The sequence below is a fragment of the Schistocerca americana genome, chromosome 4 (genome assembly GCF_021461395.2).
Source record: "Schistocerca americana isolate TAMUIC-IGC-003095 chromosome 4, iqSchAmer2.1, whole genome shotgun sequence".
NCBI lineage: Eukaryota > Metazoa > Arthropoda > Insecta > Orthoptera > Acrididae > Schistocerca > Schistocerca americana.
The window spans coordinates 845,288,250-845,432,428 of NC_060122.1; the positions used below are offsets into that span (position 1 = coordinate 845,288,250).

Below are 144,179 nucleotides of genomic sequence, written 5' to 3' on the forward strand. Positions count from 1 at the left end.
GAAACTCCTACACCTGCCTAATATTGTGAAGGGCCCCACGCAGAAGTGCAGCAACACCACGTCGCATGGAGTCGACTAACGCCTGACGTGGTGCTGTATGGAATTGACACCATGAATCCTGCAGGGCTGTCCATAAATCCGTAAGGGTACGAGAGGGTGGAGATCTCCTCTGAAAAGCATGTTGCAAGACATCTCGGATATGCTGAATAGTTTTCATGTCTGGGAAGTCTGGTGGCCAACGGAACTGTTTCAACTCAGAAGAGTGTTTCGGGTTCCACTCTGTAGCAATACTGCACGTACGGCTTGTCGTTTTATCCTGCTGGAACTGCCCAAGTCCGTCGGAGTGCATAGTGGACATGAATGGATGCAAGTGATAAGACAGGATGCTTACGTACGTGTCACCTGTCAGAGTGGTATATAGACGTATCAGGGGTCCCATATCACTCCAACTGCACACGCCCCACACCATTACGGACCTACCACCAACTTGAACTGTGCCCTGCTGACATGGATTGATGGGGTTGTCTCCATAACCGTACACATTCATCCGCTCGTTGCAGTTTGGAACGAGACTCGTCCGACCAGGCAAAATATTTCCAGTCATCAACAGTCTAATGTCGGTGTTGACGGGCCCAGGTGAGGGTAAAACCTTATGTCGTACAGTCATCAAGAATATACCAGTGGGCCTTCGGCTTCGAAAGCCCATATCGATGATGTTTCGTTCAGTGGTTTGCACGCTGACACTTACTGATGGCCCAGCATTGAAATATGCAGCAATTTGTGGCACGTTGTACGATTCTCCAAAGTCGTCGTTGGTCCCATTTTTGCAGTATATTGAACCGGCCGCAGAGATGTCGCAGATTTGACATTTCAGCGGATGCCTGATATTCACGGTACACTCATGAAATGGTCGTACTTCATCGCTACCTCGGAGATGCTGTGTCTCATCGCTCGCGCGCCGACTACAACATCACGTCAAACTCACTTAAATCTCGATAAGCTGCCATTGTAGCAAGAATAACCGATCGAACAACTGCGCCAGACACTTGTTGTCTTACATGGGCGCTGCCGACCATGGCGCCGTATTCTGCCCGTTTATATATCTCTGTATTTAAATACGTATGGCAATACCAGTTTCTTTGACGCCTCAGTGTAATTACACCATGAAAACAGAAAAATCTGCTGACAGCTATCAACACAGTAATGAGTACGAACTGTAGAATATACAGAATGATAATTTCTCGAAGGAAACGAACGTATACAAATGAATGGACAAAGAGTGGAAGGACGTCATATCAACCGTATTGACATACGGAAACAGGAACGTAGTCTTAGAAGTGTAAATCTTCTGGTAAAGGAGATAACTGTGGATGATGAATGACAGATATACTGCAAAAGGGTTTTACATGGACAGCAATAGAAGCATGTGATAAGAAAACTTACGAGAATGAGGACTAACAAAATATGTACACAACTCTTCACTGAAGCGATTTTTAAATAAAAGAAGAAATATTAACCGAAAAGTTAGATTGATGAATAACGATAAAGTCATTACAGACGGGGCACAATCACAGATCAGGTAGGGATTGAAAAGAAGTCGTACGTGTCCTTGTTTAGGAAGTCATCGCTGCATTTGCGATTAGTGGTTTTTTTAGAGCGACCTCGGGAAACCTAAATCTGAATTACTGGAAGCAATTTGAACCAGCGTCCTTAAGAGGGCCACTCCATTCTGTTGCCACTTCACCATCGCATTCTGTTAGACAGAGGAGTAAAGTACGTCAGAAACCAATAAAAAACACTCCCAAAACAAACTGCGTGAACTTCATTTTTTAATGTACAAGCCTTCTTCTTCAACTTATATTATATACCTTTCGGCTGTTAAATAAGTTCTGATTTTCTAGATGTCCGTTTTCCTACTTTACGAGGCTCTTCAATTTTATATCTACTTTTACTTTCAAGCATAAGGGACTATGATCACTTGCAATTCTTCAATGATCTGGGACACTTCTATCGTCTTTCTTTACACGTTTTACATAACAATCAAGTCAAATTATAGTTTCACTTGACCTATGACAATCTTCTGTTCGTTTCCTTTTTACTGAATATTAAGAGCGAGTACGTTGTTCCGCATGTGTCCGAATCGGTAATTCCACAATGACGGTTTATTATCGTTTTTGGCCGGTAGCAGATACGCATTTATCACGCAAAATTATTTTAAAGAAAGAGGGTTGCCCAGTGGACAATAGGGGGACACCTGATGGGTACTGCTAGACTATACGGGAAAACGAAAGGATGGAACAGTGGACTTGGATAATGATCGTGTGAAAAGTAAAACCACAGGCACGAGTTGATTGAGTATGAGTACTGTTGACATTAACTTAAAAGCTTTCTGGTGCACATCAATCAATTCACTCGGTGGAGACATATACATAGAGTGGTTCGTAATAATGAACAGCGCATTTTACGTCTGAGTGATAACGATATTGAATAGCTATTGTACTCAATTACGTTTGGAATCTGCCTAAGTCGCATCATGATTACAATATCTCGTTGACCACGATGGCACCGAAACAGAGGACGACCGAAGAAAGGCAGAAATACTGAATTCAGTGTTCCGAAACTGTTTCACTGCGGAAAATCGTAACACGGTCCCTGACTTCAGCCGTCGCACGGACGCCAAAATGGAAAATATTGAAATAAACGATATCGGAATTGAAAAACAACTGCTATCACTTAGTAGCGGAAAAGCATCCGGACCAGACGAGATACCCTTAAGATTCTACAGTTATTATGCTAAAGAACTTGCCCCCTTTCTATCAGCAATTTATCGTAGATCGCTGGAAGAACGTAAAGTACCTAGCGACTGGAAGAAAGCGCAGGTCGTTCCCATTTTCAAGAAGGGTCATAAATCAGATGCGAATAATTATAGGCCTATTTCGCTTACGTCAATCTGTTGTAGAATAATGGAACATGTTTTGTGTTCTCGTATTATGACGTTCTTAGATAATACAAATCTCCTTCATCATAACCAACATGGATTCCGCAAACAGAGATCATGTGAAACTCAGCTCGCCCTATTTGCCCAAGAAATTCACAGTGCCGTAGACACTGGCGAGCAGATTGATGCCGTATTCCTGGACTTCAGGAAGGCATTTGATACGGTTCCGCACTTACGTTTAGTGAAAAAAATACGAGCTTACGGAATATCGGACCAGGTTTGTGATTGGATTCAGGATTTCCTAGAAGAAAGAACACAACATGTCATTCTTAACGGTTCAAAATCTGCAGATGTAGAGGTAATTTCGGGAGTACCGCAGGGAAGCGTGATAGGACCTTTATTGTTTACAATATACATAAATGACTTAGTTGACAACATCGGTAGCTCCGTGAGGCTATTTGCAGATGACACGGTTGTCTACAAGAAAGTAGCAACATCAGAAGACTCGTACGTACTCCAGGAGGACCTGCAGAGGATTAATGCATGGTGCGACAGCTGGCAGCTTTCCCTAAACGTAGATAAATGTAATATAATGCGCATACATAGGGGCAGAAATCCATTCCAGTACGATTATGCCATAGGTGGTAAATCATTGGAAGCGGTAACGACCGTAAAATACTTAGGAGTTACTATCCGGAGCGATCTGAAGTGGAATGATCACATAAAACAAATAGTGGGAAAAGCAGGCGCCAGGTTGAGATTCATAGGAAGAGTTCTAAGAAAATGTGACTCATCGACGAAAGAAGTAGCTTACAAAACGCTTGTTCGTCCGATTCTTGAGTATTGCTCATCAGTATGGGACCCTTACCAGGTTGGATTAATAGAAGAGATAGACATGATCCAGCGAAAAGCAGCGCGATTCGTCATGGGGACATTTAGTCAGCGCGAGAGCGTTACGGAGATGCTGAACAAGCTCCAGTGGCGGACACTTCAAGAAAGGCGTTACGCAATGCGGAGAGGTTTATTATCGAAATTACGAGAGAGCACATTCCGGGAAGAGATGGGCAACATATTACTACCGCCCACATATATCTCGCGTAATGATCACAACGAAAAGATCCGAGAAATTAGAGCAAATACGGAGACTTACAAGCAGTCGTTCTTCCCACGCACAATTCGTGAATGGAACAGGGAAGGGGGGATCAGATAGTGGTACAATAAGTACCCTCCGCCACACACCGTAAGGTCGCTCGCGGAGTATAGATGTAGATGTAGATATCACACCTCAGTGAGAAATCTAGTCCCGTACTTAGTTATATAACAATAATACTTACCTTCAGCGTATGAGATAAAATTTCTGATTTATAAAGATAATAACTCGTTACTAAATCTTCGCTGTGTGTGTGCCTCTTCTAAAACATTCTACATCTACATCTACATTGATACTCCGCAAGCCACCTAACGGTGTGTGGCGGAGGGCACTTTACGTGCCACTGTTATTACCTCCCTTTCCTGTTCCAGTCGCGTATGGTTCGCGGGAAGAACGACTGTCTGAAAGCCTCCGTGCGCGCTCTAATCTCTCTAATTTTACATTCGTGATCTCCTGGGGAGGTGCTTATAAATATTTAAGGAAAGGCATTTTTGTGCAACACTTAGAGCTGTTGTTGAAGTACATATTATTTGTTTCCAGTTTGCATCGAAAAGTTCATTACCCAGGATAAAATTCTTGTAGCAGACTACATTCATACTCGGGGTGCACTTCACATACCAACAGACAAGAGAGAAATGGACAGTGTTCTAAGATTATTCACGAGCACAAACACATTTTATCCATGATGATAATTGTGCATAATGACATAATGTTTTATTTGTACTACTGACAGCCCAGTAACGCTAATACTATACAGGTTGTGTAGATAGTTTACGTTGTCTGCTGATGATCGTTTCGTTCGAAACAAGGGCCAAATATGATCTGTTTCATTAGAAGCTCTTGGGGCCACATAAAACTTACATCCTGCAAAAATGTACCTCTTACGTTTTTGTCGGGTTAAAATATATTTCCATACGTTATTTTACACGTCACTTTTACTATGTACTTACATATACCTAATAGAAGGGTTGGGCAAAAATACAGAGAAACCGGGGAATAATGGATGCTTCAACATAAATTCGTATTCTAGCCAAGCCTGCAGGTTGCGCTGTTGTATTTGACTAGGAACGGCACCTGTGCCATGTCCTCATTGCGTTTCAGGTGTCAGAACAGTGTTCTGTAAAGTTGTGAGTGGGTTATCGCAGGATTATGTGGCCATTTTGGCCGAACAGCTCCACACCCTCGTACTGCGTTTACTCCCAAATGACGATGGTGTGTTCCAGGCTCACATACCTCGCAACGTCCTGGACTGGTTTTGTGAACACGAGGGTGAATTTTCGTCTCTACGCTGGCCAGCACAGTCGCCACATTTCGATTTTATTGATCCTTTGTGGTCTGATTTGTGGAGGAGAGTGTTTGATCGCTGTCCACTTCCATCATCGTTCCCTTAACTGGCAGATGTTTTGCAGGAAGATTGGTGTAAGATTCCCTTGAACACAATATAAGTCCTGTACTAGTCATTTCCAAAACGGCTGGAAGCTGGTTTGAACGTCAACTGGTTTCCTCCACCGCACTCAGTATCGTGCTGTGTTGTGTTTTTGGTGTTTCTATGTTCTTGTCCACCCACTATATATGTTACATGTAATTTTAATAATCTGCTACATTTGTCTGTTTCCATAAATATTACACTGAGCTGGGAGTACTGAGTACTGAATTACTGTATTGCTTTATGTTATAACTTCTTAAGTTTCTGAACTATTTTATTTTGGTTCCTGAATTACACAGAAGGAATCTCAGTGACAGTCTGTTTATAAATCAAATCTTGGATTGTGTTTTTCAAGAACTAAAATTAAGAGCTATAACAGTCCACAAAGATTCATAAAGGGTTTTATATTTTTAATTTAAGCTCTTGGTAGACCTGATGCTTTCTTCTTTAAAAATAAATAACCGAAAGTCAATAACAGCTAACAATATTGTCATGTAATTCGAACCAAGAAAAAATCCTCATGAAACTCACGTCAAAAGGACTTTAAAGTATGTCACAAAAAATTTAAAACATATAAATATCAGCGAAGCATATAATCATATCAGTGCCTTGGTTTCATGGTTTTGTTGTATTTCTGCTCGCTACACAAATTCTCATCAGGATTGTTATTTAGCTCAGTCTCACAAGATTCACAGGAAAACCAAGAAAATTAATATGTCAGTAAACACAATAATCAAAAACTAATTCGTAGGATAGTCCATAGCATGCAATCATTAATTACTCGCTTAATAAATTCCTGAAGTTTTGTTTAGTAATACAGACGTGAGAGAAACACAAATCATCTGCCTACAATTTCTGTATGGAAAGACATCAGACTTTCGGTTTAATATTAAAATCTCTATAACGTAAGTGTTACATGGGGATCTGGAAACTACCAGGGATGGTAGTGTTAAGCATTTCAGCGAGGAACTCTGGGCTGCTTAGTTCTTTTTTTAAGACGTGTGGGGTGTACTTGAATCAGTTAACTGAATTATAGATATACGCCTTGTCGTATCAACTATTGTAACACAGAAACTCTCTCGTCCAAACACTAGTGGAATCTAATGTGCACTTTAAAATTAAACTATAAAACACAAAAAGAGAAATAAAAAGTTCTAATACAAGATGTGGTAGGGATCTGCAAATGTGAAAGGGAAAGACGATCATTACATTTTTTCTGGCAAACATAGAACCGTTTAATGGTATAAAGGTTTAGGATTAGTTATGAATGCAACGTTAGGGAAATGAGTGAGTTAAATTCAACAGTTCAGTATAAGTTTCTCTACGTCAGAACGAAAACTACACCAACATCAACTGTTATTTTTCAGGTATACATATCGATGAAGATGAAACATGGTTTAATAAAACTGAGGAAGGAATGCAGAAAATACATGTGTGAAAATACTAGTACATCAATACAAATATGAAAGAAAATGACACCTTCACTTCTACAGCAAATTTCAACTGGTAACAGCAAAAACACTATTCACAGGTCGCAAAAGGATGAGCATAACTAGGAAAACGGCAGGAGAGACATGGAATACACGTGGTGATAAAGAGATTCTGAGATAAGGTGATGAATTCCAAACAGTGGCCAGAAGCAGATATTGATTCGGATCATAATTCAGTAATGAAGAAGAGTAGGTGGAAATTTAAGACAATCATTAGGAAGGATCAATCTTCAATGTAGTAGTCTCATCGTGCACTGTGGAATGATAATGAGTATTCGATCATAGCTAGTATATTAGTCCATGCAGAATGGATATCTGCAAGTAGGATATACACACTACCTCGACAGACAAATATAGAAACACGGAAGGTATCTGCAAGGATATTGTGTAGAAAAGAAAAACTGCTGCATCTGATAGACGGAAGATGGTTAATACACAAATATTCAGGAACAGAAAAAAAATGAATCTGAAAGACAAGCGAAAAACGCGAAGATATCGAAAATAATTGGTCAACGGACTAACAAATTCAGCGTACAGGAAAGTCAAAATCATTTTCAGAAGGTTTAAAAGCAAAGATAACAGCTTCAAAAATGCAAACTACTTCCAATGTAAATGGCAAAGGGAAGAGGAGGTATGTGGAAACAGTGTGCTTAAGACCTTTACGACGGAGAGGAAGTGTCCACTTATAAGAAGAAGAAACGAATGTGGAATGCGGGGCGTAGAGCGTACAGGCGTGACATAGCTATGGAAGACCTACGATAAACAGTACAGCACTGAAGTATCCATAATAATTGTGGAAGATAGTAACCAGTTGAATAGGCAAACTAGTGTCCAGAATGAATGAGTCTAGAAGTGTACCTCATGACTGTTGAATAATGCCATCCACACAGTCACGTAGATATCGGGGCAGATAACTAACAGAATCATCCCACAGTCATCATGACAGCTAATGGTTGCAAGTTGCTGCCTAAAATAATGTACATAAGGATCGATAAGAAAGCTGAAGATCGTTAGATAATGGTCAATTTGGACTGAAAAGGAAAGCCAGTTACGTTATGTTTGATGGTGGAAGAAGGACGTATCAAAAATCAAGGCATTTTTGCAAGATTTTTAAAACTAGGAAACGCGCCCGACAATTTAAAATTGTGCGCGATGACGCAAACCCTCAGAATAATATATGTGCTTTAAAGAGAAAGGCGAATTTTATGAATTGTGCATTAGAATCAAGAGGAGACGATGATGGAAGACTAATAGAAATATGCTCGTTTTAAAATAGGTATGCAGTAAGGATGCTGTCTATTTTCTAGAGGAAACTGAAGAAATAATGAAGGAAATAAAATAATCGATCATAACTAAAATAAGTAATCGAGACAAAAGATATTAGTGATGTAGTGCCCATGATGACCTTGCTACCCCTGTGGAAGCGAAAGAGAATGACAGGGGCTCTTATGAATGGACTGTATGCATTTGGTGTAATGTAAGAAACACTAAAATATGGAAATGCAGAAGTAATATTAGCAACTAACTCAGAAAAAAATTTGGAATCATTCAGCGGCTCTTGAGATGAGAGACTGTGCTCTGTTATTGGAACTGTTTTATGTGAACGGCAGTAATTACACTACTGTACTGAGAGAGTATCGCCTACTGAAATGAATCATACTTGACAAACAGAATGCAAAAGGCCGTGCTGAATAATTCAGGCAATGTCGGAAAGATAGAACATTTTGCTGACTGGGGTGAAATCACAAAGGGAGTCCCACAGGGTCCAATTTTGGGTCCACTGATATTGGTTGTTTAGTGAATGACCTTCCACTTAGCACTGAATAAGTAAAACATGTGCCTTTTGCAGGCGACGCTAGTGTTATAATAAATTCCATTAGGCAATGCATCAGAAGAGTTAGTAAACGACATTTTCTAAAGAATTATCAATCGGTTCTGTGGAATTTGACTCTGCCTGAATATTTAAAAACAGACTACATTCAGTTCTGCACAACAAATAGAGTCATACCAGCGATCGATGTAGCACATGAGCAAGAGTCGTAAGTGGGGCAGAATGCTCCTGCTTTTTGGGTGTAAATATTGATGAAAACTTGAACTGGACACAGAGTATTACAGAGCTTCTCAAACAATTAAGTTCGGCTACTTCTGCTCTTCGTACAACCGCTGATCTTGGAAACATACGTCTCAAACTCCTGACATATTCTGCATAATTGCAGCCGAGAATATCGTACGGAATAATTTTGTGCCATTACTCAACACGTGGAAAGAAAGAAATGACTGCATAAAATCAAGCAGTAAGAATAGTATGTGGTGTGCACCCATCGACGTCATGTAATTACCTCTTCAAGGAGCTAGACATTTTAACTGCTACGTCACAATACGCATCTTAACTAGCGAAATTCGTGACAAATAATCAAGCACAATTCGAGAAAGTCAGTGATATACATATCTACAACACTGAAGGGAGAAACGGCTTTTATTCCCCATTGTTAAAGCTGTCAGTGACTCAAGGAGGAGTTCAATATGCGGAAATAAAAATTTTTTATTATTTGTCCAATGACAAACCGTCCGACAGATGGTGAAGCAAGTTATTAAATCGAATTTAAAGTCATTTCTCCTGGAGAAAACCTATTTCAGTCACGAATTTCTACTTCGAAACTGTTAGCCAATAAAAAAAACATTTTGTAATGTTTTGTTTCATGATATCAATGACATGATAAAGTGTTTGGTAATCATACATACATATTCCGTAAAGACATTCGTCTCTCATCATGTCGATAAAAACTCCCTCCGAACAGACTTCGTGAAGTCCTGTGATACAGAGCAACCGCCATCTCATAGCTATATGACTCCCCATGGGGTTTTCGTAAATATGAAAAAATTATAGAGATAATGAAGAAATTCAATCATTTAAGCGGTATCATGACATTCTGAGAAACCGTGATAACCTCAAAGTATTGCAAGGTGACTGGTGTGCCTATAATCTCAAACAGCAGTCTCGCAGACTGTGTGATTGGATATGGGTATGGAGGGGCATGTGGTCGGAACACCGCTCTCTCGGTTGTTGTTAATTTTCGAGACAGATCCAGTACTTCTCAATGAAGTAGCTCCTCAATTGGCCTCACAAGGGCTGATTGCACCCATCTTGCCAAAAGCGCTCGGTACACCCAGGTGGTGACCCATCCAAGACACAGCCAACCCCAAAAGCGCTTAACTTCGACGATACGACGCGAGCTGGTGCTACCACTGCGGCAAGACCGTTGGCATTTCGATAAAAGGATCGCTCAAATGATATATGGGACATGTGACTAATTAGGCAGGGAGTGACGAGGGTCATATTAAACTTCAGGGTGCAGCGAACACACAGAACTGCCGAATTTTGGGTAATGTTAGACGCTGTTTGCGCACGAGGAGCCATTGTACTCGCCGTATGTGGACTGTGTGGTGTGGATTCGCAAGCACCTCTATTCATGGTCCGTTCTTCTCTGAAGAGACTACACCCAGAGGGCCTGTCAGGTGTAGCGTGACGTCTGCATGTCACCGAGATCTCCTTGTACAACATGTGATTGCTGCACTGGAAGATTGTAAGTGTTTGGAACCAACTGTTTTCATGCAAGAAGGGGCAAGACTTCAAGTCGCTCGCCCAGTGAAATATCTGATAAATGCAGGCTTCGACGGACATGTTATCTCCAGACGTGTTTCAGATCCATACCTTTCAACATCTCCTGATCTGATTCCATGTGACTTTTGGCTCTTGGGATATCTGAAAGAATGGATTTACGAGGGACATGTTCTGCCTCTACCTGATAATACAGGAATACGTTTCACACATTCCATTGGATCTGCTGCGGGCAAGTGTTGTGATACGCCCCCTAAACCCGCTGGGCAGAACAGGTAATAAGATTGTGGAAAGGGCCAAATAAGGGTGGGGTCAGTTTCACCTCCTAATTGTAATTTATTGTAATTTAATAACACTTTTACAACGAAAGCAGGACGTAGCAGGATACCGAATGCAACTCCTTCATGGCTGAAGGCCTCCAAACGAGAAATCTTAAAAATCAACAAAATAAAAAACCAATTAAAATAGTAACAAAGTAAATAAAAAATCTATCACAGCTAAGCGGAAAGCCTTAAGGCAAAGCAGATAGAACAAACACATGGAGGGTGCAATACCTATTGCTGAAGGCCACAACTGAGTTTCAAAATTTTAAAACATATCCATAATCTTTTAAAGGCAGAAGAAGGCTGCAATGTTTAAGCTCGAAAGATAAATTTAGGAATTAATTTTGCAAAATTTTAAGAAAAAAGAATAATAACCACAAGCCTTAAATTTCAAGTAGCTGAAAACAGACAATTAAACACCGGTGGCACTCAGAAGCCTCTAGGGAAGTCGGTCTGTCCTCGTTCACTTAGGCGAGACAGGTGGTGAGCCCAACTACACCTGATCCGTCGGAACCCAACCAAGGGACAGCCACGGACTGACCGACAAAACGACTTGCTTGCCACCATCCCATTCATGCGAACTTGACGTCCTGGGTCGGTGAGTCACGAAGCTCGTAGCGATCGGACAGCTCCACACACGGTACGACACTGCGCAGGGACCGGCAGCGGACCCAGCAGACTGCACCGCACGGAGATCCTCCCCATTCCGCACCAACCGACAGACTACTTGCTGGTCCGTCCGCGACTGCTGCTCCGTCGCGACTGCCCTGCTGGTGCGTCTCCCACTCACTTCCAGACACACGACGGTGGAAATACTGGCTCGGACCCAATCATGCAGAGGAAACACACCCACCGGCTAAACGACATCTCTGCACCAGGAAAGGACCGGCCCAAGTTCCACAGGATGGTAACTGAAGGGGCCCAGAAGCGCAGTCACAAGTTGCCTGATGAGACGACCGACCTCTCAGAGGCAGTACACCGACAATATTTAAAATAACTTGTGAATTAAAATCACACAAACTGCACACACAACCTGACAAACACTTGCACGAAGACTGAACGATACCAAACAGTAACTAAACACACGCGAAGACAAATCGGGAGCCGATGCACACACACACATGTGGGTGACTGTAGTGGCGTGGGAATAGGGGAAGTAAATGAGACTCATCAGTGGTTTTGTAGGATTTGTAGTAGAGATAGGAAGATACTAGAACAGGAGGGGAAAATTGCCGCCCTTCAGGCTGAGTTAGACAAGGCCAGAGGAGTTCTTGACAGGTTAAGGAGGGAGAAGGGTAAAGAGAGGTGGGAAATGGCAACAGGCAGCAGGAGGAACAGGCCAAGAACTTTGTCTGACAGCTTCGTGGTGAATGTAGAAAATAGATTTGACCTGTTGCTTCAGTTAAAAGCTGGTGATCCTCAAGCAGTTGCAGGTGTAGACAGGGCACAACAAATTTTCAGCAGCAAATTGAAAAGTAAGAATGTAGGGAAATCAATAAAGAGAAAGAAAGTGTTGTTGTTAGGTAGTTCCCATGGGAGAGGTGTCGGCCAACTTCTGCAGGATGAACTAGGATCCGAATACCAGGTCACCAATATTTTTTTAAACCTAGTGCTGGTCTGGAGCAGGTGACAGAGGATTTAGGATTTCTTTGCAAAGATTTCACTAAGGAAGACACCGTGATTATAGTGCGTGGGGCAGGTAACAGTATTGACAGGGATCCTGGGTACAGTGTGACCTGGCGATGATTGCATCAGCATCGAAGCATACTAGTGTTGAGTTTGTATCTGTTCTTGGGCGCCATGACCGACCTCATTTGAACTCTTCTGCCAGGAGAGCTAATTTGGAGCTGGAACGTCTGCTCATGTCGGGTGCAGGGTCACACATTGGTGTGGTTCCTGTAGATTCTCTCAGTAGGTGGGAATATACTAGGCATGGCCGTCACCTCAACAGGAAGGGGCAGGGTTAATTGGCTGGGGAAATAGCAGGAAAGTTAAAGGGGGGAGGCACTGCCATGAGTGCTAAAATATCTGTGGTTATAGGATTCAGAAAAGACCCTTTTTTAGGGTAGGGAGGACAGAAAGAAAGCAAATTTTAAGAGAGGTTGGAATGGAGACAAACCTACAGTTTGAGAAAGAAATCAAAAAACATAATTCCAGCTTATTACATCAGCATAAACAGCCATTGGCTAAGAATTTTCAACAGTCAGCATATATTTTAACTCTACCCAATTTTAACTCAGTCAATGTGAAATGTCAGCTATCTTTATTGCATCAAAATATTCGAGGACTGAGAAATAAAATTAATGAATTAACTATCTGCATAGATGAATCAGAGTCTTCAAACCCAGTTAACATAATCTGCCTCTCTGAACATCATGTGACCACTGGTATAGAACTTTTAAGTGTTACAGGGTTTAGGTTAGCATCTCACTTTTGTAGATCAGAAATGGAGAAAGGAGGAGTTGCCACATTCATCAGGAACTGTCATAAATTTAAGAACATAGACATTCATAAATTTTGCCTAGAACAGCATATGGAAGCATGTGCAACAGAATTAGAATTTCACAAAAAAGCCTTCATAATATTAATTGTATATTGAGCAGCTGCAGGTAACTTTAATCTGTTTGTAAACCACCTTGAAGCTGTACTGGCCCATTTAACAACCAAAAACAAAGAAATAGTGGTTGCTGGTGATTTCAATGTAGATTTCCTTAAGGACTCTCCCAATAAGAACTTATTTGAGTTAGTAACACTATCATTCAACTTAATTCCCACTGTAAAGATCCCCACTAGGACAGCCACTTGCTCACAAACAGCCATTGATAATATCTTTATAGAAAACTCCAATGAACAAAATTATATTACAAAACCAATAGTCAATGGCCTCTCAGACCATGACATGCAGTTCCTTCTGTTAAATGTTAATACTGAACAGGATATAAAATCTGTTAAATCTGAGCTCAAGAGGGTAATCAGTAAGCCAAAAATTGATTATTTTAGGACACTCCTCAGAGACATTCACTGGACTGATATTTACAGTGCTCATGGCATGAATGAAAAATATAACACTTTTGCTAATAAAGTGCTTACCTTATTCGAACACTGCTTTCCCCCAAAACTTACCAAGGTTAGAGCAAAAAGAAGCCATAGATTACTCGAGGAATAGGAGTGTCTTGTAAAACAAAAAGAAAACTGTATCTGTCAATCCGAAACATTTCCAATGTTGATGTTATAGCACATTATAAGAAATATTGCAAAATATTAAAGACTGTAATACGGATGTCAAAGCAAATATATTACAAGGAAAGGATAGTCATATCATACATCAAAACAAAGACAATATGGGATATAGTGAAGGAGGAGACCGGTAGAACCAGACATGAAAAGGAACAAATAGCATTAAGAGTAAATGATACATTGGTGACAGATGTGTATAGTGTTGCAGAACTTTTTAACAAACATTTTATAACTGTTACTGAAAAGATGGGGTTGTCAGGTTCGGTAGATGCTGCTATGGAATACCTCAGACCAGACATTTCAACTAACTTCCATAATATGAATTTGACCCACACTACCCCAACAGAAATAATGTCCATCATAAAATCTTTAAAATCAAAAACAACTAGTGGGTATGATGAAATAACAACAAAGTTAATTAAAGAATGTGATTCTGAGCTAAGTAACATATTAAGCTATCTGTGTAACCAGTCGTTTATCAGTGGAATATTTCCTGAATGGCTGAAATATGCTGAAGTTAAGCCACTGTTTAAGAAGGGAGATAAAGAAATAGCATCAAATTTCTGTCCAATTTCACTGTTGCCAGCATTCTCAAAAATTTTCGAAAAAGTAATGTACAGTCGGCTTTATAGCCATCTTATCTCAAATAACATACTGTCAAAGCCACAGTTTGGATTTCTAAAAGGTTCTGATATTGAGAAGGCTATCTACACTTACAGTGAAAATGTGCTTAATTCATTAGACAAAAAACTGGAGGGAACTGGTATGTTTTGTGATCTGTCAAAGGCATTTGACTGTGTAAATCACAATATACTTTTAAGTAAATTAGAATAGTATAGTGTAACAGGAAATGCTGCAAAATGGTTCAAATCTTATATCTCTGGCCGGAAACAAAGGGTGTTATTAGGAAAGAGACATGTATCAAGCTATCAGGCATCATCCAACTGGGAACTAATTACATGTGGGGCCCCACAAGGTTCCATTTTGGGGCCCTTACTTTTTCTTCTGTATATCAATGACGATTCATCAGTAACATTACCACATGCCAAGTTCGTTTTGTTTGCCGATGATACAAACATTGCAGTAAATAGCAAATCAATTGTAGTCTTAGAAAGATCAGCCAATAAAATATTTGTGGATATTAATCACTGGTTCCTAGCAAAATCTTTGTCACTAAACTTTGAAAAAACACACTACATGCAGTTCAGAACTTGTAAGGGGTGTCCCACGAGTATATATCTAACATATGATGACAAGAAGACAGAAGAAGTGGACAGTGTTAAATTATTGGGATTACAGCATGATAATAAATTCAACTGGGAGGAGCACACCACAGAACTGCTGAAGCGTCTTAACAAATCTCTTTTGCAATGCGAACTGTGTCAGACATAGTAGATGATATAAAAATGAAAAAGCTGGCATATTATGCTTACTTTCATTCCATAATGCCATATGGGATTATTTTTTGGGGTAATTCAGCAAGCCAAGCTGAAGTTTTCTGGGTACAAAAACGTGCAGTAAGAGTTATATGTGGTGTGAACTCAGGAACATCCTGCAGAAGCCTGTTTAGGGAACTAGGGATACTAACTACTGCTTCCCAATATATTCATTCCTTAACGAAATTTGGCATTAAAAATATATCACTTTTCCAAACCAACAGCTCAATTCATGGAATCAATTCTAGAAGTAAGAATAATCTTCACAAGGATTTAAAGTCACTTAGTATTGTACAAAAAGGTGTGCATTATTCAGGAACACACATTATCAACAACTTGCCAGCAGCCATAAAAAGCTTAACAACCAATGAAATTCATTTTAAGAGAAGCCTAAAGGATTTATTGATGGCTAACTCCTTCTACTCCATTGATGAATTTCTCTGTAAAACCAACTTATATATATATATATATATATATATATATATATATATATATATATATATATATAACTTCTCCACCAATGTTTATTAGCTTATAAATAAATAAAAAACTTTTATTTTAAATTCAGTGCATTAGTATATAATGTTTAATTAGTATATAAAAATGCAGTAAATGAAGCAGCAAAAAGGAATACAAACGTCTCAAAAATGAGATCGACAGGAAGTGCAAAATGGCTAAGCAGGGATGGCTAGAGGACAAATGTAAGGATGTAGAGGTTTATCTCACTAGGGGTAAGATAGATACTGCCTACAGGAAAATTAAAGAGACCTTGGAGAGAAGAGAACCACTTGTATGAATATCAAGAGCTCAGATGGAAACCCAGTTCTAAGCAAAGAAGGGAAGGCAGAAAGGTGGAAGGAGTATATAGAGGGTTTATACAAGGGTGATGTACTTGAGGACAATATTATGGAAATGGAAGAGGATGTAGACGAAGACGAAATGGGAGATAAGATACTGCGTGAAGAGTTAAACAGAGCACTGGAAGACCTGAGTCGAAACAAGGCCCCGGGAGTGGACAACATTCCCTTAGAACTACTGATGGCCTTGGGAGAGCCAGTCATGACAAAACTCTACCATCTGGTGAGCAAGATGTATGAGACAGGCGAAATACCCTCAGACTTCAAGAAGAATATAATAATTCCAATCCCAAAGAAAGTAGGTGTTGACAGATGTGAAAATTACCGAACTATCAGTTTAATAAGTCACAGCTGCAAAATACTAACGCGAATTCTTTACAGACGAATGGAAAAACTGGTAGAAGCGGACCTCGGGGAAGATCAGTTTGGATTCCGTAGAAATGTTGGAACACGTGAGGCAATACTAACTTTACGACTTATCTTAGAAGAAAGATTAAGGAAAAGCAAACCTACATTTCTAGCATTTGTAGACTTAGAGAAAGCTTTTGACAATGTTAACTGGAATACTCTCTTTCAAATTCTGAAGGTGGCAGGGGTAAAATACAGGGAGCGAAAGGCTATTTACAATTTGTATAGAAACCAGATGGCAGTTATAAGAGTCGAGGGGTATGAAAGGGAAGCAGTGGTTGGGAAAGGAGTGAGACAGGGTTTTAGCCTCTCCCCGATGTTATTCAATCTGTATATTGAGCAAGCAGTATAGGAAACAAAAGAAAAATTCGAAGTAGGTATTAAAATTCATGGAGAAGAAGTAAAAACTTTGAGGTTCGCCGATGACATTGTAATTCTGTCAGAGACAGCAATGGACTTGGAAGATCAGTTGAACGGAATGGACTGTGTCGTGAAAGGAGGATATAAGATGAACATAAACAAAAGCAAAACGAGGGTAATGGAATGTAGTCAAATTAAATCGGGTGAGGCTGAGGGAATTAGATTAGGAAATGAGACACTTAAAGTAGTAAAGGAGTTTTGCTATTTAGGGAGTAAAATAACTGATGATGGTCGAAGTAGAGAGGATATAAAATGTAGACTGGCAATGGCAAGGAAATCGTTTCTGAAGAAGAGAAATTTGTTAACATCGAGTATAGATTTAAGTGTCAGGAAGTCGTGTCTGAAAGTATTTGGGTGGAGTGTAGCCACGTATGGAAGTGAAACATGGACGATAAATAGTTTGGACAAGAAGAGAATAGAAGCTTTCGAAATGTGGTGCTACAGAAGAATGCTGAAGATAAGGTAGGTAGATCACATAACTAATGAAGAGGTATTGAACAGGATTGGGGAGAAGCAAAGTTTGTGGCACAACTTGACTAGAAGAAGGGATCGGTTGGTAGGACATGTTTTGAGACATCAAGGGATCACAAATTTAGCATTGGAGGTCAGCGTGGAGGGTAAAAATCGTAGAGGGAGACCAAGAGATGAATACATTACGCAGATTCAGAAGGATGTAGGTTGCAGTAGGTACTGGGAGATGAAAAAGCTTGCACAAGATAGAGTAGCATGGAGAGCTGCATCAAACCAGTCTCAGGACTGAAGACCACAACAACAACAGTAATTGTAAAATGACTCTTTCATATAGTATTCACTAAAAAATTACGAACATTCCACTTGGGGCGTGTGGAATGGTACATTAGCTTATTTGTTTTAGTTGTAAATATTTGTCACGTATTGTTGTTTTTCTGACATGTTCCACATCCTGGAGGACCTCCTCACTACGGATCAATTGGAATGAAGGTAATTCTAATCTAATCTAAACACACAGCCGATTCATGAATGATCGGCGAGTCAAGACTAGTCGTCCGGTAGGACGACCGACCTACGATCCCCCAATACCGTGGACCAGCTCAAGTGATGCGTGGCGGCAATGGTCGGGCGAACCACGTCGACGCAGACCTCACTGCTGCTCCAGCCGACTGCGCTAGTGCCGCAGTGCAACTCCTCGACTGGCAGATCCGGACTGCGCTCCAGACGCGTTCCAACTGACTGGCAGACCCGAACTCGCGACGCGAACTCGCAATCCGCACTTGCGGCGCCGAACTGGTTTCCGACAGACAACGACCCGGAAGTAATAGCAGTCGAGCGAAGATACTACGAGAGGGGATATACTGATACGCGCTGCTAGCGTCGCTCACGGTCAGTCAAAGCAGCAACTCAGTGACAGTAGTAATTTAACGTAGTGAGGTGGAAGTACGTTAAAAACAGGGCGTAAAATACTTGATGGCGTGAACGCGAGCCACGCACGGCTCATGTTGATCACATAGTTTTACGGATGTAGCTTCATGTTGTTGTGTCCTCTGCTCATGCTGAACAAATTGTCTATGAGACGGTTTACAATATAAACAACATAACGCCTTTCTCACTTGTTCGACCATATCTGATCACGTCCTGTCTCTAATCCGTTACATATGGAAAGTTTTGCTTGCATTCTCAGCGTCAGATTTGCACCTGGTGGCCAAAATTGGAACTAATTTTCTTCTAGCGTAAATCGGTCCGCATTAATGCATTATATTATCAATAAAGTTTCGCTGCCATGTTATAATTAGACCCACATTGAACCTCGCGGTTACCTGCACTTAATTACAACCTCCTGGTAAATAATGTAAGTCACAAAAACATTAGATCTGGACTCGCATTCGGAAGGACGACGGTTCAATCCCGCGTCCGGCCATCCTGATTTAGGTTTTCCGTGATTTCGCTAAATCACTCCAGGCAAATGCCGGGATGGTTCCTCCGAAAGGGCGCGGCCGACTTCCTTCCCCATCCTTTCCTATTCCGATGAGACCGATGACCACGCTGTCTGGTCTCCTTCCCCAAACCAACCAACCAACCATTAGATCTGAACTAATCATTGCACTTATAGTTAGACTGCTTCAGGGGGATTTGATTGTTTTGTGTATGTCTCAGACTATGGTAGCCACAAGGAACGTAAAAGAATCGGACACTGTAATTTCAAATACGTTCAAATGTGTGTGAAATCTTATGGGACTTAACTGCTAAGGTCATCAGTCCCTAAGCTTACACACTACTTAACCTAAATTGTCCTAAGGAGAAACACACACACCCACGCCCGAGGGAGGACTCGAACCTCCGCCGGCACTGCCATTTCAGTTTTCTTCAAAGTACAGAGTGAAACTGCGTATCACATTAATAACTGATACATAATATGGCTATGGTTTCCGAAATGAGTTACGACTTAAAAACTCTGAATGTCAAGTCTACAAATAATATCCTGCACGTGTTTAAAGTCATAATGATATCTGTACCAGGACGTCAGAACATCATCGCGACCTTGCCCTACTGAGAATTCCTCACTGATGAAGATGCTTTATTAAGAACACCCAGCATGCGAACAGGATGATCAGCATTTCCTGTACCTTAATGAACGCCTCATCAAGAAGGGCTCTTCAAGAGAAAACGCGCAATTAAATTCGCGGTTGTTACACTAATTAGAAGCGTCACTAATTATTCTGGTGCAGCTTCACTGTGGAGAGCGAAGGTGCACGAAAGCTAACGAGACGCTCCGGGAATCTGCCAGTATTTACAAAGCACTGAGTTAGTTCATAACATCTGAGGCGGCAAACATCTCTTTAATTAACCGAGCTTCCAAGAGATTCGAAAGAACTGAGGAAGTTGCTGTTCTCGGAACAACGTAAATAATGTGCGAATGCTAGTCAGCTTCTTCCGTTTTCTCGGTGCAAGGAAGGCAGTTTCCAGTTTGGTAATTTACAACTCACCAGGTGTCATTGAACCATTTTTGTTTTGTTTAATTTTTCCATGCGGATCCTAAAATATGTTCGAATCATTAGTAACACTGCAAATTATACCTAACCCAAGAATTGAAACATTTCAGTTTACATAGTATTACAAAGACGCCTACCACCTCTCCGAGTCCCTCATCGATCACTTCCTAACTGCCACCAGAAGCGCACAGTACCGTACGTAATACGTCATACTAACTGAAGTGTCCGATGCCACCAGCAGTGTTCCGCCGTTACTGTACACCCCGTTGACACATTAGCGAGTGTTAGCAATTGTCCCATTAAAGAATGCCTTCTTCAAGTATGACACACTGTTTACTTCTCTGTCTAACGGCTGCTCCTTCAATGATGTCTCAGTTCATTTAAAAATTACTCCATTAGTTTCAGTTGATGTTATTTAATTTAAATCCGTAATTATCACGTGACACACTAACGGATGTACATTTCAACGCTATTTATCGTCATTTCTAATGAACTGTATAATATGAGTATAGCCCCTTGTTGCAAATGGCGCTCTTTACCTGAAGTCCGCTTTTTACACCTTCCTTGACATAAAATTAATGTGAAATACTTTATGTGCGGTGTTGTAAGCATTTCTGGAGCAGTGTGCTCAAATCCGCTGAGTAAACTTCCTTCTGATTGTGTATTTTCTTACTGCACATCACTAATCGCATTTCTGATGCGAGGTTTTTTCCATTTCGTTGAGTCTTTGTTTTCTTTCTCTTCTAAGTTATACTCTCATCACATTCCCTGACATTTCATGCACTGTCAAGCTACCTTTTCACACTGATACTCTTCTTAGTGTTCCTCCTCCATCCTTCTTCCGCTCATTTGGAGGAATGTAAGTTGAGATTTCTGCTAATGTTAAAAAATATATCGGCTCAACCACTTGTTTATAGTGTAAAACACTAAGATTGACGCGTTTCGGAAGTCAAGCTTCCATCATCAGGATAATAAAATGTAAAAGAACCTGTTAACAAGGCATGGTTCATGTTCCATTTTAGCGAGTTTTAACAGGTTCTTTTACATTTTATTATTCTGATGATGGAAGCTTGACTTCCGAAATGCGTCAATCTTAGTGTTTTACTCTATAAACAAGTGGTTGAGCCGATATATTTTTTAACATTGACATTCACAACCACGACCTCTCATCCAGTACGGATAAAATCAAAGAGATTTCTGGTGTTTACCAATTATAGTGTTTCATAAAGCAAGCTAACAGCCATACCAACGTCCTAAATTTTGTTGTACCATTATTCGGTATGTTAATGAGCTATCATCGTTGATGACCGTATTTATTGTGCCACAGTTCTTACAATTAACCACTTCTCAGAGACGCGACGGAATACATAGGGAATTAGGGGCATAAGTGCACATATCCTGGTCATAGGCACCTTAGCATGTACGCATTTCTGTGTGTTTTTTTTTTTTTCAGCGTCTAAAAGGCTTCCTAACACATCACAACATGGCACTAGCTGATGCTTTCTGCATGGTCGCAACTGCATCACTAAGAGGACTACACCTTTCCGTATAGACTAACCTTTTTGCGTCCACGGGTCCACATTTCAACACCTGACCTGCGGCCCAGGACAAAAGAAGTATTAATGGATTGCTCGGGTCACATGTACTTGGAGGTACTAACCAACCTAAAAACATAATACTACTGAGAGCTACATTGAAGCGCCAAAGAAACTGGTTTAGACATGTGTATTCAAACACAAAAATATGCAAACAGGCAGAATACGCCTATATAAGACAACTATCTGGCGCATTTTTAGATCGGTTATTGCTGCTACAATGACGAGTTATCACGATTTAAGTGAATTGGAACGTGGTGTTTCAGTCAACGCGAGAGCGATACCAGACAGCATCTCCGAGGTAGCGATGAAGTGAGGTTTCTCCCGTATGACAGTTTCACGAATGCCAGGATGTTTTAACATCAGATCTCCTATATCGTTGCAGCCGGATAAAGAGCCTGAAAGAATGAGACCAACGACGACTGAAGGGAATCGTTCAACATGACAGAAGTGCAACCGTTACACAAACTGCTGCAGATTTCAATGCTGGGCGATCAGCAAGCGTTAGCGTGCGAACCATACAACGAAACAACATCGATACGGGCTTTCGGAGTCGAAGACCCACTTGTGTACCCTTGAGATAGCACGACACAAAGCTGTACGTCAACACCGACATTGGACTGTTGATGACTGGAAACATGTTGCCTGGTTGGACGAGTCTCATTTCAAATTGTATTGAGTGGATGGACGTGTACGGGTATGGAGACAACTTCATGAATCCGAGGGCCCCTCATGTCAGTAGGGAACTGCTCAAGCTGGTGGAGGCTCTGTAATGTTGTGGAGCGTGTGCAGTTACAGTAATATGAGACCCCTGATACGTCTAGATACGACTCTGACAGGTGACACGTACGTAAGCATCCTGTCTGAACACCAGTATCCATTCATGTCCATTGTGCTTCCCAACGGACTTCGGCAATTCCAGCAGGACAATGGGACAACCCACACGATCAGGATTGCTATCGAGGAGCTCCAGGAAATCTCCTCTGAGTTTAAACATTTCCGCTGGCCATCGAACTCCCCAGACATGAACGTTATTGAGCCTGTCTGTGATGCCCTCCAATGTACTGTTCGCAAGAGCCCTCCACCTACTCGTACCCTTACGGATTTATGGTTAGTTCTGCAGGATTCATGGTGTCAGTTTCCTCCAGCACTACTTCAGACATTAGTCGAGTCCATGCCAACCCGTGATGCGGCAGATGTACTAGTTTCTTTGGGTATCCAGATTATAACTGAGGACTGTTTTCTTAAAACTCGCTTTTTGCAAAAATGGTCAAAATGAGTTATTTATGGCTAATAATATTTGAGATAGCCGCCTTTCTTATTCAGAAAACAGTTTAAAAAATGAAACATATACTTCTGCAGTTATAGAGTACCAAATGTTCTATGTCATTCCAAAACTCTCTTTCTGCCACGAAACTGATATAGGAAAACTCGGATTCTACTGCTAATTTTTGTAGGGTGATTAGTCTTTTCATTTTTATAATGGCATTTTCAATGCTCGTGTTGGCAATAGTTGCAGAAGTAATAATACTGCCATGTGGCATTTGCTTTCTGTTCATTTGCGGTATTGTCAGTTGCAAAACTGCCTGTCAGAGACGACAATGGTGTTTTATGTACTCTTAGCCAGTGTTTTTTTATATAAAATGACTGAAGAATACTCTGAACCTGTAATAGATGTTGAAAGGGAAGGAAGAATAGTACTTTAATGGGAGCTTTATCAATATTCCCGGGAAATTCAGAATTTTTCACGATTAATGACAATGAACTTCCAGTATAGGGGCATAGCCATATGACTCCCCATTGGGTTCTCGGAAATATAAAAAAAGTATGGAGATAATGATGAAATTACATCACTTAAGCCGTATCACGACATTCTGAGAAACCATGATAACCTCAAACAAAGTATTGCAAGGGGACTGGTGTGCCTATAATCTCGAACAGCAGTCTAGCAGATTTTTAAATTGCAAATTGCGTTTCAGCTTTGCGTAAACCCGATTTGAGTTCACGATGTTCATTACGTATGTTCCTGTACAGGGGAGACGTTTTAAATGAAACTCGCTTGCCCGGTGTCGGCGAATAAATACAATGTTGCGGTACCTGTGTTGTTCAGAATTACGGTGCAATGTTCTTCCAGACACACACGCATGTCCGAAGGAGCAATGTATCGTGCTTCTGAACTAAACAGGCTCTGCAGTATCGTAACACTAAACAGTTCACAGTAGATAACACACTTCCCTACTTCCCTATTCGTAATGAATCCTACTTCCGTTACACCATTTCCTACCACTGTTACTTTTACCCAGACACACATGTCTTCTTTTTATTTCACTTCACTGACCACCACTGTATCTAGACTGAGGCTCTGCAATTCCCTCTTAAGTTTTCTAGCTCCCCTGCCACTTTCTGATATTCGACGTCCCGACTCGTAGAACGTTATCCTTTCGTCTATTACTAATGGTCACATCCCCCATCGCAGTCGTCTCCTAAGGTGCGAATGGGGGACTAATTCGGAATCGTTTGCCAATGGGGAGACCATCATGACACTTTTTCAGTTATAGGCCATATTTCCTATGGATACACATTATGTGTCTTAAATGCAGTGGTTTCCGTTGCATTGTGCATCCTCATGTCGTTGATTACTAGTGTTTCTTCCACCTTTCCTCCGACAATTTCCCCCTCCGAGACTAAGAGATTGCTCGTGTCCGCTCCTCCGCCCCCTTTTAGCAAGGCCGTTGGCTTATCAAGGGTGAAATCTTATGACGGGAGTTTTCGGCCGCCATTGCTCATTATTTTATACACAACTTAAGCTGTGGCTGGGATAGAAGCCGGGACCCACAACGTTTCTATTACCAGTCAGAGACGCTAACTTCATATCACGTACATGGATCTGAAAACTTGGTAATGATTTCTACCAACAATTAACAATAGAAGAGAACTACGTCATTCCAAAAACTATCACGCAGGACAGAGAAGTCATGAATGATCATGCAGCCCTCTACAATAGAACACTATTCTAGTCTAAGCTAATTACCAGACAAAACACAGCAATCTCTCACACTCTCACACACACACACACACACACACACACACACACACACACAGAGAGAGAGAGAGAGAGAGAGAGAGAGAGAGAGAGAGAGAGAACAGAGAGAGACAGAAAGAAGAGAGCTCGCGTACGTACGCACGCACGCAACTGATATGAAAACACATCTCGAAAAGTTAAAATTTCACGAGCAATCAACCGAAAACAAAACACTGAAATAATAAACGGTTATAGGTGGCGTATCTGGAACATAAATGTACGTGTGTTTCACAGCATCATAGGAACATCCAGAAAACGCTAATGAGCTCGACAAAACGTAGGTAACGACTGCTATTTCTGCACCACGACCTATAAGTAGGAAAGCACCCCAAGTACATTTGCAAACCAAAACTTCACGAAATTTTAGCGATCGCCACGGGCTGCATTGAGCACAAAAGCAGTATCAACAACAGGCAACTAAAAACCAAACGCATCTCAGGGCCGGTCGACATCATTGCCCTAACATCGTTTTATTGCAGATATATTGTCATATTGCTGAAATAACGTAGATTAGTTGGTGACTTCGGATGGCAGAGACAGGGCACATTTAATGCAGAAATCGATACATTGCATGTGTAATTTAAACAGAAACAAAACCTAATGTCAAAATATTCCTAACTTACATCACGATTACATGTAAAAGAATAAAACCTTCTGAAGACACCACAGCTGTGGTAAAAGTTTCGTAAGGATAAAACAAATTCATTATTACTACTGAAAACGGTATATATATATTGTTCGAAGTTACAAAATGTTACTCTCTCGTATCCACACTATTTTTTCGCGCAGTTTATATACAGTGTGAGTCACTAACTATTGACACCAAGAATAACTCCGAAAGTGTGATAGCAACTGAAAAGCTTGGGGGGCAAACGTTGCATGGGACAACAGGCGCTATAATTTGACATTGACTTTCTGTTGCTAGATTGGGTCGCTTCAGAGATATGAAGGTCAGCTTTATTGATGTGTGACAATAGTGTCTTTGAAGGTCAACGAAGGTCAGAAACGTGGTATGAATGTTCATTTACAGAAGATGTTCGAAGTTATGACCATTGGTATCAATCCAGTGCTTCTTATCATGGGTTGAGTGGTATTCCTCATCACACCGGCACTTATCGAAGCACATTCCCTGGCAATTATCTCTCGCATACCTTCAGGTGTAGTTGGAACGTCTTTATAAACAAAGCGTTTTACGAATCCGTACAAGAAAAAATCCAGAGGTCACAACACTTCTCCTTCGCGTCCAGTCCAGCGATTTGGGCATTGTCTTTGCAACTCATTTCTAGCTATCAGCGAAAAATGTGCCGGACACCCATCGTGTTACATCACATTCAGTTCCTTGTTGCTAAAGGTATTTCTTCCAATAAGAGACCTTATGTTTCTTGCAGGAATGTGGTGTACTGCCTACCATTAAGATTTCCTTCGATGCAATGGAGGCCTACAATTCTGTCCTCCAGAATCCCACATCATACATTCACCGACCACGGTTTTTGGTGTGCAACTTACCGCAGCCAATATCGATTGACCAATAATGCATGTTATGCAAATTAACATTTCTATCGTTCGTGAATGTAGCCTCGTCAGTAAATAAAATCAAATTAATAAATGTGTCATCCCTCTGAATCTGAATTTGAGCCCATCGCCAGAATTCAATGCGATGCATGAAATCCGTATCAGTTGATTCTTCGTGGAGACTGATATGGTAAGAATGGTATTCACGGCGATACGGAACACGAACGACACTACTCTGGCTCGTGCCAGATTCCCTTGCGATTTGACGCGAACTAACACAAGAATCTTGAACCACAGTGGCAAGAGAACCAATTTCAGTTTCCTCGTTAGTAGCTTTCCTTTGCCGGATATATTTCCAACGCGTTAAAGATCCAATCGTTTTCAGTTTATCATACACATATTTAATTTACATTGTATAGGGTGAGTACGTTAAGGATATCTTTCAGCGTATAAGTGTCTAGCTCTCAGTGATTTTCGTTGGCATTCTCCGTAAATGAGAAGCGTATCGACTTGTCCTTCGAGGGAATACATCGTTCACATTCGGTTGATTCGACGATACTAGTCGTACCGTTCTTATTAGTATTGTATTGCGAAACCGTCGAGTGCTGTTTATATGTCAATGGCACGATAGATGGATACGCCGTATTTAGCGAATATTTGCTATTTCCGCTTTATACGAGAGAGAATTGTCAGAGAATGTGCTTCGATGAGTGCCGAAGTGATAAGGAATACCACTCAATCCATGATAAGAAGCTTGCAGCTCTGCAGTGATACCAATAGTCATCACTTCGAACACCTGTAAATTTACGTTCATGCCACCTTTTTGACCTTCGTTGACCTTCAAAGACCTTAGGGTTACACATCATCGGATTCGCCTCCATAGCCACTATCAGAAAATAACTACCATCCCATTAAAATAAACTTGACCTTTATATCTCAGACGCGACTCCACCGAACAACAAAAAACCAACGTCGTATTACGTATCCCGTCGCCCCACTCAAAATTTGTCCTACAAACTTTTCAGCTACTATCAAACTTTCGGAGTTATTCTATGTGGCAAAAGTTAGTGACTCCCCCTGTCTTTAAAGAGTGAATCACCTGAATCTTACACCGCAAATATTGTAGAAATAGAAAGTGCTAATAACATATAGTTACCTCAGAATGGATTCGTACTCAGGGGCTCGTATTTTTAGCCAATCAACAAATTGTAATAATTCTTAGTACGTGTTTTTGTGAGTCCATATACGAACTAACAATAAAGTCAGAATGTCAGTGTTATTTGTTGCAGGATTCTAGTGCGAATCGATAAAGTATTTTGAAAACTTCCTGCATCGACACTTGTGTGATACCTATGCAAGACCACACTAGAGAACAACAAAAGCACATTCAGTAGGTATACGGATTCTGAACAGTAACGAGACAATTTACCATTACAGGTCCTGTTCAAAATGAGCACTAGCATCTTCAAGTCTGCAACGGAACGACTGCTGCACACATGCTATCATTTCAGTGGAGATGTCCGAGCAGGCTGCAGTAACGCGTTGGCCCGCATCTCGTGGTCGTGCGGTAGCGTTCTCGCTTCCCACGCCCGGGTTCCCGGGTTCGATTCCCGGCGGGGTCAGGGATTTTCTCTGCCTCGTGATGGCTGGGTGTTGTGTGATGTCCTTAGGTTAGTTAGGTGTAAGTAGTTATAAGTTCTAGGGGACTGATGACCATAGATGTTAAGTCCCATAGTGCTCAGAGCCATTTTTTTTAGTAACGCGTTGTCGCATACCACTGGGTGTGGTTGATATGTCCGTGTAGACAGCGTCTTTCAGCTTTTCCTGCGGAAAAATGTCTACAGGCGAAAAATCCGAGGAGCCGTCCGGCCAAGGTAACAATTCGTGAAGATATGCCGTAGTACTATGATCTGGACTGTCATCATGTTGGTACCAAAGGTTCCTCTCAGTCTGCAGAGGAACATCTTCTAGCATCCTTTGTAGATGGTCCGCTAGGAGACTGCGACACTTGAGCCCATTCAGTGTTGCATCTATAAAAAACTGACCTATGAGCAAATGGTCCCCTATTCTACATCACATGTTTACACTCTATGGCCGCAGACGTTCCGCCGGACGGAGTCAAAGTGAATTATCAGCAGATCAATAATGCATGTTTAGGCGGTTTACCTGGCCATGATTGGTAAATGTGGCTTTATCACTAAACAAAATACATGATAAACCTGTAGTATCCGTCTTAATAGCCATGTATATAAGTTAACACGATTCTCATAATCGTCTCTATGCAGCTCTTGATGGAGGGAGATGTAATAGAGACATATCCTTTATCGATGGAGAATGGGCAGTTCACTTGTGTGACTCATGTCACTTTCTTCAGCGACTACGCGGCAGCTAACATTAGGATCAACTGCAACAGCAGCAAGAACATTAATTGCCTCTCTACTGACACTTAATGGCAGATTAAAACTGTGAGCCCGACCGAGACTCGAACTCGGGACCTTTGCCTTTCGCGGGCAAGTGCTCTACCATCTGAGCTACCGAAGCACGTCTCACGCCCGGTCCTCACAGCTTTACTTCTGCCAGTATCTCGTCTCCTACCTTCCAAACTTTACAGAAGCTCTCCTGCGAAACTTGCAGAACTAGCACCCGTGAAAGAAAGGATACTGCGGAGACATGGCTTAGCCACAGCCTGGGGGATGTTTCCAGAATGAGATTTTCACTCTACAGCGGAGTGTGCGCTGATATGAAACTTTCTGGCAGGACCGGACGCGAGTCGTGTTTCGGTAGCTCAGATGGCAGAGCACTTGCCCGCGAAAGGCAAAGGTCCCGAGTTCGAGTCTCGGTCGAGCACACAGTTTTAATCTGCCAGGAAGTTTCATATCAGCGCACACTCCGCTGCAGAGTGAAAATCTCATTCTGGAAACATCCCCCAGGCTGTGGCTAAGCCATGTCTCCGCAATATCCTTTGTTTCAGGAGTGCTAGTTCTGCAAGGTTCCCAGGAGAGCGTCTGTAAAGTTTGGAAGGTAGGAGACGAGATACTGGCAGAAGTAAAGCTGTGAGGACCGGGCGTGACTCGTGCTTCGGTAGCTCAGATGGTAGAGCATTTGCCCGCGAAAAGCAAAGGTCCCGAGTTCGATTCTCGGTCGGGGACACAGTTTTAATCTGCCAGGAAGTTTCATATCAGCGCACACTCCGCTGCAGAGTGAAAATCTCATTCTGGAAAAATGCCTCTCTACTGTTACAACTTGCTTTCTTCTCTCACGTTGTGTAAGTGTTATACTACCACTTTCACGTAACTGTTCGAAGAGATTGATAAATAGCTCCCGAGATGGATATCTTTCCGCATAGACTGTGCAAGAGCGAACTGAGTTCTTCCTACACTCTCTATACACCACGGGCATGTCGGCTTTATTTACATGGGATTTACCATCACATCGTCCACTCACGACCTGCTGCTGGGACTGTAACACACTAACTGACTAGCAAGTCACAATGCACTCAAGCAGCGTATAAACACAATCTTAGCAAACATTAGAGCATCGAACCTAGCAACCACGCAGGCTGAATGGCAGGCCGGCCAGAGTGGCCGAGCAGTTCCAGGAACCACAGTCTGGAACCACGCTGGTGCTACGGTCGCAGGTTCGAATCCTGCCACGGGCATGGATGTATGTGATGTCCTTAGGTTAGTTAGGTTTAAGTAGTTCTACGTTCTAGGGAACTGATGACCTCAGACGTTAAGTCCCATAGTGCTCAGAGACATTTGAACCATTTTTTGAAGCTGAACGGCACAAAAAGTGCGCGTGTGGAAACTCTTCAAAATACAATATCTGGTTAACAATTCACCCTTATAAATCTGCAATACACAGCACATCATTCTAATTTACCTCAGTTTTGGTTTGTTAGTGTCAAAAGGGATTGTCTCATTTAAAAAACTGAATGTGCGCGAACAAAACACGCTTTCTAAGTATTATTACAAACTGTTTATTGGCTAACAATACGAACCCGTGAGTACCAATCCTTTCTGTGAAAACTGGACATTAAAAGCATTTCCACTTCTGCATTATCTGCGGTGCAAGTTGTAAATGATCCACCCTGTTTTATATATAGAATAAGGCGTCTCAAGATGCAGAGGCAGGAGTGGCAGATGGACGTGCCTATAGTCGATGGACGTCAATTATTGTGTGTCAGCATGCAGACTGCCGGGCGAAGGAATGTCGGCGACATTAAGTTGGATGTGTTCCCCGCCCTTGAGAATTGTGAGCGGTACAAAATACGAGTATTTAAGAAAGTTCTGGCACAGAAAGTTGTTTGGCCAGAAGAAGAGTATGAGCTGGCCAGTCGGGTGTGTAGCCACACCGAGGGAGAAAGCAAATGGACAGGCACACTTGTCGCCGAGACGGCAGACTCGACACTGCCCAGCTGGCGCCTGAGGGCGACTACCGCCAATCTTGGACACCCAGCGTCGGCAGCTGCCGAAGACCCGCACTGCCCGCGGAAGAATTGTCCAACTCTGCTGCTGCCTCCACGCCTCCAAGAGATGCAGATGGCAGATTCTAGCGCGTCGTCAGCTTCACCGCCAGCAACCGGACCATCGCCCGCTGAGTGCAAAATACATCTCTCTCTTCCAAGTCTGCTTGTCAGGTCACTTTGCCTAAAACACTGGTAGCGACCCTGACGATCTGCTTATCGATAATGGGCAAATTATTTCATTTCAATTAAAGCTGTAATTTGTACGAGGGCGTGCGGAAAAGTAATGCCTCCGTATTTTGATGTGGTAACCCTCACATCTTTTTAAAGGAATCAACCGTAATTAACATTCGACATCTTTATTCTTAAAGCCTTCTTATTCATTTCTCAACATAGCTACCCACGCGGCGAACACATTTCTCCCAACGAGAAACTAGTTTGTTGATGTAGAACGTTCGATTTCCTTGTGCTCTCTCCTCTGTACGCACTGCTTCATCACTATCAAAGTGAAGTCCTCGAAGGTGTTCTTTAAGTTTTGGAAACAGGTCAAAACCGGATGAAGCCAAATCGGGATTGTATTGAGGATGATTGATGATAGATAGTAAACTAAAGGTGTCCGACTGTTGCGGTGCTCTTGCGTTGTCTGGCAATGGACAGGGTGCTCCATCTCTTGAAGGACTCTTCGTAATTCTAGTTTTCTAAGGATCTCGCAGTACCTTTCAGAATTGAAGGTGGTGTCTTGAGGCATGAACTCCACACCATGCACATCCCAGAACATTGAAGCATAACTTTGCCTCCTGAGGTAATGGTTTGAATTTTTCTGGCGTCGATAATCCCTTGTAGCGGAACTCAACTGATCCTCTCTTGTTCTTGGAGTAAGAACGTTAACCCAGCGTTCATCACATCTCTGAATGTTGTTAAGGAACCAATCATCCTCAACCCCAAAACGCAAAAGAAGTTGTGCTCAGACGTTGAATCTCGTGTGTTTCCTGTCACGTGTGAGCTTCTGAGGCACCTACTGTCCACGCAATTTTCTGTACCACAGTTTTGCGGTGATGACCTATACACGCTCTCGTATTACGCTACACTTACCTGAGAGCTGAGTCTGTGTTATCCGACGATTTTGTCTGATGAGTTCACGAACACGATTCCGGTGATCCTTGTCGGTTGCCGTACGCGATCGTCCACTCCAAGCTGTGTCACACACGCTGAGGTTAACGCCATTCTTTGCTTCACTACGAGCACGATGAGCCCAGTGCCGCACTTTACTGATGTCGATACCTTCATCGCCGTACCATTATTCTATGAATTTCAATCCGACGCCCATTTTCTGCGGATGATAAACTCAGTTACAGCACGCTGTTCTGACACAATGAGATAGTGACGTTTGTAATATTTCTGGCTTATTCAACCATCATATTATGCTCCAGGAAACTATTCCCAGGGCAGTGGAGATGCAAGAAGTATAGAGATGACGCAATGTGGGATGAGGTACCGGTGACAGATGTTAGATTCGGTACCATTCCCGTGAGAAAGACCGCCTGCATGATGCTGCTGCTCTGTGATTGGCTGCTGTGTTCGGCGGTAGGGAGCCAAAACGTTAAATTTTAGTTGCTATTATTAATTAAACCTGTCATCCAAATTACTTCATTTTTTAAAATACACATCTCTCAACAGGCAGCTATCAATCAGTCATTTCAAAATTATTAAAGTCAAAGTATTACTAAAACAAATGACTGACGATATTACTGCCGATGCACTTCGGTGCGTTCGGGTCACGCCTTGCTGGCTTGGCGCGCGAAGTGTCTCGGGCAGTCCGGCTCTCCAGTTCTGACCGTTCCAGTAGACGGACATGTTGTCTGTTATAGCAGTATTTGTTTCATTCAATTTTATTTACTACAGTTCCGACCGTCGTTAGGTATAGACATGTTGTCTGTAATAGTAGTATTTGATTCATGTAATTTTATTCTCCAGTTCTGACGGTTCCAGCAGACAGACATGTTGTCTGTGGCAGGATGGCTAATGGTTCAAATGGCTCTGAGCACTACGGGACTTAACATCCATGGTCATCAGTCCCCTAGAACTTAGAACTACTTAAACCTAACTAACCTAAGGACATCACACAACACCCAGCCATCACGAGGCAGAGAAAATCCCTGACCCCGCAGGGAATCGAACCCGGGATGTGGCAGGATGTATTTCATGTTATTTTAGTCAGATATAATGACTGTGGAAAGATATGTTCAAAACGTTGTGATCAAGAATAGTTTCTCGTGTCTATATCAATAAAAACGCGAGTGGCATCCCAAATGAATTATAGTTTATTCGTAGCAGCAGTTTCTTGCGAAGTTAATTTCAGCCTCAATAAAAAGAATCCACGACCTGCGTGCTGTTTTCTGCGCTGGGGACATCATCATCATGAAGACTGCAGGTTAGTGAAGTGTACAAGAACTTATGTATTCCAAACAGGGCAGTGGAGACAACTAGGCACCTCACGTGTACTGCGTGCACAGTACAAATGTGCTCAGTGACACGCCATCTTCAGTAATGCAGAGGAGGTAAAGAAGGTTGAAAGTAATAATACTATCTCACTTTTATTCCTTTTTTTCTTGCCGTACGTTACACACCGCCAAGTAACACGTTACAATTCCCTCTAGCATAAGACGGCGACTTGCTTAGCGAAGCAGGAAACTCTAGCAACTAACATATATGACAAGTAATACCTAACAGATACTGAGAAGATAATATATAGGCGATATGTAGGCACTGTTTTTCAACATGCTTTCGTAAAATACAACGGTTGAGGCGTCGTACAATACTCTTTTGTTTTTAAAAAATAAACGTTTATGACTAGACGCCTTATGGTCTTGCGGCGGGTGCTCCCAGTACTTTAATATGCAAGTACAGCACTCAATAATAATAATAATAATAATAACAATAATAATAATAATAATGAGAAAAAATTGAAAAATACATCCAACTGGCTGAGGAAGTCAAGGACATGTGGCATCAGGATAAAGTTGACATTATACCAATTATACTATCAACTACAGGAGTCATACCACACAATATCCACCAGTACATCAATGCAATACAGCTGCATCCAAACTTATATATACAACTACAGAAATCCGTAATTATTGATACATGTTCAATGACCCGAAAGTTCCTAAATGCAATGTAACATATATCGTACAGTTAAAAGGAAGTCACGCTTGATGAAGGTCCGCGTCACTTTCCATTTTTAACCAGACCTATGGTCTGAGAAAGGAAAGAACATAATAATAATAGGATACACCAAGATGTCACAATTATAAAAGAAACGCTAGATAACGTCTGGGACACTGAAACAATTCCACTTAATTCTGCCACTTCATAAAAAAGGGGACAAAACTGATATCTTCTCGGCATATCAGAACCTCGATTAGATTTAAAAACCGGAGAGCACCAAGCTAGATTTAGGAGTAAGAGATTCAGTCCACAGCAAACACTAAGCCTTAAACAAATAATTACTAAATGAAAATACTAATTAAAAAGATCTAATGTTTGTTGATTTTAAAAAGGCATATGTTTCGATACTCCCTTCTCAAAACCTTGAAGTACCTAACATAGCGAAAATCTGGAAATTACTGAACATACGCTTAGAAACACAGTATTTACATTTAAATTTCTTAGAAGAACTTCTAGTCTCTCCCAAATTCGACGAGGAGTCAGACTGTTATTGAGCTGTGTGGCCTGAAAAAGCTGTAATGTAATGTAAAATCAGGGAAAACGGAAAGTTAATAACTATATAAATATGGGTAGATTGAAAACCTTTGCACACGATTACGTAACAAAAGACGGAGTCTTACAAAACGCAAAGAAAAGACTGTAACTTCTGAGGGAAACGGCTACAAAGGCAGGTTTACAAATATCTTTTGAACAGACAGAATACGTGACCAACGTAACTCAGCAAGTAGCTCAGCAAGCATTTATAAGCCAAGTATGGCGTATCAAGAAACAGGCAACTTGAAATATCTGGATGGAAATATATGCATAAGAAGTGAGAAACAGCAGTTAAATTCAGAACTGGAAAAATGTAGGTTCATATCGTATATGAAAGTGAGAAGTGTATACAATAAGTAATGTATTCCTAAAGATGTTACAGTGAGACATTATAATACAACTGTAAAACTAGAAGTCATCTACGGGTCAGAAATGCTGCTTCTATCTGGATGAAGAGTGGCATTAGAAGCTAAGACAGACAGAAGAATATTGCGAAAAATATTATCTGCATGCAGGAAAAAACATGGCAATTTGGTTTTGAGACCAAATAAGAAACGTACTCATTCTGTCCTAAAATAACAGATGAGATCCAGAAAAAGCATGTTACATTCCAACGAAATAAAAGGAGAAAGAAGAACGACGGATAAAGAAAGAAGATCCAGACATTCTTCCAAAACATTCAAAGAAAATGTGTGGGAAGACAAGACAGTAAAGGAGTTAGAAGAAATGTAGATTGAACAAGAGACGTTACTCAACAGAGACATACTCAAACTAAAAGTAAGGATATTCAAAAGTTTTCAGGAAGATAAAACAAACATAGAAACAGCTAGACTGAAATGATCAGATGAAAGGAAAAGAGTTCATTTATGGGAAATTAAGGAGTTCGGAGAAAGACGAAAGAAAAAGAAATAAACTGTTATCTTGACCTGCTCCTTAGTTGGCTTAAAAAAACAAATTAATTACCAGAAGGCATAAAGAGTTGTCTATAATGAACATGCCAACTTGCTGTGGGAGTTCTGATTTCAGACAGATCGAATGCTGGAACAGAATACAGGAGACATCACAGCTGTGGAGAAAAAGACAATGGGGATCACTGAGATATCCATCCAACGTGACTGCAGAATCAACGAGAAACCACTTGGAAAACTTGTCTGACACAAGTATTCTCGACACGTGCCAACAATATAAAGCCACTTCACTGGGCTCTGTACGTATTGTCCGCTGATAACACAACACAGTCCTAAACAGCTGAAAAGTGTGCAACTAGAGATAAAATGTGAAACCCAGTAGATGGAGTACACCTTTTGTTCTTACAGTTACAGAAGTATTATTAATGGCGATAGATCAAGTAATGAATATCGAATTTAGTAATTTTTAACATCAACGTCTAAGTGACAAAATGTTTTATCCGGCACAGTGATTAAATAAAAGTCAGTATGTGCTCTGAGAGAGTAGTAATCAATAAAACTGTTCATACATTATAAAGTGTTAAACATTCGTTCAATGAATCAGGAACATAAAATCTATGCTGAAAATATTTGAAAAGTCTGGAAGAAATTAGCAATGTCGACTTCAGTTAGTTAACATAGGGGGAATGCATTTCCCAATGGAATGGGATTAGCAACCAAGTTTAGACTATGCAGATAAATCTACATCTGCAACCACTTGAGTACCAGAGTCAGTTCTACGACTTTCATAAATGGTTCTTCAGGCACTGGCAGGCTGTCTACTCTACCTGCCCCACCCATGTTCGATGTTCCACCCACTAGGCGTTGAGTCACCCAGACTACCTCAGTTGCTGTGGTAGTGTTCGAAATAGTAAGAATAGCAGTTCCACCGTTCAATACAGTCTCCTTCAAATTGTGAATATTCTGGTTCTCTTTTGTAACATTTTTGTAGCAGTTCACGATCAGCCAGAACATCATCTGTCATAGAACCACACATCTCCATGAACTCATTTTAGTAGATCCAAAAGAAATACGCAGGAATGGCAGTACGATCCTTCTAACCATAGAAACGAACATAAATGAGCAAATAGTACGCCTATTACGTTCAACTGTGTGCATAAACTGCTTTCCTCATGTTTTATACGAGCTTCATCAGTAATCATCCTACGGGTGCACTGACAGCGGAATTAATTTATACACTCCTGGAAATGGAAAAAAGAACACATTGACACCGGTGTGTCGGACCCACCATACTTGCTACGGACTCTGCGAGAGGGCTGTACAAGCAATGATCACACGCACGGCACAGCGGACACACCAGGAACCGCGGTGTTTGCCGTCGAATGGCGCTAGCTGCGCAGCATTTGTGCACCGCCGCCGTCAGTGTCAGCCAGTTTGCCGTGGCATACGGAGCTCCATCGCAGTCTTTAACACTGGTAGCATGCCGCGACAGCGTGGACGTGAACCGTATGTGCAGTTGACGGACTTTGAGCGAGGGCGTATAGTGGGCATGCGGGAGGCCGGGTGGACGTACCGCCGAATTGCTCAATACGTGGGGCGTGAGGTCTCCACAGTACATCGATGTTGTCGCCAGTGGTCGGCGGAAGGTGCACGTGCCCGTCGACCTGGGACCGGACCGCAGCGACGCACGGATGCACGCCAAGACCGTAGAATCCTACGCAGTGCCGTAGGAGACCGCACCGCCACTTCCCAGCAAATTAGGGACACTGTTGCTCCTGGGGTATCGGCGAGGACCATTCGCAACCGTCTCCATGAAGCTGGGCTACGGTCCTGCACACCGTTAGGCCGTCTTCCGCTCACGCCCCATCATCGTGGAGCCCGCCTAGAGTGGTGTCGCGACAGGCGTGAATGGAGGGACGAATGGAGACGTGTCGTCTTCAGCGATGAGAGTCGCTTCTGCCTTGGTGCCAATGATTGTCGTATGCGTGTTTGGCGCCGTGCAGGTGAACACCACAATCAGGACTGCATACGACCGAGGCACACAGGGCCAACACCCGGCATCATGGTGTGGGGAGCGATCTCCTACACCGGCCGTACACCACTGGTGATCTTCGAGGGGCACTGAATAGTGCACGGTACATCCAAACCGTCATCGAACCCATCGTTCTACCATTCCTAGACCGGCAAGGGAACTTGCTGTTCCAACAGGACAATGCACGTCCGCATGTATCCCGTGCCACCCAGCGTGCTCTAGAAGGTGTAAGTCAACTACCCTGGCCAGCAAGATCTCCGGATCTGTCCCCCATTGAGCATGTTTGGGACTGGATGAAGCGTCGTCTCACGCGGTCTGCACGTCCAGCACGAACGCTGGTCCAACTGAGGCGCCAGGTGGAAATGGCATGGCAAGCCGTTCCACAGGACTACATCCAGCATCTCCACGATCGTCTCCATGGGAGAATAGCAGCCTGCATTGCTGCGAAAGGTGGATATACACTGTACTAGTGCCGACATTGTGCATGCTCTGTTGCCTGTGTCTATGTGCCTGTGGTTCTGTCAGTGTGATCATGTGATGTATCTGACCCCAGGAATGTGTCAATAAAGTTTCCCCTTCCTGGGACAATGAATTCACGGTGTTCTTATTTCAATTTCCAGGAGTGTAGTATCTCAGCGGCTAACTGTTTCGCGTTAATTTCTGAAACAATACTATATCCAATGATCGTTCGTCATTAGAAGAAGCATTTAACAGCATATAATAAGTACAATTGGATGTAAGTAGGAGTTAGATTCATGACAATCCTTTTCCTTATATGTACGGCGCGGAAGGAAACTAGCTGTAAATGTGCTTGCAAATGACTCCCGTACTGATTTTATAGTTTATAACGTGAACTGAACTTACTGTCATTTATATCAGAAGAGTAAATCCACAGGTGACAAATTTTAGCTGACCGAAGGTCAGTAATGAAGACGAGTGTTTCGGAGCCAATTGGCATTACCAGTGCTCATTTCTTCGCTGTCTTCTCAAGCCTAGCGACTTGGAGACATAAAAACGTTATTCGAACTTATCAGAGAAACTATTGTGAGCATAATGATACCAACAGAGTAGAATGTTTGTTGTAAATAAAGTAACAAACAGCATTTAAGAACAGCATTTAAGACACGGCATCTACCTGTGAACCCGTGTCTATGGCCCTCTGAGTCTCGTGGACGAATAGCGCGAGCTGGGTTTCACACGACCGTCTTTTTCGAAACCCATTCTGACTCCTACTGAGTAAATTTCTAGTCTCCAGAAAAGTCATTATACTCGAACATAATACGTGTTCCAAAATTCTACAACTGATCGACGTTAGAGATATAGGTCTATAGTTCTGCACATCTGTTCGACGTCCCTTCTTGAAAACGGGGATGACCTGTGTCCTTTTCCAATCCTTTGGAACGCTACGCTCTTCTAGAGACCTACGGTACACCGCTGCAAGAAGGGGGGCAAGTTCCTTCGCGTACTCTGTGTAAAATCGAACTGGTATCCCATTAGGTCCAGCGGCCTTTCCTCTTTTGAGCGATTTTAATTATTTCTCTATCCCTCTGTCGTCTATTTCTATATCTACCATTTTGTCATCTGTGCGACAATCTAGAGAAGGAACTACAGTGCAGTCTTCCTCTGTGAAACAGCTTTGGAAAAAGACATTTAGTGTTTCGGCCTTTAGTCTGTCATCCTCTGTTTCACTACCATTTTGGTCACAGAATGTCTCGACACTTTGTTTTGATCCACCTACCGCTTTGACATAAGACCAATATTTCTTAGGATTTTCTGCCAAGTCAGTACATAGAATTTTACTTTCGAAGTTTTCAGATAAAGCACTTAAAAAAATTTCACTGGATTCTTTTTCCCTGCCACCCATTATGAACGTGTGAGTCTCCCAGTCTATATCCGGCAAATTAAAATCTCCACCCAGAACTTTAACGTGGGGGGAAATCTACTCGAAATATTTTCCAAATTATCCTTCAGGTGCTCATCCACAACAGCTGCTCGAGCCAGGGGGCCTATAGAAACATCCAATTACCATGTCTGAGCCTGCTTTAACCGTGACCTTCACCCAAATTATTTCACATTTCGAATCTCCGTCAATTTCCTTCGAAACTATAGCACTTTTTATCGTTATAAACACGCCTCCCCTTTCACTGTCCAGTCTGTCTCTGCGGTATACATTCCAATCTGAGTTTATGATTTAATTACTGTTTACGTCTGGTTTCAGCCAACTTTCTGTCCCTAGTACTATATGGGCGTTGTGACCGTTTATTAATGAGAGCATTTCTGGGACCTTTCTGTAGACGCTCCTGCAGTTTACTATTAGCACATTAAAATTGTTATTCCCTGTTGCATTTGGCTACTCCTACCTTGCCGCGTCTCAGGAGGCGTCTTGTCGGGCCGAGGGAGGGAATTCTCTAACATAAAAAACCCACATGTGCACTCCACACGTACTCCGCTACCCTTGTAGCCACTTCCGGCGTGTAGTGCGTGCCTGACCTATTCAGGGGGACCCTACATTTCTCCACCCGATAGCGGAGGTCGAGAAATTGGCACGCCAGATCTCCGCAGAATCGTCTGAGCCTCTGGTTTAAGCCTTCTACTCGGCTCCAAACCAGAGGACCGCGATCGGTTCTGGGAACGATACTACAAATAGTTAGCTCAGATTCCACCCCGCGAGCGAGGCTTTCCGTATTCACCAATTCCGCCAACTGCCTGTACGAACTGAGGAAGACCTCTGAACCCAGACGACAGGATTCATTGGTGCCGACATGAGCAACAATTTGCAGTCGGGTGCACCCATTGCTCTCTATCGCCGCCGGTAGGGCCGCCTCCACATCTCGGATGAGACCGCCAGTAAGCAGACAGAGTGAACACTGGCCTTTTTCCCCCACCTTTCCGCTATTTCCTAAAGGGGCTCCATCACCCGCCTAACGTTGGAGCTCCCAGTAACTAATAAACCCCTCCCCCCGTGTGCCTGCTCGGCCCTTGCTGAAGGAGCAGCCACATGTCCACTCACAGGCAGAGCGGGCGATGCCACACGGCCAGTCTCCACATTGACCCTCCGCCTCGTGCGCCGCGAACGCCGCTGAACCCGCCACTCCCCTTGGGGAGAGGGTGGCCCAACCGCGCCCGTTACCCGCCAAGATGTCTCGACAACAGGGACAGCAGGGACATGGTAATTGGATGTCTCTATAGGCCCCCTGACTCAGCAGCTGTTGTGGCTGAGCACCTGAAGGATAATTTGGAAAATATTTCGAGTAGATTTCCTCACCATGTTACAGTTCTGGGTGGAGATTTTAATTTGCCGGATATAGACTGGGAGACTCACACGTTCATAACGGGTGGCAGGGACAAAGAATCCAGTGAATTTTTTTTTAAGTGCTTTATCTGAAAACTACCTTGAACAGTTAAACGGAGAACCGACTGGTGGCGATAACATATTAGACCTTCTGGTGACAAACAGATCCGAACTATTTGAAACAGTTAACGCAGAACAGGGAATCAGCGATCATAAAGCGGTTACTGCATCGATGATTTCAGCCGTAAATAAAAATATTAAAAAAAAGTAGGAAGATTTTTCTGTTTAGCAAAAGTGACAAGAAGCAGATTACAGAGTACCTGACGGCTCAGCACAAAAGTTTTGTCTCAAGTACAGATAGTGTTTAGGATCAGTGGACAAAGTTCAAAACCATCGTACAATATGCGTTAGATGAGTATGTGCCAAGCAAGATCGTAAGATATGGAAAAGAGCCACCATGGTACAACAACCGAGTTAGAAAACTGCTGCGGAAGGAAAGGGAACTTCACAGCAAACATAAACATAGCCAAAGTCTTGCAAAAATTACGCGAAGTGAAATGTAGTGTGAGGAGGGCTACGCGAGAGGCGTTCAATGAATTCGAAAGTAAAGTTCTATGTACTGACTTGGCAGAAAATCCTATGAAATTTTGATCTTATGTTAAAGCGGTAGGTGGATCAAAACAAAGTGTCGAGACACTCTGTGACCAAAATGGTAGTGAAACAGCGGATGACAGACTAAAGGCCGAAACACTAAATGTCTTTTTCCAAAGCTGTTTCACAGAGGAAGACTGCACTGTAGTTCCTTCTCTAGATTGTCGCACAGATGACAAAATGGTAGATATCGAAATAGACGACAAAGGGATAGAGAAACAATTAAAATCGCTCAAAAGAGGAAAGGCCGCTAGACCTAATGGGATACCAGTTCGATTTTACACAGAGTACGCGAAGGAACTTGCCCCCCTTCTTGCAGCGGTGTACCGTAGGTCTCTAGAAGAGCGTAGCGTTCCAAAGGATTGGAAAAGGACACAGGTCATCCCCGTTTTCAAGAAGGGACGTCGAACAGATGTGCAGAACTATAGACCTATATCTCTAACGTCGATCAGTTGTAGAATTTTGGAACACGTATTATGTTCGAGAATAATGACTTTTCAGGGGACTAGAAATCTACTCTGTAGGAATCAGCATGGGTTTTGAAAAAGACGGTCGTGTGAAACCCAGCTCGCACTATTCGTCCACGAGACACAGGTTCCCAGGTAGATGCCGTGTTCTTGACTTCCGCAAGGCTAAAAATGATTCAAATTGCTCTAAGCACTATAGGACTTAACATCTGTGGTCATCAGTCCCACTAAAACTTAGAACTACTTAAACCTAACTAACCTAAGGACATCACGAACATCCATGCCCGAGGCAGGATTCGAACCTGCGACCGTAGCAGTCGCGCGGTTCCGGACTGCGCGCCTAGTTCCGCAAGGCGTTCGATACAGTTTCCCACAGTCGTTTAATGAACAAAGTAAGTGCATATGGACAATCAGACCAGTCGTGTGATTGGATTGAAGGGTTCGTAGATAACAGAACGCAGTATGTCAGTCTCAATGGAGAGAAGTCTTCCGAAGTAAGAGTGATTTCAGGTGTGCCGCAGGGGGGTGTCAAAGGACCGTTGCTACTCACAATATACGTAAATGACCTTGTGGATGACATCGGAAGTTTACTGAGGCTTTTTGCAGATGATACTGTCGTGTATCGAGAAGTTGTAACAATGGAAAATTGTACTGAAATGCAGGAGGATTTGCAGCGAATTGACGCATGGTGCAGGGAATGGCAATTGAATCTCAAAGTAGACAAGTGTAATATGCTGCGAATACAATGAAAGATAGATACCTTATCATTTAGCTACAAAATAGCAGGTCAGCAACTGGAAGCAGTTAATTCCATAAGTTATTTGGGAGTACGCATTAGGAGTGATTTAAAATGGAATGATCATATAAAGTTGATCGTTGGTAAAGCAGGTGCCAGACTGAGATTCATTGGAAGAATCCTAAGGAAATGCAATCCGAAAACAAAGGAAGTAGGTTACAGTACGCTTGTTCGCCCACTGCTTGAATTCTGCTCGGCAGTATGGGATCCGTGCCAGATAGGGTTGATAGAAGAGATAGAGAAGATCCAACGGAGAGCTGCGCGCTTCGTACAGGATCATTTAGTAATCGCGAAAGCGTTGCGGAAATGAAAGATAAACTCCAGTGGAAGACTCTGCAGGACAGACGCTCAGTAGCTCGGTACGGGCTTTTGTTAAAGTTTCGAGAACATACCTTCACCGAAGAGTCAAGCAGTTTATTGCTCCCTCCTACGTATATATCGCGAAGAGAGCATGAGGATAAAATAAGAGAGATAAGATCCCACACAGAAGCATACCGACAATCCTTCTTTCCACGAACAATACGAGACTGGAATAGATGGGAGAACCGATAGAGGTACTAAAGGTACCCTCCGCCACACACCGTCAGGTGGCTTGCGGAGTATGGATGTAGGTGTGGATCCATGCACAACAAACTTGGTAGCCTTTCTGAAAAGGGTAGTATGTATCATGCCCGCCGAAATCTTTTGAACACTCTGTGCTTATTGTTGCTCCACAAATAGAGAAAATAATGTTTGCCGTAAGACTCAAATTATGAGAGTACTTCATGACAAATCATTATAAAGATACAGAGGGTGTTTCAAAAAGGACTTTACAACTTTAAAAACTCATATAGTTTATTGAACGAAGATATAAAGCTGGGTTTAGTGTTATTTTGTAGGGAAACACATCAAGTTTTTCTTTTACCTTAAACTACAGATGTGGTATGTGACCCGCTGGTTAACCTGCATAAATCCAATCGGGAGTCAATTTCTTCCCAACCTCGCTGTAGCATTGCGGGTGTAACTCGCTCAGTGGCGGCGTAAATTCTAGCTCTAAGTTCAAGTAGAGAAGCCGGCACGGGAGATACAAACACGATTCCATTGAAGAATCCTTATTAACAAAAACTGTGTGGTATCAGGTATGGGGAAAGTGGGGGCCATGCAACTGGCACATCAAGGCCAATCCACTGACCTGGAAAGTAGTTCCTACAAAACATTTATGATACTCATGCATTGTGGGCCTACTAGGGGGGCCTTTAGTGTACTTGGTACGGAAATTACGCTGAACTGTTGTCGCCGACTTCTGTTCTTCAGACCAAAAAACACAGCTAGCACGCTCGGGTCCAGTGCAGGCAGCCATCTATAACGCAGCTGTCGCTAGCGCTCCTTACGGTGCGATTCGGCACTAACAAACTATGCGAGACAATATTTGATGTATTTCCGTACAAAACGACATTTCAGTCACCTTGAAGGTACTATGAATTAACTTATGTGAATTTTCAAATTTGTAAAGTCCTTTTTGAAACACCTAACCACCCTGTGATCAAGGGATCACAAATTTAGTATTGGAAGGCAGCGTGGAGGGTAAGAAACGTAGAGGGAGACCAAGAGATGAATACACTAAGCAGATTCAGAAGGATGTAGGTTGCATTAAGTACTGGGAGATGAAGAAGCTTGCACAGGATAGAGTAGCATGGAGAGTTGCATCATACCAGTCTCAGGACTGAAGACCACAACAACAACAACCACCCTGTATTACGTTGTGTACATATGAGAATGACACACATTCCTGCTAGCGAAACACACCAGCAATAACGCTTCAGGATAATGTAGCAGTGATATAAATATCACTGGCAGTCACCTTTATACCAGAATCATATTACGTATGCACTCATATTTACAGCTACATTGTCACTACCGACGCGAATGTTTAGGACAGAAAATATGCTGCAAACAATGTTATAATTTATGTAAAGGATAGGTTTTTATACACATCCAGCACACACATGGCTGTCTTTGTATATTCTGACTCTTAAAACTATGCAGAACGCTCACATTAAAAGTACATCATAAATACCACATACAGTCAGATCGGTAATCGAGCCCAGGGCGTCCGTCTCGATGTGGGATTGTTCTGTGACATGCGAGGCTAACAGGATGCACGCTAGATAGATTCACCAGCTGTTCTATCTTTGCCTAAACTCCACCATAACGTAGTTTTCGTTAACAAGAGAATCCACGTATGCTTCGAACTGTCTAACAGATTTAGGTTACCATTTGGAAAACTGGTTGTAACATATGTTGTTCGTACAAATAAGAAGAAGTGCCACAACATATGTTGCACGCACGGTCTTTTCCTCTGTGTTATGAGGCCATCGATGGTTAACGATTTCGTCTCGTTGTCTGAATCAGTAAAATCCCTTGGTTCCCGCTGCGTTGGCTGTGGCAGACCGGAACGGCCTCAGCTGCCGAGCCCCATGAAAGGTCCACCCCGCCAGCATTAATCATAAGACACAGAGGTATCGGGGCCAGGTGGCCAGGTGCGCTAAATATTCCACCAGGGGCCGGCATAATGTAATGCGGACTGCGCGGGGAATAACACGAGTGATGCCCAGGGCACTAGTTGGACGGCGAGTGCGTGTCAAGTTGAAAACTTGATGAGTCGGGAAACTTGTAGGCCAGTCCACTGGACGCGTATGCCAATGATCGAAATAACGCTGAGCTCCTGCTTCGCTTACCTCGTCCGTGGGTTTAGCTCTTATGTGAAAGTTTTCTAGTCTATCCATTTCATATCGCAGAGCTCTCCAATTAATTAGCCATCAGGAGGGGTGGGGTGGTTGTTGAGTTATTGGGATCGTTTCCGCTAGGAGGTGAACCCACTTACCAGTGCGGTCATCAGGTTTTCTGTTTCCGATGGTTTCCCTTAATTCATTAAGGCGAAATCCGAGTCCGTAGCTCTGAAAATGATACGGCTGATTTCTTCCCCATTCTTCCCAAATCCAAGCTTTAACTATAACAACTTCATTGTTAACGAGACGTTAAAAGCCGAAATTTCCAATTCCCTTTCCCTCCAACCAGTCTACACGTCTTCTGACTCAAGACACCGACAACAACACACTCGATGCAATCGGTACTCGTCTGTCGCACTGCCACAGTAGTGATCAGTTACCACGTTTTCTGTCCAACAGAGCACGATTAGTGGCGCTGCATCAGCTATGAATCCTCATATCTGCTATTTGATATTCTTCTACACTGGTTCCTAGCTAACAAATAGATTACGCTCCCTTTCGTTTCACTAATAGTGTATAATCCTTGATTTTTAATGCTATGAGCTGTTTAGAGAATTATTACGTATAGTTTTGGAATTAGCGTTCTGGCTTGAGCAAACACAATGTTATGCATTTTTATGTCTTCTCTTTTTCCGTAGTTGCTTCTGCATCATTATCATTATCTTGTTGGAGATGCGGCCCGTCTATGCAGCTAACTAAAAGATATAAAAACAAACAGCCTCTCATTTGGTGGCACAGGTGGACATCTCTAAGAACATAATAAAACAACAACGGTTTTCTTATTTAAAAGCGAGGTATTTCCCGGAGAAATTTCACCAGACGCAGTGGTTTCATCTGAGAGAAATCCGTCAGCCCCCTCTGATATCTTTCCGTATTCCTTAACTGGTCATTTGTTTTTGGCACTTACTGTTTGTTTGTGCTCTTGGAAGGAAGTGTGTTATTGATTGGCGACTCCATGGAGTGTTCTGTGCACCACGACCAAATAGTGGATAGAACTCGAAGGAAAATCAGCATTGGCAGTATTTTTTTGTTTTATTATCCGCAAAATCGATTTTCGGTCCTTTAGTGACCATCCTCAGTGCTGTAATATACAATTAAACTTGGTAGGCACTGGTATCAACAAGCTTAGAGCGAATCTAGCACAGAATCTAGTGCACTTTTCCACAATGGACAGGCTGCCGTATATACGTTTTTCATTCTCCAATGAATGTCTGTCGGTGTTAGACATTCGACAGCCAAGAAAAGAATAGCAGCACGTTGGTCCTGGTTGGACACCTTGAAAGGTGGCTACACTGAGCCACAGCGCCAGAGATTGAGCCAAAGAGTATTATTCAGCCGCCTCCACTGGCAGTGCTTGGGGAGAACTCGTTGTAGTCAGTGCTGGTCGAGAACTCGTAGTAGGCAGTGCTTGCTGAGATGTGATACTGAAAAGTTCTTCTTGAGATGTGATAGTAACGAGTCGGTATGGTGATATATTGTAATGATTAGAGTGCTTTTCATACATATAAATGAAGGTAAAAAAATTTTTTTTTCTTTTCTCTCTCATTATTTCAGTGTCCTGAATAATGCGTCATTACAGGTTCAGTCAACAAAGCATCTGGCGTGTGTCCTTGTATTAGAGTGTAATTCTGGGTTTCTTGCGCAATTATAGTATTTCTAATTTTTTTCTATCACGTCAGTATAAATGGTATTTGAAATTTCTTGTCTTGTTGAAGAAGAACCGTGCCAGACGTGTACGTTGAGTCACACTCCCACACACAGAACAATTACACTTGTGCTTTGGTTTCGTTGGTTTTATAGTTGCTGGGGACTTAATTAATTAATTGTGTTAACAGGAAATTTTCATTTCATTCTTTGTTGTTGTTCTATGCAGTCAGATTGCGTAATAATACTAGTCAGGGCCAACCGTTTACGAGACACAGCGTAATCGGACATACAGCCACCAAAAATAACAAATTTTTGCATTTTAATAACAATTAAGCCCCCATGCACGTGGCGACCGCTGCTTCGGATCGTCCCTTGGAATTCTTCTGATTGTAAAGATAGTAGACAGTAGTATTGTTCTAGTAATTTGTAGTTTAGTAATTGTAGTCTATTTTGCATGTGTAGATTTGGTAATTGGCATTCTTCTAATGGTATTTTTCAAAATTTAATTTTTATTGTCTTGTCTATGGGTTTGACAATTTAGGGCAATTATTTCAATTGTTCGATTAATCGTGTTTGAGGGAAACATTTCATGTAAATGATATTGTTGGAGATAAAGAGTCATTGTGTGTAATTTTCGTACAGTGACGAGTTTTGTATGTTTTGTAAATGATTACGCGATCGATGAAAAAGGCGAAAATGATGAATAGTGAGAATGACGAAATTGTTAACATGGCGAACTCGCCAACACAGGAGAACAGTATGATGAATAATGGAGTTGAAAACAATTTAATAAGTCGGGAAGACAGTCCGGAACCATTTCAAAATTTTTCTCAATCAGAAAATTCACAGAATACGAGATTAACGATAGAAGATTCTGGAATAGTATCGAACACAGATAGCTTTACAGCTATGACGAAGGAAACTGGTTTTGCGGGAAATGTTAGGGGCGAAAAGAATTTCGAACAAGTTAATATGGAGCAGTTGATGGGTGCAATATTAAATTTGGTATCACAAATAGGAACAATTAAAACTGGTATGGGAACAATGGAAACACGGTTAGACTCACTGGGAACACAAATAGGAACAATTAAAACAGAGATAGGAACAATTAAAACCGAGATGGGAACTTTGGGATCTGAATTAAAAACTGATATGTGAACAATGGAAACACGGTTTGGATCTGAATTAAAAACAGAGATGGGAACTTTGGAAACACGGTTAGATTCACGAATAGGGACATGTTTCAAAAATATGAAAGATGAATTAAAGAAAGAAATCAGAGAAGAAGTACAACCGATTTTGAATGCTCACAATAATAGATTAGTTGCAGTAGAGATTAGACAAAGGGAACAGGATAGAGAACAGGAAGAAAGAGATCGCGTGATAGTACAGAAATTTTCAGAGTTAAATTTACAACGTGCAAAAGATAAGGAAGAAATATTTGAGAGAATCGAGGAATCCGTACCGAATGACAGATTAAATAACCTAACACAACAGTATGAACAGTTAACTACTAAATGTTTTAATACTGAAACGCGAGTCGCGACACTTACGGAAGACGTAAGTAAACAGAAAGAACAAGTAGGTGATTTATCGGAAAGAGTTGAGGAGATTTCAGATAAACTGACAAGTCTTAGTTTAAATGGGGACAGAGATTCAGATGATACAGCACCATTGCCATTTGCAGAAACCGAAGAGTATCAGAACATAAATAAGCATGTTGAAAATCAAGGAAAATTTAATGAACGCGTGAAAAGGGAATTTGAGGCATTAAAAAAGCAAGTCAAACAAATTGAAGGCGAAATCGTAGGAAAAGACGGCAAAAGAAATTTAGAATCACGGATACCAGAGGGGTTTGAAGAAAATAATTAGTTTCATTTACGGGATGCAACAAGAGAGCGCCAGGCGTGTGAATTTAACAATAATCGACATTGGGACTGGGACAGACGCGGTAGGTCTTTGTCGCCACGAGGCGAAAACTTTGACTATAAACACTTTTTGACTGTTCGGAAATTTAAGATCTTCCGCAATTCTAAGAATGACATACATCCATGTTCATGGTTAGATCAGTTTATGTACGCACTCCCACCAAATTGGCCACTAAGTCACAAACTGGAATTTATGTGTGGATATTTAGAAAACGAACCGGCGACGCGGATGCGCGCACTCATTAGAGATTGTAATAATCTAAATGATTTTGTCATGCATTTCTATCGGCATATTGGTCCGAAAACACGCAAGACAGAGTCAAACATAGTCTGATTATGCAGCGTAATTTTAAACAGTCTGAGTTCCGCACGCCAGCAGAATATTTTGAAGACATGATTCGAAAGAATCAGTTCCTTTCCAACCCTTATAGCCCGACTGAATTAATTCGCATTTGTTTAACTAAGCTGCCACAATCCATAAGACAAATTGCTTTAGCTGGAAGATGTAAAGACGACATCGAGACTTTTATGACTTTGTTGCAAGAACTTGAGTATGACAACGACGACGGGACTTCTTGTAATTTTTTCAGTAACAGTAATTACAATAGATTTTCAGAGAAAAGGGATAGTGATCGGAACGGGCGTTATATGGGTAATTTTGAGAATGACAGACGTAACAGACAGGACAATAGATAGCAGCCTTATGACAATAACAGACGTTCTAACAGAAATTACACAGACAATTATAATAACGGTAATTCGTACCGTAATGATCAATCATACGGAAACAGTAATCGGTGTCATCAAGACAGCAATTATTCATACAGTAATAGAAATTCTTTCTACAGAAATAACCCGGGTAGTAGATACAACAATAATTTCACAAGTGACAGTAGAAATTATACAAGGAGTAGTCATGCAGACAGACAGGAAAATAGAAATTTTAATAACAGACACAACCAAGAATTTGCATCTAACAGACAGGAGGGACCTAATTGGCATCCTCCACGTGACAGAACTTCAGAGAGACAAGTGCAAATAGTAGAAATTGATCCGCGAAATGACGGGAATAATCAAAGACGTGACGCAAACAATCGACAATTACTTGCAGCTTCGGCTTCTGGCAGCAATATAGACGGTTCAGAAAGTAATGACACTACGACTTTACACTACGTACGCCTGGAAGACATGAGAGACATTTTGCTAGACGAAAAGGAAAATAATGTAGACGCATTTTTACATCCTGTTATTGATGTATGTGTGGGTAAGAATAAGTTCACTGCAGTCTTAGATTCTGGGAGCCCATTGAATGTCATTAGTGAATCAGTTTTTCGTATATGTGAAAGAACTGTTGCCTGTCCTGTGTTACCTGTTTCTAAAACAACAATTCGAGGAGCGATTTCTGGAAAAAGTGTGGAATTCAAACAACAGACCAACCTACATTTCAGTTGTCAAGGATACGAATTTTCTGCTAATTTTATTATTGTTCCATTACTCAGTACACAAATTATATTAGGTATGGAGTTTCTTAACACACATAAGGCAATTTTGAACCTTAAAGAAGGAAGTGTGAATCTGACCGTTGCCGGAATTGCGAAATGTTTGAAATTTTTCGAGTGTTTAACAAGATCTGAGTCAGATACAAAATGTTTAAGGTTTCTTACTTCTGATGTTTTCGTTAAACATTATGACGACGGTGTGTTTATTCATGACAATGACAATAGATACAGAGACGCGATGGATGATATAATTAATAGCGAAGATTAATTAATGAAAAGGTTAAGAAAGCTGAAGTGCCAGATGACGTTGCACCAAATTTTGACTTCACATGCTACAGTATTTAGTCATCACATAGGAACTATACAAGGCTTACAATATTTATTTAAAGTAAAAGAACACACACCATTTCGGGGGAAAACGTACGCTATTCCTTTGGCTTACAGAGACAAGGTTAAGAATCAACCAACTTCAATACATGTTAGATCAGGGCATTATTGAGCCTGCAGTCAGTCCTTATACTAGCCCATTACACGTTGTTCTTACAAAGGATGGGTCAATTCGTTTGGTTCTGGATTCCAGACAGATAAATAATATCATCATTCCTGAAACTGACCGTCCACAAAATTTAGATGAGCTTCTTCAACATTTCCCTGGAATTAAAGTTTTATCCACGATTGATATGCGCGCAAGCTTTTGGCAAACAGAACTCCACCCTGATTGTAGAAAATATACTGCCTTTTTAGCCTTTGGTAACTGTTACCAGTTTCGGAAATTACCGTTTGGGCTTACTGTATCTTCAGCAGCATTCATTCATAGTTTAAATGAAATTTTACCTGTTTATCTTCGTGACAATATTACTTCATATGTTGACGATATTCTTATTTCTAAACGTTCTTGGAGTGAGCACAACAAAATTTTGGATTCATTATTACGTATCTTTGCAAGAGTTGGCATTACAGTGAACTTGGAAAAATCTGAATTTGGTCGTTCTCAGGTGAAATTTCTCAGTCACATTATTTCTACAGAAGGTATTCTTCCTGATCCAGAGAAACTAGACGCTATTCGTAATTATGCTGTTCCTACCACAAAACGTGATGTTCGTAGTTTCCTTGGTGTCTGTAATTTTCTTAGACGCTTTGTTAGATTGGACAATTTGGCCACACCTCGTTTATGTGAACTATCTGGAAAGAAATCTAATTGGTGTTGGGATGAGGAAGCTCAGTCAGAATTTGAACAGCTTCGTGATGCTTTAGTTGCTGCTTCACTTCTTTCACATCCGGATTTATCTAAAGATTTTTGTTTGGCGACGGACTCATCATACAAGGGCCTAGGGGCACACTTATTTCAAGAGATAGAAGAAGACGGCGTTGTAGTCCAGAAAACTATTGCATTTGGAAGTCGTGTTCTCTCTAAATCAGAAAAGAATTATTCGATAACGGAACTTGAAGCTTTGGCGGTTGTTTGGGGTTTCACAAAATTTCGCACATTTTTGTTTGGCAGACATACTAAGGTTTACACCGATCATCGAGCTCTGGAATTTCTTATGTCGACAAACTTAACTCACGGCAGATTGTCACGATGGGCGTTGTACCTACAGGAATTTGACTTTTGTATTGTTTACATACAGGGTTCTTCTAATATTGTTGCCGATGCTTTATCACGTGCACCTATGGGTTTGAAACAAAGTGCTGAGGAGGACTACAAGGAAAACAATTATTGTTTGATGTATATTCAAGTATTCAAGGTGTTGTGTTTGAAAATTTTATTTCGTCTTCGCTCCAGGACATCGCTAAGGAGCAAAACAAGGATCCATTCTGGAAGGACATTAAGGAGAAGTGGAGGAGAAAGGAAAGCGTAGCGATTAGACAGTATTATTTAGTTCACAATGATATTCTTTTTAAACGATAATCGGTCGACAATTCTGTTTGGTTAGTTTGTATTCCTGATGAGTGGGTTAATAAGCTGATTTGGTATTCGCATTTCAGTTATGCACACTTTGGTCCCAGAAAATGCTTTCATAAATTACGGGAAAATTGCTACTTCAGTAACATGGAAAAACGTATTCGATCTGTTCTGGCCAAATGCAAATTATGTCAAAGGGCTAAGCCGCCAACTATTTCTCACAGAGCACCGTTGTTTCCTATCATTACAGCGAAATTAAAGGACATGGCTGCAGTCGATTTGTTCGGTTCTACTAATGGTTTTGCGTACATTTTCGAAGCAGTGGAGTTGACATCAAAATATGTGTGTTTTACACCTTTACGCAAAGCCACAGCTCGTTCAGTATCTAATGCTTTCATCAAACATTTTCTTAAAGAAGTGGGTCATGTTGATAAGGTTATATCAGATAACGGATCACAGTTTCGCTCTAAAATTTGGCTTCGTACTCTACGGCGTTGTAAAATTAAACCAATTTTCATTTCACTTTTTCACCCTCAGTCTAACGCTTCAGAGAGATGGAAGAAGGAAATCAATAAATTGTGTCGTCTTTATTGTCATCAGAATCACAGAACGTGGGATCAGTACCTTCATATTTTTCAAAACATCCTGAATGAACTTCCTAATGACTCAACTTCTTTACCGCCTATACTGATATTAAAAAACAAAGCACCGACAAATCGCATATCTGAAAGCGTTCCTTTTCCGCCTTCACGGAAACTGCGGCATTCTGAAGTTGTCAACCTGGCTCTACAAAATATTGCATCTGCGGCTGCTAGAAGAGAGAAATCACCTAAGCGTCCTGGTCATTTAAAAATTTTGTCAGTTGGTCAAAAGGTATTAATTAAGTCTCATCGTTCGTCTCACAAAGGAAAAGGCTTGTGTCGTAAATTTTTTCTGCTTTATAACGGTCCATATAGAGTTCGCAAAATTATTCATGATAACACTGTCGAAGTAGAAACTCTTAAATCACGACGCTCTAAGGGAATACATCATATATCTAACGTTAAAATTTTTGTGGAATGACATACTTTTGAGAAACTAACAGCTAGATGTAAACATGCAGAGAATACAAGGATAACGCCCTGTGTTTTGGCGGCGGCATATACTCAAAGCAACAGTCAAGTCTGCGCGCCGCACAAGGCAGTCGTTGACCGCAAACAATTACTTCCTACGTCACGCGCCTACAGCTGATCGAGCGCTCAGTGCGAATGCACTGACAGCCGTAAATAAATACACAGTTTAATTTCTCCGATTAAATTCAGTATAAAGCTATAGTGACTTGATGAATTATGTTATTAACATTCAGTATTCTTCAGGATACGGTTCTATAAAATATTGAAGAACTTCAGGTAAATTCTGTGTGTCTCCGACGTTAAGAGGACTTGCTATCGAGAAATTTTCAGGAAGAATGTAATTTCGAAGAAGAAACTAATAAACTAAAAAAGGTAACTATTAACTGAGTTTATTTTTCAGGTAACATATTTCCACTTAGGTACGTACTTTAGACGTAATTTGCTGCTCGCGATTACGTGATTCATACTTTGTGCTAAATTTCATGTTCTATGAAATTACTTGTGAAGCGACGTGCTTGCGTACGTTAACTGATTTTGACAATGATTATTAATGAACAGGGTCGTAACTTGTGTATATTATGCATCGCTGGGCTGCACTGCTTTTTCACTGATGTCATATTTTTTTTAATTATGTGCCTGCTGTGCTTATTTATTTAAATTATAATTGTCACCTGATTAATTGTGCTGATTGTGGTTATGTATGTAGGTTACACTTTGTGATTTATCTGCTTGCGCCTTCATGTTTACTTATTAAGATGACATATGAACATTTATTTGCTTATGCTGATACGATGCTAATGACCTGTTTAGTACGTAAGATACACATTTGCTGCTTTGCGTATGGATTGCATATTATACATTTCTGTTTGTTATCATAACTACTCTTCAATTTAGAATATAGCAATGCTGATGTACAGTGTACGAACATAGAGTTTTGGTCACACTATTGTATTAATTATAGATTGTTCGCTTGGCAGAGCCTCGTTGTAAGAATTGTGCTGCATCCACTTGTTGACATTCTGTTCTCTACTGGTATATTTACTCGCTATTGCATGTTTTGCTTACGCTCAGTGCCTTATATTTTTAAGATAAGAAAATGAACTGCTATAATTCGACGAACGACATTAATACAAGAAACTTCATAGAAGTCACATGAGCTAAGGTTTTATGGAAGCTGTATAAATTTATGCTAATAGGAAGGAAGCTAACGACATGACATACCAAAACCAGGTTTAGACCATTGACAGTTATTACACTGCATTTTTCGTGAGCAATTGAAATAGGAAGTGACACCTGACACAAGAAATACTCCACATGTTTGCTTCTGTCTGCCATAATTCTTGAAGTGGTGTACACACTGTGAAATATTATGATCATTCACACTCCGTAATCGTACTTAATTACTGAGAGTTATTCAACTAAGTCTGTTAGAGGTCATGTATGCATTTCCTTTGTTTATAATTCATAATGAGTAGAAGATTTGGGTCAGATGAATTACACAGAGATTGTGTGTTGACAGTGTGTCTTCGGATTGTATAGGATGATGAGGTTTGCATTAGGATTTTATCTGTACTTGTTCGAGGAGACTGACTAGAGGAAAGAGTTGTTATGGAAGTGAAATGATATTGGTAATAAGGTTTATATGTATCGACGTATTGAAGAGGTATTATTGAGGTATTATTGAGATTATGTGACGTTGATGATTATTGGAGTTTTTGTGGACAAGAGGTAAGGTAAATGATATTGATGATAAGATTTATATGTATTGACGTAAGAGGTATTATTGAAGTATTGAGATTATGTGATGCTGATGATTATTGGAGTTTTGGTGGATAAGAGGTAAAGTAAGTGAGGAGCATAATTTTTTTTGTTGGTCTATATGGAACAAGGAAGATGAAAATAGCAGACTAGAACACTAAAGTGGAAGGAAGATTGTCTACACACACTTTGTTAAATCACTAAGCAGTATATACTTTTTTTGTTTTGGAGAGAGGAAGTAATTGCATATCTTGGCACACTGACAGTTGTTCAGCAACAGTACATTTGATTTGGCTTGGCAAACATTGGTCTTGACATGATGACTATGACGTTGACTAACTATTATTGACTGTTATACATTGCTGCCACTACTACTTGATACACAAGATGAACGTCAAATTATGACAGAATTGCATCTACACAGTTAACACTATTCAATTACACAGTAGTACTTAATGTGGATGAAAGATGAGTGAGTGTGTTTTGTGTGTTTTCCTTTCCTAATCCCAAATAATTAGTAGCAACCTATCTCCTAAATATTATTTTACTTGTTTGTTGTGGCTTGCACTGACACCCATAAATATTATAGGTTTACTGATATTTGAGTATTTGTAATAGTTAATATGACAATTATCTGATATCATTTGTGTGTTTATTAGAATTTATATGTTTAGCGTGTAAAAGCATTTGTATGTGTATTCATACTATTGTTCATGCCTGAACTGTCTGATCAGTGATAGTGAATATTATGGACTGTTACTTGTACTTTTTCTACATGATTGGTGCCACTAGGACATGTTTAATTTCTGCTAATAAACTCTGATGAACAGTGTGATCAGTGGTAGTGAATATTATGGACTACTCTCTGGACCTGCTCATCATTGCGGGGTGCCACAGATGGAACTACTTCTACTGAAATAATGTCACTTGTTGGTGTTTGCACCTGCTCAACATTGCTGGGTGCCACAGATGGAACTGCTTCTACTGAAATGATGTTGATTCTTGCTGTTTGCACCTACTCAACATTGCTGGGTGCGACTGATGGACTGCTTCTACTGAAATAATGTCACTTGTTGGTTTCTGCACCTGTTCAACATTGCTGGGTGCCACTGATGAACTGCTTCAACTGAGATAATGTCACTTGTTGGTGTCTGCACCTGATCAACAATGCTGGGTGCCACTGATGGACTGCTTCTACTGAAAAGATGTCACCTGTTGGTGTCTGTACTTGCTCAACATTGCTGAGTGCCACTAATGGATTGCTTCTACTGAAATAATGTCACTTGTTGGTGTCTGCACCTGTTCAACAATGCTGGGTGCCACTGATGGACCGCTTCTACTGAAAAGATGTCACCTGTTGGTGTCTGTACTTGCTCAACATTGCTGGGTGCCACTGATGGACTGCTTCTACTGAAATAATGTCACTTGTTGCTGTCTGCACCTGCTCAACATTGCTGGGTGCCACTAATGGACTGATTCTACTGGAATAACGTCACTTGTTGGTGTCGGCACCTGTTGACCATTGCTGGGTGCTACTGCTGGAACTAATCATTGAAAGCATTTTATGTGAACATTTGTATAAACTGATTTTTTGTGTATTATGTAAACTATTATGTAAAGTCACATGTATGAAAGAATTTATATTGCTTACTGTATTTTATATATTAGGTTATTGAAAGGTCAGTGCAAAGCCAAAATTTTATCTAATTATGTGATAGTTACGTATTAATATTATCTTTTATTTTTGTCTGTATTTTTGTGGACGAATTTGATGGTATTTTCACCACCAATGCTGGCAAAAATACCAACAAATTCTGGCCCGTGGAGGAGGGGCATATGAAAGGTGGCTACACTGAGCCACAGCGCCAGAGATTGCGCCAAAGAGTATTATTCAGCCGCCTCCACTGGCAGTGCTTGGGGAGAACTCGTTGTAGTCAGTGCTGGTCGAGAACTCGTAGTAGGCAGTGCTTGCTGAGATGTGATACTGAAAAGTTCTTCTTGAGATGTGATAGTAACGAGTCGGTATGGCGATATATTGTAATGATTAGAGTGCTTTTCATCAATATAAATGAAGGTAAAAAAAAATTTTTTTCTTTTCTCTCTCATTATTTCGGTGTCCTGAATAATGCGTCATTACAGGTTCAGTCAACAAAGCATCTGGCGTGTGTTCTTGTATTAGAGTGTAATTCTGGGTTTCTTGCGCAATTATAGTATTTCTAATTTTTTTCTATCACGTCAGTATAAATGGTATTTGAAATTTCTTGTCTTGTTGAAGAAGAACCGTGCCAGATGTGTACGTTGAGTCACACTCCCACACACAGAACAATGACACTTGTGCTTTGGTTTCGTTGGTTTTATAGTTGCTGGGGACTTAATTAATTAATTGTGTTAACAGGAAATTTTCATTTCATTCTTTGTTGTTGTTCTATGCAGTCAGATTGCGTAATAATACTAGCCAGGGCCAACCGTTTACGAGACACAGCGTAATCGGACATACAGCCACCAAAAATTTAAAAAAAAAGCATTTTAATAATAATTAAGCCCCCAAGCAACCTTTCGTAATAACGCCGTCATAGTTCATGTTTCTGCATCAACCTCACGTATGTTTGAAAGACACTTATGCACCACTAGTAAATTACCTACCTGTCGGTGTTTATACGCCCGCAACGGAATATCGCTGGGATGCAAGTATGTTGCAGCAACGCTCTCAAATGGAAACATTTTGATCGCCACTGATACTATATTTATCAGTACCTTGTGGGTCAATGTGGGTAACATGTCCTGAGACACTTTAATGTTTCATGTGAAATTTCGTTAACACTGAACGAAGACTTTCTTTATGTTCAATTATTGCAGATGTATTTGAAATGCATCTCCACACAAGGGTAGAATTAAATTCCTTTTACTATCACTTCGGTATTTAGTAGCAGCTGTCACTATTTGATTATGGGTTATCCAGAACGTGTTTTATAAAAAGGACGTGTTTCTTTGACAGATCCCTCTTAAATTAACTGTTTCTAGGCTCTTACTCTCTCCCATATACAGGGTGGTCCATTGACAGTGACCGGGCCGAATATCTCACGAAATAACCATCAAACGAAAAAACTTCAAAGAACGAAACTCGTCTAGCTTGAAGACGGATACCAGATAGTGCTATGGTTGGCCCGCTAGATGGCGCTGCCATGGGTCAAATGGATATAAAGTCCGTTTTTTAAAAATTGGAACGCCCATTTTTTATTACATATTCGTGAAGTACGTAAATAAATGTTAATGTTTTAGTTGGACCACTTTTTTCCCTTTGTGGTAGTTGGCGCTGTAATAGTCACAAACGTGTAAGTACGTGGTATCACGTTAACATTCCGCCAGTGCAGACAGTATTTGCTTCGTGATACATTGCCCGTGTTAAAATGGACGGTTTACCAATTTCGGAAAAGGTCTATATCCTGTTTATGTATGGTTATTGTGATCAAAATACCCAACGGGCGAGTGCTATGTATGCTGCTCTGTATCCTGCACGACATTATCCAAGTGTCCGGACCGTTCGCCGGATAGTTACGTTATTTAAGGAAACAAAAAGTGTTCAGCCACGTGTGAAACGTCAACCACGACCTGCAACAAACGACGATGCCCAAGGAGGTGTTTTAGCTTCTGTCGCGGCTAATCCGCACATCAGTGCAGACAAATTGCGTGAGAATCGGGAATTTCAGTAACGTCGGTGTTGAGAATGCTACATCAATATCGATTCCACCCGTCCCATATTTCTATGCACCAGGAATTGCATGGCGACGACTTGGAACGTCGTGTACAGTTCTGCCACTGGGCACAAGAGAAATTACGGGACAAAAAAAAAAAATGGCTCTGAGCACTATGGGACTCAACTGCTGAGGTCACTAGTCCCCTAGAACTTAGAACTAGTTAAACCTAACTAACCTAAGGACATCACAAACATCCATGCCGGAGGCAGGCTTCGAACCTGCGACCGTAGCGGTCTTGCGGTTCCAGACTGCAGTGCCTTTAACCGCACGGCCACTTCGGCCGGCTGAAATTACGGGACAAGGACAGATTTTTTTCACGTGTTCTAATTAGCGACGAAGCGTCATTCACCAGCAGCGGTAACGTAAACCGGCATAATATTCACTATTGGGCAACGGAAAATCTAGGACGGCTGCGACAAATGGAACAACAGCGACCTTGGTGGGTTAATATATGCTGCGGCATTATGGGAGGCAGGATAATTGGCCCCCATTCTATCGATGGCAATCTAAATGGTGCAATGTATGCTGATTTCCTACGTAATGTTCTACCGATGTTACTACAAGATGTTTTACTGCATGACTGAATGGCGATGTACTTCCAACATGTTGGACGTCCGACACATAGCTAGCGTGCGGTCGAAGCGGTATTGAATAGCATATTCCATGACAGGTAGATTGGTCGTCGAAGCACCATACCATGGCCCGCACGTTCACCGGATCTGACGTCCACGGATTTATTTCTGTGGGGAAAGTTCAAGGATATTTGCTATCGTGATCCACCGACAACGCCTGACAACATGCGCCAGCGCATTGTCAATGCATGTGCGAAAATTATGGAAGGCGAACTACTCGCTGGTGAGAGGAATGTCGTTACACGTATTGCCAAATGCATTGAGCTTGACAGACATCATTTTGAGCATTTATTGCATTAATGTGGTATTTTCAGGTAATCACGCTGTAACAGCATGGGTTCTCAGAAATGACAAGTTCAAAAAGGTACATGTATCACATTGGAACAACCGAAATAAAATGTTCAAACGTACCTACGTTCTGTATTTTTATTTTAAAAACCTACCTGTTAGCAACTGTTCCTCTAAAATTGTGAGACATATGTTTGTGTCTATTACAGCGCCATCTATCACAAAACTAAAAAGTGGTCCAATTAAAACTTTGAGATTTCTTTACGTACTACACGAATATGTAATAAAAATGAGGGTTTCTATTTTAAATAAACGCAGTTGATATCCGTTTGACCTATGGCAGCGCCATCTAGCGAGCTAACCATAGCGACATCTGGTTTCCCCCTTCAACCTAGGCAAGTTTCGTTCTTTGTTGTTTTTTCGTTTGACACTTATTTCTTGAGATATTCGGCCCGGTCGCGATCAATTGACCACCCTGTATATATGCCAGTTTCGGCTCTTCGGAACAACCTACACTGGCACACCTGCCAATACTGAGTAAGGCCCAGCGAGCACGCAGAAGTGCCGCAGCACGACGTGACATGGACTCGAATAATGACTGGAGTGTTGTTGGAGGGAAATGACACCATGAATTCTCCAGAGCTGTCCAAAAATCCCTAAGAGTACGAGGGGTGGAGATCTGTTCTTCTGAAGAGCACGTTGCAAGGCATCCCAACTATGCTCAATAATGTTCATGTCTGAACAGCTTGATGGCCACTTGAAGTGTTTAAACACAGAGGAGTGTTCCTGGAACCACTCTGTAGCAATTCTGGACGCGTGGAGCGTCGCATTGTCCTTCTGGAATTGCCCAAGACCGTCGGAATGCACAATAAGCATGAATGGATGTAGGTGATCAGACAGGATGCTTACGTACGTGTCACCATCAGTATCTAGACGTATCAGGGTCCAACTGCACACCTCCCACACCAGATGACATGCTGCGTCCGTGGATTCGTGAGGTTGTCTCCATACCAGTACACGTCTTTTCGCTTGATACAATTTGAAATTAGACTCGTCTTACCACGCAGCAAATTTCCACTCATCACCAGTCCAACGTTGGTGTTGAGGGGCCCAGGCGAGGCGTAAAGTTTTGTGTCGTGCAGTCATCAATGGTACACGAGTGGGCCTTCGGCTCCGAAAACCCTTATCGATGATGTTTCTTGGAATGCTTCGCACGCTGACACTTGTTGATGGTCCAGCATCGAAACCTGCATCGATATGAGGAAGGGTTGTACTTCTGTCACGTCGAACGATTCTCTTCAGTCGTCGTTGGTGCTTTTCATGAAGGCTCTTTTTCCGGCATCGGCCATGTTGGAGATTTGATGTTTTTCAGGATTCCTGATAATCACGGTACACTCGTGAAATGGTCGTACAGGAATACCCACGCTTCGTCGCTGCCTCGGATATGCTGTGTTCCATCGGTCGTGTACCGCCTATAACACTACCTTCAAACTAGCTTAAATCTTGATAACCTGCCATTGTAGCAGCAGCAACCGATAGAACAACTGCACCAGACACTTGTTGTGTTAAATACGCGTTGCTTACAGCAGCGCCGTATTCAGCCTGTTTACATATTGGAAGGTGGCAACACTGAGTCACAGCGCCAGAGATTGCGCCAAAGACTATTATTCCGCCGCCACCAGTGGGCAGTAGTAGTTCAGAGGATGTCGAGGGAAGTAGTTGTTCAGCGGATGTCGAGGGCAGTTGTTATTCTGTTGGGCGAGAGAGTAGATGCTGTTCCGTTGGTGTAATGTAACATGGAAGAAGTTGCAATTGTCAGAGTGTATTTGAGAAAGGAGATGGGCTTATGATTTATGATGCTGATGTAATGGAAAATTCTTGTCAATATGTAATGAGGTAAATAGGTATTACAGTTTTCTTTAATGACAATCCCTCTTGCTCACAGGTGCAGTCAACAAACCATTTGGCTCGTGTTCATTTATTAGACTTGTAATTCTGATTTCTATGTGCAATTATAGTATTTCTGGTTTTTCAATTAGTTCATTGTAAATGGTGTTTAAAATATTTTGTCGTATTGAGAAAGAACCAAGCCAGAGACATGTATGTTGAGTCACACTACCACACACAGAACAATTACACTTGTGCTTTGTTGTTTTGTAGCTATTATAGTTCCAGGGACTTAATTAATCAATTGTGTTAATGGAAATTCCTTGTCATTCTTTATTTTTATTTTATGCAGTCAGATTGCGTGTAGTCAGGGCCAACCAGTTACGAGACTTCGTAAAAGGTCACATAGCTACAAAAATTATTGCATTTATTCATTACTATTAGTCCTTTTCCCTTTTAATTAAGCCCCCATGTACGTGGCGACCCTGCCAGGATCGTCCCTTGGAATTCTTTTGATAGTAAAAATAGTAGACAGTAGTAATTTAAAGTTTAGTAATTGTAGTTTATATTGCATGTGTAGATTTTGTAAGTGAACATTCGTAGTTGTCTTGTCATTCTTCTGGTGGTATTTTTGTAGAATTTAGTTTTTGATGTGTCATATACGGGTTTGAGAATTTGGTGCAATTGTGAAGGTTTCAATTGTCCGTTAATCGTGTTTGTCGGGAAGCATTTCGTATGAATGGTATTGTTGGTGATAAGGTCTTATATTGTGTGTAACTTTTGTGTAGTGACGACTTTTGTATGTTTTGTAAATGATTACGCGATCGATGAAAAAGGCAAGAATGATGGATAGTCAGAATAACGAAATTGTTAACATGGCCAACTCGCCAACACAGGAGAACAGTATGGTGAATAATGAAGTAGAAAACAATTTAATAAGCCGGGAATATAGTCCAGAACCAGTTCAAACTTTTTCACAATAAATAATTTTCCGAATACGAGATTAACGATAGAAAATTCTGGAATAGTATCGAACACAGATAGCTTTACGGCTATGACGAAGGAAGTTAATTTTACGGGAAATGTTAGGGGCGAAAAGAATTACGAACCAGTTAGTATGGAGCAGTTGATGAGTGCAATATTAAATTTGGGATCAGAAATGGGAACAATGGGAACACGGTTAGACTTATGAATAGGGACATGTTTTGAAAGATGAATTAAAGAAAGAAATTAAAGAAGAAGTACAAGCGATTTTGAATGCTCGCAATAATAGATAAACTTCAATAGAAATTAGACAAAAGGAACAGGATAGAGAACAGGAAGAAAGAGATCGCGTCATAGTACAAAAATTTTCAGAGTTAAATTTACAATGTGTACCCGATAAGGAAGAAATATTTGAAAGAATCGAGGAATCCGTACCAAATGACAGAATAAATAACCTAACACAACAATATGAACAGTTAACGACTAAACGTGTCAATACTGAAACCTGAGTCGCGACACTTACGTAGGACAGACATAAACAGAAAGAACAAATAGGTGACTTATTGGAAAGAGTTGAGGAGATTTCAGATAAACTGACAAGTCTTAGTTTCAATGGGGCAGAGACTCACAGCTCCATTGCCATTTGCAGAAACAGAAGAGTACCAGAATTTAAATAAACATGTTGAAAATCAGGGAAAATTGAATGTCATTAGTGAATCAGTTTTTCGTATATGTGAAAGAACTGTTGCCTGTCCTGTGTTACCTGTTTCTAAAACAACAATTCGAGGAGCGATTTCTGGAAAAAGTGTGGAATTCAAACAACAGACCAACCTAAATTTCAGTTGTCAAGGATACGAATTTTCTGCTAATTTTATTATTGTTCCATTACTCAGTACACAAATTATATTAGGTATGAAGTTCCTTAACACATATAAAGCAATTTTAAACTTTAAGGAAGGAAGTGTGAACTTCACGGTTGCCGGAACGCCGAGATGTTTGAAATTTTTCGAGTGTGTAACGAAATCTGAATCAGACACAAATTGTTTAAGGTTTCTTACTTCTGATGTTTTCGCTGAGTATTATGACGACAATGTGTTCATTCATGACAACGACAATGGATACAGAGACGCGATGGATGATATGATTAATAGTGAAGACTTAATTAATGAAAAGGTTAACAAAGCTGAAGTCACAGATGACGTTGCAAGAGAAGAATTGCACCAAATTTTGACTTCACGTGCTACAGTATTTAGTCATCACACAGGAACTATACAAGGCTTACAATATTTATTTAAAGTAAAAGACCACACACCATTTCGGGGAAAAACGTACGCTATTCCTTTGACTTACAGAGACAAGGTTAAGAGTGAATTTCAATACATGTTACATCAAGGCATTATTGAGCCAGCAGTCAGTCCTTATACCAGCCCGTTACATGTCGTTCTTAAAAAGGATGGGTCAATTCGTTTGGTTCTGGATTCCAGACAGATAAATAATATCATCGTTTCTGAAACTGACCGTCCATAGAATTTAGATGAACTTCTTCAACATTTCCATGGAATTAAAGTTTTATCCTCAATTGGTATGCGCGCAACTTTTTGGCAAATTGAACTCCACCCTCATTGTAGAAAATACACTGCTTTTTTAGCATTTGGTAACTGTTATCAATTTCGGAAATTACCATGTTGACTTACTGTATCTTCAGCAGCATTCATTCGTGGTTTAAATGAAATTTTACCTGTTTATCTTCGTGACAATATTACTTCATATGTTGACGATATTCTTATTGCTAAACGTTCTTCAAGTGAGCATAACAGAATTTTGGATTCATTATTACGTGTTTTTGCCAAAGATGATATTACAGTGAACTTGGAAAAATCTGAATTTGGTAGTTCTCAGGTAAATTTGTTGGTCATATTATTTCTACAGAAGGTATTCTTCCTGATCCAGAGAAACTAGACGCTGTTCGTAATTATGCTGTTCCTACTACAAAACGTGATGTTCGTAGTTTCCTTGGTGTCTGTAATTTTCTTAGACGCTTCGTTAGATTGGACAACTTGGCCACACCTCGTTTATGTGAACTTTCTGGGAAGAATTCTAATTGGTGTTGGGATGAGGAAGCTAAATTAGAATTTGAACAACTTTGTGATGGTTTAGTTTCTGCTCCACTTCTTTCACACCCGGATTTATCTAAAGATTTTTGTTTGGCGACTAGAACACTCCAGTGGAAGGAAGATTGTCTACACACACACATTGTTAAATCAATAAGCAGTATACACATTTTTTGGGAAGGGAGTATTTGCGTATGGTGCAAACACAGCTGTTCAGTAACCGCATATTTTGATGTGGCTTGGCAAACATTGGTCTTGACATGATGACTATGATGTTGACTAACTACTATTGACTATTATACACTGCTGCCACTATTAATCGATACACATGTTGAACATCAAATTTTGACAGAATTGCATTTACACAGTTAACACTATTCCATTACACAACAGTACTTAGTATGTGGATGAAAGATGAGTGAGTGTGTTTTGTGTGTTTTCCTTTCCTAATCCTTCTCTAATACCAACCTACCTCCTAAATATTATTTTACTTATTTGTTGCGGCTTGCACTGACACCCATAAATATTATAGGTTTACTGATATTTATGTATTTGTAATAGTTAATATGATAATTATCTCATATTTGTGTGTTTATTATAATTTGTATGTCTAGTGTAAGAGCATTGATAATAATTTTGTAAAAGCAATTGTGTGTGCATTCAAACTGTTGTTCGTGCTTACACCTATTATCACTGGAGGGTGCCACTGTTAGAACCGCTGCTACTGAGATGATGTAACTGTTGCTGTGTGCACTTGTTCAACATTGCTGGGTGCCACTGTTGGAACTGCTACTATTGATATGATGTCACTCATTCCTGCCTGTACCTGCTCGCCATTGCTGGGTGCTGCTGTTGGAACTACAACTATTGATGTAATGTCACTCATTCCTGCCTGCACCTGCTCGCCATTGCTGGGTGCCATTGTTGGAACTGCTCAACCAATGATGAGATGTCACTTGTTGCTGCCTGCACCTGCTCGCCATTGCTGGGAGCCACTGTTGGAGCTGTTCACATACTGCTGATGAAATGTTATGGGACTGCTATTTGCACCTGTTGACCATTGCTGGGTGCTACTGTTGGAACTGTCAACTACTCTGAGGAGTGCTACATATTTATTGAACTATTGAAATGATTTTATGTGAATATTTATGTTAACTGATTTATTGTGTATTTACTGTTTATTAAAGGTTATGAGACTCTTATCTGCACCTATTCGTCATCGCTGGTGCCATTGATTGAACTGTTTAACTACTCTGAGAAGTGGTACTTGCGGAAACTATTATGTAAAATCGTATGTATATAAGCATTTGTATTCCTTACCGTAATTTTATGTATTCGGTTATTGAACGGCCAGTGCAAAGTAAAAATTTATTTAGTTATGTTATATTTACTTATTAATATCATCTTTTTTGGACGAATTTGGTGGTATTTTCACCACCAATCCTGGCAAAAACACCACCAAATTCTAGTCCGTGGAGGAGGGGCATATGAAAGGTGGCTACACTGAGTCACAGCGCCAGAGATTGCGCCAAAGGCTATAATTCGGCCGCCTCCACTGGTGCAGTAGTAGTTCAGAGGATGTCGAGGGCAGTTGTTGTTCTGTTGGACGAGAGACTAGACGCTGTTCGGTTGGTGTAATGTATACATGAAAGAAGATGCAATTGTCAGAGTGTATTGAGAAAGGAGATGGGCTTTTGATTTATGATGCTGGTGTAATAGAAAATTCTCGTCAATATATAATGATGCAAGAAGGTATTACAGTTTTCTTTAATGACAATCCCTCTTGCTCACAGGTGCAGTCAACAAAGCATCTGGCTCGTGTTCATTTATTAGACTTATAATTCTGGTTTCTAGGAGCAATTATAGTATTTCTGGTCTTCATTGTAAATGGTGTTTAAAATATTTTGTCGTATTGAGAAAGAACCAAGCCAGATACACGTACGTCGAGTCACACTACCACACTCAGAACAATTACACTTGTACTTTGTTGTTTCGTAGCTATTATAGTTGCAGGGGGCTTAATTAATCAATAGTGTTAATAGAAATTCCTTGTCGTTCTGTATTTTTATTTTATGCAGTCAGATTGCGTGCTAATACTAGTCAGGGCCAACCGGTTACGAGACTTCGTAGCCGGTCACACAGCTACTAAAATTATTGCATTTATTCGTTAATATTAGTCCTTTTCCCTTTTAATTAAGCCCCCACGTAATATCTCTGTATTTGATTACGCAAACCTACACCAGTTTCTTTGGCGCTTCAGTGTATACTCCCAGGAACAGGACGCTATCATTTACCTTGGATTCCTTTTCGACCATTACTAGATTTCATTTTTTGTCGAATAACAGGTTAAAATACATACAGAACTGGTGATTTTATCATTTATGGCAAGGCCACACAGAGAAGAATTTTGCTGAAACCGGCTTCTGTTGTGGGTGGTGGTTCGAATTCCGGGTCAAATAACGGCCCGCGTGCGTGGGTCTGCACCGGGATTCGAACCACCACCCACAACAGAAGCGGGGTGTTATCCAGACGTTAGCGGACAGAACTAGAAATATTTTTGAACCTGAGTTGCTCGACGCTGAGATGGAACATCTCCACAATGCACTAATGAAGAACGGATATTCGTCCGCCGAAATGAAACGTGCGTTGAGGCAGCTACACAGAAATCATACTGACGTACAGGCTACTGCAAAATCTAAGATTTTCCTGCCGTTTTTTGAAAATGTAACGGAAAGAATAGGGAGGATCTTGGCGAAGCGGAATATTAACGTAATTTACAAGCCCTCGTGGGAGATACAGGAATACCTTAAGCCTGCCAAGGACGCTCGCAAACCATTGGAAAAAGCTGGAGTGTATAGGATTCCATGCACCTGTTGGTGATGTTTATATGGGTACCACTAAAAGAACTGTTTCTAAACGTTTGGAAGAGCACAAAGGAAATTGTAGAAGAGGAGAAACGGAACGATCAGCTGTTGCGGAGCATGCTTTCCAGCCAGGGAACCACCATATTCGTTTCGAGGAGACGCAAGTACTAGCGGCCACGAGCGGATATTACGAAAGGCTCTACAGGGAGGCAATCGAAATCGCTAAACCCCCAAATAATTTCAACCGAAAGGAGGAGGGCGTGAAATTAAGCGGTATATGGATGCCGGTGTTAAAGAAGATTTGTACCACCCGTCCACTACTGGGTGATGGCAACGGCGATCGACAGCGACGGACAGCGGCCAATTGCACTGACGTTTTCAAAACACGTGACGTCACGCCGCGGCGCGGGAGCGCGCGGACACGGAATTTAGCGGCAGTCAGCAGCGAGCCAGTGGGTGTGTTGGACCTTCCATCGAGCTACGGACTCCCTTGAAGATGTCTCCCGCAGTTGGAGACGAAACGTTGGGAATCGACACAGAATTCATCAACCGACCACGCCGTAACAGCCCGGATAATTATAATGGTGGCTTGAAGGATGTTACAAAACTGGATACCCTGGCGAGAACCACTATAAAGTCGAAAATATAATATTTAAAGATCGACGACGAAACGTGTGTGAAATATAAATTATTTGAAGAGAGGGTTTGGTCCATTTTACAACAGAAACTAACAAACAAGTATGATTTGTAAAAGAAGGGTACAGAATACGTCGACAGCAAAGAAAAGAAATTGAAAAATCAACTTTCTTGGCAATGTTTCGTTCGCTTTACCAAGAATCAAAGTGATTTTGCACGCCGATTGGTGCTGTGGATTAGATGAAATCTAGATATTCCCGTGCACACCCTAGGCAAATCATTAACCAAAGTAGTGAATGACCGTCGGCAATCCACCAGACAGGGAAAAGCTGTTTTCAAATTTATCGGCAGTGTTTCCCAAGATGTAAAGAGAAGTTTTCTCGTTTAAATATCTGAGAAATCGTAAGACAATAATAGGTGAAAACTAGTTTCCTGCCTCAGTGAATGAAACAACTGTTATTTATTTATCATGAATGATGAAATACATATTAAACGCAAATTGTTGCATTGCACAATACGGAAATGAATAATGGAAAACTGTATAGATGACACGATTCCTCTCGTGACTTCTAAGAATATGTTCCACTGCTAAAAGCTTCAGTTACCGGAACAAAATGGAGAAATAACAGATAAAGGCTTGAAAAAAGTTCTGCAACATTCTATAACTTTCCTTCATAATGATTCAGAAAGTTTTCATCGCTGTGGACACCAAAAGACAAGATTATGTCATGAAAGCTCATAACACAACGACTGGAGTGTCTTGAAATTTTCTTAGCTCTTCTGTCGTTAATAGTGGAACAAAGAAACTATTAAAAGTAGCTTAAGGTTGTAAACTAGATATTGTGTATGCTTTAATGTGTTACAATTGTGAAATCGAAACACAGGCAGCACTTTATTCCACTTCATTGTTTTACGCTTCATCACTGCAAAGTGCAACAGGTTTGGTCAGAGTGTTGTCGCTCTTAACTGCAGATACTCTTTAGTAAGCAAGTATTCTTTAGCGTGCAAAGAAACCCCACGAGTCGCAAATATTACCGAATTGTTATCTGAGATGTGCGTTCTCTGAGCTGTAGGAGAAATATGTGTAGGTGTGTGGGAAGAGCAGACTGATTGTGTCCAACGATGAATCACATGGCAGCGATTTAAAACCTCAGTGAACGAACAGCACGAGATCACTATGTCCTCTCAACAGAGTGACGTAAACAAACGCAATAATGTTGTGTAGTATACCACTACCAGTAAGAATGAGTTGTAGTACGCGTCAAAATTACATGACAGCCGTACATGTAATTGTCCGCAGGCCTTTCAAAATTGAGACGCGATTAGAAACTGTTACTTGCCTACTGAACTTTGCTTCACACATACAAATGATTGTCAGATAGATATCGACTTTTATCGCGTTTTTATCCTGCCTATTAGTACCGTAAAATTTTAATATGAGCTATTGTTGAGTATCTGAACACATTACTTTAAATAATTACGCCACTTTCTCTAATAAATGACAATGTTTGATACCAATTAGCATTTAATTTTAAATAATTAAACAGAAGTGATTGGGAAATGAGTCGCTAATAGTTAATGCTCGCCATATTGGCACAGGCTTAATTATTCTAAAAGCCTCTTCCCCTTTGTCCTGTTTCATCCTACCTACCCCTCCCTCCTCTCGCTGAATTTTCTTTCGCCGGTCACCTGTAAAGCCCCCTGCTCCCTTTAGAGAAATGAGGGAGGCAAAGAACAAACTGGTTTAACCCATTTCAGTGTAACAGCACAACTGTTCGTCTTACACTCAACAGAAGCCTCTTATTATGTCGTCCCTAATTATTTCAGTTTTAAATCATACCACCTTTTGTCATGATAATAATTATTAACTGATGTAGGCTCCTACTCTAATAATGACTGAATTTTTAGCGCATAGCCGCAGAGATGATGTTGGTCGTGTATTTTCTCGATTACGTAAGTAGGTTTTGAGTCTTAACTAAATGTATGTATTGTGAACACTTCATGTGACGAAAGCGTCAATACATCTCATGCAGCAAAGAGATTATGTGGTATGTTTCCTGAAGTTATCCAGGCCGATCGAATCCTGCAATATTTATCGAGACTGCATCTAGAATATTAGTAACCATTGACCGATATGTCGCCTTACAAGCTTCCAGTCATTCCAAAGATGAGTCGATTGCAAGAATTTTTAAGTACATTAAACTCTGAAATAAACGCGCATGTGTCGTAGATAACACTTTTGGAAAAAAGAGCGTCAATCACAGATAAAACTTTACCCCTCTAAGAGTAAAACAAATAACGAGCAGAAACAGCGAATCCACAGTGCTTACGAAGTATTTTCTTGATTACTATGGATGGCATATGTGGGTGTTGTGGACTGGCAAGACAGCCAATCCACTATGACAGGAAGCCGAAAGGCACGCGTTTAAGCTCACGCAGGCTGGCGTGAGGTCTGGAACAGGACAAGGAATTTATAGTAGCAAAGAACGTACGTAACTACTGGAATACTTAACTTTAATTCATAATTGGTGAACATCGCTCTTGACGGTACATGTTTTACAGCATCAATAGTAACTGGTAATGGCGCCTTGCTAGGTCGTAGCAAATGACGTAGCTGTAGGCTATGCTAACTATCGTCTCGGCAAATGAGAGCGTAATTTATCAGTGAACCATCGCCAGCAAAGTCGGCTGTGTAACTGGGGCGAGTGCTAGGAAGTCTCTCTAGACCTGCCGTGTGGCGGCGCTCGGTCTGCAATCGCTGATAGTGGCGACACGCGGGTCCGACGTATACTAACGGACCGCGGCCGATTTAAAGGCTACCACCTAGCAAGTGTGGTGTCTGGCGGTGACACGACAGTGGGAATGCCGGCCAGTGAAGACTTAGAACTATACTTTCTTTGAGAGCGCAGACGTGAAATGTCTGGTTTTCATGATTTGTCGAGCTGAATACCCTCCTCTGCAGTGAGTAAGTTGTCTGCTAGTTGTATTTCCACAGCTTCCTTGACCACTAAATCGCTGTATGATGGGGGTGTGGTCAGTATCTAAATTTTCCCGTGATCCATGGGAGGGCAAGTGGCAATACAACGTTCAGCCACTGCGAATTTCTCGTGCTCTCGTAAACGAGTGTATAGCAATTAATCTTCATTGCCACTTAGCCTCCTTTACTGATTACTGAGACTAATAGGTCTTCATGCAGTAAAAGGTACACGTTTCAATAATTACGTTTTGTATGATATGAACCATGGACCTTACCGCTGGTGGGGAGGCCTGCGTGCCTCAGCGATACAGACGGCCGTACCGTCGGTGCAACCACAACGGAGGGTTATCTGTTGAGAGGCCAGACAAACGTGTGGTTCCTGAAGAGGGGCAGCAGCCTTTTTAGTAGTTGCAAGGGCAACAGTCTGGATGATTGACTGATCCGGCCTTGCAACACTAACCAAAACGGCCTTGCTGTGCTGGTACTGCGAACGGATGAAAGCAAGGGGAAACTACCATCGAAATTTTTCCCGAGGGCATGCAGCTTTACTGTATGGTGAAATGAGGATGGCGTCCTCTTGGGTAAAATATTCCGGAGGTACAATAGTCCCCCATTCTGATCACCGGGCGGGGACTACTCAAGAGGACGTCATTATCACGAGAAACAAAACTGGTGTTCTACGGATTGGAGCGTGGAATGCCAGATCCCTTAATCGGGCAGGTAGGTTAGAAAATTTAAAAAGGGAAATGCATAGGTTAATGTTAGATATAGTGGGAATTACTGAAGTTCGGTGGCAGGAGCAACAAGACTTTTGGTCAGGTGAATACAGAGTAATAAATACAAAATCAAATAAGGGTAATGCTGGAGTAGGTCTAATAATGAATAAAAAATAGGATTGCGGGTAAGCTACTACAAACAGCAATGTGAACGCATTACTGTGGCCAAGATAGACACGAAGCCCACGCCTACCATACTAGTACAAGTTTATATGCCAACTAGCTCTGCAGATGACTAAGAGATTGATGAAAGGTATGATGATATAAAAGAAATTATTGAGATAGTGAAGGGAGACGAAAATTTAATAGTCATAGGTGACTAGAATTCGATAGAAGGAAACGTAGTAGGTGAATATGAAAGGGGGGTAAGAAATGAAAGAGGAAGCCGCCTGGTAAAAGTTCGCACAGAGCATCACTTAATCGTAGCTAACACTTGGTTCAAGAATCATGAAAGAAGGGGTTTGGTTGTATGAGGAAGGAGACCAGACAGCGAGGTCATCGGTCTCATCGGATTAGGGAAAGACAGGGAACCAAGTCGGCCGTGCCCTTTCAAAGGAACCATCCCGGCATTTGCCTGGAGCGATTTAGGGAAATAACGGAAAACCTAAATCAGGATGGCCGGACGCGGGATTGAACCGTCGTCCTCCCGAATGCAAGTCCAGTTGTAAGTAGGCTGTTTAGGTTTTTATATTGGTAACGCCACGTAGCGCTCTGTATGAAAATCACTGGCTGTGCTGTGTGCAGTCTGTGAATAGTTTGCACTGTTGTTGGCTATTGTAGTGTAGGGCAGTTGGCTGTTAATTGCGCGTAGCGTTGCGCAGTTGGAGGTGAGCCGCCAGCAGTGGTGGATGTGGGGAAGTGAGATGACGGAGTTTTGAGAGCGGATGATCTGGACAGAGACAGTAAATTTGTAAGAATGGATGTCATGAACTGCTATATATATATTATCACTTTTGAACACTATTAAGGGAAATACATTGTTTGTTCTCTATCAAATCTTTCATTTGCTAACTATGCCTATCGGTAGTTAGTGCCTTCAGTATTTTGAATCTTTTATTTAGCTGGCAGTAGTGGCGCTCGCTGTATTGCAGTAGTTCGAGTAACGAAAATTTTTGTGAGGTAAGTGATTTGTGAAACGTATAGGTTAGTGTTACTCAGGGCCATTCTTTTGTACAGATTTTTGAAAGTCAGATTGCGTTGCGCTAAAAACTTTGCGTGTCATTTTAGTGTTGATCAGAATAAGTAAAGAGAGTAATGTCTGAGTATGTTCAGTTTTGCTCAGCTGACTGAAAATTAAATAATGTAAGAGGTTTATCAGCACAGTAATTCATTAATTTTTCTAAGGTACGTTTCGTATGGCGACCCGTAGGCGAGAATACCTCACTGCAATCTTCTGATTTTTTTTCTTGTAGTCTGTGTAATTAGTGTAGCTATTGTTTATTGCTAGCGCGTAATCATATAGAGAATTTCCTTTGTAGTTGTAGTTTTTCATTGTTGTACAGTAAAACAGTTGTAGCATGCATGTAGATTTGAACCAAGTATTTCGCAGCTGTGCTTGCGATTAACAAGATATTATTTTCAGTGCTATGTTAATATGTTTTCTTATTTTTGCTCTTCAAATTGTGCTTTTCTGTGTTATCGTGTGAAATATTGTGACAGTTATGGTGTGTGAAAAACGTAATACTAGGCTCCAAAGTAAACTGAGAAATGACAGTGAAGACGAAAGCAGTGTGTTAGCGCCACCGTGTAATGAATTAACTAATGTTCAACATAGTAATTTGGTAACTGTGCACAGAGAAATGGAGCGGGCGGCAAACAATGGTGTAGACATTGAAACAATTAGTCAACAGGGAAGCATTATCGATCGATCGGTCGGCAACAGCCCGCCTCAGGAATCGGGAATGACAGGACACAATCTTGAAAATACTGCAGATTCAGGTTTTGGGTCCTCACCGTTTTCTCAAATAAGTCAAGACACATTTTCTGCTTATCAAAATGTGAATGTTGCCGGTGCAACTTCATAGCCGAAAAGCACTGAGGAACATGTTTCAGACACCAGTGCATTGTTATTACAGTTAATGCAACAAATGGGACAAAGGCTACAAAAGTTTGACACAATGGAACAAAATCTTCAAAAGTTAGACACAATGGAACAAAGTCTTCAAAAGTTAGACGCAATGGAACAACACCAGAGACAAACACAGCAACATTTAGACGCAATGGAACAAAAGCTTCAAAAGTTAGACTCAGTGGAACATACGCTTGAACAAACACGTGAAGATTTAACTACTGAGTTACATAAAATCGAATCGAAATGTCAAAAAGTCTGTAATGACGCAAAAACACAAATTTGTGAGCATTTACAACCTATTTTTACGCGGCATGAAAATACATTACAGAATCACGAAGCAGCCATAAAAGAACTGCAAACTATTGTTCATAAAAATCATGAGACCTTTCAAGCTAAAATTGACTCAGTTGCATCTACCGATTCGGTTACGCAACTTTCAAAAACTCAGGAAAACTTAACAGACACAGTAGATACGATTTCAACACAAATGGACACTCTGAAACTTGGTTCAGAAAAACACATTGAGCAAATAAGTACACTATCGGAGAAAGTAGCCGAAATTTCGGATCAGTTCACTAACTTATCTGCAAAGGTAGATGATGATTTGAATGACACAAGACCTGTAGCCATCACTGACACAGAAGAGTATGAACAAATTAAGAAATTCAAACAAAATCAGAGTCAAATTAATACGCAACACCAAAGAGAAATCCGGGAAGTACAAGATCAGCTGACTCAGGTAATACAAGAATTACGTATTTCAGAGGACACTCGCGCTCCAACACGGGAAGATGGACTTAGAAATACGGAAAAGCCACAAAATAATAACACAGGGCATTTCGGAAATTATGAAAGAAATTGGCAAGGTGCACCGAATTTTGAGATGGTACCGCCGACACGATGTACCAATGACCGATATGCTACTCGCCGACATGATGATTTTGACTATAGGCTGTTCATTACTACACGAAAATTCAAAACATTTAAGAATTCTGACAACGACATTCATCCACAAGTGTGGCTTCATCAATTCTCTCATTGTTTTCCTCCCAAGTGGTCATCAGAGCACAGATTAGAATTTATGTGTGGCTACTTAGAGAATGAACCAGCTGTAAGAATGCGATCTGTCATTCACGATTGCCACAGTGAAGGAGAATTTTATCATGCCTTCCTCTCAACATATTGGTCTCAAGCCACACAAGACCGAGTAAAACATAGCTTCATAATGATGAAACATTTCGAACAATCTGAATTTTCAAGTCTTGTGAAATGTTTTGAAGACATGTTGCGCAAGAATCAGTACCTGTCAAACCCTTACAGCCCCTCAGAACTCATCCGCATTTGCTTAATCAAATTGCCTGAACATTTACGACACATTATTTTGGCAGGACGTTGGAATGACGACATTGAAGTTTTTCAGGGACTGTTACAAGAATTGGAAATTGACACGGACTATCGCGGAACGCGGAAACAGGAGCACAACAATTTCAGGTCACATCCGTCACAATTTCGCGATGACAGAAATAATAAATGGACACGACAAGGCTATTCTTACAACGTAAATCGTGACCGAAACAGACACCACCCGTATGACAACCGTTGGCAGAGTAGTAATTATTACAGGGAAAGATCACCTCTCCGCAGTAACGACTATCACAGAGACAATCATAGAAACAGACAATATGGCAACCAGAACTATTATTATCACAGGAGACAGAATAACCTCAGACGCAACAGTTCAGCGCGCAGTTACGATTCAGGGAGAAACTCTCCACCACGTGACGACGAGAAAGAAATTATGGAATCTAACGATATGACGACAGACAATATAATCGTAACGACAGACCTGAATTGCATCAGAACTGGCGGGATTCAAACAGAGCAGGGCCCTCTCGACAAGGTGAATTTGTAGAAGTTAGGTCTCCTAATCCCAGTAACAACGCGAGCCAACAAAGGAACAGACAATGACTTGCACCGCAGGCAGCCACGTACGCCGGCTGGCACAGAGAAAAATAACATAGGCGCTAACCTTGAGAAAAATTCCTGTATTCTTTACCAACGTATACTGAATGATAATTGCGTTTAAGTTGAAACTCTGAGTACTATGAAGAGTAAAGGATTGCACCACATTTCACATGTAAAACTGTTTATTGAAAGATAATCTGCATTTTAACTTAGTCTTTGCCATAAACTTTATCACTTCACGCTACTAGTACGCGTTGTCACACTTAGAAACTGTTATTATGCAACAATGTTTTGAAGTTAACTATCCAGTCAAGAACCAAGAGAACTTATTTAAACAGATATTACGAATGCATTGTTATAGTGAAGAGACGACACAGTGTTATTGCGTGTGTACATTCTTGCTTGTTAGTTGCACGATTACGCAACGACCATAAGGCTCATATACTTAGAACATGTACCGGTACTGCTAATGAGATTTTAATGCAATATTTTGGTTTACTTGAAAATACATTCTGGATTTTAAGTACTTTCTGAGAGATATCAGATGACACAGTGGTTAGTTTATTTGACGGCTACACGATTATATCACAACGCTACTAATGAGCGACACAATTTATATTATTGCTTTTGTGCTGTATCTGTTTTATATCTGCACAGTTTTTCTGAATTCTTCTGGAAAGGAAAACATGTTTTAGCAGTATCTTTTGTGGTATAGCTACAATGAGACAGCCTTTTCTGTAGCACAACAATACGTTACAGCACAGTACTTACTTCATCAGAACAATAAGCGTAACAACTACGATATCTATATGCATAGCGATTCACTTCGTTTATTACGAGGTAAGTACATTGACTTCTACAGAACTTTGCTTACGGACGACGATAATTACGACACTTGGCACATTTTTTACCCTTAAGCAATGACAGAGATTATGGTACAACAAGATGCACAATTTAGCGCTATAGGACACGCATTTGAGTAATTAGTCTTATACTTAAAACATTTATTTTAAAAGATTTTTGAATTACAGTGATACAAAAGTTTTCCGTGATACATTTCATTCCTTTGTTGTAATCTGCAACACCTGAGGATATAATTACATTAATCCTCAGGGGGGTACACGCCTACTTTGTGTACCATGTGTTTGGCAAGCACAAGGAGCCCTAGCTAATATGGTATTTGCTTGTACAACTTTACACATCAGTACCATGTTTCTCTAACACATAAATTGCACGGCTATCTGATCATTTAATTGAGAGAGACAAACATTATTTTTTTACTACATCAGTGACATGTTTACGCAGTTACACAGTTGGATAACTTCACCCTTATGAAATTGTATTTTGTCTGTACTTTGTGAACTGTTCATATTTTTTTTCGGAACCATTGTGATACTATGAGAGCTTTGAATGATGTATTTGGTATGCCACTATTGAAATGAGCAGAGAATATTTTTAGGGTTTGCAATTATTGCAGAAAGCTACTACATTTTTGAGATTTGACTGAGATGTTATTATTACGACGACCATGTGTATTTTGCTGTTGACGTATGTTTATGATCAATAAGCTGATGCCATACGAGGAATTTGATTATGCTACATATTTATTATGATGAAATATTGAAGAAGTGTCGACGAATATGTACATGCGTAATAAGGTAAGGAATAATGAGTAGTGGCTAGGGACTCTGACTTGTGAAAAAGGAAGTTGGAAACCAAGAATCGTACTTTAAGAGTTATGAAATGTGTGTAAATGTGTGAATGTATCACAATGCTGGCGAAAATTTTTTGGGCACTGTTATATTTATAGGATTTTGTTTCTACAGATTTGTAACGCAAATATTTCGACCAGTGAAATTTTATTTGTATCTAACTGTCACTGTAGCGGAAACCGATGTCGTAAATATTTCGGTAAGGAAGGTAGGTCACTGTAAGCACCCAGCTGCGCGACAGTCACCTGGAAAAAAGCCATTAGTGTGTGCCTTTCAGAGGCACAGGTGGAGAAAGAAAGAGGCCATTATCCTCGCTATTGACATTTCTTTGTAGAAAGCATCGCAAATACGACACGCTCAAACTTGAAAACAGATGATTACACTGTGGAGCTCTTAATTTATGATATTTACTAAAATGCCTAATGAAATGATGAGAAACATTTTTCATCTATTGTCTTTCTAGTTGAGAGATTGCTCATTTTGTTTAATATCTAGTTTCTAGCTGCACTGCAGCATTGGTTAGAATAAAATTTAGTAGTTGGACTAATATAGATATTTTATGCCTACAGATCCATTAAACAATAATTTTATGATCTATTTTCCTAAAAAAGGGAACACAAATAGACATTTCCCTACACAGGAATTGCACAAATAATTTTTGTACGATGTGGTAAGTTGTCTGCTAGAGTAAGTTACAGTGATGCATCACTCTAGTGTTAAGATGTGACTTAGGTATTAAACATGGCCATTTTTACTGCAATATTTTTTCTGCTTGAGCTTTGTCATATTTAGGTATAAGTTATAGCATTTGCTTCTGCTGTTTGCCAGGCATAGTGCTACTAAATTTCACTTTGTATTACTCTGTTAAGCCCTGAATTTCACTTTGTATTACTGTGTTATGCCAGTTTTACTACTGATTTATTTTTCTTGTTTGCTGCACAGTGCCTTATGTTAGTTGTAATATTGCAATTGCTTTGCTAATTTAGATTTACTTCTGCTAGCTTTTCAAATTTGCATTTTTTGTCATTGCTGTTTGTGTTAATTGTTTTGTGCTGCTGCATTGCGTCGTCCCTTTAGCATCTGAGCTCAGTAGATTTAAGTTAGCTTAAGATGGGGTAGGCTATATGACAGAACGAGTTGTGATGAATTGGAAGAAATGCATTGAGAAGCTATAAGATAATCGTTTGGCCAAAAAAGTATTTTGAAAGAGGATATGAACAAAAAAAGTAGGGTTTAGGGATAACAGGGTTAGGTATGATTTTCTTGGAAATAAATGTTGAGGTAAGATAATGGAAAATAAATAATGAGGTAAGAAATATGTGAACATATAAATACAGAAAGCATGATTGGATAGGATATCTTTGGTGGAAACAAATGTTGAAATAAGACGAAAGATCTAAGGAATGAAGTTTTGGGTTGGACTGCAGTACCAAATGTTACACTGAAAACAAACCCTATCCATTCCTCCTGTGTTATTCTGCAATGTGTTTGTGTACTCATGTGTATTTGTGTTTTTCCTGTCTTCATGTGTTTATCTGATAAGAGATATGTTGGGAATTTTTCTAATAATGTGTTATTTACTTTATAAAGATGTTTAGACATTATTTATTCTGTTTTGTTGCTCAAGTGTGAAGTTGATGTTTCAAAAGTTATTCTGATCTTTTACGTATTTACTTATGTCATAATTCCTGTAACACTCATGTATATGTTTATTTCTATTCTTTTGTAAAGCCCCTATTACTACAAATGTTATCTGTATTGTTATGTTCTTTAATTATGTACTTTGTACCTTTGTTATTGTATTCTTTTGTTATAAAATTGTAATTGACACCAGTTCATCAAATTAAGTATATGGACAATATGTGAGAAGTAGGGACTGATAGTGTTTGCACATGTGTTAATAATTCAGCAAGGGACTGGATAACAGCATTGCTGGTTCTAAGGACATTTCAAATAAATTTTTTGTGAGTGCACAAGTGGTGGTTTATGGTCTTGCTATATTGTCCACAAGACTATTCGATGGTGATTGTGGACCTGCAAGGTCGCAACAGATGGCTGCTGCCTGTCTCTACAAGGACTACAGTGGGTCTGCATCTTTGATAGCCCACCAATACCATTATTTCTACGGGGCTACAGTGGGTCTGCATCTTTGATGGCCCACCAATACCATTATTTCTACAAGGACTGCTATGGGTCAGCACCTCTGGTGGCCCACCAATACCATACTCTCTACCAGGACTACAGTGGGTCTCCTCTGTGATGACCTACCTACCACTATTCTTGAACTTGGACTGACTCTGCTGTGGGTTTGCTCTGTTGTGGCCCATTACCTGTCTGCATGCCAAGAGTAAGCACTCTCTTTCCGCTGGAAGGACAACACTACTTCTTCAAGACTGCATGGAAACCCACTACTTCCGTGTGCATTATCTTTTACTGCTCAGACTTTGAGGAAAAAAAACTGCAATTTTACTATGATGGATGATCAGGACTGTCTTTATGGACTGTGAGAAAATTTTACGTTTTGTCCAACATTGTATCAATAAGTGTGTGCATTTGATATCTTTGTTATTGTAATTATGAAAATTTTTTTCAAATCTATATTGGCCACTGCCAAAAACAATTTGTAAAATTTTTTGTGGGAAACGTGGGGGCTATGTAAGTAGGTTGTTTAGGTTTTTATATTGATAACTCCACGTAGCGCTCTGTATGACAAATCACTGGCTGTGCTGTGTGCAGTCTGTGGCTGGTTTGCATTGTTGTTGGCTATTGTAGTGTTGGGCAGTTGGCTGTTAACTGCGCGTAGTGTTGCGCAGTTGGAGGTGAGCCGCCAGCAGTGGTAGATGTGGGGAGAGAGAGGGCGGAATTTTGAAAGTGGACGATCTGGACGTGTGTCCAGCAGAAAGAGTATATTTGTAATATTGGATTCATGGACTGATATATATATTATGACTTTTGTACACTATTAAGGTAAATACATTGTTTCCTCTCTATCAAAATCTTTCATTTGCGAACTATGCCTATCAGTAGTTAGTGCCTTCAGTAGTTTGAATCTTTTATTTAGGCGCTCGCTATATTGCAGTAGTTCGAGTAACGAAGATTTTTGTGAGGTAAGTGATTTGTGAAACGTATAGGTTAATGTTAGTCAGGGCCATTCCATTATACGGATTTTTGAAAGTCAGATTGCGTTGTGCTAAAAATATTGTGTGTCAGTTTAGTGTTGATCAGAATAAGTAAAGAGAGTATGGTCTGAGTATGTTCAGTTTTGCTCAGCTGTTTGATAAATAATGTAAGACGTTTATCACCACAGTAATTCATTAATTTTTCTAAGAGGACGTTTCATACAGTGTCTAACCGCTGCGCCACCTCACTTGGTTGTATACATGGAAGAGGCCTGGAGATACTGGAAGGTTTCACATAGATCATATAATCGTAGGAGAAGAGATTTAGGAACCAGTTTCCAGGGGTAGATGTCGACTCTGACCACAACCTATTGGTTATGAACTGTAGATTACAACTGAAGAAACTGCTAAAACGTGGGAATCTAAGGAGATGGGAACTGGATAAACTGACAGAACCAGAGGTTGTAGGGAGTTTCAGGTAGAGCATAAGGGAATGATTGATGGGAATGAGGGAAAGAAATACGGTAGAAGCATGGGTAGCTTTGAGGGATGAGATAGTGAAGGCAACAGAGGATCAAGTAGGCAAAAAGACGAGGGCTAGTATAAATCTTTGGGAAACAGAAGAAATACTGATTTTAATTGTTGAAAGGAGAAAATATAAAAATACTGTAAATGAAGCAGTCAAAAAGGAATACAAACGTCGCCAAAATGAGATCGACAGGAAGTGCAAAATGGCTAAGCAGGGATGGCTACATGACTAATGTAAGGATATAGAGGCATATATCACTAGGGGTAAGATAGACACTGCCTACTGGAAAATTAATGAGACCTTTGGAGAAGAAAAAAAAACTTTGTATGAGTATCAAGAGCTCAGATGGAAACCCAGTTCTAAGCAAAGAAGGGAAAGCATAAAGGTGGAAGGAGTGCATAGAGGTTCTATACAAGGGCGATGTACTTGAGGACACTATTATGGAAATGGATGAGGATGCAGACGAAGATGAAATAGGACATATGATAACACGTGAAGAGTTTGACAGAGCAGTGCAAGAACTAAGTTGAAACAAGGCCCCGGGAGTAGACAACATTCCATTAGAACTACTGACAGCCTTGGGAGAGTCAGCTCTGACAAAATTCTACCCTCTGGTAAGCAAGATGTATGAGACAGGTGAAATACCCCCACACTTTAAGAAGAATATAATAATTACAATCCCAAAGAGAGCAGGTGTTGACATATGTGAAAATTACCGTACTATCAGTTTAATTAATCACAGCTGCAAAATACTAACGTGAATTCTTTACAGACGAATGGAAAAACTAGTAGAAGCTGACCTCGGGAAAGATCAGATTGGATTCCGTAGAAATATTGGAACACGTGAGGCAATACTGACCCTACGACTTATCTTAGAAGATAGATTAAGGAAAGGCAAACCTACATTTCTAGCATTGGTAGACTTAGAGAAAGCTTTTGACAATGTTGACTGGAATACTCTCTTTCAAATTCTATAGGTGGCAGGGGTAAAATACAGGGAGCGAAAGGCTATTTACTATTTGTATAGAAACCAGATGGCAGTTATAAGAGTCGAGGTACATGAAAGGGAAGCAGTCGTTGGGAAGTGAGTGAGACAGGGTTGTAGTCTATCACCGATGTTATTCAATCTGAATATTGAGCAAGCAGTAAAGGAAACAACAGAAAAATTCGGAGGAGGTATTAAAATCCATGGAGAAGAAAAAAAACTTTGAGGTTCATCGATGAAATTGTAATTGTGTCAGAGACAGCAAAGGACTTGGAGGAGCAGTTGAACGGAACGGACAGTGACTTGAAAGGAGGATATAAGATGAACACCAACAAAAGCAAAACGATGATAATGGAATGTAGTCGAATTAAGTCGGGTGATGCTGAGGGAATTAGATTAGGAAATGAGACATTTAAAGTAGTAAAGGAGTTTTGCTGTTTGGGAAGCAAAATAACTGATGATGGTCAAAATAGAGAGAATATAAAATGTAGACTGGCAATGGCAAGGAAAGCGTTTTTGAGGAAGAGAAATTTGTCAACATCGAGTATAGATTTAAGGATCAGGAAGTCATTTCTGCAAGTATTTGCGTGGAGTGTAGGCATGTACGGAAGTGAAATGCGGACGATAAATAGTTTGGACAAGAAGATAATAGAAGCATTTGAAATGTGCTGCTACAGAAGAATGCTGTAGATTAGATGCGTATATCACATAAATAATGAGGAGGTATTGAAGAGAATTGGCGAGAAGAGAAATTTGTGGCACAACTTGACTAGAAGAAGGGATCGGTTGGTAGGACATGTTCTGTGGCATCAAGGGATCACCAATTTAGTATTGGAGGTAAGCGTGGAGGGTAAAAATCGTAGAGGGAGACCAAGAGATACACTAAGCAGATTCAGAAGGATGTAGGTTGCAGTAGGTAATGGGAGATGAAGAAGCTTGCCCAGGATAGGGTAGCATGGAGCGCTCCATCAAACCAGTCTCTGGACTGAAGATCACAACAACATTGATAAATTTCGTGGCATGGCGAAATACACACCCCTCGGTCCTTTTGCTTGCAACAGTACTGCAGTTCATAAAAATGCAATACATTCCCTTTGGACTCGCGTCACTGTAGCTTACTTGGTGACAACGGGACGGATCCACATTTTTATCAGACTTCTCACTAGTTTTAGCAGTTTGAACTCCATTCCTGAATTGTCTTCAGCTCAGAGCAGTACCTTTGCCCTTCACCCAAAACTATTTGCTTGGTATATTGTAAACAGCCGAAAAATGTTGCCCTAAACACAAAAAATACCCCAACAGAAAAGTGGAGAGTCAGCTGCCTCAATGCAGATTCAGCTATTGTCACCAAAAATTCTGGCATGCGAATGTATTCAAATTCTGTTTAACACAGAGCATTCTAAATCCCTCTGCCAAGTTTCTGTTTGTACTGATGCCTATTTGCAAGTGGAACAGGAAAGGAACTGCCTAGAAGTGGTACCAGGTGCCCCCCGCCGTGCGCAGTAGAGTCACCTGCAGAGTATCTATGTATCACAGATGTAAATGCAGAGTGCTCAGCACCTCCCACTCACTGCCATTTTCGACGTATGTCTTTCTCCCATTGTCATTGTCATTGTTATTTTTCTTCCACTATCACGTTCTCCTGGCTGCGGCTGTCAATGACTTCACCTTTTTTTCTCGCTCTACCACTGTCTCCTTTTCTGCAACTTTCATCTTCTCTCTCCATTCCAATGCTGTTGTCTTTGTCCCATTCTCCTTTTCTCCCAATGCCACAGTCGCCCTCTTTCTCACTTAAGAGTCTGTCTTGTTTCTCTTTTTTACCACCATTATCTCCTCTTCACACAGGTCCTTTGGGAATGTTTGATGGGGTTTTGATGCCTATCCTGGGAAAAACACATGGGTATAGGGGACGGGGCAAGTGGGTAAACTTTTTTTGTAGCAAGCTTCGTCAGTCTGGGTGAGGGTGGGGGATGAGGGGGTCCATATGCCCCAAGCCTATGTATATGGTGTCCATTCATCTCTCACTTTCATTTCCACTGTTTCCTCTCTTTCTTGCTCCCACTGTTACTGCCTCTATCCATCTTTCTTTCTGTTTTATTGCCACTGTCTCTCACTGATCATTACTATCAACTCTCTCTTCAGCTCTTGTTGCTATTGTCTTCATCCATCTTCCTCTTTCACACCATTTTCTCTGTCCTCATGCCCTTTCACTGTCTCCTTTCTCTTTCTCTCTCATTGGCACCATCTAATATGCTTTCCTATGCCACGCTGCTTCTCTTTCATCACAGAAAATGCGACTGTGATGTCATGTCAAAATTATCACGACTGCTGCAGCAGGTTCCCCACTTTTCTGCAGAGTCTTCTGAAGGGGAGTCGATTCGCCCTTTTTGTGCTGCAACAGGAGCATTTTTCAGCTAGTTCCCTTCTTTTCCCTACTGCATGACGGCGTGCTGATTATAAAAAAATAACTCTGCAAGTTTTGGCAGTTTATTTATATACTTCTACACTTTTATGTACTTTGACACATATAAACAACACATAAATACATGTAGTGTATGGTTAAATGTCATTTTGACCCACAAGGATTTTTGATGTTCTATAATTCTGAAACTATACTTTTTAATACATTGCCTTCATTGACTTTGTTCGCCCCTTAGTGAAGTATACTGTTACAGAAAAAAATTATTTTGGAGCTTTAGTTTGGCATCCACAGAAATAGTATTTCTGAAGCTGTTCGTGTCTGTTTCTACCTTATGTATTTTGAACTTGATTATTAAAGCAAATTGTGACAATATTAAGTTTAGGATAACGTATATGTTTAGTAAGGTGGGTATAAAGAGGTGAAGCCATTGTTTTTTTTCAACAACGAGTCGTGTTTTTCTGTGGAAAAGAGGGAAGGAGGAGCGTGAGTCATTGTTTTTTCTATAATCCAATCAGTTTGTAAAGTGATTCACTTCTAATCTGGTCATTAGATTTGTACCTTTAATTACATTCAATTTTCAGGTTTTCTTTTCATGATAATGGCCTCTTTGCCAGATGATGAAATGGCAGCCATAGTGATGAACATATCTGGTAGTGACGAAGTAGTTCCATAGGACAAAGATCATGTTTCGGAATGCAGCTCTTCATCTTCACTAGAATGTGCGGTTGATACATCAGAACAGCAAATGGTAAGCACTGGAGTTCTGATGTCAAAGGATTAATCAATGGAATGGAAGACATAACCCATATTTCAACTCGGACAGCATGCAGTATGTAATACAGTTCATCAGGACCAACAAGGTATGCGACTTCTCACATTACAATTGAATACTCAGCTTTCAAATTGGTCCTTCCTCCATCAATTGAAAACATTATTTTCACCCATTCTAATACTGAAGGAATGTGATTACTTGTAGAAAAGTGGACAAACTTAGATGTTATTGACCTAGGTCTCACATAGGTCTGTTGTTATTATCAGGAGTCTGTGAGTCACATGATGAGTCTAGAGAAAGTTTGTGGGATGAGTACAAAGGTCGACCACTTTTCAGAGCTACAGTGTCATATAAAAAGATATTTGATGACTGTGAGACGAGACTACAAAGACGCGAACAAGATGACTTTGGCACTATAACGGATATGTGGGAGAAACGAGCAGAGATATTACCTGATTTGTACAATCCCATAATATTTAGCAGCAGGCGAACAACTTGTGGCATTAAGGGGAAACTGTGTTTTCTGGCAGTATATGCCCAGTAAACTGGCAAAGTACGGCACCAAGTGCTGGATACTTAATAGCAATTAAACAAGTCATGTACAGAATATTCAGCCATATACTGGGAAAAGAAGAGGTAGTGCCCCTGAAAAGAACAAAGATCTATGAGCTGTAACTGACTTTTCTTATGGCGTGAAAGGGTGAACATTACCTGCGACCACTTTTTCACCTCATATGAGCTAGGACAAATGCTGGTGAAGAGAAATTTCATAATGACTCGAATACTGCGAAGAAACAAGACTTACATTCAAACAAACCTATTGCGGACCAGAGGTACTCCTAGTTATACTTTAACATTTGCTTTCCCAAAGGATCTTTGGGACCATACATCCCAAAGAACAACAAATGTTTTATTGTCCAAAGCAATCTGCAGCACAGTGCAAAGTCAGCGATGGCGTCAAGAGAACACACTGGGCAAGGTGGTCGTGAATTATACGTAAAGAGGAAGACAGACAGATGGCCTTTTGTTGTATTCTCAGATAACATCTACATATCTAAATACAACTCTTACGTGCTGTACAAGAGACCGTGTCCCAAATGGAAAGAAAACACACTACAGCAAAGAGACTATTCCCAGAAACACTTGGTGAGCACCTAATTGATGTGGATATGAAGAGGTGAGGAATTTTCCAAGAGAAAATGCTGCAAGAGAAACTGTAGAGAGAAAAGCATCGTCTGAATCGGCACTCACCTCATCGGAAGAAAATTGATTCTAGGAGTAATAGGAGAGGCAGATGTTATCTGCGTGGAATAACCGACAACGAAAGAGCGGTGAAATGTGTTAAGCGTAAAAAATTCTCTGGCGAGGAACATCTTAATACACATACAAAAATTGTTACTCTGAGTTAGGCATAGTGCAGTAAAATCAACAGACACATAATATAATATTCGATTATTGTAATATTTTACTACTTTATTGCGGAGTTTGAATGATTAATACAACGAACTGTTAATAAAAAATATTTATGATTTGTTTGGTTACGTGATCTACCCATCTAACCGTCAGTATTTCTTTGCAGCACCACACTTCAAAAGCTTCTATTCTTTGTTGTGTGAACTGTTCATCGTCAACGTTTTACTTGCATACAATGCTACATTCCAGACAAATACCTTCAGAGAAAACTTCCTAAGGTTCAAATCGATATTCACTGTTAACTATTGTCTCTTCTTCGGAAACGCTTTTCTTGCTACTGCCAATCCACATATTACATCCACTTTACTTCCTCCAGTTGCTATTTTGCTACCCATATAGCAGAACTCATCTACAACTTTTCATGTGTCGTTTCCTGATATAATTCCCTCAGCAACGCCCGATTTAATTTGACTACATTACATTATTGGCTTTTACTAACGTTCGTCTTATATCCGCCTTTCAAGGCACTGTCCATGACGTTCAGCTGTACTTCCAAATTCTTTGCTGTCACTGACAGAATTAAAATGTCACAGGCGAACCTCAAAGTTATCATTTCTTCTGCCTTAACTCTACTTCCTTCTCCAAAGTTTTATTTCGTTTCCTTTGCTGCTTACTCAACGTACAGACTGAATAATGTCGGGGATGGCCACAACCTTACCTCACTCCTTTCCCAGCTGCTTACTCACCGTATGGACTTAATCACGTCAGGGAGAGGCTACAATCTCACTGCTTTCTCAACCAATGCTTCCCTTTCATGCCGTCCACTCTTATAAATGCCGTCTGGTTTCTGTACAAATTGTAAATAAACTTTTGCTTTTGTATTTTACGCCTGCTACCTTCATAATTGCAAAGAGTTTACCCCTGTGGACATAGTCAAACGTTTTCTCCAACTCTACAAAAGTTTTAAACGTTCGTTTGCCTTTCTTATGCCTATCAGCTAAGATAAGTCGTACAGCCAGTATTGGATCGTATATTCCACATTTCTCTAGAATTCAAATTCCTCTTCCTCAAGATCGGCTCCTATCTGATATCTGTATGGTGTGACAATTGGCAGTTGGCCATAGGTAATGAAAAGTGTTGAGGTCATTCATATGAGTGCTACAAGGAATCCGTTACACTTTGGTTACACGACAAATCATTCGAATCTAAAGGCCGAAAACTCGAATAAATACTTAGGAATTACAATTACGAACAACTTAAATTGCAAAGAAGATGCAGAAAATGTCGTGGGGAAGGCGATCCAAAATCTGCGATTTATTGGCAGAACACTTTGTAGTTCTAGTAAATGATATCATTAACACAATGGCGTTTTTCGTTGCAGCAGGAACTTCTCACGAAATTTCAATCACCATGTTCCTCCTTCGAATACGCAAATATTTTGCTGACGCCGACCGACATAAGAAGAAACGATCATCATAATGACATAAGGAAAATCGGATCTCGCACGGAAAGATATGGGTGTTCGTTTTTCCCTCGCGCAGCTCGAGAGTGGAATAACAGAGAATTAGTGTAAAAGTGGTTCGACGAACGGTTGCAGAGAGGTCATGTAAATGTAGATGTAGATGTATCAGTTTTTCATTTTTTCTGTAAATAATTTGTGTTGGTACTTTGCAGCCACGATTTATTAATGTGACAGTTCGGTTATATTCCCTCTAATCGGCACCTGCTTTCTTTTGAAATGGGATTATTACGTTCTTCTTGAAGTTTGGGGTATCTTCTCTTTTTACCTACTTAATGTTCTGCTGCCTTCAGTGATTCATCTCTCATAATATTAATTTCGTCTTCTACCGTATTCATTTTGCCTGTTTCAGTTTATCGTAGCCTAATGCTCCTACAGACGCTCTCAACAGTCCCTGTTTCTTGCAACGTATTCAGGTTCCTTCTTCTTAACTTCCAAAATTTTTGCAATTTCTTCAGATTTAATCAACAGTTCATAACCAATTAATTGTGGCCATAATCCACAACTATCCCTGGAAATGTCTTTTACTTTGAAATCTGGTTATAAAGCATCTGTTTATCATTATATTATCATCCGGTGTGTCCAGGTCTCTTCCACGTACAAGCCCTTCATTCATGATTCTTAAACCAAATGTTAGCGATGATTAAATTATGCTCTACGCAAAATTCTGACAGACGACTTTTTCATTCCTTTTCTCCAGTCCACATTCAGTACTACTTTTCCTTCTCTTCTCGGTCCTGCTTAGAATTCATGTCTCCATCACAATTAAGTTTCCGTCTTCCCTCGCTATCTGAATAATTTCGCCGGCCGAAGTGGCCGTGCGGTTAAAGGCGCTGCAATCTGGAACCGCAAGACCGCTACGGTCGCAGGTTCGAATCCTGCCTCGGGCATGGATGTTTGTGATTTCCTTAGGTTAGTTAGGTTTAACTAGTTCTAAGTTCTAGGGGACTAATGATCTCAGCAGTTGAGTCCCATAGTGCTCAGAGCCATTTGAACCATTTTTTTGAATAATTTCTTTTATCTTATCACACATTTTATCAGTCTAATCTGCGGAGGTAGTTAACATATCAGTTTGTAGAGCTGTGGAGGGTTTTGACTTTGTGTCTGTATTGGGCACGATAATCTGTTCACTACGCCGTTCATAGTGGCTAACCCGCGTTTCTGTCACTTATTCTTTATTAGACCTATTCCCCTTTTACCTCTATTTGATTTATAGCCCTGTACTCACCTGACCAGAGGCCCTGTTCATCCTGCCACTGGACTTCACTACACCTACATCTACAAGGACACTCCGCAAACCACCGTACGGTGCGTCGATGAGGGTGCCATGTACCACTACTAGCCATTTCCTTCCCTTTAGCCGTGCGGTTAAAGGCGCTACAGTCTGGAAGCGCAAGACCACTACGGTCGCAGGTTCGAATCCTGCCTCGGGCATGGATGTTTGTGATGTCCTTAGGTTAGTTAGGTTTAACTAGTTCTAAGTTCTAGGGGACTAATGACCTCAGCAGTTGAGTGCCATAGTGCTCAGAGCCATTTGAACCATTTGAACCTTCCCTTTAAATAAGAACATTTTAGGTTAGGCTGTTAAACTTTCAAATAGAATAAGAGAAAAACGACTGCCTACATGCTTCCGTATGAGGCCTAATTTCTCGTATCTTACCTTCGTTATCCTTACTCACTATACACGTTGGTAGCAGTAGACATTCTCTCAATAAACCCAAGTCGACCAGTCGCCTTCCCTATCACTGTTCTCATATGCTTGTTCCATTGAACGACTTGACTGTGTCAAGGAGGACGCTAGTAATACTGTAACCGAACATTACAGGTTTGTTCTTTCTACTTATCCGCATTAAGTTACATTTTCCACATTTAGAGGTAGTTGCCACTCATCACAGCCACTAGAAATGTTGTCCAAGTCCTCTTGTATGTTCCTAGAGTCACTCAACATCGACACCTTACTGTACACCATAGCGTCATCAGCTAACAAGCGCAGATTGCTGCCCAACCTGCCCGCCAAAGTATTTATGTATATAGAGAACAACATCGCTGATATCACATGTCTCGGGGGCACTGCTGACGATATCCTTGTCTCCGATGAACACTCGCTGCCGAGGAGAACATAGTACGTTCTATAATTTCACAAATCTTCGAGCCACTGACATATCTGCGAGCATATTCCATATTCTCGTACCTTCGTTAACAGCCTGCAAACGGGTACCGCGTCAAATGCTTTCCGGAAAAGTTTGGAAATGTGGCATCTACCTGTTGCCCTTCATCCATGGTTCTCAGTACATCATGTGAGAAAAGGCCAAGCTGAGTTTCGCACGAGCGATGCTTTCTAATACGATGTTGATTCGTGGACATAAGCTTCTCAGTGGCAAGGAAGTTTATTATATTCGGACCGAGAGTATGTTCGAGGATTCTGCAGCAAACAGAAGTTAGGGATATTGGTCTGTAATTTTGCAGATCCGTTCTTTTACCTTTCTTATATACTGGAGTCAACTGCAATTTTTTCCAATCGCTTGGGACTGTGCTGGGCGATAGATTCACGATAACTGCAAACTTGATAAGGAGGCAATGCTGTAGAGTAATCTTTGCAAAATCGAACTGTGATTCCATCCGGACCGGGTGATTTATTTGCTTTCGAATCTTTAGGTTGTTTCTCTACACCAGGGGTGCTTAATTCAAATGGTTCAAATGGCTCTGAGCACTATGGGACTTAACATCTATGGTCATCAGTCCCCTAGAACTTAGAACTACTTAAACCTAACTAACCTAACGACATCACACTCATCCATGCCCGAGGCAGGATTCGAATCTGCGATCGTAGCAGTCGCGCGGTTCCGGACTGAGCGCCTAGAGCCGCTAGACCACCGCGGCCGGCGGGTGCTTAGTACTATGTCGCCCCTACGGGAGCTTGCCCTATGGTTAAATGATGGTATGTTTCTAGAGTTTGTGTGTGTGAACGATTTCTTGAAAGTGAAATTTAAAACTTGGGCTTTCATTTTCCTATCTCCAACTGCCATACCAGACTGAAGGACTGAATAGACCCGCTTAGCGATTTTACATATGACCACAGTTTTCTTGGTTTCACTATCAGATCTTTCTCTACGTTGTGACTGTGGTAGTTGTTCTATACTTCCCGCATACAGCTTTTTACAGACGCATGAATCTCTACTAGCCTTCTCTCCTCGTCATTTGTGCGTTCTTTTTTGTACCGAGAGTGTAACAGCCTCCGCTTCTCTCAGCATCTTCCTCATTACGGCTAAATTCAACCTATCCATTCGCCTTTTTAGATTTTCTGATCTATCTGCTCGATTAAGTGATCCAGTATTCCATGCTCTGACTCAAAGATTATGTTTCGTTTTTCCTGATGACTACATCCTCCCGAGTAGTCCCCATCTGGAGATACGAACAGTGAACTGTTTTACCTCTGGAATGTTTTACCGAAGAAATTTCCACCGTCAATTAAGCACACAGTAAAGCTAGATGCTTTCCGAAAAAGGCTGTGGTATCCCTTGAACCATGGACCTTGTCGTTGTGGGGTGGCTTGCACGCCTCAACGATAGAGGTAGCCGTCCTGTAGGCTGTTGAGGGGCCAAACAAATATTGTTCCTGAAGAGGAGCAGCAACCCTGTCAGTAGTTGCAAAGAGAACAACCTGTATGACTGAATGATCTAGCTTTGCCGCATCAATCAACATGACCTTGCTGTGCTGCTATTGTAAATGGCTTAAAGCAAAGGAAATTATATGAGGACGTAATTTCACAGTGTTGACCCAAAAAGGTGACATCGATGTTCACATTAATAATAAAAAAAGATTATGATTATTGATTAGGTATCAAAGCAACCTACCTTCATTGGCGCCCGCAAGTGAGGTGGGTAGAGAGGGGAGGATTGGTACAGGAGAGAGGACGTGGTCCTCCCTGGAATCTGTGGTGAACTTCCTAATCATTTCAAAACTTTGCCGTATTTTTAGAAATGATTATCTCTGATTCCACTGAACCACAGAGGCTTTAGCGAATACTGCACTGTTTGGTTGTCCTGTTGTTAATGGGAAATCATACCTTCCGGACGTGACGGCACTTTCGTCATTGTTTTGTAATCTTGGGGAGAAGTGAATTTTTACCTAAAGACTGGAAAATTGCTCAAGTCACACCAGTACCCAAATAGGGAAGTAGGAGTAATCAGTTTAATCACAAAAATGCGGCAAATGGCTCTGAGCACTATGGGACTTAACTTCTGAGGTCATGATTCCCCTAGAAATTAGAACTACTTTAAACCTAACTAACCTAAGGACATCACACACACCCATGCCCGAGGCAGGATTCGAACCTGCGACCATAGCGGTCGCGCGGTTCCAGACTGTAACGCCTAGAACCGCTCGGCCACCACGGCCGGCGTTTAATTACAGGCCCATATCACTAACGTCAATTTGCAGTAGTGTTTTGGTACATATACTGTGTTCGAACATTATGAATTACCTCGAAGAATACGATTTTTTGACACATAGTCAGCACGGTTTCAGAAAACATCGTTCTTGTGAAACACAACTAGCTCTTTATACTCATGAAGTAATGAGTGCTATCGACAGAGAATGTCGAACTAATTACGTATTTTCAGATTTCTAGATGGCTTTCGACACCGTTCCTCACAAGCGTCTTCTTACGAAACTGCGTGCTTATGGAATATCGCCTCATCTGTGGAACAGGATTCGCGAATTGCTGTCAGAAAGGTCACAGTTCGTAGTAATAGACGGAAAGTCATCGAGTAAAACAGAAGTAATATCCGGCGTTCCCCAAGGAACCTCCATTGTTCCTGATCTACATTAACGACATAGGAGACAGAGTAGCCCTATTAGACTGTTTGCAGATGATGCTGTTATTCACCGTCTTGCAAAGTGATCAGACGCCCAAAACGGATTGTAAAATGATTTAGATAAGATATCTATAACGTGCGAAAAGTGGAAACTGACACTGAATAAAGAAAAGTGTGAAGTTATTCACATGAGTACTAAAAGAAATCCGCTACATTTCGATTACGCGATAAGTCACACAGATCTTAAGGCTGTAAATTCAACTAAGTACTGAGGGATAAGTATTATAAATTACTTAAACTAGAATGATCACATAGAAAATGTTGTGATTGCGGGAAACCAAAGACTGCGATTTATTGGCAGAACACTTAGAAGGTGCAACAGGTCTATTAAAGAGACTGCTTGCACGACGCTTGTCCGCCCTATTCTGGAGTATTGCTGTGCGGAGTGGGTTCCGCATCAGATGGGACTCACGGATGACATCGAAAAAGTTCAACGAGGTGCGGCTCGTTTTGTACTATCGCGAAAGAGGGGAGACATCTTGGTCTTGGGGTGGGAAACAGCCCCACAAAAGGCAGAAGGATCTGCAAGACCGGTGACATGAGGATGCAGACGGCAATGGCAACCGTTGCATTAAAAAATATTGTGTTTTCATTCAGATTTACATACGCCCCTGAGTCGGAAAGTGGAATATCGGAAGTTTGAACACGTAGGGAAGCCTTAAAATCCGCACAGGGCTATTCAAAGTCTTGATCTAGAAAGGGAAAGGGCGAGTAAAAAGAAACGAATATAAGGTAATATTAGCAGCAGCAGGAAATGGTATAAATGGAGTACGATTCTTTACGTTCAACAGATCAGTGGTAGTGTTGTTCTAATAAGAACTGACAGCAAATCAACGCCAACAACAGTACTTCACATACTCATTTTACTAAGGTTTGAAGATCCTCTTATAGCTCTTCCGTGTTTGCGATTTCAAAATTGGTTTGCTTAGGCAATCAGAGTTATGCAAACACAATTAGTTTATTTTTGTATTTGCCCTCACATGTTTCGACACCGATGTGTCATCTTTTGTGGGTCAAATTTTTATTTCTGTGAAGTACAATATCACGTTTGTAATAATTTAACTGCTGCAGCCCTAAGAAATACAATATCTGCAATTTGCTTCATTTGTTTAGACACTCACCTTAAAATTGCATCGCTAACTGAACTCTATTATTATACATCGGTTTTAGTGCTCGCTTTCGTCGTTTTTTTCTGACGGCATGTCATTTGCAAACTAGCCAGGAAGAAAATTATTGCGCATTTGTGGAGAGCTGTGTACGACGGTAGAGGTTATGTACTTTAAGCACTTATATTTTTCGTCCTGTTTCGAGTCCCTGGTTAGGGTCTCAATCGAATGCTACTTAGCGCATTGTTTTTACTGAGTTTTTCACAAATTTCCGCTCATTACTTCACCTCACAGAACTTACACAAAATGTGGCCAGATGTGATTTGTGCAGACACTTCTGGCAATACTCTCAGTAAGAGGTGTTGTATTATTGTCGTTGCTCACTTGTTCATCGTTAGTCTTGCGTTTGTTGTGGCGCTGATTCTAAATGTGTGTGTGTGTGTGTGTGTGAGAGAGAGAGAGAGAGAGAGAGAGAGAGAAAGAAAGAAAGAGAAGTTTTTTTTTTTTTTGTTTCTTGACTGTTATTATGTTTTTGTGGGGAGTCGCCTTTGTATAGTTCATTGAGTGTTCCAAGCAGTGTTTAGTCGCACAGTGTTGTATTTTCATTCAGGACTCTCTTTCCCTGTATTATTGCTTTTTGTATGCGGCAGTTCTCTTCTACTGTAAGTTGTTGATAGAGACTGTTGCTTTCTCTGAAGATCTTAAGATTAGTCTCCATGTTTTTTGGGTGATGGTTTTCTTGTATTAGATGTTCTGAAAAAGTGGAGTGTGTACTATCACTTCTTAGGGCTCTGAGGTGTTCGGAGTACTCGTTTTGAAATTTCTGCATGTTTTCCCTGTGCAGAACGACTGGTATGAACTGCGGGTTTACTCATATATTCCAGCTTTGGAGAATTTGTCTGCAGGGGTGTTCTTATACGTTAGATTCTTCTGTACTGTCTTATTTGCGCGGAATGATATTTGTAGCCTTTGTTTCTTCAGTATGTTTTCCACCCTGTGGAGATTTTTGTTAATGTATGTTGGTATGTGCCATGTTGTACTCTTTGTAGGGTGTTCCTGGTACCCTGTGTTTGTCTGGAGCTTCTGTTCTTGGTTCTCTGTTGTGGCTGGTGATTTGTTAATGGTTTGCTCTCTTTCAATTTATTTATTAATTTTGCTGTTCAGTTTGCTTATCATTTGTATGTTGTAACTATTCTCTCTGGCTATTTGGTAGTTTTCTTATTTGGGAAAGCAAATAAAAGTGTCATTAATGAATATCTTCATAGCTCCAAGCATTCACCGCGAGACACAAAGATATTGAGCATCTTTGATCGGAATTTAAAGGTATTGTCCATGACGTGTTAGAGAAATATGTGCCTAGCAAAAATATACCGAGGGAAAGAATCCACTTTGGTTCAACAAACATATTAGGAAATTTCTGAGGAAGCAGAGAATTTTGCACAGTCGTCTTAAACGTAGTCACTGCCCCGATGACAAACAAAAATTATGCGAAATGAAAGCAACTGTCAGAAGGTCGATGAGAGACTCTATTAACGAATTTGAAAGCAATATTTTATCTGCTAAAAATAACCCCAAAAAATTTTGGTCGTACGTAAAATCTATGAACGCTACAAATAATTCAATACCTTCTCTTGCTGACAGTACGGCTAATGTAACTGATGATGATAAACAGAAGGCCGAAATTCTAAACCTATCTTTCAAAACTCGTTTACGATAGAGAACAGCAGCACCATTCCCCCTTTTCAATTATTGAACAAACGAAAGGATGGCTGACATACTGTTTAGTGTATCTGGGATTGTAAAACTGTTAAGATGCTTAGATGCCAGGAAGGCATCTGGCCCAGACGGTATCCCCGTAAGATTTTATGTTGACTATGCTACAAATATAGCACCATTTTTATCCATCGTCTATCAGAGATCATTGGAACAGCGAAAAGTTCCACGGGACTGGAAGAAGGCCTAGGTCATAGCAATCTATAAAGAGGGTAGAAAATCGGATACACATAATTACCGGCCAATTTCACTGACATCGATTTGTCGTAGAATCATGGAACATATTTTGTGTTCAGACATAATGACCTTTCTAGCCTTTGAGAAGCTCACCTGCAGAAACCAGCACGGTTTTAGGAAACAGCGGTCATGCGAGACACAGCTGGCCCTCTTTGTGCATGATATACAAAAGGCCCTAGATACCGGCTCCCAGTTTAATGCCATATTTCTCGACTTTCGAAAGGCGTTCGACTCAGTTCCGCACTGTCGCTTGCTCGAAAAAGTGGCCGATTACGGTCTATCCGATGACATATGCGGTTGGATAGAGCGTTTTCTGACAGACAGAGAGCAGTATGTCGTCCTGAATGGGATGTCTTCAACAGAAATAAGCGTACCTTCAGGTGTGCCCCAGGGCAGCGTAATAGGTCCTCTGCTTTTTACGATTTACATAAATGATCAGGTTGATGGTATTTACGGCGGCATTAGACTGTTTTGGTCGATGATGTTTAGTCTATAGGAAAGTAGTATCACACGAAAGTTGTGAACAAATCACTGAGGATTTGCAGAAAATAAGTGAGTGGTGTAATTAGTAAGTGTAACCTACTGCGTATAGCAAAGCGCAAATCCCCATTAATGTACGAGTACAAATAAATGCCCACTCGTTGGAAGGGGTAATATCCGTCAAGTATCTGGGTGTGACTGTTCGAAATCATCTCAAATGGAACGATCAGATTACACAAGTAATGGTGAACGCGAACTCTAGATTGTTGTTTATTGGTAGAAGCCTGAAGCGATGCAGTCCTTCAACAAAGGAAATTGCTTACAATACTTTAGTTCGTCCAGTCTTAGGGTAATGTTGGCCTGTATCAAGAGATTGAGACGGTCCAAAGAAGAGCGGCAAGACTCGTGACTGATACATTTAGCCATCGCGAGACGGTTAGAAATCTTATATAAAGTTTGAAGTGGGACACACTTGCAAATAGACGGCGCGCGCTAAACGGAAGGGGCTACTCACTAAATTCCAAAATCCGATCTTCGCCGAGGCTGTAGAGCATATATTATTACCAACACTTTCATATCGAACAATGATCACCATTCAAAGTTAAGGGAAATTACAGATCGTACTGGGGCGTTCAGACACTCGTTTTTTCCCTCGCGCGATCCGCGAGTGGAAGGAGGAGGGGGGGGGGGGGGTGACTTGGCTTTGGCGCCGATAGTGCCCTCTGCCGTGGAGGAACGTAATGGGTTAGGATAACACCATCACAGTCGTAACGAGAATTACGATAACTTTCAGCATACTGGGGCTCTGACGCACTTTCGACTTTCGCGGCGACCCATAATGACGCCATTTGCTGGATTGGCGTTTTACTTTTGGCTCCGTGGCATTCGATTCAGCTGTAGACCGCCTCATCCGCACCATCAATAGGCTCTGCTAACGGTATACTACGCCTTCCACGTCGCTGGCAACGGGTTCTTCTCAACGCTGGTGACTACTTTGAAGGGCAGTAGCAAGTGCAACATGTAACTCTTTTCTATTGGTTGTGAATAAATAGTAACCACTATTTAAGTTCCAATCCTCGTATCTTCTGGCTGCTTTTGAGTGTGAGCGTGTTACTGAGACGGTCAGTAACATCGCATATTTAAAGACGGAATGTTAAATACGGACTTTTTTAAAGAAAGTAAACCAACTTAAAGCAAATTTTTGACATTTTTCCAAGCGATTCATGCGAGATGCGAGAGTCCCGAACGCTCGATAGATTAACTTTCAGCTGCTGCCCAATGACTGGAGTTATGTGGCCTTTGCGTGGTAAGCATGTATTCGAATTTCTGTCAACGCTGTTTTTGTCGCCTAAACCAGTATATACTCGCAGAGTGAAGGGGCAGACAACGTGAAGCCTACCCAGGTAGGAGGATAATGAGAGCGGAACCACTCCCGGCAGGAGCAGGTCGCAAAAAATCAACCGGAAGACAGAGGACACAAAAAAAGAAACCGCTTTCCGCCCTGCAAAGAACTGTGTTGCTTCGGTATAGCAGCTATGGCGCGCGCCCTGGTTCTACATCTACATCTACATCCATACTCCGCAAGCCACCTGACGGTGTGTGGCGGAGGGTACCTTGAGTACCTCTATCGGTTCTCCCTTCTATTCCAGTCTCGTATTGCTCGTAGAAAGAAGGATTGTCGGTATGCCTCTGTGTGGGCTCTAATCTCTCTCATTTTATCCTCATGGTCTCTTCGCGAGATATACGTAGGAGGGAGCAATATACTGCTTGACTCTTGGGTGAAGGTATGTTCTTGAAACTTTAACAAAAGTCCGTACCGAGCTACTGAGCGTCTCTCCTGCAGAGTCTTCCACTGGAGTTTATCTATCAACTCCGTAACGCTTTCGCGATTACTAAATGATCCTGTAACGAAGCGCGCTGCTCTCCGTTGGATCTTCACTATCTCTTCTATCAACCCTACCTGGTACAGATCCCACACTGCTGAGCAGTATTCAAGCAGCGGGCGAACAAGCGTACTGTAACCTACTTCCTTTGTTTTCGGATTGCATTTTCTTAGGATTCTTCCAGTGAATCTCAGTCTGGTATCTGCTTTACCGACGATCAACTTTATACACTCCTGGAAATGGAAAAAAGAACACATTGACACCGGTGTGTCAGACCCACCATACTTGCTCCGGACACTGCGAGAGGGCTGTACAAGCAATGATCACACGCACGGCACAGCGGACACACCAGGAACCGCGCTGTTGGCCGTCGAATGGCGCTAGCTGCGCAGCATTTGTGCACCGCCGCCGTCAGTGTCAGCCAGTTTGCCGTGGCATACGGAGCTCCATCGCAGTCTTTAACACTGGTAGCATGCCGCGACAGCGTGGACGTGAACCGTATGTGCAGTTGACGGACTTTGAGCGAGGGCGTATAGTGGGCATGCGGGAGGCCGGGTGGACGTACCGCCGAATTGCTCAACACGTGGGGCGTGAGGTCTCAACAGTACATCGATGTTGTCGCCAGTGGTCGGCGGAAGGTGCACGTGCCCGTCGACCTGGGACCGGACCGCAGCGACGCACGGATGCACGCCAAGACCGTAGGATCCCACGCAGTGCCGTAGGGAACCGCACCGCAACTTCCCAGCAAATTAGGGACAATGTTGCTCCTGGGGTATCGGCGAGGACCATTCGCAACCGTCTCCATGAAGCTGGGCTACGGTCCCGCACACCGTTAGGCCGTCTTCCGCTCACGCCCCAACATCGTGCAGCCCGCCTCCAGTGGTGTCGCGACAGGCGTGAATGGAGGGACGAATGGAGACGTGTCGTCTTCAGCGATGAGAGTCGCTTCTGCCTTGGTGCCAATGATGGTCGTATGCGTGTTTGGCGCCGTGCAGGTGAGCGCCACAATCAGGACTGCATACGACCGAGGCACACAGGGCCAACACTCGGCATCATGGTGTGGGGAGCGATCTCCTACACTGGCCGTACACCACTGGTGATCGTCGAGGGGACACTGAATAGTGCACGGTACATCCAAACCGTCATCGAACCCATCGTTCTACCATTCCTAGACCGGCAAGGGAACTTGCTGTTCCAACAGGACAATGCACGTCCGCATGTATCCCGTGCCACCCAACGTGCTCTAGAAGGTGTAAGTCAACTACCCTGGCCAGCAAGATCTCCGGATCTGTCCCCCATTGAGAATGTTTGGGACTGGATGAAGCGTCGTCTCACGCAGTCTGCACGTCCAGCATGAACGCTGATCCAACTGAGGCGCCAGGTGGAAATGGAATGGAAAGCCGTTCCACAGGACTACATCCAGCATCTCTACGATCGTCTCCATGGGAGAATAGCAGCCTGCATTGCTGCGAAAGGTGGATATACACTGTACTAGTGCCGACATTGTGCATGCTCTGTTGCCTGTGTCTATGTGCCTGTGGTTCTGTCAGTGTGATCATGTGATGTATCGGACCCCAGGAATGTGTCAATAAAGTTTCCCCTTCCTGGGACAATGAATTCACGGTGTTCTTATTTCAATTTCCAGGAGTGTATGATCATTCCATTTTAAATCACTCCTAATGCCTACTCCCAGATAATTTATGGAATTAACTGCTTCCAGCTGCTGACCTGCTATATTGTAGCTAATTAATAATGGGTCTTTCTTTCTATGTATTCGTAGCACATTACACTTGTCTACATTGAGATTCAATTGCCATTCACTGCACCATGCGTCAATTCGCTGCAGATCCTCCTGCATTTCAGTACAATTTTCTATTGTTACAACCTTTCGATACACCACAGCATCATCCGCAAAAAGCCTCAGCGAACTTCCGATGTCATCCAGAAGGTCATTTATGTATATTGTGAATAGCAACGGTCCTACGACACTCCCCTGCGGCACACCTGATATCACTCTTACTTCGGCCACACCCTGTTTATGCCGATGGACGTATTGTATTGTATGTTTACCGGAGACCTAGAAACGACGGAGAGGCTCTGTCCCCGCCGCAGCCGCAGTGGTCCACAACCCTACGACCACTATCCCAGTCCACTTCACCCCTCCGCCGCCCCACACCAAACCCAGGGTTACTGTGCGGTTCTGCCCCCGGTGGACCCCCCCGGGAACGTCTCACACCAGACAAGTGTAACCCCAATGTTTGCGTGGGAGAGTAATGGTGGTGTACGCGTACGTGGAGAACTTGTTTGCGCTGCAATCACCGACGTTGTGGAACTGAGGCGGAATAAGGGGAACCAGCCCGCATTCGCCGAGGCAGATGGAAAACCGCCTAAAAACCATCCACAGACAGGTCGGTTCACCGGACCTCGACACAAATCCGCCGGCGGATTCGTGCCGGGGATCAGGTGCTCCTTCCCGGCCGGAAAGACGAGTGGACACACTAACAACAACAACCACTGAAAAACAAACCGCGCCACTACCTGCATCCGACGTCGACAGCTGGTTTTTAACTGCGAGGGCATGACGCTTCTGTCGGGGAGCTGGCAGTGACCAGCGAGAACAACAACAGGTTGCCGGCGAGGCGGCGTGTTGGGGCGCGCCTCTGTATGACGGCCGGAAAACTTGTTGCCGGCAGCAGGCGGGCGCGGCCGCCGTCAGGGGAACTGCAGGGGAGTGGGAAGGGGGGGGGGGGGGGACTGGGCACGGCGTGAGCCACACGCGGGCAGCAGCAGCAGCGGGCCACGCAGAGCCTGCCTATTGATCGGCTGCTCCAGCGCTACCTGCGCGCCGCGTGTGTAGACACGTGCCCGCCTCCGGAGGGCGCACTGCGGCCGGCACACGCAACCACCCGTTGCCAGGCTGGCCCACGTCACCTGCCGCTACAGCCGCCAGAGAGACACGAGAAGACGACGTGCTCGTGAGGCTACCATTGCTGTTATGATCTTCATTTCGCTGCCTTTCAAGAAACCCGTTGAGTGCGAGGTCGCTAAAGGCCAATGATGTTTGCGGCATTCGACGCCCCACATATTGTCCGCCGTGCAACTGCAATATTGGCCGCTAACGGCAACAGGGTGTAATGGTACTTGAATTACGTAACCATTGCGGCACCTCACCTCAACCTCTCGATACCAGCACTATTCTACTGTGTTTCTGTAAAATAGTTTACATATTTCTGTGACAACATTCAGATTTGATTTCATTAATTTAGAGGTACTTTGATACATCGATATGTTTATATTGCGATGATATTCCTCTTATGTGTATTCTTTCTTTTGTCACTACGATCTTTGACGTACTCGTAACTCTTATTTTTGGGCGTGTAAGCGGTTATTAGAGAGTCAAGTCTTGGTCGTCATGTTGAAAAGACGCAAATTGTAGTCAGTTTACGAAATGTGAGCTTTAACAGTGAGGAAGTTATTTTCAAGTATGTTTTATATTGTGAAGTGATGTTTTGTGAGTTACCTGATGTTACAACGAAAGTAATAAAAAAGAACTGTAACTTAAATTCGGAGTGCAAATTATTTTTTTACATCGCCATTGTGCTAACTTGCAAAAGTTTAATCTTCAAGAAAGCTTTATGAAACACATCTATAAAACTTTTGAATATCGCAGAATAACACCTAGGTCTCTTTGCATCCGAGCTTGGAATCATCACTACCTAGATTCTCGACGATTGAACCATGAGTTCACAACGAGACCAGCGTGGGAAACACTACAAGATGAGTGCCTAGTTTATCCATTATTTCACGAAATGACTTTATTAACTGTGCTCTAATGACTCCTGCCGTATACTATAACTTTGTTGTTGCCTCATAATGCAATATATAGCAGCGTGAGCAACACTACAATCATAATTTAATTTTGACCTTTGTTGTGGTAGGGTTGTTAGAAGGGGGCAGGACTGGAGGTATCCAATGGTGAGCACAGCACGAGGCTACGGGGAGTAGTCGAACTGCTTACTCGACGAGTAACTCACAACAGTGCTACAGTGCTAGTGTAGTTGATACAAAGCAGAGCAATGACAACGACAAACGAAGCATTCATTGCATTTTATCCAAAACAACAGTTGCCGAAGTTGAAATTTCGTCAGAAACGAGCCCAAGAAATTTCCCAGAGTGAGGAAGAGGTGGCAGATGAAACATTGGCGTTTCTGCAACATGAGTCAGTGGTATGTGTGGTGTATACGCTCCACAGAGCCCCCAACGTGCATGACCAGTCCAATGATAACGATCAGTGCTTAACAAGTGAAAGTGGTAGTGAAACATATGCCGAGCCATGTAGTTCATCATCCCTTTCGGACAGAAAGCCACAGATCCCATCTTCATTGAAACGTGTTGGAAGGACAACCGTTGTCCAAGAATTAGATACTAAACATAACTGCGTGCATGGCAGATCATGAGCAACATAGTCAAAAACAATTATGAAAAGATTGCCAGTAAATCAGCTGCAATGTGACCGTTTAGGACACAACCAAAACTACGGATATTTATGGGAGGTTCAAATGGTTCAAATGGCTCTGAGCACTATGGGACTCAGCTGCTGAGGTCATTAGTCCCCTAGAACTTAGAACTACTTAAACCTAACTAACCTAAGGACATCACACACATCCATGCCCGAGGCAGGATTCGAACCTGCGACCGTAGCGGTCTCGCGGTTGCTGACTGTAGCGCCAGAACCGCTCGGCCACCAGCGGCCGGCATTTATGGGAGGAGAGCGTGCACTTGTTACAAAACTAGTGTTTGTGCTTTTCACGGATGCTCGGTACAATTCACAGGTTGTGCACGGTAGTGAACTACCACGGTATGCACATCAAATTAGGCACGACATATAATGAATCCAAAGGCAGCATTGGATAGCCGCACAACTTCAAACAGTGCTACAGAAGTGGAAGACGCAAAATCACGAAACTGCAAACAAAGCGTCAACTTGACGACACACAGCTAACTGCGGAATTGGCCCGAAAATTTGTACATGACGTGATAAACTTATGCCACCGTTCAGTAAGGAATTTGTTTTCAGCTCCTACCAATTGGAATTTGAAGACCAAATGCGAATGAAACGAACCATGAAAATTAGAAGTACCAAGAGAGTGATATCAAGATCATCTAACATCAGCGCCTTAAACACAATTATTCTGTCTGTTAATCTGAATGTTAAATTGACTGGAAAGTTATTTATTGTGCTGCCAGAAGTTGGAGGTGCTCTCTACCCCCTACGATTCTTTCTAGTGTGCGTGATGCGCACAGTAGGGAACATTTACGTGACAGCTAGCAAGAGTGGTAAAAAGGGCTTCAGAGAATTATACTTATGGTATGACACTGCTTTTGGCCAACAGCTGGCCAAGCAACTTGTCTGCGTATAAAATAAAAATTATACTCTTTTAGAGCAAGCTATTCCTCCTGAAAACCGTGTGATATTGCAATTCATACCCCCCCCCCCCCTTACCCCGGAATCTGTGGACAGTGTCAGCTCTGGATGTCTGTTTTTTTTTCTTTTTCCGTCCTTATAAAACATATTATCGCGCTTTGTGCAGCTGTGACTAAAAGGACAGCCAGTTTCACGATAAGCTCCGCCACAGACTGTTTCGCATTCATTTACATGCCATCACATTCCATCAGTTCTCATTACCCTGTTACACCGATATGATTATATGCTTTCTTTAAAAGTGGGTACTAACTGTTTGTCCCGCTCTGTTTGTAACTCCCAACGAGTTCGCCTTCGATCTTGATGGCGCGAACCTCTGTGATCACTGTGGTTCGTCAGTTTTCATTCTACATCTACATCTACATGGTTACTCTGCAATTCACACTTAAGTGTCTGGCAGGGGGTTCATCGAACCATTTTCATACTACTTCTCTACCATTCCACTCTCGAATGGCGCGTGGGAAAAAGGAACACCACAATCTTTCCTTTCGAGCTCTGGTTTCTCTTATTTTATAATGATGATCATTTCTCCGTACGTAGGTGGGTGTCAACAAAATATTTTCGCATTCAGAAGACAAAGTAGGCTATATAATTTCGTGAATAGATCTCGCCGCAAAGAAAACCGCCTTTGTTTGAGTGACTGCCACCCCAACTCGGGTATCATATCAGTGACATTCTCCGCTATTGCGCGATAACACGAAACGAGCTGCCCTTCTTTGCACTTTTCCGATGTCCTTCGTCAATCCTACCTGGTAAGGATCCGCACAGCAATACTCCAGCAGAGGACGAACAAGTGTAATGTAGGCTGTCTCTTTAGTGGGTTTTTCGCATCGTCTACGTGTTCTGCCAACAAAGGGCAGTCTTTGTTTCGCCTTCCCCACAATATTACCTATGTGGTCTCTGGACAGTGCGAGTTAATGGTTTGTTATCAACAGTTCTTGAATTCGAGTCCATTTTGGGAAATGTAATACATATATCAAATAGAACGTTGATCTCTGTACCTCTGGGATATTCATTTTCTGTCGCCCACCTGACGCACGTAGCGAGTCTTTAGCAGCTGAAAGTTTTCTTGTCGTGATTGTTAACACACTACTGTCACATCGTCTTTACTAAAGACTGAATTTGCGACCTGCCACACAAAGGGTTCTTTGTAAGATCATTATTCAGTTTCTTTCGCAAACAATGAATGTGGCCCCTCCATTACTGGTCCAAGGCTAACTGTTGGTCTCGCAATCTCCATCGCTGAGCTGGCTACCGCTTCCCCGGGTTAATTATTCCCACTATTTAAGATGCTATTACATAACAAATTTCCGAGTCGTTTCAGAATTGACGATTAGAGATGGACTGTCCTGCTTATTGGTATCTTCTAAATTCCCACCGATATCGTCACTGTTAACATTCATTATCAGTCGGAGCATGTGGCCTGTTACTTTTAAAAGTCACACATACTCCCAGTTTAAAGTTCACAAAGTCCCACTCTATTCTTAACAAAACGAATTGCCGCTGTAACGGAATGGTGCGCATTCCTCATTTGTCGTATTTCTGCCGTCGCCGAAGATCGTGATGGAATCGTAGTCGTATCACATTCGCCAGTTGTGAGATCCCCAAGTTCTTATTTGTCTAACTTAACTGATAATAACACCTCTCCTTTTTCAACGATGACGTCTTTACTAATTAACAACATTTAATTACTGGCGATCAAGTTCAGACATCACGGGATCCTAAAAGCATCTTGTGTTCCTAAATGATTCATTGTGGGCCGACATTCCCTTTAACAGCGTTAATGTTTAACATTATTTGCTTACACAGCCAAACATGTTGTACGGGATCTTTACCTGAACGCCCGGAAAACTCTGAACGAAAACCACAATTGCCGCACTGCGCGACCAAAACGAGGAACATAATGTCTGACTGTTGTGACCAGTCGGGCTTGGCCACACGTTGTCGCAACTCAAAGACGCTATATTTTTGTTCGCTTAACGAAAGGGGCACAGCAGTGGTAACCTCACCCGCTGCTGTAACAGTGTCGTTGGTTTTCACGCTCCTCGACGGTCTACACAGGTACAGATCTTCCGTCTCCCACTGCTATTTGTGTAAACTGTCAAGAGGCAAAGATCTTCGTTCCGGCACGAAAGAGACCAATATGCCACAATGCCGTAACGGACCAAATGTTAAGTCACCACACACAAGAGCACAGTGGTCGCCTTGGAGTGACATGGGCGTGCACAACTGCACCAGGTTGCCGTGTGACCCTCGTGACGGTTCCTTCCACTTGATGTCTAAAATCAAATAAATTCTGAAACCCCATATGTTACATCACAAACCATATTACAGATTTCATCGATAACAATGATGAATTAAAAACGGCTCGACTGCAGTCCATGCCAGATGATTGCTTCCAAAGTTCACTTGTGCTAAAGATGTGTTCCGCATATCAAGTAATAAGTCAAATCGTTTATTCAATTACATTGCTTATAACCACAGATCACAGAGCTAGAACCGGAACAATCATCGGCCATGTTTTTTTCAACATTTGCAAGTTAATTTTGGCAGACCTTCACATAAATAGCGTTCTGGAGATGTTAACGACCTATCTCAGCACTACTCAGAACTGCCACTGACATCCCCTAAAAATTTATACAGGGTGAGTCACCTAACGTTACCACTGGATATATTTCGTAAACCACATAAAATACTGACGAATCGATTCCACAGACCGAACGTGAGGAGAGGGGCTAGTCTAATTGGTTAATACAAACCATAAAAAAATGCACAGAAATATGTTTTTTAACACAAACCTACGTTTTTTTAAATGGAACCCCGTTAGTTTTGTTAGCACATCTGAACATTTAAACAAATACGCAATCAGTGCCGTTTGCTGCATTGTAAAATGTTAATTACAACCTAAAGTTGACGCTTGAGTACCACTCCTCCGCTGTTCGATCGTGTGTATCGGAGAGCACCGAATTACGTAGGGATCCAAAGTGAACGATGATGGACCTTAGGTACAGAAGAGACTGGAACAACACAACAGCACATTACGTCCACATGCTAACACCTTTTTATTGGTCTTTTTCACTGACGCACATGTACATTATCATGAGGGGTGAGGTACACGTTCAACGGGCGTTTCATAGGACGTGGAGGACGCATAAATTGACCAGCCCGTTCTCCTGATCTTACACCTCTGGACTTCTTTCTGTGGGGTACGTTAAAGGAGAATGTGTACCGTGATGTGCCTACAACCCCAGACGATATGAAACAACGTATTGTGGCAGCCTGCGGCGACATTACACCAGATGTACTGCGGCGTGTACGACATTCATTACGCCAGAGATTGCAATTGTGTGCAGCAAATGATGGCCACCACATTGAACATCTGTTGGCCTGACATGTCGGGACACACTCTATTCCACTCCGTAATTGAAAACGGAAACCACGTGTGTACGTGTACCTCACCCCTCATGGTAATGTACATGTGCGTCAGTGAAAAAGACCATAAAAAGGTGTTAGCATGTGGACGTAATGTGCTGTTCCAGTCTCTTCTGTACCTAAGGTCCACCACCGTTCCCTTTGGATTCCTACGTAATTCGGTGCTCTCCGATACACACGATCGAACAGCGGAGGAGTGGTACTCAAGCGTCAACTTTAGGTTACAATATCTCCCGATGTAATTAACATTTTACGGTACAATAAACGGCACTGATTACATATTTGTTTATGTGTTCAGATGTGCAAACAAAACTAACGAGGTTCCATTTAGAAAAGGTAGGCTTGTGTTAAAAAACATACTTCCGTGCACTTTTTTATGGTTTGTATTAACCAATTACACTAGCCCCTCTCCTCACGTTCGGTCTGTGGAATCGGTTCGTCAGTATTTGATGTGGTTTACGAAATATATCCAGTGACTCACCCTGTATATTCGTATAGAGATGCCCCTTCCCATCACTCTAAGAGATCTTCGGTAAAAATGAAATAATCGTATGCCATTGTTGGCCGGGGGGCCCCATGCGGGAACTTTTTAGTTGACGCCACATCGGTGACTTGCGAGTCAATGATGATGAGGGACACACAGCATCCAGTCATCTCGAGGCAGAGAAAATCCCTGACCCCGCCGGGAATCGAACCCGGCACCCCACTGTCAATACCACATGTACGCTGATGACTTACAGTTGTACCTTGAATTACCAATAAACCTGAAGACAGCTTTCGAGAATCTCCATACTGGCCTGTGCTCACTATTAGAATGAGTACAGAATATAAAGCTCAACCGATCCAAAACCCAAGCGGTATTGGCTGTGGACACGTTAGCCAGAAATATCTGGAATACTTACGATCTTTAATCCTAAATGGAACAACTATCAATTTTTCTCTTTTAGCAAACAGTTCAGGAGTAACAAAAGAGGAAAATCTAAATCGGACTGGGTACTTAACTGCCTTGTACAAGAAGGCATCAGAATCTCTCATGCCCTACAAATGTATCGAAACGTTTTCCCTCCTGACATGACAAACCAACTTGTATAAACACTTGTACTTGCAATCACTGTTTACAGCGATGTTACCTGCATGGTCTTTCACAGGAAAATTCACAGTCCCTGAACTGATTATGCATGCCTGTGATCGTTATATCTGCTATGTTCGACTGTCCTGGCTGGGTGCGGAGAAGCGCAGTTATTTCCATATCCCCTTTCTCCTCTACTGTCTTATAATCGTGCGCTGTGCCTCATATCTCTCTTCGATATTCACATTGTTGCCTGAAGAACATGGCAGAAAAATCTGTACCCATCGGAGCAAAATCCTCTTTGTCTCACTCCATCGTTCAGCCACTTTCTCGAAGTTCTTGTCAGTAACAGGAACTCGACCCTAGAGTAACTTCCGACATTATATTCTACATCTACATCTACATGGATAATCTGCAAATCACATTTAAGTGGCTGGCAGAGGGTTCATCGAACCACCTTCACAATTCTCTGTTATTCCAATCTCGTGTTGCGGGCGGAAAGAATGAACACCTATATCTTTCCGTACGAGATCTGATTTCCCTTATTTTATCGTGGTGATCGTTCCTCCATATGTAGGTCGCTGTCAACAAAATATTTTGGCATTCGGAGGAGAAAGTTGGTGATTGGAATTTCGTGAGAAGATTCCGTCGCAACTAAAAACGAGTTTCTTTTAAAGATGTCCAGCCCAAATCCTGTATCATTTCAGTGACACTCTGTACCATATTTCGCGATAATACAAAACGTGCTGCCTTTCTTTGAACTTTTTCGATGTCCTCCGTCAGTCCTATCTGGTAAGGATTCCACACCGCGCAGCAGTATTCTAAAAGAGGATGGACAAGGGTAGTGTACGCAGTATTTCTGTTACATTTTCTAAGTGTCCTGCCAATAAAATGCAGTCCTTGGTTAGCCTTCCCCACAACATTTTCTACGTGTTCCTTCCAATTTAAGTTGTTCGTAATTGTAATACACAGGTATTTAGTAGGATTTACGGCTTTTAGATTAGACTGATTTATCGCGTAACCGAAGTTTAACGAGTTCCTTTTAGCACTCATGTGGATTACATCACACTTTTCGTTATTTAGGGTCAACTGTCACTCTTCACACCATAGAGACATCTTTTCTAAATCGTTTTGCAGTTTGTTTTGATATTCTGATGACTTTATTAGTCGAAAAACGACATCGTCATCTGCAAACAACCGAAGACGGCTGCTCAGATTGTCTCCCAAATCGTTTATATAGATAAGTGCCTATAACACTACCCTGGGGAACGCCAGAAATCACTTCTGTTTTATTCGATGACTATCCGTCAATTACTACGAACTGTGACCGCTCTGACAGTAAATCACAAATCCAGTCACATAACTAAGACGATATTCCGTTAGCACGCAATTTCACTACGAACTGCTTCTGTGGTACAATGTCAAAAGCCTTCAGGAAATCCAGAAATACGGAATCGATCTGAAATCCCCTGTCAATAGCACTCAACACTTCATGTGAATAAAGAGAGAATTCAATAACATCTCCAGATTCGGAAGACAATTAATGACCCATCTACTGTCCCTGTAACTACTCCTTTCCGCTATAAATCCTTCTTTCCAACCATATTTTCTCATTTCCCAGTATTATTAGGTGGTGGAGCCTCAATTTTTGTTTCCCCAGAACACGCTGTATGAGAAAACAATTACTTTGTCCATCTGGAAATTATTTTTGTATGTGCTTTTATGTTTCTCAATACACACTCAATTCATTTTAGTAGTGTTTGTCACATTAAAGTAGTTCTTTCATAGATAACTATGCTGTGAAGAAGGTATTGAATGTGAAGGTAAGGCCTGAAGGCGTTGATCAGATCAGGTTAAACAAATCAATAAATATCAACGCATTTGTGTGCACGTGCCTACACGAGTACGTTACTGGTTTGACATGTACTGAGGTCATTTCTAGCATTACTAGCTCATTAAATTATTCGATCCTTGCCTTATACAAAATGTCAGGCACTATACGGAACCGTGAGTGAAACTTAAAAGCCAACACACCCACAATTATGTACCTGTGAGGGATCTGACAGTGACTGATGGAAGGCTAGTTAGTTAGTTAGTTAGTTAGTTACGTGTTCAGTAGATCATTTGAATGATTCTTTTGTCCAAATAATGTGGAACGAGTTAGTACATGTGCACATGAACAGTGTTAAAATTAATGAACACATTACCATTTTATCGTTACTCGTGCAATTACACTCAAAACAATTTTTTAAATGGCTATCACTTTTAAGTAGAAATTTATGAGTGGGCTAGAAGGAGTTGCCCAGGAGAAATTATTTTTCATTTAAAAGCTGCTTTGCTATCTGTCAGACATTTTACGTTTTTGGGCAAATGAATAAAAATTTTTACTGCCGCATATTGAACTGCTCTCTGAACCTGTGAGATCTCTAACAATGGGTAATAAAAGTGATTTTTCCCCGTAGTTTTGTAAGTGTGTGCATCACTGTTCTCCACTTGCGATGGAATATTTATGACGATCTTGATTATCGCAAATGTGTATTGTGACGGCGCTGTTAACATGCCTAGTTCCTTGTAGAGGTGCCCACATGACGTTTGTGCATGAACACCACATGTTATTCTTATTTCTCGCTTCTATGCAGTCAGTACTTTCTTTCTAAATGTTGAGTTTCCCGCAAAATAATTATTCCGTACGACATTATTGAGTGGAAATATGCAAAGTATGCACGGAGGTTGATACGTTTGTTTCTAAGTTTAGCGAATATCCCAAGAGCAAAAGTAACTGAACTTAACTGTTTCAGATGCTCAGTAATACACTTCTTCCAGCTCGTTTTCATCAGTATGCACACCCAAAAACTTGGAGCATTCTGCCCTACTTACTGTCTCCTGCTCATGTGCTACATCAATTGGTGTTTTGGCTATTTATTGTACAGAACTGAAAGCAGCGTGTTTTTTCAAAATTTAGGAAGAGTTCATTTTCAGAGAACCACTTAAACGTTCTTCGGAAAATATAATTTACTAACGCTTCTGTTGCTTTATCTCTAATGGGATTTTGCTATAACACTAGTGTCGTCAGCAAAAAAGTACCAATTAGCTTTTTAACGCCACCCAAATATAAATGGATTAGGAGTGGACTGTATATTACAGTATTTTTTGTAGTGTGCAAGTAATGTCGAATCTTGACTTACTCTGGCGTTTACCTAAATTTCCCTCTTCCTCTCATATGGGGTTTTAATTTCCATAGTAATCCAAGGCTTACTTGATTTTTAATATGTGTAGTTTTCAGATACTGGGACACTTATGGAATAAACTTAATTTGACATTATCATTTTCTTGTACAAACACCGCAATCCATACCAGCCCTTTTAGCTTAAAACAATGGATCCTGTTCTCATTGATATGCGTCACTGCTTTGCATAAACCTGCTTCCTGGTTGTAGGGTGCCATACAGTTTATTTCCATTAATTTTGCATCATGATCAGACAGTCCTTCGCAATTACGTACAAATTAGTTTTGTCATCCTGATCACTATCTATAAAAATGTTATCAATCAGCGTCTTACTATTTTGCTGCACACGAGATGGATTATTTGCTACTAACATTAGACTGAAACACCCTAATAACAATTATAGTTCATTGTTCCTGTCCATGCCTTTTAAGAAATCTACACTGAAATCTCCAGAAACTACTAACTGTTTCTTCTTATCTGACAGACAGCTCAATAATGCACTCAAAATTTCTCATAAGCAGCTCAAAGTTTCCAAGAGGATATCTGTACACAGTTGCAATTATAAGAGCAGTATTCTGTAGTAAAAACGCACAAGCACATGCTTCTAGGTTCTGATCAACACAAAAACAATTTATTTCAAAGTTTTTGACTTTGAGTACAGCATCAACATATGTTGCAACTCATCCTTTTTGCATGTTAACACTGCACGAACATGATGCAAATCTATAACTCTTGGTATTTAACTTCTTCATCCCTGTGGTTAGATGGTGTTGAAATAGGCACAGAACGTCCATCCCTTCAAATTTTCCACATCTTTAAGGCATCCAATAAGTTCACCTATCTTGTTTTTCAACCTTCTAATGTTGTGATCAAACAATTTCATTTTTCTGAAAACTTATACATGTCAAGGTCTTAGACTACCATAATTCCTTTCAATACTGTCGGTCTGCAACCAGACTCTAACCGAAAAACTGTGCTCCTTTTACTCCAGTAATCACAGGGATTATGTCTTGTGTAGCTGCGGCCTTCCTTACACTTTCTGCAAGGTGCGCACCTAACGTTTCCTTCCCCTCCTGTTTAGCTGCAGACCATGATTAGTGTATTCCCATCTCCAAATCGCAGCAACAGGCATGTCACAGATATCAGACTTCATTTAAAACGAAATCAATCCGCTCATCTATTTGTTGGCACTGCTAAGCCGTGTCGCTGCAAAGCTTCGACAAACCCCACACGACTGTGTGCTGTTGCTGCTTCTGTCTCATCTATATAGACTTTGCTGCTGTATTCTAAATTGTTAGCCAAGCTGTTTCCTGCTCCTTCGACAACATGTGCCTTATTCTAACCATCAATATCTCTACACAACGCCTCTGTGTTCTCTGTCACCTGACTAAACTTGGCGCTAGGATCCACGATGCTTATGACCTGGTATTCCACCCTTACCTTTTCCTGTAGGAGTTGACCTACTGCTCTCTTGTAACTGCTTCCTAGTAGCAAGACACCTTTCTTTCTTTGTGACTTTTCTATCGACCTAGTCTTAAAATTCGTTCATACTAGTCTGCTCCACCGTATTAAGATCAAGCACTGGCTGTAGCTCTTCCCCTGTTTCAGGTAACGGGTCAAACTCACTGCTAACCGGAATTAGAAATGTGATTTCCGAAGTTTCCTCCTTCTGACTTTTACTATTACCTTCTCCCAGTTCCCACTGTCTCTTTCCCCATTCAACCCGTCTGATTCAAAACATGCCATTTCTAAAAATTCCTGGAGGGTACAAATCTTTTTTCCCTGTTACTCTATTTTCTTGTCTCGACAACATAATCCAGAATTCCACGGAAGAACCTCTTCTGGCACTTTCTTGTTTCCCTACTGTATTCTCCCCAATGAAACAGCAACGCACAGTCCTAACATGTTTTTCTCATACCAATTAACCTATAGCAGCATCCACAATTGTCACACTCGATGCTACTGTTGCACTAAACTAAAAAGCACTACAACACACTTAAACTGTAATAACTAATAATCAGCAAAACTTATATTTCGCAGTGCTGTGCAGCTAACTTCCAGGCGTCAGCCAGACATAGAATAACTCGATCGAAGTTCGTTGAGCGTAGGTAGTACCAGACACGAAGTGAATGAGAATTATAAAAGTACGATATTTTCTAGAAATACTCTTAAGCCAACGGTATCAGGAATTTATTTAAAGAAATGTAATGGATCCTAGAAAACACGTAACGATTATACGCCGAGCAGAATTTAACACTAGACTTATAAATACACAACGATTTTAACGGAAGACGCGAAACGAATGATAACACTTCAAAGCGCGATATTTATAAAAACACTGTGTAACAAGACAGAATCCGCAAATTATGGTGACAGCTGTACAGTGTTCAAAACAACTGGTAACGCTAAGCCACTGCTGTTTACTTCGAAGCACTTCACTGCGTCCGTCTGCAACGGTTGCCAACTACCAACTAGCTCGGTACTGCGTACCTGGAAAACTTCCGGACTCTCTGACTCGCCGAATTAACGCAGTTATCTGGTCTAGAGGCGGTGTTAAAAACTATTGCCTTCATATCCTCAGTAGCGGTGGGGGAGGGGCATTAATCTTTTGTCGAATGTTCCTAATTCCACTAGGTATAGATCAAACTTGTTGACACACCCGTAACCCCACATTAAGTTGGCCGCCATTATTGTGACATCTGTAGTCTTCAGTAATAGTGTATGAGGGACGATCGAAAAAGTTTGGTTTCAGTGCGATGCTGCAGCGTATATGCAACGTAGCGAGACTCCGACGCGGGGTATATAAGCATCGACATGCAGGCAAGAGATTACTGTGGCATTGGTGTCTTTCTGAGATGCTTGCGGAGAATGCGGAAACGTGAACTATGGCGACCTCATTTCCAAGGACGTTCAAACAGTAGCAACGTTGCCGGCCGTGGTGACCGAGCGGTTCTAGGCACTTCAGTCTTGAACCGCGCGACCGCTATGGTCGCAGGTTCGAACCTAAGTTCTAGGGGACTGATGACCTCAGATGTTAAGTCCCATTGTGCTCAGAGCCATTTGAACCATTTAGTAGCAACGTGCCGTTATCCTTTTCATTGCCGCCCACGCATAAACATCGTTAGACATTCATCGGAGGAAGAGGAATGTGGTTGGTGCAGCATGTCAGTCGCAAAATAACTCCGGTAAAACCGCAACAAAGGCTGCTGCTGCAAATGTCATAATGCAGAAGTTACGCCAACTAAAGTGGGAGACACTACAGCACCCGCCCTACAGTCCTGATATCTGCCCCATGCGATTATCACGCCTTTAAAGAAAGGCCCTGAAGGGTCAACGGTTGCTGTGGGGCAAGGACGTGCAGCAAGCAGTTACGGAGCTTCTCCACGCAACAGGACACGGTGGTTTACCAAATGGGTATCTTCAGTATGGTGCGTAGGTGAGATGCCGGCCTTCGAACGGATACAATTCGATCAGCTCTTATATTTCGATTGCCGGCGAGGATACGTGGGTAGGTACTGAAGCATTGCACATGACGTATAAACGCCACTTGTATTACAAACAACGCGCTACTCTTCACTGAATGAGTGACAACGAGACGCACTAAATAAAAGCGCCGTTGCTAGTACAGAAACAAACTGGCTTGCCACTGAACTTGCCGGAGCAGCGGCTTTATCTCCTCTCCCGTCAACGGAATTTCAAAAATTGCTATTTCATTTCTCACACAACTCTTGAGTAATCGACATGAACAACATTTACTATAGAAAATGCTTTACTGTTTCAAAATCCATACACTATCCTCAACGTACAAAAAAAATTATCGGCTGTTTTCGGTTTGGGAGGAAAGCTTTACAGCAAGTTAATGAAAGTGAACGTGTATTTTGCTTTGTTTTCAACAAAAGCAACGTCCTTAAACACCAATAAAACCCAATGTGGTCTGCAGCTTGACGTTTCTGAGTTCTAATACAGAAAAGGAAGCGAAACTTTGGTTTAACGCCCAGTCGACGACGAGGTCAATGAAGACAGAACGCAAGGGAAGACAAGAAAAAAATCGCCCGTAAGCTCTTCTAATGCAAAAGCCATGGTCTTGGTAGCACACAATGCTCAAATTCTGAATATCACAACGGCCACGAAACAAAATGAGTCACCCATATTCTGCCAACATCGTAGTCAATAGTGACAGGAAAAGTGGACATGGTACAGTGCAACCTATGTCGCAAGTCAACATTTCACTTTCGTAACACGTACTAATCGTACACGAATGTATGAGATACCATTACAAAGTTCTTTATAATCGGCTTCTGACATTTCTTATCGATTTTGGGCTAAAACGTACTATTTGTGCAAAATTTCAACATAGAAGTAACTTTTACCATAACTATTAATACGCAAAAGAGCGTCTTGGATGCCCAGCATCGTACCTGTATTTTATGAAGGTAACTTATTAATCACGAGTATGACACTGCCTTTTCGTAATACGTTATTATAAATACCGTTTATTTTGGTTTAAAATACTTATTGACTGGGTAACTTGTACACAGCACTGTCACAGATAATAACAGTGACCATTGCGGTAGTCCATTATCTCTGCCCTTATCCCTTAAAGAAAATGAAAAACATAAATTATGAAAGGTGGCTACACTGAGTCACAGCGCCAGAGATAGCGCCAAAGGGTTTTATTCCGCCGCCTCCACTGGCTGTGCTTGTTCAGAAGTTGCCGTGGGCAGTGGTAGTTCTGAGGTTGCCGTGGGCAGTGCTTGTTGAGAGGGTGTTGATAGCAGTACTAGTTGTGAGCATGTCGTGTGCTGTTGTTCTGATGGGCTAGACAGCCGACGCTGTTCGATTGGGGATGTTGTACTGATCAGAGTGTATTTTTCGTCAATATATATGAGGTAACAAAAAATTTTTTAATTTCAAATTTCTTGGTCACAGGTTCAGTCAACAAGGCATCTGGCTTGTGTTCATGTATTAGAGTGTAATTCTGGTTTTTGAAATTACTTCATTGCGAATGGCGTGTAAAGCATCTTGTCGAATTCAGGAAGACCGGTGCCAGATGTATACGTTGAATCACACTTCCACACACAGAACAGTTACACTTGTGCTTTGTTGTTTCGTAGCTGTTATAGTTGCTGGGGACTTAATTAATCAATTGTGTTAACGCAAATTTCCTTTCATTCTGTGTTGTTATTCTATGCAGTCAGATTGCGGAGTAATACTAGTCAGGGCCAACCGTTTACGAGACTTCGTAATCGGATAAACAGCAACAAAAATTAAAATTATTTGCATTTTATTTAATTAAGCCCCCATGCACGTGGCGACCGCTGCTTCGGATCGTCCCTTGGAATTCTTTTGATAGTAAAAAGCAGACAGTAGTATTGTTGAAGTAATTTGTAGTTTAGTAATTGTAGTCTATATTGCATGTGTAGATTTCGTAATGAACATTAGTAGTTGTCTTGTCTTTCTTCTAATGGTATTTTTGCAGAATTTAATTTTTGATGTCTTGTATACGCGTTTGACAATTTTGTGCAATTATGAATATTTCAATTGTTCGTTAATCGTGTTTGAGGAAAGCATTTCGTGTGAGTGGTATTGTTGGTGATAAAGTGTCATATTGCGTGTACTTTTCGTATAGTGATGAGTTTTGTATGTTTTGTAAATGATTACACGATCGATGAAAAAGGCAAAAATGATGGATAGTGAGAATGACGAAATTGTTAACATGGCGAACTCGCCAACACAGGAAAACAGTATGATGAATTAAGAAGTAGAAAACAATTTAATAAGTCGGGAAAATAGTCCGGAACCAGTTCAAAATTTTTCACAACAACAAAATTATCAGAATACGAGATTAACGACAGAAGATTCTGGAATAGTATCGAACACAGATAGCTCTACTGCTATGACGAAGGAAGTTAGTTTTAAGGGAAATGTTAGGGGCGAAAAGAATTTCGAACAAGTTAACATGGAGCAGTTGATGAGTGCAATATTAAATTTGGGATCACGGTTAGACCCACAAATAGGAACAATTAAAACTGAGATGGGAACAATGGAAACATGGTTAGACTCACGAATAGGGACATGTTTCAAGAACATGAAAGATGAATTAAAGAAAGAAATTAGAGAAGAAGTACAACCAATTTTGAATGCTCACAGTAATAGATTAATTTCAATAGAAATTAGACAAAAGGAACAGGATAGAGAACAGGAAGAAAGAGATCGCGTGATAGTACAAAACTTTTCAGAGTTACATTTACAACGTGCACACGATAAGGAAGAAATATTTGAAAGAATCGAGGAATCCGTACCAATTGACAGAATAAATAACCTAACACAACAGTATGAACAGTTAACTACTAAATGTGTCAATACTGAAACCCGAGTCGCGACACTTACGGAAGATGTATATAAACAGAAAGAACAAATAGGTGACTTACCGGAAAGAGTTGAGGAGATTTCAGATAAATTGTTAAGTCTTAGTTTAAATGGGGACAGAGATTCAGATGATACAACTCCATTGCCATTTGCAGAAACAGAAGAGTACCAGAACATAAATAAACATGTTGAAAATAAGGAAAAATTTAATGAACGCATTAAAAGGGAATTTGAGGCGTTACGAAAGCAAGTCAAACAAATTGAAAGCGAAATCGTAGGAAAGGACAGTAGAAGAAATTTAGAATAACATATAGCAGAGGGCTTTCAAGAAAATAATTTATTTCATTTACGAGAAGCAACAAGAGAGCGCCAGGCGCACGAACTTGACAGTAATCGACATTGGGAATGGGACAGACGCGGTAGGTCTTTGTCGCCACGAGGGGAAAACTTTGACTATAAACACTTTTTAACTGTTCGGAAATTTAAGATCTTTCGCAATTCTAAGAATGACATACATTCATGTTCATGGTTAGATCAATTTATGTACGCACTAGCACCAAATTGGCCACTAAGTCACAAACTGGAATTTATGTGCGGCTATTTAAATCCTCAGGGGATTCACTACACTAAGTGAATATGTGCCGTAGCGTGCACAGGGCCCCGAGCTGTAGTGGTGCTATTTCGCTTTTAGTTTCCTGCACCGCTGCCTACTCTTTTACTATTCTTTGTATCTATCAAAACAACTCTTCAACTATCAATCTATCTAGAGAGTCGGTAAAGAATAACCGGATATGACTATTTTACCCAAAAGTGATTTCGAAAATTACCGTTTGGACTTACTATATTTTCTGCAGCATTCAATCGTGGTTTAAACGAAATTTTACCTTTTTATCTTAGTGTCAATATTACTTCATATGTTGACGATATTCTTATTGCTAAATGTTCTTGGAGTGAGCATAACAAAATTTTGGATTCATTATTACGTATTTTTGCAAGAGTTGGCATTAGAGTGAACTTGGAAAAATCTGAATTTGGTCGTTCTCAGGTGAGATTTATTGGTCATATTATTTCTACAGAAGGTATTCTTCCTGATCTGGAGAAACTAGACGCTATTCGGAATTATGCTGTTCCTACTACAAAACGTGAGGTTCGTAGTTTCCTTGGTGTCTGGATTTTCTTAGACGCTTTGTTAGATTGGACGATTTGGCCACACCTCGTTTATGTGAACTTTCTGGGAAGAATTCTAATTGGTGTTGGGATGAGGAAGCTAAATTAGAATTTGAACAACTTTGTGAAGCTTCAGTTGCTGCTCCACTTCTTTCACATCCGGATTTATCTAAAGATTTTTGTTTGGCAACGAACTCATCATACAAAGGCCTAGGTGCACACTTATTTCAAGAGATAGAAGAAAACGGCGTTGTAGTACAGAAAACTATTGCATTTGGAAGTCGTGTTCTCTCTAAATCAGAAAAGAATTATTCGATTACGGAACTTGAAGCTTTGGCTGTTGTTTGGGCTTTCACAAAATTTCGCATATTTTTGTATGGCAGACATACTAAGGTTTACACCGATCATCGAGCTCTGGAATTGCTTATGTCAACAAAATTAACACATGGAAGATTGTCACGACGGGCGCTGTATCTACAGGAATTGGATTTTAGTATTGTTTACATACAGGGTTCTTCAAATATTATTGCTGATGCTTTATCACGTGCACCTATGGGTTTGAAACAAAGTGCTGAGGAGGACTACAAGGAAAACAATTATTGTTTGATGTATATTCAAGTATTCAAGGTGTTGTGTTTGAAAATTTTATTTCGTCTTCGCTCCAGGACATCGCTAAGGAGCAAAACAAGGATCCATTCTGGAAGGACATTAAGGAGAAGTGGAGGAGAAAGGAAAGCGTAGCGATTAGACAGTATTATTTAGTTCACAATGATATTCTTTTTAAACGATAATCGGTCGACAACTCTGTTTGGTTAGTTTGTATTCATGATGAGTGGGTTAATAAATTGATTTGGTATACACATTTCAGTTATGTGCACTTTGGTCCCAGAAAATGCTTTCATAAATTACGAGAAAATTGCTACTTCAGTAATATGGAAAAACGTATTCGATCTGTTCTTGCCAAATGCAGATTATGTCAAAAGGCTAAGCCGCCAACTATTTCTCACAGAGCACCGTTGTTTCCTATCATTCCAGCGAAATTAAAGGAGATGGCTGCAGTCGATTTGTTCGGTCCAGTGGTTCGTTCTACTAATGGTTTTGCGTACATTTTCGTAGCAGTGGAATTGATATCAAAATATGTGTGTTTTACACCTTTATGCAAAGCAACACCTCGTTCAGTATCTAATGCTTTCATGAAACATTTTCTTAAAGAAGTGGGTCATGTTGATAAGGTTATATCAGATAATGGATCACAGTTTCGCTCTAAAATTTGGCTTCGTACTCTACGGCGTCGTAAGATTAAACCAATCTTCATTTCACTTTTTCACCCTCAATCTAACGCTTCAGAGAGATGGATGAAGGAAATCAATAAACTGTGTCGACTTTATTGCCATCAGAATCACAGAACTTGGGATCAGTATCTTCATATTTTTCAAAACATTCTGAATGAGCTCCCTAATGATTCAACTTCTTTACCGCCTATATTGATATTAAAAAATGAAGCACCGACAAATCGCATTTCTGAAATTGTTCCTTTTCCGCCTTCACGGAAACTGCGGCATTCTGAAGTTGTCAACCTGGCTCTACAAAATATTGCATCTGCGGCTGCTAGAAAAGAGAAATCAGCTAAACGTCTTGGTATAAAATGTTTAATTAATATATTGCATAAAATATTTAAGAACTTCAGGTAAATTCTGTGTGTGTCCGACGTTAAGAGGACTTGCTATCGAGAAAATTTCAGGAAGAATGTAATTTCGAGGAAGAAACTAATAAACTAAAAAGGTAACTATTAATTGAGTTTATTTTTCAGGTAACATATTTACACTTAGGTACGTACTTTAGACGTAATTTGCTGCTCGCAATTACGTGATTCATACTGTGTGCTAAATTTCATGTCCTATGAATTTACTTGTGAAGCGACGTTGTAACGCTACCGCCCTACTCGGACGTACGTTAGCTCTATAAAGCCTGTACTGTAATAAGTTCACGGGCTTCACCTTATAAACAAGGATTTTAGTACATAAGTTGACCGCGTGTATCTAATGGAAGCAAGATTGGACTTATACTCAGTCAATAACTACAGTGATGCATCAAGCAAATGTAAAGAATAATTGCTCGTTCGCATGGACAAGAAGTACACACAGTAGATGCTAACAACGATTAATAATTCGGTCGCCAGCCTAATTAGGCAATGAGTGAGTTTTTCCTTGTACAAGTGGGTGCATGTACAAGCATAACTACACGTAGTAACGTTGCGTTATATGGCAAAGTTTGGAACCGGAAAAATCCACTGAACTAAAGTTTTCTACTTTTGTACTAATTTGGACGAGCTAAATTTACACATACCACACAGCAATGATTACTACGAACGGCATTTTGTATATTGATCAGACTGAAATCGGGCATAGATTGTCCTAGAATGAGCAGTTTTGAAAGCACACATACAATGTCACTATTAAAATTGGAAAACAACACTAATACACTTAGGTTTAATATAGAACTTAACTTTACTGGACAAATCTAATCAGTACACTTCAAGGTTTGAAAGAATGGACAAGAAGAGGGGGGGGGGGGGCTGAAACTGTTATGGTCGTTATACTGAAACTGTTAAGTACTGAAGGCAAAATAACACTCAAAATTATCAATCTATGGATAACTACTCTTTTGTCTTACTTCTGAATAATTTAACTGTCATTATTTCTGTTTCAAATTAATTAAATAACATCGCTAACTCAATTCAAAAAAAAAAAAAAAAACCTCTCTTTCAATTTAGTCATACTTTTGTTCTTTACCAACATTTGTAATAACACACAGAACTGTAAACTTCTTTATAGCAAAGGTTTGACTGCTGATAATTCTTATTGACACTAATTTTAAACTTTCAGTTCAGGATACTCGGGTTGCACAATACGAGGTAAGGATCCTGTCTAGGTCAGTGATCAAGATAAGTAATGGCTAAGGCAATTCTGGTAAAAGTCACGTTATTATTAAACAGTTAGAAACAGTTTCGACACTGGTCCACACAGATACACTTCTAAAGATGAAATAAATGTTTGACCTGTGCAAGTCGGTGCGGCGGATGGCGGGCAGCGAGATAGCGGGCAGCACGGCACACATACAAGCACGGCTAAGGCTCACACAACATCGGCACTTTCCTTCTTCTTAGCGTCGTAATCTTTCCAATTTTGTGCCTCAGAATATAGCCATGCCAAGTAGTCGTCGGCATCGTTTCATCCGAGGCTCAATGGAATCCACTTTTCCTGGGTAGCCTCCTCGGTACAGTACGTGTTCCTCTGACCGATTCCCAACTCCGACTGTTGCTCGCCTCCGACTGTTATACTGAGCCCGTTGTGCCGAACCACGCCAGTGTGCGTTTTCCCGCCTCGCCTGCCTCCACCTTTTCCCGCTCCCCTACAGATAGGGTATTCACCACAGGTTTTCTACTTCACATATCCTAATGCATTACCTACGTATGGACCAAGTGTATAAATTACAATTTTCACATCTTACAATAGTTTTAACCTTAAATACACTTCCCTTTTGATTATCACATTGCTGGAAATCTAACATAAATAATAATATTCATTTCAAAAGTTGCTCACAGTCTCTTTAACATAACGACACGAACCGAAAAAGAAGTTCAAAACATTGCTTACATTAATTTATCTAAATTCATAAACAAAAAATTATTATATGTACAGTTGTCATTACAACGTGCTTGCGCACATTAACTGATTTTGACAATGATTGATTAATGAACAGGGTTGTTACTTATGTATATTATGCATCGCTTGGCTGCACTGCTTTTTCACTGATGTCACTTATTTTTTTATTATGTACCTGCTGTGCTTATTTATTTAAATTATAATTGCAGCATGATTAGTTGTGCTGATATGGTTATGTATGTAGGTTATACTTTGTGATGTATCTGCTTGTGCCTTCATGTTTACTTATTAAGATTACATATGAACATTTATTTGCTTATGCTGATATGATGCTAATGACCTATTTATTATGTAAGATGTATATTTGCTGCTTTGCGTATGGATTGCATATTTACACATTTCTGTTTTGTTGTCATAACTACTCTTTAATTTGGTATATAGAAATACTAAAATGCGGTGTATGAACATGGAGTTTAGGTCACACTATAGTATTAATTATGGATTGTTCGCTTGGCAGAGCCTCGTTGTAGGGATTGTGTTGCATCCACTTGTTAACATTCTGTTCTCTGCTGGTATATTTACTCGCTATTGCATGTATTGCTTACGCTCAGTGCCTTATATTTTTAAGATAAGAAAATGAACTGCTACAATTCTACGAACGACGTTGGTACAAGAAACTTCACTGAAGTCAAATGAGCTGGAGGTTTCATGGAAGCTGTATAAATTTATGCTAATAGCAAGGAAGCTAATGACATGACATGCCAACACTATGTTTAGACCATTGACAGTTATTACACTGCATTCTTCATGAGCAATTGAAATAGAAAGTGACACTTGACACAAGAAATACTCCACATGTTTGCTGAGAGTTATTCAAACTAAAGGCTGTTAGAGGTCATGTATGCAGTTCTTTTATTTAATGATGGACAAGGTAACCAAAATGTATTTTATAATTCATAATGAGTAGAAGATCTGGGTCAGATGGATTACACAGAGGTTGTGTGTGGACATTGTGTCTTCGGATTGTATGGGATGGTGAATTGAAGTTTGCACTAAAATTTTATCTGTACTTGTTTGAGGAGACTGACTAGAGGAAAGAGTTGTTATGGAAGTGAAATGATATTGACGATAAGGTTTATGTGTATTGACGCATTGAAGAGGTATTATTGAGGTATTGAGACTGTGTGAAGTTGATGATTATTGGAGTTTTGGTGGACAAGAGGTAAGGTAAATGATATTGATGATAAGGTTTATATGTATCGACGTAAGAGGTATTATTGAAGTATTAAGTTTATGTGATGCTGACGATTTTTGAAGTTTTGGTGGATAAGAGGTAAAGTAAGTGAGGAGTATATTTTTTTGTTGGTTTATATGGAACAAGGAGGATGAAGATGGCAGACTAGAACACTCAAGTGGAAGGAAGATTGTCTACACACAAACTTAGTTAAATCACTAAGCAGTATATACCTTTATTTTTTTTGGAGAGAGGAAGTATTTGCCTATCTTGGCGCACTGACAGTTGTTCAGCAACCGTACATTTGATTTGACTTGGCAAACATTGGTCTTGACATGATGACTGTGACGTTGACTAACTATTATTGACTGTTATACGTTGCTGCCACTACTACTTGATACACATGTCGAACATCAAATTTTGACGGAATTGCACTTACACAGTTAACACTATTCAATTACAAAGTAGTACTTAATGTGGATGAAAGATGAGTGAGTGTGTTTTGTGTGTTTTCCTTTGCTAATCCCAAATAATTGGTACCGACCTATCTCCTAAATACTATTTTACTTGTTTGTTGCGGCTAGCACTGACACCCATAAATATTATAGGTTTACTGATATTTGTGTATTTGTAATATTTAATATGACAATTATCTGATATCATTTGTATGTTTATTATAATATGTATGTTTAGTGTAAGAGCATTGATAATAATTTTGTAAAAGCAATTGTGTGTGCATTCAAACTGTAGTTCGTGCTTACACGTATTAACATTGGTGGGTGACACTTGGAAATGTTTAATTTCTGCTAATGAACTCTGATGAACTGTCTGATTAGTGATAGTGAATATTATGGACTGTTACCTGCACTTGTTCAACATGATGGTTGCCACTTGGAAATGTTTAATTTCAGCTAATGAACTCTGATGAACTGTTTGATTAGTGATAGTGAATATTATGGATTGTTACTTGCACTTGTTCAACATGATGGGTACCACTTGGAAATGTTTAATTTCTGCTAATGAACTCTGATGAACTGTCTGATTAGTGATAGTAAATATTATCGACTGTTACCTGCACTTGTTGAACCTGATGGGTGCCACTTGGAAATGTTTAATTTCTGCTAATGATACTGATGAACTGTCTGCTGGGTGCCACTGGTGGAACTGCTTCTACTGAAAAAATGCGACTTGTTGCTGTCTGCACCTGTTCAACATTGCTGGGTGCCACTGACGGAACTGCTTCTACTGACAATGTCACTTGTTGGTGTCTGCACCTGCTCAACATTGCTGGGTGCCACTGATGGAACTGATTCTACTGAAATGATGTCACTTGTTGCTGTCTGCACCTGCTCAACATTGCTGGGTGCCACTGATGGAACTGCTTCTACTGACATAATGTCACTTGTTGGTGTCTGCACCTGTTCAACATTGCTGGGTGCCACTGATGGAACTGCTTCTACTGGCATAAGTCACTTGTTGGTGTCTGCACCTGTTCAACATTGCTGGGTGCCACTGTTGGACCTGCTTCTACTGAAATAATGTGACTTCTTGCTGTCTGCACCTGTTCAACATTGCTGGGTGCCACTGTTGGAGCTGTTTAATTACTGCTGATGAAATGTTATGAGACTGCTATTTGCACCTGTTGACCATTGCTGGGTGCTACTGTTGGAACTGTCAACTGCTCTGAGGAGTGCGACTTGTTTATTGAACTATTGAAAGGATTTTATGTGAATATTTGTATAAACTGATTTTTTGTGTATTTACTGTTTATGAAATGTTATGAGACTCTTACCTACACCTATTCGTCATTGCTGGTGCCATTGATTCAATGATACTTGTGTAAACTATTATGTAAAATCACATGTATGAAAGCATTTGTATTCCTTACTGTATTTTATATAGTATGTTATTGAAGGGTCAGTGCAAAGCCAAAATTTATCTATTTATGTGATATTTACTTATTAATATTATCTTTTATTTTTGTCTGCATTTTTTTTTTGGACGAATTTGGTGGTATTTTCACCACCAATGCTGGCAAAAATACAATCAAATTCTAGTCCGTGGAGGAGGGGCATATAAAAGGTGGCTACACTGAGTCACAGCGCCAGAGATAGCGCCATGGTGTTTTATTCCGCCGCCTCCACTGGCTGTGCTTCTTCAGAAGTTGCCGTGGGCAGTGGTAGTTCTGAGGTTGCCGTGGGCGGTGCTTGTTAAGAGGATGTTGATAGCAGTACTAGTTGTGAGCATGTCGTGTGCTGTTGTTCTGAAGGGCTAGACAGCCGATCCTGTTCGATTTGGGATGTTGTAATGATCAGAGTGTATTTTTCGTCAATATATATGTGGTAACAAAAAATTTTTTTATTTCAGATTTCCTAAATAACAATGCCTCTTGGTCACAGGTTCAGTCAACAAGGCATCTGGCTTGTGTTCATGTATTAGAGTGTAATTCTGGTTTCTAGGTGCGATCATAGTATTTCTGGTTTTTTTAATTACTTCATTGTGAATGGCGTGTAAAGCATCTTGTCGAATTCAGGAAGACCCGTGCCAGATGTATACGTTGAATCACACTTCCACACACAGAACAGTTACACTTGTGCTTTGTTGTTTCGTAGCTGTTATAGTTGCTGGGGACTTAATTAATTGTGTTAACGCAAATTTCCTTTCATTCTTTATTGTTATTCTCTGCAGTCAGATTGCGTACTAATACTAGTCAGGGCCAACCGTTTACGAGACTTCGTAGCCGGACATACAGCTACTAAAACTAAAAATATTAGCATTTTATTTATTTAAGCCCCCATGCAATTACACGAAGACTACATTCTTACGTCAGCTATCGTTTACGGCCGAGGAATATCGTACACTGGTTGCAGACCACGTACACCCCTTGATGATGATCACGTATTGTAATGGTCTGCAAAGAATTTTGTTCAAAATTATGGGCACAGAAATGTATATACAATGATGTACGATAAATTCGTGATTATTCTTTCTCATTGTTCGATTCCGTTTTAGAGATCTTTTCAATTCCACAACTATCCTTACCCCAACCACTGTACTCATTCCAAGAAGGGTTATTATTTACAACTTTAACCCTTAGCTTCTCAGGTCAGTTTTTCGTAACGCACTGTCCCAGGTGAGGTCTGAGAGATCGCTATGTTTTGATTGCAATAAAATTGCGTTCAGCAATGTCGGTGAGACAATTGAGCTTTTTATGTAACAAGTTACATTAATACCAAACAAAAATATATTCAAATAAACTTTAAAGCTTATGTTTCCGAATAAAACGCATTTAAGTACAAAACTGCACAAAATGAACGTAACATTACATGATAACGTTAAAGCTGTAAAAAGTGAGATACCCTGCACTCCAAATTTTACTTTTGGTTGTATTTTTATTGTTTGTTACACATGTAATGTTTATTACACTTGTAATAATAAAAACACAAGTAACAATCATGCAATATTAGAAAAATACAAACTGCCCAAGTACTTTCTTGGTTTTCAGTTTCCATCTCAGGGGTCTTCTTTGAACGCTCTGCAAATTTTTGTAGAGTATTCAAGGCAGATTGGCTTCTTGCAACAATGACAAACGTAAGAAGTCTTGAAACTTCCTGGCAGATTAAAACTGTTTGCCGGACCGAGGCTCGAACTCAGGACCTTTGCCTTTCGTGGCAAGTGCTCTACCAACTGAGCTACCCGAACACGAAGTCTTCCTCTTCTTTTTTGGGTCCCTGGTGGAACATGTTTTGCGTTTTTCCAGTTTCTCTACGACGTCTTCTGCTCTTGGTTCTGCAGTCAATAAACGGTAAATAGATCCACGAATTTTGAGAGGTATGTTGTAAGAGGTATGCGCTATATGCGCTGCCTGCAACAGGCAAGACTTAGGAGAGTGTCTGACCAGAGAGCAGTATGTAGTTAGTTGTTGCTTGTCGCTAGTCGGCAGTAGTCTGTGCTAGTCTGCAGTAGTCGGCGCGTGTGTGCGCGTGTCTGCGCTTGTCTGCAGTCTGCCCTGGTTGGGACTCTGGAGGATGAGTATTGTTGTAGAAGGTAAAGAAGCAGCCTTGCGTATCTCTAGTAATGTATGTTAACTGTCATCCAATTTCTTTCAAAAAATGCCCCATTAATAATTTTTATAATATAAAGTAATTTTTTTAAAAAAAGGAAGCATTCATTTCAATTTAAAGATTTATTCCAATGAATAATTAATTCCTTTCACGAGTCACAAAGCATAGGCCAGCATTGCACGGAGCTGTGCCGAAAATTTTTTAGGTAAGAGCAGATATATTCGCAGTTTTTATTGAGGTAAGAATTTTTGCTTTTTCTTTCACTCAGAATACAGGGCCGAGGCGCAGCGCTGCTGTCGTCATCAAATCTACCAGGTTACTGAATTTTTTTATTATTTTGTGGTTTCGGAATTTTTCTGTTTCCAACTTAACATTACATGAGAAAACAATTTTGCGGGAACATTAAATGTGAATGCATTTCTGCACAGAGATTATAAATGAGAGCCAATTTTGTTCAGAGGCTACAATATTTAAAATTCATTTAATTATTATTTCCGTGGGGAGTTTACACATGGTTCATACTTTAATTTAAATATTTTTTGTGGGGAGGTTACACTTGGTTTATTTAATCATTATTTTTGTGGGGAGCCTACACATGGTTCATGGTTCATTTTATTATTTTGTGGGGAGGTTACATCTGGTTCATTTAATTATTATTTCCGTGGTGAGGTTACACTTGGTTCTTGGTTCATATCATTGTAATATTTTGTGGGGAGGTTACACTTGGCGACACCCTGCCAGGATCGTATTTCTTTGTGACTCTTCTGATAGGTAGTCATATATCTGCTCTTATTTACTTAAATGTAGTTTGCATCTGGCGCAACGCATTTACTAATTTGTCACTCTTTCTTTCACAGATCATCGGCAATTTGTTGCTCTTTGTTGTAATTGTGTTTGTTGCATTTTTGCATTGTCCTTGTTTCATTTGTGCTTAATTTTGATTTGTGAAAAATGCCGCGAAAATCTGTAAACAGTACTTCGTGATGTGTAATGAATAAAATAGCCGACTCTAATAATTCGACCGATAATACTTGCGACACTCAGTGTAATAATAATGATAATCCTCCACTTACAGACAATCAGTACGTACCGACCACTAATATCGATTTTGATCCTAGTGTTGGCAAACAAATTCAATTGTGTAGTCTGTTAATTTAACGACAATTGATGATGCGGGACGTTCTGTTACAATGAACGCTGCCCAGTTTAACACACCCGATTTGGTTAATTTGAATTGTGAACAGGTAAATTTTTCTAATGAAAATCAACAGTGTACTCAAAATACGACAAATTTATTTGATTCCGAGGTAGTGACTAACAGTGCACATCCGATTGGGAAACATTTTCAAGAATTACAAAATGACCAAATGGTTACAGAAAACGTGACAAATACAGATACACCAACAAGCAGCACAGAGAATAGAGTCGCTTATTTTGGCTTGGATCAAATTATGGCAATATTGACACAGTTTAAGAAAGAACATGACAACAATCACAAACAGCTTAATGAAAATAATGAAAATCTCAAACAACAACTTAATGAAAAATTAGACAATAATTCAAACAGTTGAATTAAAAACAAGACAACCTTAATGAAAATTTCAAACAACTTAGTGAACAGAACAAACAACTTAGTGAAAATTTCAAACAACTTAATGAACACAACAAACAACTTAGTGAACAGATTACAGCCATTGCCACGCAATGTCATGATACTAAGGAACAATTACGTGAGGAAATTAAGGCTTGTGCTAGGAAAAGTAGTGAAGAAATTAGATATGTTGCTCAAGAATTAAGGAATATGCAAACAGCTACAACAGAATCACTTAGAGACGAAATTAGTGCAGTCGGTAAACAATGCTCTGAAAACGCAACACAGATACGCAACGAATTTAAAGTAATGTCAGCAGAATTTTCACGCACACTGGATGCAAAAGTAGACGCGAAATTTGACCAACAGAACAGTCAAATTGATGAACGTTTTAATCACCACCTACAAAACCGTGAAACGCGTTACCGTAAATTCATACAGGAGCAGAATAAAGTAAAGCGGCAAGTCTTGGAAACAATTACCGCACAGAGACAGGAGGATAAGCGTAAATTGTTTACGAAAGCAAAAACATACGTAGACAACAATATTGCTACAGTATCAGACGAAATTAATACTATCAAGCAATTGAACACCGAATTGCGTGATGAAATTTCCGATCGTAAATCAAAAACAGATACACACATAGTAGACGTTCAGACAGTGACCGACAGACTCGAACAATTAGAGCTAATACAGGATTCCGATGTCATCAAAGCAGACATTAAAAAATTGAACGAAACCACACGTAAAATACAAAAACAAATTAATGGTTGTGACACTAAAAATGATGATCAGGTAAAAATACTGACTGTAAAATATGATGAATTGGCCAGTCGTATTGATGTTATTGAAAGTAACAATGACAGCAATTCAGACGATACTTCACCGATTTCGTTTAATCAAACACATGAATTCCAAAATTTACAGCGGACGATCAGTGAGATAGATTCGTCCAATAATACATTACGTAGAAAATTGTCGACTTTACGGCAAGAGGTGACAGAGATAAAAAATATTTCAGTCAATAACACGTCACAGCATACGGCACATTCCGAACATTTGTGACATTCACACAGCCAGTATAATTTAGGTAATTTACAGAGAGTACGTGACTTAGATTCCGAACAATCACAGACAAATAGATTCTCATACAATCCTGAACCTGTTCAGACGTACAGAGACGATAATTTGATTATAAACATTTTCTATCAGTGAGAAAATTTAAAGTATTTAAAAATGACAGAACACTGATTCACCCATTGGATTGGATACAACAATTTAGCTTTGCTTTTCCACCGGCTTGGCCCGTAACACATAAACTTGAATTTATTTGCAGTTTTTTGGAAGGCGAACCGGCAACTCGTATGAGACCGATCGCGAGACAATGCTACACAGTAGAAGAATTTCAGAATGCTTTTCTGTCAGCGTATTGATCGAAGACGACACAGCGCGGAATCAAGGATCAATTAATTAGTTTACCGAATTATGAGAACTCAAATTTTTCCACTGTCATGCAATTTTTTGAACACATGGTCCAACAAAACCAGTACTTAAGTGAACCATATAGTGAATCTGCACTTATTCAATTATGCATTTCTAAATTACCACGATCATTAAGAGTGTCACTTTTAACGGGTCAGCAGAAAGAAAATATTTCGGCATTCAGAGATCTGTTACAGCATTTGGAAGTGCAGCAATCGGATTATTCCTTTATAAACAAAAATTTTTCATATAATAAACAAGGTCAACAAACATACAGCAATTACGATCAGCCACGTAATTTCAATAGCAAAGGTAATAGACGCTTCAGAAACGACAACCACCGGAACTTTAATAACAGACAAAATTTTAATTATCAGTATCGTCAAAATTATCAGCAACAGGAACCACATTTTGCTAACAATAGACATTTTTCACCGCAACAGCACGAAAACCAACCGGTTAGCATACATAACCAACAATGTAATGTACAAGGTCAACCAAGCTTTAATCTTTCGCCGCCTACACGTATGGCGTCAGCTCCAACAAATAGTAACGCACAGCAACAAGGGAATCAGTACGTACAGAAAACACACTATTTCAATTCCTATCGCAATGCACCGTATAGAAATGACTATCATGACAGACGTAAAAGTAATGAGCACAATTTTCAGCGTACGTTTAATAACAGTCGGTCTTATCAGCAACAGAATCATCCGCAACAGATTATCATGAATGAACCAGACAGTAGATATCATCACGAACGTAATACGTCAGGAAGAAATAACAGAACAGTACAAATAGTTGAAATGCCACAGCGCATCCTCCCGAAAATAATAGCACATCAGATAGAATTTGACTAGATACAGTACAGGTTGCATCTTCCAGCAACGTAAACGATACTTTTGACACAGAGAATCATGTTCACGAAAATGTTATTACTTTTGACGATATCCGAGACACTCTTTTGCAGGAAAGACCAGTTGTTCAAAAAACCATTTCACACCCTGTCATCGAAGTACAGATTGGATCATCCAAATTTTCAGCAGTAATCGATTCTGGATCACCTATGTCAGTCATAAATGAGGAAACTTTCATCGAATGTAACAAAGAGAATACCTATCCTACGTTACCATTAGGCAAAACGAAAGTAAAAGGAGCAGTAACTAGTAAACGAGTAGATGTAAAATTACAGACACATTTATCATTTTGTATTGCAGGTCATACATTTCACTCAAATTTTTGGATTGTTCCCTTATTGACGACAGACGTTATTTTAGGTACTAATTTTCTGGTACAACACGACGCAATTATTGACTTTCAAAACTCCTATTTAACGTTAAAGGATGAAAATGTACAACTGGCTTTAGAATTTCAGCACTCTTTATCTGCAGAAGAACAAACAATTAACCGTACAGAGGTCATTTCCGCATCACGTAACATAGATTGTCATTCCACATTGTTCACAGATACGTACGTACACAACTATAATACTCCAGACGAAGCCGACTATGACGTTATACAGATGATTTCTGATAAAGTTAAACAGAGCAGTGCAAATACAGACGACGAACGCACACAACTACGCAAAATACTTTTACAGCAAGCTCCAGTTTTTGACAACGTTCCTGGTACTATGTCCGGTTTTATGTATGAATTTCAAGTTAAACAGCACGACACATTTAAAGCCAAACATTATCCCATTCCGTATATTCACAGAGAACAAGTTAAGAAAGAATTGCAAGCTATGCTTGACCAATGAATTATTGAACCGGCAGTTAGTCCGTACATAAACCCGCTCCATATTGTTAAGAAAAAGGATGGTTCACTTCGCCTCGTACTTGATTCGCGTCACATCAATGACATTATTATCAATGAAACAGATCGCCCACAGACACTAGAAGAACTTTTACAGAAATTTCATGGTACTGCTATTTACTCCACATTAGATTTGAAATCGGGATTTTGGCAAATTCAACTCCATCCGGACTGCAGAAAGTACAGGGCTTTTCTCTATTTTGGTGACTGTTATCAATTTTGTAAATTACCGTTCGGTTTAACTATTTCTTCAGCAGCATTTATTTGCGGTTTGAATACAATGCTTCCGACAGAACTTAAAGACAGAAACATGGCATATGTAGACGACTTTCTTATTGCGGAAGCTAACTGGTCTGAACACAATCTGATTCTTGAACAACTGTTACGAACTTTTCGTGCACAAGGACTTACAGTTAATCTCAGTAAATCGCACTTTGGCAAAACTTCTATAAAATTTCTTGGACATGTAATTTCAGCAGAAGGCATTGTGCCTGACCCGGAAAAACTCCAAGCTTTACGTGACATTACAGTTCCTACGACGAAGAAACAACTACGCAGCTTTTTGGGTTTAATTGACTTTTTTCGTAAATTTATTCATTACTCTGCTTTAGACACCCCTAGATTTTGTCAATTGACAGGTAAAAACACTGTTTGGTCCTGGGATAGCCAAGCACATTCTGAATTTGTGAACCTCAAACAAGCTTTGTTGAATGCACCACTTTTATCGCACCCAGATCTTACTAGAAATTTTTCCATTGCCACCGACAGTTCTAACAACGCTTTAGGAGTACACATTTTTCAGGAAATTGAAGAAGATGGCACTGCAGTAATTAAAAACATAGCCTTTGCGAGTCGCATTCTGTCATCTGATGAACGCAATTATTCTGTTACAGAGCTTGAATCATTATGTTTTGTATGGGCATTTACGAGATTTCGGCGTTGTCTTTATGGAAGACATACGACCGTTTATACAGATAATAGAGCTATACAGTTTTTACTTTCCGCTAAATTTACACACGACAGATTAAGCAGATGGAAACTTGATTTGCAGGAATTTAATTTTACAATTGTTCACGTTTCCAGTACACAAAATATTGTAGCAGACGCACTATCCCGTTCTCTCAGCAACAATCAGCAAGACATCACAACCAACTTCTGTAAAGCTAATTTCAGCGTCATGTACATTCAACAAGTTGCATTTGAAAATTTCATTTCTTCGTCATTACAAGACATAGCACAAGAGCAGAGTAAAGACAACGTATGGAAAGAAATTAAACACCTTTGGCAAGATAGGAATAATGTTACCATTAGAAACCATTACACTGTACGCAATAACATTCTGTTTCGCCGCTCTCACCCTGACAGCAACAATTGGTTATTATGCATTCCTGACGAGGTTGTTAACAAATTAATCTGGTATACTCATTTGAGTTACGCACATTATGGAGCCAGAAAATGTTTTCTTATACTGAGACAGAACTGTTATTTTACCAACATGGAGAAACGTATTCGACGAGTTTTAGCGTCATGTAAAATCTTCCAGAAAGCTAAGTCAGATACGACTTCACATATTCCTCCATTACATCCCATTGTACCCGTTAAATTGAGACACATGGCCGCTGTAGACATTTTTGGTCCGATTCCAAGAACTAAGAGGTTTTTGCTACATCTTTGTCGCTGTTGAACTCACTTCAAAATTTGTTACCTTCACTCCGTTACGCAAAGCTACTGCTAAAACTGTTTCGAAAGCATTGTAAAACATTTTCTGTTTCATCTAGGGCATGTATTGAAAGTAATTTCCGACAATGGACCACAGTTTCGATCTGCTATATGGACATGTATGTTACGAGCTAGAAACATTTTGCCGATCTATATATCATCCAGGTACCATGCTTCTTCGAACCCTTGTGAACGATTAATGAAAGAAATTGGTAAACTGTGTAGAACATACTGCCGTAAAAGATATATTGATTGGGACACACACATACTCTCATTCCAGGAAGTAATTAATTCCATACCAAATGAATCTACTATGCTATCTCCGACTGTTATACTGAAAAATGTTGAACCACCTAACAAAATTAAAGAATTAGTAACCTTTCCTACATCTCGTCGACTACGACACCATGAAATAATTGACCTTGCGCTGAACAACATCAAACGTTCCGCAGAGCGCCGGAGAAGACAACAAAAACAGGTTTGTACACGCCGTGACTTTCACATTGGACAGAAGACAGTACGCACACATTATTTATCTATTAGAGGGAAAAGTAGATGAAGTAAATTTGAGCTTTTATACGCAGGTCCATATCGAATTCGCAGCATTCCTCACCCCAATGTAGTACACGTCGAAACTATGAGAACCAGAAAAACCAAAGGGAATCACCATATCTCCAACATCAAACCCTTTATGGAATGAACATACTTTATGATTTATCCCGCTGTAATGCCATTTCCTGATTTTTTTTATGACCACTTATGCAATTATATTCCCATGAACACTTACTGATGATTATCGTATTTTTTCTTGGCAAGTGCCCGGCAAGGTAAGGTTAGCAGCTCGCTTTTCTTGTCGTTACACATCAGATCCTGCACGTTTTTCCAAATGAACTTACACATTTTATGACCACTTATGCAATTATATTTATGTGACTACTTACTGATGATTATCGTATTTTTTCTTGGCAAGTGCCCGGCAAGGTAAGGTTAACAGGTCACTTTTCTTGTCGTTACACATCAGACTGTGCACGTTTTTCCATTCTTCATGTATGTATGATTGTTTTACTGTTTTGTTTGTATGCACTATGAAATATTTGAGACGTAACGAACACCAGTTGATTTTGACATTTTGCCTTACAATATCTCAAAATCTTGACTATTTCACTTTTTTTTTTTTTTTTTTTTTTTTTGCTGCTACATTGTGATATTCTGTGTACATTTTTGCATCTGAACACTGTCTATGTTTTTGACATATTACGTTTTGTATCATGCTATGCGGTATGCTCAATTATATCACTAGAAACCAGGTTTTATTTAATGGGTATATGATTTAAATGCAAGACATTAATCATTGTTTATCATTTTCGGAAAGAAATAACGTGTAAAAGAAATAAATTATGGGAATTTCACCTTCGCAGTGAACGAAAGAAGATGCAATACCTCGTCACAAAGAGTAAATGGATCAGAATTAACACGCATTAACAAGAATATACTATACACATCGTATGATAGCAGTCTTAACTAATTTTTTCTTTCAGAATACGAGGCGATTGATGCAGGCTGTCAGACAGAACTACACATCTTAGTTTTAGTGATGAAATATGCTAGAAATAAGGAACTCTATACTATGAATAGTTGTATAATGAATAATGAAGTGACTTTTTTGCAGATGATAATGAATAATGATGAATACTGATGCAGAATATGCTAATATGGATAATGAAGTTTTTCTTTACATGTGATGATAATAATGTAATTATGGTGATATGGATAATGAAGTTCTTCTTTGCAGGTGGTGATAGTAATGATAATGACGTTTTTCTTTGCAAATGAGAATAATGATGAAGTTTATATATTTATTGTTAGTTAAGAAATGCTTTGTAGTTATTTAGGCATTTGTTGCAGTTCGTCTTGACAGTATGTCTTATGTCGCATGGTATGATGACTGAAGGTTTTGGAAAGGACAGCTAGAGAACATATATATTTAATACACATTTCATTACCTGTTAATTCGAAGTTCACTACTTTTCAGCATAATATGCGTTTCTTCTTTCAGTTTAATAAACCATTTTGTATTTTTTCCAGGAGAAGCTATTCATGAAATTAATGTGCTATAAGTAATTGGTCATTAAACCTGTGTCATTCATGAATGTGATCACATATACTCTATTTGTTTCATAACCTTGCTACAGCTGACTCATGACGAATGACGCTACCCATCTTAATTTGCAGCAATAAGTCAAAAGCACATATTGTTATGCCCCCAGCAATTAATTGTCGATCCCAACGCAATGCATTGCTAGCACAAAAAAAAAAAAATATTACCAGTCCCAAATAATGATACTAATTTAAGAGAGTTATGAGTAATACTGAATGATGTTTTCTAATCACAGACTTTGAGTGATAGCTACAGTATGTTACATTTTTAAATATGTCATATGTCACTTCAATGATGAATTCTGAGTAATAGTGAATGATATGTTGTAATAATGCATGCATGCTCTACACTCATTAACTCCTTTCTTGAATGATGACTTCTGATGATTTGTAACTGGCCAATGAGTGCAAATAATTATTTTAAATATGTCATATGTCACTTGAATGATGAAAAATGTTTTGTAATATTCAATACTTGCTGACCAATGAATGCCACTGTTTCTTATATTTTAAATTTATATTATGTCACTTACATGCCATATATATGAATACCAGTAGCTTGATGCTACACTCATTAGCTCCTGTTTTGAATGATGACTTCTGATGTTCTGTAACTGGCCAATGAGTGCAAATAATTATTTTTAAATATGTCATATGTCACTTGAATGATGAAAAATGTTTTGTAATATTCAATACTTGCTGACCAATTAATGCCACTGTTTCTCATATTTTAAATTTGTATTATATCACTTTCATGCTATATATATGAATACTAGTAGCTTGATGCTACACTCTTTAACTCCTGTTTTGAATGATGACTTCTGATGTTTTGTAACTGGTCAATGAGTGCCAATGTTCTCTGTAAACAGATTACTTATGAACATTATTCTGTAATACTTCATACATGGTACAGATATGTTCAGTAACTGGGCGATGAGTGCCACTAATTAATCAAATCAGTTGTTAGACTAGTGTAATTCTCAATGAAGACTAGCATAAGACTTAATGTCCTTCACCTTCTGACCTAATTACCAGAAATTACTGCAATATCCGTTTGTCCTGTCTATCCTCATGATCATGGAGCACTATATTTGGTTTTTGGACTAATTCTATTTGGTGTACCTTACAAGAACGTGGTGTTGACATGACATGCTGTCCTCCACCATGAGCGATGGAGATGTTATTATGGTCCCACTGTTTGGTGTACCTAATGTACTACCAAAATGATAACATGGAATATTAATACGACATTTCAGTGTCTTGGCTACACTGATTAATACATCAGGGAAAAGAACTTCAGATTGTCTCACTTGGTGTTGTGCTTCTGTAGAAAGATATGGAATTTCAGTACAGATGTGTGCAACTTAATGTGATACAACCATGATGCAATCCTTCCTTTTCCTATCCTAGTTCTTGTAAAACAGTAAAAAAAACTACAGTGCGTGTGCACTTTATGTCATTTGTTAATATGATTTGTACTCATTGCGTATACATTTTGTGATTTCCTGATATATTCTGACCTACAGTGTGTGTGCACTTTATGTCATTTGTTAATATGATTTGTATTCACTGCGTATACATTTTGTGATTTGCTGATATATTCTGAACTACAGTGCGTGTGCACTTTATGTCTTTTGTTAATATGATTTGTACTCATTCCGTATACATTTTATAATTTGCTGATATGTTCTGTACTACAGTGCGTGTGCATTTTTGCCATTTGTTAATATGTTTTATACTCATTGTGTATACATTTTTGTCATTGCTTTATATGTTCTGTACTCAGTGCATGTGCACTATATTTTATTTCATATTCTGCACTTATATATATGTATATATTCTGTGATTGTAAACTTAGTTAAGTAAGAAAAATTTGTTGCTCATGGCAAGTCCAATTGACTCACCATCGCTGCCAAATTTTTGCCCCCCCCCCCCCCCCAGTGGAGGGTTATGTAAGAGGTATGCGCTATATGCGCTGCCTGCAACAGGCAAGACTTAGGAGAGTGTCTGACCAGAGAGCAGTATGTAGTTAGTTGTTGCTTGTCGCTAGTCGGCAGTAGTCTGTGCTAGTCTGCAGTAGTCGGCGCGTGTGTGCGCGTGTCTGCGCTTGTCTGCAGTCTGCCCTGGTTGGGACTCTGGAGGATGAGTATTGTTGTAGAAGGTAAAGAAGCAGCCTTGCGTATCTCTAGTAATTATTATTTCCTTGGTGAGGTTACACTTGGTTCATGGTTCATATCATTGTAATGTTTTGTGGGGAGGTTACAATGTGAAAAGATGTTGACTCGCTTTCCCATTTGCGGTGTCACCAACGTGTTGTCAAGCGGTTAATTTGAGTAGTGTGTTTGCAGGAGTTGTGAAGGACAAAGGCACTCACTTTTTTTATGTCCAACATGATGAGAAACAACGCCATTCGCTATCGTCGAGTACGTCGTGCAGTTGAATGCATGGCACACTTCTCACCTTGGGCATCAACACCACCCTTTCTATGATTGCAGCCTGAAATTGTTTCTGGTTTACCTGTATCACTGTCTTTGCTTCATCATGGTGCAGAGGAGATATTAGAATAGGTATCCTAACGTTTTTTTGGCACAAATGAAACTAGAGATAGTTCTTGCGAGAGTGCCTATATTGTAGAACCGATGTCTTTGAATGGTCCTTGCTTGGTTTGTTCGGAGTGTACGACTTGGCCGCAGCGGCAGCACCGGTTCCCGCCAGATCGCAGAGGTTAAGCGCTGTTCGGCTTGGCTAGCGCTTGGATGGCTCACTGTCTGGGTCTCCGAGTGCTGTTGGCAAGCGGGCTGCATTCAGCTGTTGGGCGTCCGATCGAAGTGCTACTTGACAGAGAAGTAGCGGCACCAGTCACGAAAACTGGCAATGGCCACGAGAGCGGTGTGCTGACCACATGCCCCTCCCTATAGGCATCCGCTGACGCCTATGGGTTGAGAAGGACAGGGAGGCCCTTCAAGGCCTGTTCGGACGGTGTTTTTACTACCCAGGAAATGATACCGGCATTTTACCGGTACATGCCCATTCTCCAATACTGTACAATATTTGACAGCTGTCAATAAATTTTGTAAAAATTTGTGAAGCTGGAGCCAGGGGGTCGTTTTGTTTGCGTTCAAAACGGGCTGCAGAGTTACCTAATCTCAAGCACGATAGGAGTGCATCAAACCGGGTTTCGGATATAACGCATCTACATAAATCAAGTCCAGTACCATCTGCGGCGCCGGCCGGTGTGGCCGAGCGGTTCTAGCCGCTTCAGTCTGGAGCCGCGCGACCGCTACGGTCGCAGGTTCGAATCCTGCCTCGGGAATGGATGTGTCTGATGACCTTAGGTTAGTTAGGTTTAAGTAGTTCTAAGTTCTAGGGAACTGATGACCTCAGACGTTCAGTCCTATAGTGTTCAGAGCCATTTGAACCATCTTTGACTAGGGGCTGGGATACGTAGTTGCCGCATTACAGGCCAAATACTGCTGAGTCTACAGTGTACGATAAGAATACACACATGAATCGAATGGTCGAAGGTTTCTATCGCTCAGCAATTGCGAATTATGAATGTAACATGCAAATTTATAAAGGAAAGATAGCAACTAAATAAAATCTGCAGGTACTATCTTAACTAACTTAAATGATGAGTACGATAGTAGAAGTACTTTTTAGAATGCAGTATAATCGTGCAAAACACTTATTGGTATCGATGGTCCAGCAATTAAATAAAATATAAGTTGAATAATAGGGAAGCAATAGATCCTACTGCACGTAATTAGTTATGAACAACAACATAGCTCACTATGTCTTCACTGTAGGAGCCACAGAAACCTCACAAGTGCGCTAGTAAGCACTACGAAGTACTTCTCTCTCTCGCGACCGCGCCTAAACAGCTCCAGACTCCAGGTTTTTCCTCGCGACCGTCGCGTCCAGCACTTTTCGCGTCCTGTTCGACTGTCCCTCGCGCCGCACTCCCCACAATTCCCCTGTGTCCTCTCTGGAAACGATGCTCCGTCCCAACCTCCATACGTCTCTCTTAGTAACGAGCGCTGTGACTGGCTAGAGCGCTGCCTCCACGTCTCAAAGCCAACGTGCACTCGCAAACATATTGAAACACATACCAAATACTGGAGTTACATTTAAATAACTTGAAATTAAATAAATATTCCTACGGCTGGACAATGAACACACACTAACACACATTATTAAATACATAAAGAAATTAAATATACATCCATCAAAGGAATAGCAACAAAATGTAGGCCAGTAGCCTAATGTCTCTGTGCTTTCTAAAACACAGCAAATATTTAACCAATTTCTGTATGAATAGCATGTATCGGATATAAACAAAGACATAGATGAATAAATATTTTCAAAAGCATGCTGCTACCGTTTTTTCGTGTAACTGTTGAATACTTATGGCCTGACGCGATCGATAGTAATCAGCCACTTTGACCTCCAATTACTCATGTACTATTTATGTTACATGCGTGTAATTCATACCGATTTAGGTTTACACTGATAGCTTTCTAAAGACACGGCGATCGACGAAATCGGTTGAAGCATTTATATTTTGGATATTCGTTGGTGGGTGTTACTTGTCTAATTTACAGTCAGATGCTAACCTTTAAACTAATAAAGATTTGAAAATCTGATTACACCATCAGAATCTTCGTGCAAATAATGGTAATGTAAATGTTTATCTTTGAGATATCATGATTCACCTGGCTACTATTAATTTCTATACAAACTGTGAAATGTCTGCCTTGAAGGTTCCACAAAGTCCGCCATCTTCGGCCCTCCCGGGGCACAGCACCACCAAGGAATTCCCAGCCACGTGCTCGGTGGACCACGTGCTCCGGCCGTTGTGAGGCACCCTCGGCCGCGCCGCGCGGCTCGAGCGGTGGCCGCCAACTCTCTGAGCTTAGAACATTTCCAGGGCGCCGCAGCTCGCCCGTTACCTCACACACGCAGTCGGTCGGTCACGATTGGCCCACTACGACCACACCATAATCTTCTTCTGCTCGCGCTAGACATAAACGCCGTACGATTTACCGCTGTCGTCTTGAACAGACTTTTCCTACACAGTTGATTGTCATCCAAATCTTGCACTCATCTCGCAAGTCATTAACAAACTTGTCACTGGTTCAACATTTCTCCGTCTTTAAAACATACCAACTTAAAGACTTACTACAGCTCTCGAAGAACCAACAAGTGTATCTCACTGCAAGTGTTAGAATATTACCTACCATGAAATATTTATCTATACCCACATTGCCACAATCTACTGATTCGTTTATTTATTTAATCGTATGGCTAGGGCCCCCCGTCGGGCAGGCAGTCCGCCGGGTGCCGACCTTTCAATCTGATGTCACTTCGGCGACCTGCAGTCGATGAGGATGATAGGATGAGGACAGCGCAACACCCACACCCTGGGCGGAGAAAATTCCCCGACCCAGCCGGGAACCGAATCCGGGCCCAGAGGATTGACAATCCGTCACGCTGATCATTCAGCTACCTGGAGCAGACAACTGATTCGTTGATAGTATATTAAAAGGATTAAGCAGTAAGTTTCTGCGTTCTCTGGTTAAATAAATTTCCAAAATGTCTCAAAGTCTACAAATTACGCTGAAGCGCCAAAGAAACTGGTATAGGCACGCGTACTGAATGCCGGCCGCGGTGGTCTCGCGGTTCTAGGCGCGCAGTCCGGAACCGCGCGACTTCTACGGTCGCAGGTTCGAATCCTGCCTCGTGCATGGATGAGTGTGATGTCCTTAGGTTAGTTAGGTTTAAGTAGTTCTAAGTTCTAGGGGACTGATGACCCCAGATGTTAAGTCCCATGGTGCTCAGAGCCATTTTTGAAGCGTACTGAATACAGAGATATGTAAACAGGCAGAATACGGCGCTACAGTCGGGGGCGCCTATATAAGACAACAAGTGTCTGGCGCAGTTGTTAGATCGGTTACTGCTGCTACAATGGAAAATTATCGAGATATAAATGAGTTTGAACATGGTGCTATTTTAGGCTGACGAGCGACGGGACACAGCACCTCCGACGTAGCGATGAAGTGGCGATTTTCCCGTACGACCGTTTCACGAGTGTACCGTGAATATCAGGAATACGGTAAAACATGAAATGTCCGAGATTTCTGCGGCCGGAAAAAGATCCTGCAAGTACTGGACCAACGACAACTGAAGAGAATCGTTCAACGTGACATAAATGCAACCCTTCCACAAATTGCTGCAGATTTCAGTGCTGGGTCATGAACAAGTGTCAGCGTGCGAACCATTCAACGAAACATCACCGGTATGGGCTTTCGGCGCCGTAAACCACTCGTCTATCACTTGTGACTGCACAACAGATGGTTTTATGCCTCGCCTGACCCCGTCGACACCCACATTGGACTGTCGATGACTGGAAACATGTTGCCTGGTCTCTTTTCAAATGGTATCGAGCTGATTGACGTGTGAGGATATGGAGACAACCTCATGAATC

General features: G+C 40.8%; 1 non-coding gene across 1 annotated transcript; it reads left to right on the forward strand.

Moving 5' to 3' along the window:
• The first annotated feature begins 29,534 nt into the window (after positions 1 to 29,534).
• Trnar-gcg lies at positions 29,535 to 29,609 on the forward strand. The gene has a single exon. It is a non-coding gene; the product is annotated as a tRNA-Arg (tRNA).
• Positions 29,610 to 144,179: the final 114,570 nt, after the last annotated feature.